The sequence below is a fragment of the Cynocephalus volans genome, chromosome 2 (assembly GCF_027409185.1).
Source record: "Cynocephalus volans isolate mCynVol1 chromosome 2, mCynVol1.pri, whole genome shotgun sequence".
In the NCBI taxonomy this organism is placed as follows: domain Eukaryota; kingdom Metazoa; phylum Chordata; class Mammalia; order Dermoptera; family Cynocephalidae; genus Cynocephalus; species Cynocephalus volans.
The window spans coordinates 153090697-153234875 of NC_084461.1; the positions used below are offsets into that span (position 1 = coordinate 153090697).

Here is a 144179-nt window from a genome sequence, read left to right on the forward strand (position 1 = left end):
TGGGTCTGACTTCCATAGGATGAAGTTCTTTCTGGTACCAGGCATTTTGGAAACATGAATAAAACCACTGGGCTTTTAGAAATATGAAGTTAGGGCAAGTCGTCATGGATTGGCGGACTGCCCCTCACTATGTCTCATTTAAGCAATGAGAGACCCTTTCTGGAGTTTCTAGTCCTGGAGGCTATGGAGGGTCCTGGTCCCACCACTGGGTGGCAATGCCACTGGGCTAGGAGGAGGAGTCCTCTTAAGGCAGGGATGCTGACATGGATAGAAAGCAGGGCTGTGGCTTCTAAGCCTCCAGGGAATGCTGTGATGACAGGAGTCAGACCCAGGGGCTCCCGAGGTCTCAGCAACTCACTCTCCACCCATGGGAGGGAGAAACCACAGTACTGCAGAGTCTGCCTTCCTTTGAAGCTGCATGGAGAACGATAAATTAAGAGGCATATTAAATATGTGGGTAAAGCCAGCGGGGACCAGTAAAACCTCCAGGCAGGGAGGGAGGAGGCTACGGCTTCTTTCTGAGATAATTGGAGGGAATCCACCCTTCCCAGGAAGGGGCTCCGCTCAGGACATGGCAGAACCACCAGCCGCTGCTGTTCTTTTCCCGAACTTCGAATACCGTCCCTTCCTGGAAGCTGCTGGTATCTTCGTCTCCTTCAAAGTTGGCCACGGCCACATATAAAGAGTCTTTTGGGCCATCTGCATTGGGGAAGGAGGCTGCAGCCACTTTATCCCCGTTTTCCCCGATCTTGCCGGCCCCACGTGGCCCCAGCCCACCTTTGCCTCGCATGTCATCTTGGCCCCCTGAGGTGGTGGAGAGAAAGGGTTTGGCTTTTGGAGGGACCAGAAGGGCACGGCCTGGGGCAGGAGCTGCCTTGCTTTCATTGACTTCACGCTGTGGCCCTCTGACCTCTGGGAGGGGCCGAGATGATGAGGAGGTTTTCTTGGGGGGTGGTGGTCTCCGGGGCGGGACCACAGGTCTCTGCTGGAGAGCCTCTTGGAGAGGGATGGGTACATTCTTAGGCACAGGATCTGTGGTCTTGGCTGGCCTCAGAGGGGCTCTGCAGGATATCTCCTTGGGGCTGAGCCCATCCTGTTTTCCCGTTCTGTCCTGAGCACGGCCAGGTCCCTCCCCTGGGAGGAAGCTTCGGCTGAGGGCCACATCTTGGCCCCCAACAGCCTGGTGGCTCTCCCCATCCAACGAGGATTTCTCTTGGGACTTGGCAGGCCTGAGCTTACTCCTGAGGTTGCAGATGTCCACTTGGTCTTCACCCTGAGGTGGCTCTGTCCTGGGGGAAGGAGCTGGTTTTGGCCTAACCTGAGGTTTGGACTTCAGGAAGGGATTCTGGGGAATGGCTTCTGGCTTCTCCTCTGGTGGGTCAGCTTTGGGTTTGGAGATGGGCCGGAGGTTGGGCTTCTTCACTTCCTTGGCCAATACCTTGTGGCCACACTCCAGCCCCATGTCATTTTTCAGCTGGAACAGTTTGCTTTTGTCAGATTTGGGCTCTGGCCTCCTGCTGTCCCGGGCTGGGGGGGTGTGTTTGGCTGGAATCATGGGCAGAATCATACCAGGAGGTTTGGGTGAAGAGCCCCGGAGCTGCTCCATCCTCTGCCGCTCCCTCTCCAGCAGCTCCCCTTCCGACTTTATGATGGATTCTTTCCGCGGAGGGAGGCTGGGCTTCTCTTCCAGGTTGGGGTCTGAGATCTCCTCGTAGCCTGCTGATGCAGACATGTCTGAAGATGCTTTCCTCAGGACCTCCTTGCTGCCCTTCCAGTCTTTGGACCACGGCATCCCAGAGTCCACAGCACCATGTGGTGCATCAGGCAGGGGCCGGGAGGGGCCAATGGCTTCACTGCCTGTACTGTTCTCCATTGCTGCTGCATCCCCAAGCCGGAGCTGGGTCACCTCATTGGGCAGAGGAGCCAGAAAGTTGGGTCTTGAGGCATTGCTGGTCTTCTTGTACTTGTCAATGAAGGTTGCTGGGGCCCATCCTTCCTTATCTTCAATCTGAATGTACCACCAGCCACTCAGGTTCTTCTCGATCACCTGGAAGGGAGGACAGAGGAAAGCACTTAGGAGGTACGCTGCCAGGGCCAGTAGAGCAGAATGGTCTGAGAGAACTCACATGCCACTGGAGCTCTAGAAGCTGTGGCTTTGCACTTAGCAGATTCTCCTAAAAGGTCTATGGTGGACCATCTATGGAGGCATTATTTTGTATCAGGAACATTTTCACAGGGGTAAGTTCTTGTCCAATTTTGGCTTCCCCTAAAAGCAGTCTCTGAGACATGGACTTAGGTACAGGTAATTAGAGAGGTGATCCCAGGAAGTACAAGTAAGGAAGTGGGAAGGGAAGGGGAGAGGCCAATTATGAGCAGGCTATTGCTCTGGACACTGGGGTTTAATCCACCAGGGACCCTCTGAGAGACCATGCAGACATGCCTCTGGGGGTGGGGGTGTTTATCTACTTACTCCCCACCCAGGGCATCCCCATCTCCCTTCCCCTTTTGGGAGGTGAGAAGCCATCAGCTTGTAGGGACCTGTGTGCAGCTGTAAGTCAACTCAGGTGGACCAGCAGTATCTGCTACAATTTTAAAGAAGATCTTGGGACTTCTAGCCTCCAAAAATGTGAGAAAATAAATGGTCTATGGTATTTTGTTATGGCAGTCCTAACAAATTAATATACTGTAGTCCCCGGCAGGCTCTGTACCTAGGAGATCTGATTAATGCTCACAACTGCCCTGTGAGATGGGGATTGTCATCCCATTTTACAAATGCAGAACTGGCCTTGGGAGAGCTGAGAAACTTGCACAGGATCATGCAGAAAGTCAATGGCAGATGTGAGACTCAAAGGCAGGCATGTGCACTTCAGAGCCCAAGCTTTTACCACTACCCAACCCTGCCTCTCAGAAAGGTGATCCTGCTTGGAGGGGCTGTGCCTGGGATGAGGAATTGCTAAAGGGCCAAAGAGGGCTACAGGCATGGTTCTTCTGTGGCACTCTTCAGTCCAGCTCAAAGAAGGTTGGCAGCCACAGACTCAGCGCCGGGAGGCAGAGGTTGGGCTCCAGGACCTACAGGCCTGGGTTCTGGCTCTGGCTCCACCACTTGCTGCCTTAATGGCCCTGGGCAAGCCACATGCCTCAGATTCCACACTGCAGACTGCAGATGATGATGACAATAACACCCACTTGCAGGATTTTTGCGATGACTGCATGAGGTAATGCACGTAACAGCACTTATTAAACGCTGAAAGGTAAATGTTATCTATTATTAAATGAGAGTGGAGGTCACTGAGAAAAAGCAGACACACTTGACAGACAGCACTTAATGAGTTCCACTGGCCTCTCCAGGAAAGGGCACTGATAAATGTAAACCTGTTACGTGACCAGCATCTTATCAACGCATCCATGAATTCATTCAACAGTACTAACACTGAGTATAAGTGAGGAAAGGAAAACAGGACAAAAATCAATATAAGATATATCAATGAGATTTGTTAAGCTTATATTCTATACAAAGTAATATGGCGGAAGCTCTGACTATTTGTATTCTTAATCATGATTTATGGGAGCTTTTGTCTGCTAGAGAGAAGCTAAGAGCTAATACAAATAAAAGCAAATGCAAGGTCCTGAGATTACAAGGGGAAGGAAAAGATCCTGGGCTTTAAAACCAGAGAGACTGGGTTCAAATTCTAGCTCTACCACTTACCAGCTGTGTAACCTTGAGCAATTAATTTACCTAAACCCCCTAAGCCTCAGGTACCCCATCTGTAAAATGGGCTGATGATGCTAACCTTTTGGGATTTCTGTGAAGATTAGTTATCAAGTAGTAAGGTACCTGGCACAGAAGAGGTACCTATCAGGTGCTGACAGTCAGCTCGGTGAACCATGGATATATATAATCAATAAAAATAAATAAATTAATTTAAAAAATAGAAAAAAGAAGAGGTTCCTATATCCTCCTCCTCCTCATCATCAATAAAACATGTCTTCAAGATAAATAGTCCAGACAAGGAACTAAGGTGTTCCTAGTATCTCTACTGCTACAGTGCTGTGGTTGTTGAAATGAACCAGGAAGCAAGAACTGCAGAAGAGGAAAACAGAGCATACGGAATTTTTCATAAGAAAAGAACACCTGACCAAGTCAAAAACTTTAGTGGCAACTATTTCCTCCTTAAGTCCCTCGTGCTACCACTGGCAGATGGTATGCTGACGTCATGGAATAGTAAAGCAGGGAAGTTTCATGGATGGGTTATACTGTGCTTCCTGCAAAAGGACATTAGGCATATGAGCTTTATATTGAATCAGCTTTAGCAAAAATAGAGGATAAAGGCCTGAAACCAAACAGGGGAATGGTTCTGGTTGAAGAAGAGGTGGGGCCTGGAGGGAGACTTCTCAATACCTCCACAAAATGCCAGGGATCCACGATCCCTACTGCATACACCATCAGCACTCAACTTCAGGACATTGTGCAGGGCATCCTGAGCTGCCCTTGGCAGACTTTGAGCATTCTGAGTCAGGGAGTGGTGGTGCTTATTGGCAAATGTTCAGTTTCCCAGCAAGCTCAAACAATGGTAAGGGTTTGCAGAAAATGCTGGAAACTTATTGTCAAAGGTTGTATCTTAAAGAAGGTTTTATGATGTTTTTTTTTGCTATTTGGGAAAGAAAGCCCTTTATAACATGCCAGTCAGACTTCTGGTTTTAGGATGGGAGATGAAGTAGACAGCAGTTTCCCCTTTATGCATCAAATCCAGGGAAATAAATAAATGGGTCCAAAGCCAAGCTCAGAAAAAGGAAGGGGAGAAGTTAGTGGATCAGAAACCGTGAGGAGTCACTGATTTAAGGAAGCTGCAGCAGCTTTAAATGAGGGAGGCTGTGGCCTAGAACTGCTGCAGGGAGTTCTGCTGCAAAGTGGGGAAGACTTTAATGTGGCAGAACCTGGGGATAGGGGGGGCCTGCAACTGACAGGGGATTAACTGGGATAACATGGCAGAAACAGCCAGGCTGGTTGACCCCTCTCTATGCCCTTTATCCCATATTCTTGTAAGACAGGCTGAGCAGATTGGAGGTTGCTTACAGGTGGAAACAGTGAATGAAAAAGCTTGGGTCAGAGAGACATGACATTGCTCAGTGGCTGGCTAAGAAGTCCCTTATCTTGTACTGAAACCAGTGGAGACTGACCAGCTCCTTGTGTGTACTCCCAGCTGGGCTGTTTGACTGTCTGCTGCCTCTTCTTGCATAGCCCAAGACAAGCAGTAATACCAAGAAAAGGGCTGAAATAAATACCAACAGCACTGCAAAGAATTTACAACTGAGGAAAAAGACAATGTCAGGAAGGCATCAAATTCATGAAAGAACAAATGAAACGAGAACAGGTGACTATGAAAAAGGATCAGGGAGTGCTTTTGGAAATGAAAATTATAATTATCAAAATAAAATAAACAATGGAATGAACTGTTGAAGAGCAAATTAGTGAGTTAAAAGATCAAGAAGAATTTTCTAAGAATGTAATACAGAGTGATGAAAATGGAAAATATGAAATAAAAGTTAAGAGACATGGAGAACAGAGCCACAGGTTCCCATATCTGTTTAATAACAGTTCTAGAAGGAAAGAATAAAACGAGCAAAGGGAGACAGTCTTTAAAGTAGCAAAAGTGATGAATTTTCTAGGAAAACCTCCCGAGTCCTTAGATGGACAAGGCCCACCACATGCTGAGCAGGATAAAAATAAACTCACACCTAGCCACGTTAGTGAAATTTCAGCATTTTAAAGATAATGAGGAACTCCTGACAGAATCAGAAAAATGACAGATTATGAACAAGAACTAGCAATACAAGATGCAAAAAAGAGAATGGGACAATATGTTCAAAGTGCTGACAAAAGATTACTTTAAACCTCGAATTCGAAACTCAAACATCATCAAAGAGGGAAAAATAACACAATTCTTATTGTCAAGAAAGCATTATGTACAGAGGTGGGACACTGCCCTTAGTTAAGGACACAAAGTTATGTTTGGCCATAGAAGTAACACGGGACAGGGAAGGGAAAACAATGCAAATCAGGGGAGGCTGTCAGGAGGAGGCAGGGGTTTGAAGAATGAGTTGGGGTTTGAAGAATGAGTTGGATTTTGATATGCCAAGTTCAGTTTAAAAAATGGCCTTGAGTGCTTCCTATGAGAAGGTGGGTAGGGGCCGGCCCGTGGCTCACTCAGGAGAGTGTGGTGCTGATAACACCAAGGCCACGGGTTCGGATCCCATATAGGGATGGCTGGTTGCTCACTGGGTGAGCATGGTGCTGACAACACCAAGGGGGTTAAGATCCCCTTACTGGTCATCTTTAAAAAAAAAAAAGGGGGAGAAGGTGGGTAGAGGGCTAGGAGTTGAGTAAAGAAAGGTAATTCCTGGCAGAGGTGGAGAAGAGCCAGCTTGATCAGTGGTGTTCAGAGGAAAGCAGTGGAAATAAGGTTGGGCAGCAATGGCAGGAGGAACAACCTTGATCGTGGAAAGATGTCAGCAAACAGGCATACGTTTCATATCAGATTAGGATGCATGTGTTTTACAACAGCAAAATGGGGGAATTGGGTATTGAATTTGTCTTGTAGCACAAGCAAGATGCCTTGTGAGTTCTCTCTGTGGATTTGAAGTTGAAAAGACTGTCAAAAAAAAAAAAAAAAAAGACAGAGTAAAAGCCTTTTAGAGCTTTGAGATATTTCTGCTCTCCCCACAGTTTCTCTGTGTGGATTAGGATTTGCATTTTATTTTATTTATTTATTTATTTTTATTTACTTTTTTAAAAAATTTTATTTTGTCGATATACATTGTGGCTGATTATTGCTCCCCATCACCAAAACCTCCCTCCCTTCTCCCAGGATTTGCATTTTATAAAAGTTAGTTTGAGAGACTTCAGTCTAGGTTCTTTAAACACACTTGCAGATAGCCCTCCTTCAGTAGGCTGAAGGACACCTGGCGTGAGAAGTTTTGCAAATCATCAGCTCTGGGAGTGTAGCCATTTTACCTTGTCTCAGTTTCCTCATCCATAAAATGGGACAACACACCTAATGCTACCCAACAAAGCTGAAGTGAGGGTAAATGAGGGAGGTATTATGTTCCAGGGACTTCTGTTGTTTTTGTCTGTTGCAGCCACTCTTCCATCTTCTGGTGGGAGCAGAGCATCCCAGTTTTCCTTGGGTCTCCCCTTGTGCCATCTGAGATCCAGGAGTGAGAATATGAAGTAGTGTAGTGGATTGAATTATGTTCCCCCAAAACTCATTGAAGCTTGAACTGTATCCCCCATGTTTTATGTATTAGAAACTTAGCCCCGCACTGTGATGGTTAAGAGGGTGGAACATCCTATTATGGTAATGAAAGGTGGAGCCTTGAAGAGATGATTGGATTGTAGGACCGTGCCTAGTGAATGGATTAAATATGGTGGTCAGTGATGTGGTTCTGAGTGTTTTAAAAGAAGAGGAGTCTGTCTAGCTCTCTCTTGCTCTGCTTCCCCCATCTTGCAATGTGAGACCCCTGGGTCACTGTTGCCACTACCAGATGGACTTTGGACTTCCCAGCCTCAGAAACTGTAAGCAATAAATTTCATTTTTCCTTATAAATCACCCAGTTTCAGGTATTTTGTTATAAGCAACATAAATGGACTAAAACAGAAAACTGGTACCAGAGAGGTGAGGTGTTGCTTATAACACATACATGAGGATATGGAAGAGGCTTTGGAACTGGGTGTTAGCCAAAGGTTGGAGGAGTTTGGAGGACTCAGAAGAAGAAAAAAAGACGAGGGAGAGTTTGGAATGTCTTAGAGACTGGTTACGTGGTGGTGAGCAGAATGCTGATAGAAATACGGACTGTAAAGACCATTCTAAGGAGGTCTCAGATAGAAATCAGAAGGAGTTTTTCAGAAACTTGGGCAAAGATCACTCTTGCTGTGAACTGGTAAGGAACTTGGCTGCATTGTGTCCACGCCCTACGACTTTGTGGAAGGTGGGACTTAAGAGTTGTGAACCAGAATGTTTGGCAGAAGAAATTTCCAAGCAGGAAAGCATTCAAGAAGCTGCATGGCTACTTGTAACAGCTTAGCTGAGTTATGGCAGCAAAGGCACGACATAAAGCCAGAATTTAAAAGGGAAGCAGAGTGTAAAGATTTGGAAAATTTGCAGCCTGGCCCTGTGGTAGAGAAGCAGAGAGCATTTTCAGAACAAAAATTCAATGTTGTTAAGAACATTAACACAAAAGTATGGGACTATCAAGAGAAGGAGAAGTGGGCCCTGAAGGCTTTACAAAAGCCTCTGGGGTCAACCCTTCCATTTTAGGACCAAAGACCTAGGTAGACAAAATGGTCTTGGGGAACAGGCCTGAGGCACCGTATGTGGGCTTGCTGCCCAGGACCACCTCAGGAAGCTGATTCCAGCACCAGCACCCCAGCTGCTCTGGCTGCCCCAGCTGTGGTTAAATTGGCCCCAGGTGTGGCTGAACATGCAGCTTTGGAAAGTACAAGCCAGAAGCCTTGGCAGAGCCCACGTGGTGTTAGGTCTGCAGGCTCACAGAATGCCAGAGCTGTGAAGGCTTGGGAGCCTCCACCTCAATTTCAGAGGATGTATGGAAAAGTCTGGGGGCCCAGGAAGAGATCTGTCACAGGGGCAGAGTCTCTGCAGACAACCTTTGCTAGAGGAATGCCCAGTGGAAACGAGAGGTTAGAGTTGCAGCAGAGAAACCCCCTCAGCTTCATGCCTAGTGGAGCTGGGAGAGCAGGACCACCATGGAGAACCCAGAACTGTGGAGCTACCAGAGTGGAACCCCAGCCTGGGAGAGCTGAAGTGTGGCCTGAGACCAGGAAAGCCATAGGACCAGAGCTGCCCAAGGACTTGGGGACCCAACCTCCACACCAGTATACAGTGGAGGTCAAACAGGGAGTCAAGGTACCTGATTTGCCAGCTTTGAGATTTAATGTTGGCCCTGCTGGGTTTTGTACTTGTTTGGGACCTGTTACCCCTTTCTTCTGGCCTATTTCTCTCTTTTTGATTGGGAATACGTACCCTATGTTTGTCCCACCATTGTATCTTGGAAGTAGATAACTTGTTTTGAATTTCACAGATGGGACTTTGAACTTTGGACTTTTGAGTTGAAACAAGTTAAGACTTTGGGGATAAAATGAATGTATTTGTATGTGAAAAGGACAAGAGTTTTGGGGGGCCAGGAGCAGAATGTAGTGGATTGAATTATGTTCCCCGAAAACTCATTGAAGCTTGAATTGCATCCCTCAAGTTTCATGTACTAGAAACTTAGCCCCCACTGTGATGGTTAAGAGGGTGGAAAATCCCATTAGGGTAATTGAAAGGTGGAGCCTTGAAGAGATGATTGGATTGTAGGACCTGACTAGTGAATGGATTAAATATGGTGGTCAGGGGCGTGATTCTGAGGGCTTTAAAAGAAGAGGAGAGTCTGTCTCGCTCTCTCTTGCTCTCTCTGCTTCCCCCATCTTGCAATGTGAGACCCCTCGGTCACTGTCGCCACCACCAGATGGACTTTGGACTTCCGAGCCTCAGAAACCGTAAGCAATAAATTTCGTTTTTCTTTATAAATCACCCAGTTCCAAGTATTTTGTTATAAGCAACAGAAATGGACTAATACAGGTAGGCAGGCCAGAGCCCAAGAAATGCAATTCTGGGACCTATGCTGGAACTACTGGGATTGTTGAGAAAACAGGCTACAAGCCTAGAGCTGCTGGGGCCATGTTGCTTGCTCCTGGAAAAAGCCTGAACGAAGCCAATTTAGAAGTGAATAGAGATGAGAAACAGAAACATGAAGCCCTGTTGACATCATGTGAACCTCGGCAACCAGCCATGTCCGAAAGGAGACCTACAATTCCTGTGTGATGATGACGATGACTTCTGCTCAGGCAGTCTGAGTACACTGGCACTTAAAAGCAGAAGATTCCTATGAATACATTTAAAAACATGCTTTGAAAAGCTGAGTGCTAACTTCTTGAGTCCTTTCTTCACTCCCAAGTCTCCCTCCAGCTACTTTTTTCCTTTCTTTTGCAACCAAGCTCCTTAAGTTTTCTATAGTCAATGTCTTCACTTCTTCACCTCCCATTCCCTCTACCATCCTGTCATCCCAATGATGATTCCACCTCTCCATGAAATACTCTTGCAAAGTTACCAGCGACCTCTTTCCTGTTGCATGAACACACCCTTTATAGCCTGTTACACTGTTGAATGCTCCTGGCTCCTTCGAACACTCCACCAGCTCCTGGTTTTCCCACTACTTCTCCGACTCTTTTCTGAACTGTCCTTCACCTGCATGACCATCCATCCAATGCCAGTGTTCTCAGGACTTCCTTTTCAGCCCTCTCATTCTCTCACTCTTCCTGACTAATTCATCCACAACTTGTACTTACCATCAGTAGGCTACTAACTCCAAAACATCCTCTGAACTCTAGACCCACATATCCAAATGCCTATCGACAGCTCTGTCTGGGTGTTCCACAGTCAGCTCTGCTTCCTCATGCTTAAAACCAAACTCATGATCTTCTCCCCCAAACCCCATTCCTACTCAGTCCTGTTGAGATGATGTCTTAAATACCCCTTACATTTTTATATGTTACGCATTCAATACCTGTGTGTACAATGAGTAAGTATGCAGGGGCAGATTTTTCTATAATAGGTTAAAAGGTAATTCAGAAGTTTCTCAGATCCCATCTCTCTAGCCCTTGACTCAAATAATAGCAAAACTGTCTCAAGAATCATCATTGACAAAGATTTCTAATCCCTGGTCCTTGCTGCTATCCCATTACTAATAGGCTTTCTTGGAAGCATGGGGAACAACTTCAAGCTCTAACCACACGAAGAAAGAAAAGAGAAATACAAGAAGAGAAAGTGAAAAAGACACACAAGAAGGAAAGGAAAGAAGGAATGAAAGAAGGACGGAAGGGGCCCGAAAGAGGTGTGCTGGAGTGGACTGGTCAGTGGAACCCGCTGCCCTGGGCTGTACAACAGTGCTCTGTGCCAGGCACTGGAGCTGTGTTCTTCAGAGGGAAGAGGAGGGTGAAGACAACTCTTCAGAGACTAGAAAAGTGCCTTGCACATGCATCCATAGTAGGTGCTCCGTGACTGTTGTATTGTTGCAGAGGTGAATAAAGTAAACCTCTGCCTCCTAGGAGGGGCTGGGGAGGGTCTGGCCAACTCTTACCTGTGATACCTGTGACTGGCTCACCTGCTTTTGTAAACCGTCTCGATAACCATCACTGCCAAGGTTTCTAATCCCTAGACCTTGCATCTATCCCATTACTTACAGGCTTTCTTAGAAGCGCAGGAAACAACTCCAGGCTCTAGCTCCAGGATGAAAGAAAAGAGAAATACCAGAAGAGAAAGGATTTATGTTGGTCTTTATCAAGAGAACAGAGTACACAAGCAGAGGGAGTGGGAAGAAAAGGAGAGAGGAGATGCAAGAATGGAAGTAGGAGGTGATAAAAAGTGGAATCTAAGCCAGTCGCATGAGGCCACATATTGTATAATTCCACTTATAGGGAATGTCCAAAATAGACAAATCTATATAGAGGGGAAGTAGATTAGTGGTTGCCGGGGACTGGTGGAAAATGGGGAATGACTGCTAATGGGCAAGGGGTTTCTTTTTGTTCTGGAATTAGACAGTAGTGATGGTTGCTCAACTCTATGAATATAATAAGCCATTGAATTTTATACTTCAAATTGGTAAACTGTATGGTATGCAAAGTATATCTTAATGAAGCTGTTAATCCTCTTTGCCACCTCAAAAAGAAGTAGGAGGAGAGAGGTGAGAAGAAGAAAGTGAACACCTAGAATTAAGAATCACAAGTGGGCAAAGGAACACCAGGTCTACTCACCTCGACCTTCAGGCCTGCCTGGAAGCTGATGCCATCTGGGATGGTTGTCTGGAATTCAGCAATGGTGTAATACTCTTCCTCCACTTGGGGTGGGATGGGAGGCTTAGGCAGGTTGAGACCTCGAGGCTGGTGGGATTAAACACAGTGCCAACTCCAGTGTAAATGCATTACCATCATGCTGAAGTAGAGTGAGACTAAGGGACTGGGGCCCACAGTCACCCTTGAGGGGGTGCTGGTGGACCTATTTGGATTCTAAGGGAGAAAACAGAGGACCATTCAGATTGTCACCTCCGAGATGAGATCTCACTGGCCCTTCAACTTTTAGAGCAGTGAGAAGAAACATGGGAAATTTGGGGTAAGACGATATTCTCTGAAATAGGAGGCAGCAAGCGTTGGGGAAAAGAACATAGCTTTGTGAGTCAGACCCATCTGGGTTGGAAATTCTGATGATGGGTGTGACCCTGGGCAAACCATCTGCCCTTCTGGAGCTTCAATTTTATCTTCTGTAGGATGGGCATAGAGTCTCTACCTGTAGGGAGTCACTGCAAGTATTAAATAAGTTAAGGTAGTGAAGTACCCAGCATACTGCACGGCACCCTCGAGCTGCTCAATGAATTGCAGACACTAAAAAAAAGCCTGTTTTTCAAAGAATTGGCTAAAAAGGTACCTACAGAATTAAAAGATGGAGTTAAAAGTGGAATATCAGAATGGCACCACAAACCATATTTGTGCATCATCCAAGCTCAGGCCTCAAGTTGCCTTATTTGAGAAGACCGGTCTAAGACAAAAAGAAGTGGGCTCAGGAAGCAGAGAGCAGGTTCTGAGGCCTAACTGTCACAAGTACACTCTGTAACATGGGCAAACTGTTTCACCTTCTTGGACCTCAGTCTTTCCACCTGTTAATGGGACTAGGACTCATACAGCCTGCTTCACAAGGCTGCTGTGCAGACAGGACTGAGAGCATCTTCGGAAAGGGTGAGGGGCCAGCAGACATCCTGACAGCCATCAGGTCAAGGACCAGCTCCCAGGTAGCAAGGATCCACTTACAATGGTCATATCCCGGCGAGGAGGAGGTCTCTGCCTCATCTTTGGTGATCCTATGGAGAAACGAGACCTTATTTCACTCATGTGCAGAGGTCTACAGATAAAATTCCTGAGGTAGATGCTGGGGAAGATCTACTCCCTCCTGCAGAAGATTGGCATAATGCTCTGTGCGAGAGTTAGCATGCTGTTGCAACCCTTTCCACAAGAAGAGCCTGATCGGTAAGGAGCTGCTCATGCTTGGCTCAGGACCCTCTACCAACATGGCTTTCCCTGGATCTTTCCTACACAGGAATGAAAGGAGACTGTGCTGTGTCCTCAAAAATGGAAAGCTTCCCAGGAAAGGCAAAAAGTGTTTGCTTCAGACTAACACAGAGATGGGTCCCGACCTAGGTCTGAGGCTTGCTGGCTTCTGGCATTGGACAAATTATTTGTCTCTGAGCCATAAGGCACTTACTGGTAGAACAGGCATAATGTTTACCTCCCAGGGGCAGCAGTGCAGGTGAAAGTAAACAACACCTGTGAAGATCTTGGCATGCGGTAGGTGTGTGCTTTGTTTTGTGCTCTAGAACAAATCCGGACTAAACCACACATAAGCAAACTGAACCAAACACACATGGCCTGATGACTTCGTGGGTTTTTACTCTGGAATTGGGCTGCCCTAGCTCTGGGTTTCAGAGTCAGGAGAAAGATGACTTTGCAGTGGTCCAAGACTCCTGGTTAAACCTTTTGAGGAGGTCACCCCATATGTTGCCAGAACTGGTTCAGCATGGGTCCACACACAGGGATAGTTTGGCAATTGAGGTGTGGAGGAGACTGCTAAGCCTTCAAATACTCATTTCCTCTGTCTTTTATTAGAATACATAGAAGCAGCCTTTAGCTGCTTATAGAAAGACTATATTTTCCAGACTCCCTTGCAGCTAGATGTTATCATATGACTAAGTTCTGGCAAATGGGATGTGAGAGAACATGGAAAGCATGTAGCTTCTGAGTTGCATGCTCCACTTCTCCCTGCCTGCTTTTCATTGGCTGGACTAGTGGCAAGCCATCCTGGGCCAGGTGGATGAGAGCAACACAAGAAAGATGCAGTGTCACGAGACTCCTGACCACATGGAGTTGCCATATCAGCCCTGGACATGTACATGGACTGTTCTGTGAGAAAGAAATAAACATCTAAATTATTTGAGCCACTCTTATTTTGTGTGTGTGTGTGTGTGTGTGTGTGTGTGTGTGTGTGTGTGTGTGTGTGTGTGTGTGTTGTGAGGGTGTTTTTGTTTCAGCATCTGAACCCACATATTAACAAAGATAGGGGGTTTCAGGTTTTCATTTACTCCTCTAGTGGCAATGGGAATTCACCTATGCTTTTGGCCATGACAGATTAGAATCACAGAAACTTGGGGCTGGCCTGAAGAAATCCTGCCATGGCATGTGAGAAAACCTGGTCAGTGTTTTCTCAGGGCAGCTAAGCAGACAGCATGAAGCTTGGTTGAGAGACTCAAGTTCATTGCCACTTGGCAAAAACAGCTGGGAGAGGCAGTGACCTCATCTCTTTGGGTAGTTGGAAGTCATTTCTCAAAAGATTCTACCTGCCCTGCATGACTAGGACAGGATCACAGGCACTGTTCTTGAGGCTTGAGTCCTGGGTACAATGCAGACAACAATAATGAACCCTACTCTCAGGTGTGTTGAGAACATTAAATGGCAAAATGTATATGGGAGGCTTTGAAAATCAAGATGGGTGAAGTACTGTTGTTGGAGTAAACCCAACACAGGGTTCACTTTGCTTCTTCTGGCTCAGAAATGAAGCAATGTGGAGGAGTGGAGAGAGCATAGGCACTGCCTGGGTTCAAGTCCAGGCCCCACTGTTTATAGCTGGGTGGCCTTGGACACCACTTTATCTCTCTGACTTCTAATCTGTAAAACAAAAGTAATAAGTCCCTCAAAGTTGTTACAGGACTCAGTGAGACTAATTAGAAGATTACTGGCATACAGCAGTTGCTCAGTCATCCTAAGGTAGTGGAAAAAACACGATCTAGGGTACAGAAGCCATGCCTCTCAACTCAGATTCTGCAACTCACTGGTTAAATGATCTGGAACAAGTTACACAGGGGCTCTGAGCTTCTGTTTTCTTATCTACAGGATGGTGGGCAGCAGGGCTGTTGTGAGGATGAGGGACAATATGCGGGAGGCTCTAGGCACAGAGCTGGCACATGGTAGACGCTCAGCTGTTGGGAGCTCATGTGGGTGTCACTCACTCTGTTTAATGTCGCCTTCGGGCACTGAGCGACCTTCAAACCGGCCATCCCTCTGGTTGTTGAGCAGCTCCTTCTCCCTGCCCACTGAGTTCTGCTGCCGGGACACACCATCCAAATCGAGGGCACCCGAGTGGGCAGATGAGCCAGGGCCCAGCTTTGGGGGCAAGGGTTCCCCACTGCTCTTCTTTAGGTAGGAGGCAGGGGCCCAGCCTTCTTTGCCCTGGTACCTGGGGGGAGAAGGAAGGAAGCCGGTCAGGCAGGTCTGCCATGGGAAAAAGCCATGCTTTACTGTGGATCACACTTCAGGTCTCTGATGGCAGGAAGGCTGGGTCATCCCTGCCCAGGGCCAGAGGCGGGCACACTGCTCGCTACCTCCTGAGGAAGCCTAAGCCCTCAGCTTGGCATCTGAGGCCTTTCCAACCTGGCCTCTGCTTGCACCTCTCACAGAATCAGTATGTCCCACCCACCCTGCCAGCCTGCAGTCTCCTAAGGGCACTATTGTCTTTCACTCCCACCAAGCCCCTGCTCTTGGCGACCCTCTTTCTGAAAAGCCCCTTCCCCCATCTCCTTCCTGGCAAGCACCTACTCCTCTTTCCTGGCTTTGCTTAACAGAGAATGAGGCCCTCTCTCTATGGTGCCCCTGCTGTCTCCTGCACATACCACAATCCTAGCACCTATAACACACAATGACACTTGGCTGTGGTGATCCTGTCTCCCCAATTAGAATGAAAGCTCCTGGGGGCAAAGACTGCAGCTAAGTCATCTCTATGTTAAGAGCCCTGGTGCCAGTGAGTTGAATGAGGAAACAAAAGGGCAAGAGAACAAACTGCCAGTGGGCCTGGCACAGGGAGAGCAGATGCAAAACGATTACAGTTGTTATCCCCTTATAGTCATTGCTGTCATGATGACAACAATGACGATAACAAGAACTGGCATTTAGTGGGCACTTACTGTGTCAGTGCTGTCCTGAGCACTTTATAGCTATTGATGTATTCAAATCCACCTAATCCTGGGAGGTAACAGGTACTATTGAGGTCTGTTTCACAGACAAGGAGACTGAGGCACAGAGAGGTTTAGTACCTTGCCCAAGATTACAAGCAAGTACGTGGCAGAAATGGATTCAGACCTAGGTAGTCGGGCACCACTTGGTGCCCTTAATCTCTGTGCTTTGCTGCCTCCTTCCAGCAGCCCCAGGTGGCATAGACAGGGCAGGGCTCTGTCCACATCAGTTAAATGTAGATTAAACTCATTCAGATGGAAATGGAGCAGGTTGGGGACTGGGTTCAGGGCTTGCCAAGGGTCAGCTGGCTGTCACTGAACTGCAGAGTGACTGAGACCCTGACAGACCAGCTCACTGTCCCTCCCAAAGGGAATTAAATGAGTTAACAATCACTTAATTCTGCACACGACAGAATTCAGTTTAATAGCAATGACCAGAGAGGTCAATCTGGGCCAGAGGTGTGCTGGAGAGAGCTCGCACCAGCTTGTGAGAGCCACTTGTGCACATCTTCCCAATTCCACATTTAATGACATCACACTGAAAACCTGAAGTTGGCCAGGGTGGGAGTATTTACACCATGGCAATTGGCAAACACCATAACTCAAGTATTTTCCCTTAGAGAACTGGTTGTTAAACACTTACCAGAACCCACAAAATAGATGCCCAAACATTTGGGGAAAAGCTGAATAGACCCAATTGACTGGAGATGATACATGGCAGGGCCAAATCTCTTGTCATCACTTTAAGAACTAAATAGCACTGGGTTTCAATGAAAAAAAGGTCCTTTACAACAGGAATCAAATTTATAAGGAGGTAGAGATCTGCAAAGTTTAGTGTCTATCAATCTTAAAATATCTGCTGAGAGGGCATGTCCTAATTAGAAAATGTTAGGCTACATACAATCCACACCCTCAGTATGAGACAGTTCATTGTTTGGGGACACTGAACCATAAGCAGAGAGGTGACACGCAGTGGTGGGCTTAGGGATGAGAAAGTATGAGCTCCCATTCTTGCTCTGTAACTTCTTAGTGTCACCAAACCTTCAGATGACTGCAGCCCTCACTGACATCCTGAACACAACCTCATAAGAGACTGAGTCCAATTAAGCCACTCTCAAATTCCAGAGCCACTAAGTTTGGGGATAATTTGTCATGCAGGAAAATAACATATTACTCAATGTATGTTTGCTATCATGATCATTACTCTTTCAAATTTCAGTTCTGAGACCCCCTCCCCAGGCTGAGGAGCCCCTCTTCTGTGTTCCAAAGTCCCCCTTCATTTTCCAACACACCACCAACCACCCTGCTCCATAATTGTTTATGACTTTGTCTTCTGTGCCTGTTGGTGTGAACTTCTGTCTTGTTCACTGCTGACTCCCCAGTTCCCAGAAGAGGGCTTGGTCCAAAATAGACTCTTGGTATGTGTTTGTTGAATGAATGACTAAATGAATGAATGCAGTGCCACATGCTCAGCCAGTGTGAGTGGCCCTGCAATACATCATGGCGCAGACAGCAGGTCACAGTGACCTTGGCTTCCTCTCTAGCCCTAATTTCCTGTGGCCACAACCTGCCTATTGGGGTGATCAAGGAGGGGTTCCCCAGACATTACTAAAACCGGGCAAGGTGGGATGAGTTGGCAGGCACCCCATCTACCTATGAGGTTCTGATTTCATCACACAGGTGAAAGAGCTTTGAGGAAGTGTTTGAAATGCAGGTTTCCTGCTTTTACTATTGAACTCTGAGGGATGAAGGCAAGTTATTGGCCCTAGGATGTGTTACTATTGATGTGATGTTTATGCACCATATTGGTCTCAGAGTGGGGCCGAAGCAGACGATCACTCACACGAGGTGGCCTCAACCTCCAGTTACTGCTTACAAGAAATGTCTGGAAGTGCAGACTGGCCTTGCTGAACATCTGGAGGTAGAGATCAGCCACTGCTATCTGTAGTTTGGCATGTCTGGACAAGGTTCTGCTTATTATGAACTTTTAGGGAAGGATATGGGGAGGGAAGGAGGCCAAAGAGCACAGAGGAAAAGTATCCTTTAATGGCTCAGGCAGAAACTTCACCCATCTGCAATCACTTACAGACCTCTGTGAAGCAGGAGCCCACGTGACCTGAAACCCACCCAGCTAGAGCAGGAGGCAGCGTAGGTACCTGATCTTCCACCAGCCTTCCAGGTTTTTCTGGATGATCTCCACCACGGCCCCTCTCTCCAGGTTCATTTCATCCTGGTCACGAGCTGTGTACGGGTAGATGACTGTGTACTTCTCCTCTGTGGGGACAAAAGGATATGGAGTACGAAAAGGACAATGAGAGTCTCGGGACGCTGACTGTGATCCACACAATGCCCTTGCCTGTCAGAGGGAAGATTTCCTCCAGAGATTTCTGTGCACCTCCCAGACCCCCAAGTAGCTCTGGATGGCCCTGTGCAAGCATCTACAGGACACAGGACAACAAAGGGCAGGTCTCAATCCCTCTGAAACCCCTCAGTGTCGCACATTCATCTTCACCTTCCTCAAATTTGTGCTTCTAGGTCACGTCCTTGACCACCTTATGCAATACCCCAACCCATGGCTTCCTCATTCCCCTGCCCAGGTTTATTTTTGGCCCATACCTGGAATTACCTTCTGACACAACATATTATCTACTTATTTATTGTGTTTCATGCCTGTTTCCCCTGCTGGAATATGAACTCCATGAAGGCAGGGGTTTGTCTGTCTTGTTCATTCCTACGTCTCCAGCACTGGGCACGGTACCTGGAATATTTAGTAACCGTTTAGTAAATTAGGCAATGTGTAGTACCTGAACAAGTCCTGAAGGCCTGGCGGGAGCCACCTTGCTCACACAGAAGGGGTTAAAACCCTCTGTGGCTCGTCACCAGGTCTTGCTGGTGGAGAGTTCAGGGATAGGCTGAACTTGGGCAGCTGATGGTTCCAAGTTGAAATCACTACCAAGGAAAGGACAGCTAGCAATTTTATTACCTAGCTGGTAACTGATCTTCATATTTCGTTATGTTCCAGCCCCTGGATCCAACCATGTTTGAAACTTCAATTTTCATTGCCTTCCACACCACTCTCTGTGGTCCCCCTTCCCTGCCTCCAGCTGCATCCCTCCCACAGCAGCCCCTGAGGGCCTGGGCTCGGCTGGGAGGGCTGGTCATTGTCACACTCAGGCAGGGTGCTCCAGAGAGCAAGGGACCAGCTCCCATCCCCAATGTCATCAGCCCTGGCTGCTGAAATGGAGAAAAATGGATGCATGTCCCAGGGCGGCCAACAAGGAGAGGGGAGGGCGTTCCTGTTTTGGTTACATTTCAGCCCCTAGGGAAGTGACTGAGCCAGCTGTGGCCTGGTGTCCATAGTAAGTTAGTGCACTCTATCTCTTTAGGAAGACACCACAGACTGTCCATGGCCTGCCCAGCTGGTGCAGAGGGAGGCGGAAACACACAGGGCGTTTGTTTATTTATTGATCTAGCCTGCTGACCTGCTCCACAGGGGCTGAGCTGACTCACGTTGCATATATCCTGTGCTCGGCAGAGTCAGCTGCCACCCTCATTCATGGAAGCCGCAGGGTGGGGTGCTGGGCTTAGCAGGGAGGGGAGAATTCAACCCCCGGGATGCACAGAAGTCCTGTTTGGTCTGGAGAGAACAGGGCACTGCTGGATACTACGCCAAGTGCAGTCAGTCCTGAGTCCTGGACTACTGCGTCCCCACACCCTTTGGTTGCATTGCACACAAGGATTCTCTACCACCCAAGGGGTCCTCTCTCAGATCCATGGGATGCTCAGTGATTCCAAACAAAGCTAAGGGTGGAAGACCTTGTAGACTGTACAATGGACACCTGCAGATGCTTCCTTTCTAGCATCTATTTGCCCTGCTATGGTGGCACTACCAGCCTCGGTCTACATGGTTTGGGTGAGGCTGAGCTCAACACCTCCTGGAGGGACAGGATGGTTGTGTAACCCTGCCTGGCAAAGTGCTGCAATCCCTCTAGCCACCATGATCCAGGAATGGCAAGTAACCCAAATGGGTCAGTAGGAAACAATCCTGGGACTTGTGTTGAAGGAGAAGCTCTTTCTTTTGTGGATGTCCCTGAATGGTACCTGGAACTGCTGTCACCATGAGAGAATGGTACCAAAAAGGTAGAGAACAGAGCAGAAAGGTGGCGAGAGAGTGCCGGGTCCTGATGACATTTTCAGACCCTTGGATCCAGCTATGCTTGAAGCTAGATCTACCCTGGGCTTTTCAGTGCTAGTTGTCAATATACTTCCTTTTTTACCTAACCTGGTTGACATGGGTTTCTTTCCCTTGCAACTCAAATGAGCCTAATGAAAGAAATAGGTCACTGGTTCAGCATTATAAAAGCCACAACATGGGAAAAATCCAAGGAGAACCCCAAAGCGGAGAAAAACCCCAAGCTCGCTCCTCCCAGACCCACATGCCAATACACATACACACATGACAGACAAGATCACTGTTTCTCACATGCAACAGGCATGGGCAGTCCCAGAGCAGGGAGGCTCATGCAGATGCAGTAACCCAGCTCCAAACACCAAACGGGGAAGAAAACTCCGAGGTAGGCACCTTGACGCCAGCTGATGGCATACAAGTCCCCCAGAGTCCGGTGGCGGCCCATGGGCTGGGGCAAAGACCAGTACCTCCATGAGACTGGATGGGAAGCATGTGGAGGGGAAGGGCAGAAGGCAGAAATAAGAAGAAAGCACGTCCAGTGTCTTGATGCAAAGGGGCACCAAGCCTATGTTCCCACTCAGGAACTCCAGGTGTCTTAGAAAGACCAAGTTCCTGAGTATTAACCTTGAATTTGAGTGAAGAGGCATCCAGCACACTTAATTCTATTCCCAGCATGATTATAAAAAGGCACTAAGAGAAAACCTCATAGTGGAGGGAAGAAAAATGAACAAACTCTTAAAAAAATGTGGTCTCTCTCTTATCTTGTATTTGCAGAATCTTGGGCAAGAGTCTCTATATTTCAGAGCCCGTTTCCCAATCTGTAAAATGGGGACAATAATTGGTCTCTTACAGAGGCATGCCCACAGTGGTCATCATTAACTTGTGTGAGGGAGCTATAGTTTCCATGTAGTACACCACTACCCCTTCATTTGAGTCGATTCTTGTAGTACCCTAGTGTTAGCCCAGCCCCTTGTGCCTGGAGGCCCTCACAAGCACAGAGCAAACCAGCAGACATTTTACCCTCAGGGTGTTGGCCCTAATAAAACTAAATGCATAACCACATACAATTTTTTTTGCTAACCTTTGAACATAGAAATATCAACCTTCTGTTCTCCCTCTTTTCTAATAAATATATACTTAATGTGTCTTTATGCTTTCTCAAAATAGTCAACTAAAAGCCAAAAAAAACTCAATCCTAGGGAAAGTATGGCTGGTATGATAACTGTTCCTGGTTATTTATTGTTCCAGATTCTTTGCATGTGGGATTTTTTTTTTTTTTTAAATCCCATAATACAGATATCATCATTTCCATTTTTAGATGAAAAGATTGAGGCTTAGAGAGGTTAAGTCACTGGCCTGAGATCACTCAGCCCGTAAGTGGGACAGCTGAGATTAAAATTCAGGTCTGTCTGACTCCCAAATCTGTGTTTATTAGTGAAGGTGAACTCATATTCTAGTTTTAGAGATGTTTCTAGGGGGTAAAGGGAGTTGGTTGGAAGCCTTAGTATTTCTGGCATGGCAGGAATCACCATTCAGGACTCCTGTAGGCAAGTTTCCCTGGGAAACAGAAGCATGTGTGTGGGTGGGTGGAGGGGGTCACCCAGTATTGGCCATTTAAACTAACAGAGAAAGCAGAGATCTTTAAACAGATGGGGTCAAATGTCTCGCAAATGAACCAGAAGCAGCTCCAGCATCTTGGCCACAGGAATAATTCTAGGGAGAAACAGTGAGGCACTGACAGCAACAGGCTAGGGTCCTCCTGGGGTCCCATGAAGCTTTGGCCAGGCTCACTCAGGCTGGCTCCCAAAGGCTCCTAAGAAAGGGCAGGCTTGCCCTTCAGCCCTAATCCCATGGCCTGGCTTCATGTTCACAGACTATGGAGCCTGAGCCAGCGAGCTACTGAGACTTGGAGGCAGAGGCTGAAGGGAAGGGACGGGGTGAGCAGGCAACCCAGTAGGGGCGACAGCTGCGCAGGTTCTCCCCAGCACGCAGAGGTTCGAACTCCTTCCTACCTTCTTCAGGCTGTAGGGAAAACTCATCCTGCACCCCGTCCTGCCCTTCCAGGCAGGTCGCAGGGACCCAGCCTTGCTCTTCAGCGGTGCTGACGAACCACCAACCTGGGGAAACGACAGTGCAGACTGGCGTTAGTTGGGTCAAGTGTGAGGTCTGGGGTGCAGAATATAATATATTCAGTCACTGTATCAGTTAACACCAGGATAAGGCTAAGAAGCTACCATTTTACTGGTAGAACACAACTACCCCAGGCTACCAAGAAACTTGCTTCTGAGCCTGGGACAGGGGAGGGAAAAGTCATCCTAAATGATAAGAATAAAGAATATTCAAAGTTACTGGATGTGTGAAGCACCAATTATTTCACTTGCATTATCTTATGTAATCTTTACATTATCCTCCCCATTGCACAGATGAGGAAACTGAGGCTCAAAGATATGAACAGACTTGTCCATGTTCCCATGGCTTATGACAGAATGGTGATTTGTTCCCAGGGCCATCTGAAACTGAAGGCATTGCCCCAGTAACTTATCTGAGACACCGACTTAGCATTTGTTCATGTCAAGAGAAATCTGGCTACAGATGTAACTGCTTGAGAGGCCTCTCACCCAGACTCAGGTAGTCCTAAAAAGAAGGACTTGCTTGGGGCCTGTGGTAGGTAGAATGACACCTTTACCACCCAAAGATGTCCACGTCCCAATCGCAAGAAGCTGCAAATATATTGTTACATGGCAAAGGGAAATTAAGGTTGCTAATCTCCTGACTTTAAAATGGGGAGATTATCCTGGATTATTTGGGGTGGGACCGAGGTAATCCCAAGGATCCTTAAATACGGAAGAGGGAGGTGGAAGAAGTCCGAGGGAGATGTGGCTGTGGAAGAAAGGCACAAAGAGGTACAACATCACTGGCTTTGAAGATGGAATGTAGCTGGCTTCCAGGAGCTGGAAAAGGCAAGGAAAAAGATTCTATTCAGAACCCACAGAAGGGAATGCAGCCCTACCAATCAATACCTTGATTTTAGGCCAGTGAGGCCCATTTTGGACTTCTGACCTAAAGAGCTTTAAGATAATAAATACATGTTGTTCTAAAATACATGTTACAGTGACTGGTAATTGTATGGGTGTGAACAAATGGAACTCTATAGTTGATAAACCTATGGAAAACCAGAAATTGGAAAATATGTCCTATGCCTTCATAAGGATTCGTATTTGTAAATATTTTTATGGGAATAAGGAAATTATAACGACAACAACAGTAAACTTGTCTGCAGCACTCGAGATGAGCCAGACACTATCCTGAGTGCTTTACATCCACTGCTGACTTGCTAGATCCTCACAACCGCTTTATGAGGTAGGTACTATTACTGTCCCCTTTTTACAGATGAGGAAGCTGAGGCCCAGAGACTTGCCCAAGGTCACAAAAATAGAAAGTGGCAGAGCCAGAATTTGGACCCAGGATGTCTTTGAGCTCTTACCCACTTACACTAGTGCTTCATGCACTGCTTTGGGGAGAGTAAATTGGAACAGCCACTGTTTTGGAAGCAGGTAATTTGGCAGTATCTTAAAATTTAAAATATGTGTATTTTATGGCCCAGCAGTTCCACACTGCAGTATCTAACCTAAAGAAACACTGACGTGCACACAGATGTGTAGCCCTGTTGATACTAGAGAAAAATGGCTTATTCAGACATCGAATACTAGGCAGATGTTTAAAAGAGTAAGAGCTAGATGTTGACTGAAAAAAAAAGCACACTGCAGATCAAAATGTGTAGAATGACACCATTGGGTTTTAAAAAACCCCCACAAAATTATACACACACACACACAATACTATGTACATATGTGTGTGTATCTGTATATACGAGGGTACTTCAAAAAATTCACAGGATTTGCATTATCTTTTAATTCCATATTTCCATGAACTTTTGAAGTACCCTTGTATATGTATGTTTGAGTATATATGTGTGTGTGTACTGTATGTATACACACACATACATACAAATGTGTGTACATAAAATTATCAAGAAGGATTCTTACCTAACCAATAGAAGGGCTATCTGCGGCTTGGAAAAGGGATTAGGGTTGAACATGGTAGAAAAAATAGAGTTTTGCTTTATCATTAATGTTTTTTTTTGTTTTTTAAAAAAATTTTTTTGGCAGCTGGCCGGTATGGGGATCTGAACCTGTGACCTCGAAGTTACGAGGCTGTTCTCTAACCAACTAAGCCACTGGTCAGCCCTTATCACTAATGTTTTAAGAAGAATTTACACATGCATCACTTGGGCTAAGTAAAACACAATGAAAACTAAATGCTGCTAAGTTTGTTGGCTACCTGAAGATTTGACCATCCACACCCACCTTCTTTTTGCTGCCCTCTGGACATAACAGCATCCCACCCTGGCTCCTACTCTTCTTCCCAGCACCCCATCCTTCCTGACTTCACTCAAACTGGCAGCCCAGGGGAGGGATGCTCCCTTCCTTATGTCCCCATGGTGTGTCCTAGCCACACCACACAATCTGCGTACTCTCATTTTCAGGAAAGAGAAAGTCACATGGCCTTAGGGACAGCTGGAATTGGTTTGAAAGTCCAGCTCTGCAGCCTGTTATGAGATCCTGGGTGAGTGACAGAGTCACTTGGAGTCTTGGTTTTTGGCTGTGAAGCAGGGATAACAATTCCTATATTGAGTAATTAAGAAGGTTTAGTTGGCTAATGCTGGTCTCATGACTAACATGACAGCAACATGAACCAGCCGATGCTAGAAAAATCATTTTCCCCCTATTCTTTGGATCTGAACTAGCCATTGGGGTATCACAGAGATTGGCCCACTAATGGTATTACTGGCTGATTTCACATTTTAGCCACAACAAACCTAGTGTGTTTATGCTGCTTTTTCATTCCCTGCCCCCTGCTTTTTGTCTTCAGTGTTGTGATATGGCTGCTTTGTGGCTAAGGAAGGCCAAAGGGAAAGAAACCCACATTGTTTGAGCACTTACTGTTGGCCAAGCATGAGTTTAGGTACTCTATACATCATCTCATTTAATTCTTGTAGTACCTCCTTGGAACAGAAGTTTTCTATCTTTTATAGACGAGAAAATTGATGGTCAGAGAAATGACGAGAAAATTGATGGTCAGAGAAATGAAGCAACCTAGATGGCTCAAAATGCAGATTTCAGATGGAAATCCAGGCTAAGTGTCTCGGTCGTACCATATTCTGTCCCAGACACAGCCAGTGTATGTGACCAGTGATTCCTGGGATGTGCAGGTGGGCTGAGGAGACAGGTTGTGTGTCTGTCCTACCAGAGCCCAGAGCTGATAGAGCCTTCTTGAAGACTCCCATGGGTAGTAGTCAAAGGCAAATCAAAGGAGCAAATTTCCAGTGGAATTCTCGACTGTCTCTACGAGTGCTTTAAAACCAGAAGGAATGTTTATGAAATGTGAACCTCAGAACAAATCAGTAACATCTGACCCAACAGGATGCTGACGAGTCGTGAGCAAGTGGGACATGTGAGCACTGGGATCAAACAGGGGAAGCTTTCTAGGAGGTCCTCAGCTGGATCTGTGGGAACTGACCAGCTTGGATTGATTAGTGCAGTTTCTGAGTTTCCAAGGGTTTCCTGTCCTAGGGACTCGGTGACAGTGTGGTTTAGATACCTACCTGACTCGTTCTTCTCGATGATGTCCACCACCTGCCCCATGCTGAGGCTGATCTCTGAGCTCTCCTGCTTCTGGTAGTTTGCCACCACCACATACTGCTCCAGGACCATGGGGTCCACTGAGGTCAGGTCACCCCCTAGGGACAGCAAATGCAATCAGACATCACGGCTGGCCAGCACCCATGCATGAAGAAATAGGAGCTGGGGAATAGGGTGGGTCAGGAGGACATTCCAGATAGAGAAAAAAGCTGTTATAGGACTTGTCCCAAGGGTGGTCTCATTCATTCATTTCGTTCATTCACTTACTCAATCACCGAAATTTACCAAGTACCTATTGTGTGCAGGTATTGGGGGTTCAGAGTTGATTAAGATATGGTACCTGCCCTGAAGAAGCTGACAACCTACTGGGAAAGCTCATTCATTCATATCCATCCATCCATCATTCATCTAACCAAATATCTGTCCATCCACCATCCATTAAACCATCTATCGTTCCAACATCTATCCAACTAAACATGCATTCATCATCCACCCAAAATCACTCAACTATTAACTCGTGAAGTCACCAGTTATGTTCCAGACACTCTATTAGGTGCTATGCATACAAAAGTGAATGAAACTGCTATGACTCCCAGCCTCAAGAAACAAAATCTAGTCAGAAAGACAGACACATGCACAAGTGCATATAATCGATAAGTATAGAGAATTATATAAGCACTAGTTTGTGATAAATGAATTGCTGGGAACAACCAGGAAGCCAGGACAGAGAATGAATAGGAAAGACAATGTTATATTAAATGGGGTGGTCAGCAAGAGCTTCCTGAGGAGGTGACATAAAGCAGAGACTGAGAGAGGAAGAGGAGGCAGGAGAATGGGGAAAGAGCCTTTGCATTCTTTGGAGACCTAGAGCACTGCCAGACACATAGCAGGTGCTTAATAAATACTTAATGAATACCCGTGTCTGTCTTCTTCACTCAGCATCTAGTACAGGTGCTCAACAGACATTTGTGGAGTGAATGAACAAAGGATGAATGGAGACTTCTAGAAACCCTTCCTGCCCTACACAAGCTCTAGGCCTCCTCTTGGGAGCAGACAGTGCTGAAAGTTGTCTTTAAACACTGTCTTATGAGCAACGAAAGACTACTCCTTCCTGCCTATGAGTAGGAATGGAGGCTTCAATTGAGTCAGAATCCAGTTAAGTAGAGTTACTCTGGCTAAAATTTACCTGTTGCCACCCAGTTTTAACACCTGATGGTGGCACAGTTGTACCACATACAATTTTAAGGACTCAGATGAACGGAATGGTCTGTTCATTTCTTCATGAAATCTAACCAGTATGCCAATGGGATTTTGCAGAACTCTGAGCAGTGACAGGGTCAGGGAATCACAGGACTTACTGTGAGTAAGACACAAAGCCAGGAAATGAGGAGGGCAGAGAGCAAAGGTTAGGACTCTGGGCTGTCATGAGCAGATCAGAGACTGGCACAGGGCTCAGGGCTGGCACTTCCTCCAAAACCCTCTCTGGGGCTTTTAGACTGTAGTTCTCTGCCATGAAGTGGTTCAGAGAAGAGTGCATGGAGTTGCTTTTTCAGCACAACTTCTTCCAGAGAAAGTTGCTTTCATTTTACTTAGAGCACTCAACTTATAAAAACTGATGAAAAAAAGAACCCAATCCATCTGATCTAACAGGAGTATCAACCCAGGCTTCAGGCCATTTAGGTGTTAAGTAGAGACACCTACTGGTGGAGTATGATATTGCGGCCAAGCTCTATGAGTATAACGCATGAGTCCCAAATACCCAAAAGTTGAGGCCTCACGGCTAAATTCTAGAGGTGCCAAGTGTGAAATCAAAGGATTTCTAAGCAAGGAGTATCATTATCATGGCCCAGCAGGAAATATGAGAGACGGAAGAGGTCAGGAGAGAGAAGATTTCACAGTGGAAGGGCAATTTTATCATTAAGAACTATAAAATATTCTTAAGAGGTATGGTGCCTAATCTACCACAGAAGTTTTCTAACTGGGCATTTTTTTCTTCATAATAACATGTCTTGAATTTTTAAAATGACGAGTAATGGTAAAATGAGATTTTCCTCCCAGAAATTCACTATATTGCCAGGCTTGTTGAGAGTCAGTAAATAAGAGAATATGTACATCAAATTTTCAGGAAGAGAGAAACTCCTTAAATAATCAGATGATCTATTAAATTTTTATGAGAACATTTCTTTCCCTGCAGGGTGAGCAGAATTTGAGACCACACTAGCCAAAGTCTTCAGGAGCCAGCCAATCATGACTGAAAATGCTGGGGACAGATAAGTCCTCTCTAACTCAAGAGTTCTGGCACAGAAATCTCAGGAGTTAGTCTGTCAACCTTAAATCTCTTTAAATTTCAACCAAGAAGGCTGATTCTAAAATAAAGGAAATGTTAAAAGTTCACATAAAAAATAAGGCTAATCCCGGCAGAGGTTCTTGGTCTGAATGAAGAAAGATGCTATTTTCCGCCCAGTTGAACTATAAATAAATCTATCCCCCATCATTGCAGGTGAATGATGTAATAACGGTCACCACAAATTAGAGCTTCTTCTCTCTTTTCCAGACAAGTCCCCTCATCAAGCCTGTTCTGACCGGACACTTGTTTTCACAAACCAGAGCTGTCTCTTTCCTCTCTTCCCTCCCACCCATGCCTTCCAGGGAAAGTCTCTACACACTCAAAACCAGAAACTCCATGACCAGTCCCAGAGTGGCAGCTCTGCTCTTTTCTAAGAAACATATAATTATCCTCAGGGCTCAAGAACTATTTGCAGCTTTAGCAGGATACCACGGCTCTGGCCAGTATCTATTAAACCAGAAAGTAGAGCTGTAAACAGACTGGTTGGGAAAAGACCAGAGTTAGTTCCAGACACCATACCTTGAGACAAAGAGATCAAGTTCCTCTTCATTCTTCCCTCCAAGAATGGCCACTGGGTCTGTAAAGCTGACCACAGGCCCTGTACCCAGGGGGCGGTAACGGGACCAGAGGTGTTGAATTTGGAATTGCTACTGAAGCTGGTCTGGGATACCATGTGCTTTAAGTAATAGTAGCAGTAGTAATAAAAACAGCAGTAAACATCTATCACTCACAATGTGCCAGGCACTGTTCTAAGTGCTTCACACATATTATTATAAATCCTATAATAATCCTACAAGGCAGATTACTGTTATCATCCCCATTTTACAGATAAGGAAACTGAGGCCCATAAGAGGAGGCATCCTTTATCCTCGTCAACCTTCTCAAACTTCCTGGCATCCTAGAAAATTAAGAAACTTAGAGTTCTGGAAGTTATAAGCCCACATTGGCTTCACGTATGGGATGGGCTAGTCTTTGCAGATGTGGGTGATGAACTTGGGTGGTGGGAAGAAGTTGGGCTGTTAATCTAAGTTTATAAACCCCAGGCCTGTGGGAACTCAAGGGTTCCTCTATGCATACCCAAATTCCCACCTTCCTTTTCTTCCGTGATTGCTTTCAATAGAAGAGTTGTATTGTCCGGGGAATGGAAAGATTGTTAGGAAGATAACTGGCTTTAGGGGGGAAGGGAATTTGGGAACTGCCTGATATGCTTTTATCACTGCCAGAAACAGTGGCTGAGGGCAGCTGGGGCCAGGTGCTGAGAATGTCAAGTGGATTAGGCCCAAATCTCCTGCACATTGAGCCTCCCAGCCTGCCTCTCAGCCCAGAATGTCCTTCACTGTATGGAAAGCTCCTGCTCATTCTTCAAGACTCAGGGTTCCACCTTTCTGACCCCTTCCCAATGCCTGAGAAGAATGCTCTTTGCTCTGAGCCATCACATTACTTTTCATAAAGCCGAACAAAAGTATTTAACTCCTGGAGTTGGAGTTGTCTCCCCAACTCCATGAAGGCATTCACAGGGAAAGACACCAAGTCTCATCCATTTTATATATAATTTTTTTGGTACAGGATGAAACAACCTCAAATCCTTTTCCTTGGAAATAGAGTGGGATACCAATCAATCAACAAATCAATCAAGCATCAACCCATCCACTCATCCATCCATCAATTCCCATTACTATATGCCCAGTGTGGAACCCAGGGCCTGGCACATAGTAGGTATTCAATAGGAGTATGCTGAATACAGAATGAAGAGATGGAAACAGAAAATATTCTTACCAGATTTCTTTTTCCCAATGTGCTCTCTGTACAGGAAAGAATGGGGTGGGAAAGAGTGATGAGTCAGTACGTGTGTATTGACATGAGTTATTCCATTAGGAAACTGATTCTCCATCCCATACCAGTGAATGAATGAAATCCAAATCAACCCCAGGTGCCCAGACTTCTTAAAAAAGATACAAATCCTCTTAATTTTCTTCCTTTGCCTGATAAACTCTCTGGGACCCTGGGGCCGGTATATCCATATCTTCGTAAAATGGAGGGCCCTGGGGAGGAGTTGAAAGGGGCTACATAGTCTAAAAACAGGAGTTAGGCCCCCACATTGCACAGAGCCTGAAGCCTACCTTGTCGGGTATAGCAGAGATCCCTGTCCCACTTCTTGGGTCCCCTGAGCCATAGACATAGAGCAGAAAGTGCTTGGCAGTAAGCGGTAAGGGAAACACACCAAAACTGGGGAGAAGTCTGGATGGCAGTGAACACAGCACATCTCCTTAACGGTGATATGCGAGACACTAATATAGGCTAGAATTCACAGGAAATAATGAATAATGATCCCTTTACATCTGTCAACCATGTCAGTGTCTGTGGAACACTGGCTGCCTTGCCAGCAGACTATAAGCTCCCTGCAGACATGGCCTGTGCCTGTCCTGCTCATCCCTGTGTCCTGGTGCCTGGCACTGGGCCTGGCGCTTGCCCTGACAGGCCCTCTATACCTATTTGCTGAATGGACGAACAACGCCAGCACTCCTGGCTGGACAGAACACCAGGTCAAAGACTCCTAGTCCTGTGCTATTTCTACAAGCCCCAGCCAGTGAACGAGCAGGGAGAATTGCCACAGCCACCAAAGAGAGGAAGCTAGAGAGCGTGACAATGCCATCATACTCCTCTTGAGGGCCAGCTCCCACCCTGGTCCTAGTGTCCCTCCTTCTGAATAAAGATGACAGGACTCTTCCAAATCACAGTGGGCCACCCCTGGCCTAACCCTCCTCCACTGGTGTGTCTATGATGGTCTGACGCTTGCTCAGAGGCTGGGGACCCACTTTGACCACCCTGGCCAGGGAGGAGGCCAAAGACATCCTAGCATTAACATTTGTGGGGTTCTGCACAAATAGGAACCTCCTGAAACTATGGGAGAGGAAAGAAAACTTCTATTAGAATCTCCAAGTGGCCCATGGTCTGCTTCCCAAAGTTAAGATCTCTGGGACACTGAAACGAGGTAGAAGAAAATTTAGACACCACTGAACCCAGCAGCCCAATGAACACATGCCATGACCAATACTCCTCCTCTGATGGTGGCGGCCAGTGTTCCTTTTTCCTTCTGTCCTTGGGCAATAAGTAAGATTTGTAGAGCACTTCCCCAGTGCTTTTCTCTACATCTTCTCATTTGAGTCCCCAAGCAATGACGTGAGGGAGGTGTCATTAGGCCCACTTTATAAAAGAAGAGACTGAGGCACAGGAACAGGAAACAACCCGCCCAAGCTCACCAAGCTTGAGATTGCTTGTTATGGACTAAATGTCTGTGTCCTCCCAATACATAGGTTGAAGCCCTAACCCCCGGGGTGATGGTAGTTGGAGATGGAGCCTTGGAGGAGGTGATTAGGTCATGAAGGTGAAGCCCCCATGATGAGATTCGTGCCCTTATAAGAAGACACATGAGAGAGCTGGCTTCTTTCTCTCTCTCCACCCTGTGAGGACACAGCGAGAAGGCTTCCATCTGTAAATGAGGAAGTGGCCGTCACCAGGAACTGAAATGGTTGGCACCTTGATCTTGGACTTCCTAGCCTCTAGAACTGTGAGAAATAAATTTCTGCTAAGTCACCCAGTCTGTGGGATTTTTGTTAATGACAGCTTGAATAGACTAAGACAACGGTCAAGCCACTTTCCAATCTGAGGGCGTATCAAGCTGTGCACCTTGATCAACCAGTAAGAGGTAGAGTTGGAATAAAAACAGCCATGTCTGGGCATTCAGAGAGAAACAATACAATGAGCCTCCACTTTCTGAGCAGCTGGCATGTTCTTAGAATTTAACCCTCACTGTTACCCTGATGAATGCTGCTAATCCTTTGTCACAGTGGAGTAAATTGAAGCCCTGCGGCAAAGTGAGGAGACCTGAGGCTAGGAGTGCGTGAGTGGTGGAGGCAGGCTCTGAACCTGGGTATACCCATTCTGAACCCAGGCTCTTTTCTATTAAAGGGGTGTACCATACACAGAGGCTGCACAGAGCTTAGGTTCAGACTGGGAAAATTCACTTCTACCTCTTCCAAACTGTGTGACCTCGGGCAAGTCTCTTTTATTATTCTGAGCCTCAGCTTCCTCATCTGTAAAATGGGAATGACGGTTTTTTATCTGAAAGTTTTGTGAGAGAATGAAGTGGAAATGGAACACGATAAGCTCCAGTCTTTTGATTCATCTTGTCTAGAAATAATAACTGAATCCAGAGGCTATGAGCCTGAGCTGGCAGTTTAATCCTGAAAGTCCAGGACTGTAGACAAAGGTGCTTTGAGAATATTTCATTGTCTTGTGATGCTGATAAATGCTGGGAAATATTTACCAGACACAAACACTTTAAAGACACTAAGAACTCAAACATTAGCCAGTACAGACTATAAAGACCCAGTATTACCAGATTTATATTTATTCTGTATTTTTATTATTATTTTTCACTACATGAAACTGTCTTGGCTCCTATGTTGGCTTGACATTTTCTTGTGATCTAACTCAAAACATTTACTGTTGTCTCTTACGGAATGTCTTCCTTGATTCCAAAGCCACATGCTTCTGTGTGTTCACTATGAGAAGCTGTATTTACTTACTCTGTGCTTGTTGCAGGAAATGGTATTTATTGGAATAGAGATTTATTGTAGTAAGTTAAGTTTACTCTTCTGTGTGGTAGTTAAAACATTAGTCCTGAGTGATCACTCAGAGGTCTGTGACCTCTATCAGCACCGCACTCTCCCGAGTGAGCCACGGGCCGGCCCTAGAGGTCTGTGACCTCTAAACTTGACTCTGGATGTTGCCACATATGTATATATATAAATGGCCCGACTTCACTTGTTAAAATTCTTTGATGCTTTCTCCTTACAAATTTATTCTAAAAATGAGTTTTGTGACTCCAACAGATACATTTCCAAAAAGCAACATGTGTCTTTCTATCTTGATGTATGTAAAGTGCTCAGCATGCTACCCAACATATTGTGATCATGTAACAAACCTAAGCCTAGGTTATTATTGCTGTGTTGGGCAATCAGTAAGCTCAGAGCTAAGAAGAGAAGTTCCCACTTTTGTAACAGAGCCTGGCTGGCACCAGTGCTTCCTGATAGTGCCCAAATGGACACCAAACTCTGCTGACTCTTGCTCCTGTGACCCCAGCATGGTTCCAGCACCTGTAGGCTGGTCTCCTTTTCCTACTGTGATTTTTCCACTAGCCAGATCCCTTCTTTCTGCAGATACGCCTGGCGCCTTTTCCAGAAAAGCACTTTTTGAAAAACACTGTGTATATCAGTGTTTCAGACTGGCAGCATGTTGGTGTGTAAACGCTGGAGGGCAGGTGGCGCTTAGATTTTGTGCAGTATGCAGTGTGCCCTGTGTGGCTGTGGCTGCTGAATATGAAGTGATAGGCATCCGGGTGTGCTGCCTGTCCACTGTAGGGAGCAGCCACAGGGAGGCAGGGTGGTGGTGGACATTTAGGACAGCTTTGGAGCCTCTCTGATCAGGGTCAAATCCTGGCTCTGTTACGCACTGGCAATGGGACCTTGAGCAGGTGTCAGTCACTCATTCACATCCCTAATAGTTCCTGGGCATACCTCCCTCCATGGGCCAGACAATGAGATGAATCTAATGCCCAGTCCTTGCCTCACAGGCTCACAGTCTACCCAATTCTAATATACTTGGATAAGTGCTGTGGGTAAGTGCAGAGTACTATGGGACTACAGCAGAGGCCCTCAGCCAGTTTCCTTCACCTGCCAAATGGGACTATCATTACCCACTTAGCAACTGTGAGGACCAAATGAAGTAAGGTCTTGCAGGGGCTCAATCCATGAAATCCAGCTTGATTTTTGCTTTGCTTTCCTATGGGGCTGGCTGGACCAGCAGCAGGGAGGGCTGTGAGGACACAATCTGGGGAGGTCCACAAACCAACTTACTCTTTGGGGGGATTCAGGTCTTCAGGCCTTGTCTCAAAGAACTGAAGCACCTCATCACACTGAGAGATATAGGGGGGCAGCTGGATCAGGGCCTGGAGGAGAGAGACACAGGTGAGTCCAAAGGAAGGAGAGGGTGTCAGGAATGCCACATGCCAGAGGTTCTCAAACTTCTGATGTTCTCAGGCTTCGGAATCACCAGGACGGGTTGTTAAAGCAAAGATCGTTGGGCCCCATCTCAAACTTTCTGATTCAATATGTCTGCAGTGGGGTCTGAAAGTGTGCAATTCTAACAAGTTTCCTGCTGATGCTGCTGGCTTGGGGAACACTCACATACACACACACACATATACACAAACATGTATATGTATATTTTAGGTGTATTTGGACAAATAATATATAAATATTTACACAAAAAAGACCATATTGTACATGCTATTTTGTAAACTCATGCTTTCACTTAACAGTAAATTGTGAACTTCATGCCGTATCATTATTCTTCTACAACATCTTCTATACCGGACATTGGGCATCTACTGTATAGATGTATCACTTTATTCAACCAGTCGCCTACTAGTAAACATCTAGTTGTTTCCAACATGCTTGCATGTATGTCTTGACTCACAAATCTGAAGCGTTAAAGTAAAGGGACTATTTTATGATTTGGATAGAGGTTAGAAGCCTCCAGGTTAATGAAAAGTTGAAACATCCCAGATCTCCCACTGGCCAATTCCATGTTAATCTGCCACAGCAGCTCATCAGCTGGGTCATGAAGGAACCTCCACTGTGTCTGCCAACAGACTGGATAAGGAGGTGGGTGGAGGACACAAAGTGGGGCAAGGCATTTGTGGTGTCAGTTTGTCTACCAACAGGGACTCATTCAGTGGTTCAATAGGCATTCTTTGTGTCCAGCACTGCACTGGTTTTGTGCCAAATACAAGAGAAGTATAAGGTACATCCTGCTTATTAAAAGATTTGAAACTAAGATATGGCTCCATAATGAACAAAGAGCACAGTTTAAAAAATATTTACTAAGCCCCCTCTGGCCCAGGTCCTGGACAGAGGTGATGGGGACACAGAGGTGAGTACAGTAGAGTCAGTTCCTGCACACATTTAATTACAAACAACTGTGGAGGGACCGCACACCTGCATATTCATGAATTTAAATAGCAATATTTAATGCCAGCCAAATCACCCCACCAGCACATGCTCTGCAGTGAAGCAGGTCTCTGTTCTCTCCTAGAAGGCCTCAGTTCCTTGGTTCCTCTCATGTGCCTTCTCACCATGCTGAGCATGAGTCTGGGGTCTGGGGCAGAAGGGACATGTCTTGTATTCTCTATATAACCAGCCCCTTAAAAGCTCACCATCTCCACCCTCAAAAGTAATGTGTCAACTTTGCAGGGTTATTGGACATGGATAGACCAACAGAGAGACACATGGAGGTCTCCAATGTGGCACCTCCTATAGGGTTTCAGAAGTATTTTGATCCTACATGTTTATTTCCCCCATTAAAAAAACTTTAATTGTGGCAAAATACACATAATACGAGAGGTCTTCAAAAAGTTCATGGGAAGATTTGTATTATCTTCTAATTCTATTTTTCCATGAACTTTTTGAAGTACCCTCATATACTTGTGAAATTGGCCATCTTAACCATTTTCAAGTATATGGTTCAGTGGCATTAAATACATTCACACTGCTGTGCTACTATCACCACTGTCCATCGACAGAAGTCTTCTCATCTTGCAAAACCAAAACTCTGTGCACATTAAACAATAACTCCCCTTCCCCTCCCCACTTCCATCATCATTCTACCTTCTGTCTCTATGAATTGACTACCCTCAGTTCCTCATATAAATGGAATCATACAGTAGTTGTCCTTTTGTGTCTGGCTGATTTCATTCAGCATGTTCATCCATTCAGGATTCATTCATGTTGTAGCACATACCAGAATTTCCTTCCTTTTTAAGGCTGAATAACATTCCATTATATGTATATACTGTACCACATTTTGATTATCCATTCATCCATTGATGGACACTTGGGTTGCTGACCCTACATGATTTTTTGAGTCAGGTTCTAATTTTAAGTCAACCCCCTCCCCCCCCCAATGCAACTTGCCCCAGACCTACATCAGAAAAACAATGTGAGGTGGGCAGATGGTTTAGTAAGGTATCTTCCCTAGTCCTTGTCCACTGTTCCATCTTTCTGGGGTGAAGGATGCTGACTGAAAGGGCTCACTGATTTTTTAAAAATCAGCCTTTAGGTAGCTCCTGCTCTGCAGCAAATCCCAGGGACTAACCTTTTCCATGTTTGAGCCAGAGAGTCCTAGAGGAAGAAGAGCAAGCACTTCCCTCCCCCATCTCCAGTTTCTGATCCCCCCTTATTTTTCTGGTTCAGAGCAGTGACTGGCCATCCCCCCTGCTTTCCTCTGAAATCCTGCAGCTTTTGCAGTTGGAACCACATAATGAAGGTACTGATTACATGCTGGACTGTGGTGAGTCCTGGCTGCTTTGTGTACAAATATCTTGTGGCTTCCCCAGACTGCAATCACAACACTCCCTGACGTTGGCTCACACTTGGTGGCTCCTGAAGTGCATTTATCTGTGTCACTGAATGAGTATATAATCCTGGGAGGGCTGGCCCATTTTAAAGATGGGGACATGGAGGCTCTGGTGAGGTGACGTGGACTTGAGAGCCGAGGTCTGACTGACTCCAATCTTCTAGCCCAAATCCACAGTGGGCATTGAGGTGGTGGTCTTCCTCCTCCACCTTCCCTACATGTCTACACAGTGCTGGGGAGACCCACGAAATCTGGCCAAAAAGTATCCACTGGATAAACGTGAGGGAGAGGCTGGAACTGGCCACGTGGCCTTGTTAGAGGAGAGCTGGTGGGCACAGGGCACGAGCCCCTGCGGTGGTCATCATCTCTGCCTGGAGGATGCCTCCCAGGGAGCTCCTTGCTGAGGTGGGCAGAGGCCCCAAATGGACCAGCAAGGGGAAGAAAAAACAAAAACCTTCTGACATGGAAACCTTCTGACAACGCCAAGCTCTCTTCTGGTTTTGAGCTATTCCTAGGAAGTGAAAGCCAAACCAAACTCTCAAACCATAAAATAAGCCAAGTTACTAATAAAAGGCAGCATTGAACACTTTGATGTTTGCCCTCTCATTGTGGATGAACTGGCTAACAATAAAAAATGACCCAGGGCAGAGAAAGAATTCTGCTTCTGAAACACTCCAGGACTGTCTTGTGTTTGGTTGGTACTGAAAAAGAATCATAGTTCCAGCAAGACTCATTTTGGTTCTAGAAGGAATCCTGGCCCGCTGGACACATGTGACTGGTCGGTGCAGGGACAAGAGAAGAGAGCAAGTCCTGCTTGCTGGGGATGATAAGAGGTCAGGCAGAATTAGCTCCTGATTCTGGCTCTGTCACTTCTTAACGGTGTGACTCTGGCCAAGTTCCATGACCTCTCTGAACCTCAGTCTGCTCATCTGTAAAATGGAAATAAGACCCACCCATCTCAGAGGGCTGTGCTACAGAATAAGCATGGAAGTGACTGTAAGGTTTCTGTCTTATACTAGCTGCTTGACAAACATTAGTTAACCCCTTTGGCTCTGTGTATTGTACCAAGTACAATAATATGCTGCTTCCCATAGGTGATTTCAGAGGCAGCAAGATGCTTATGGTAAATAACAATGCCGTGGCTAGCACGTAAGTTCATATTTTTTCAGTCCTTTTAATCCTCTTTAACTTCAAAAAGAATTCCCCAGAGACATAGAACTTCTCTAACACGCTTCCTGAGAGCAGGACCAGACCCTGCAGAGCTCAGGTAGACATGCAACAGCTACCTAGATTTAAGAACATTTTTTGTTTCTACTTTTACTTTTATGGCATGATACCAGTTTTATATTATGGTTGTGATATAAAGTTTCCTCTAAAGTATATTATTTTAAGAAGTTCAAAAAGTGAGCTAATTTAAAGAAAAATATTAATAATAATATAGGTGGTAGTGTATGATGAAAATCTGGAAGGAGGCCTCAAGTACTGGAGTCTAGTAAATACAGTTGTTATGTTATCTATAGTTTACTTTAAAATACTATGGCATGGACGTATACACTCACACGTGTGTGTGTTAGATTTAGGCTACTTTCTAATGATGGTTAGTTAATATGTGAAGTCTCCTCATTGGCAATAAATACATCAGCGAATGAAAGACTCATCAGAAGCCCTCACTTCAGAAAAGGCTAGTTCAGGGCTTCAGCTATCTTCATCTCAGATCACACCACAGCCTTTATTCATTAGCATAACAGCTGTGAGAAATGACTTTTATTTTTAATCTACTGGCAAAATGAGGAATGCTCTAGAAATATTCTCAGACACTGGCTCTTACATGAACAGAACCTGGTGAGCCCAGTAGCATATGTATATTCATCAGATTAGTGTCCTGGGTCTAGAATTCAAAGCTGTTTCTGGAATTGGAATTTCAGGCTCTAGAGGTTTGGAAAGAGACAAAAAGGAGAAATTAATTTTTCTTTGAGAGTTGGGACACAGTACAGTGTCCCTATGCATGAAAAGCATCCTTGCCTCTCACCCCCATCTCTTTTTAAGGATCCTAGACCCCAGGTCTTGTGTTCAGCCTCTTGCAGATTTTACTGTCAGACCATAGTTAGGATTGCCTTAATTCTGCCACTAGAATGTTGTCGCTTCTGCCTTGAGGAACCATTCATGCAAAGTGGTGTCAGACAGGCAGCTGGTATTTCAATGAATTTACAAAACAACTTGGGTGACTTTTAATAAGGCTGCTTGATAATATGCTTGTATGTGGTGCAGGACTCAGCTGAATAATGTTTTCATTATGTCTTCTAATGAACAAATGTTCTTAAAATTAATGTAGTCAAATAAATCAATCTTTTTATGGTTGGTACTTTTTGTCTTTAAAAATTTGTCTACACCTAGAGATTGTGAACATATTTTCCTATTTTCATTTTCTAAAACCTTTTATAGCATTGCCTCTTATATTTATGTCTTTAATTTCCTTGGAAATGATTTCACATGTGGTGTGAGGTAGGGGTCAGTTAACTTTTCTGTTTTTTTTTTTTTTCCCATATGGATACCCATTTACTAAAGAATCCAATGTTTTCTCCACGATCTTTAAGGCTGCCTTTGTCAGTATCAATGTGTCCAAATACACACGGGCCTGTTTCTAGGTCCTCTATTTTGCTCTAATGGTTTGCCTATCCTTGTGTCAACACCATACTGCATCAATTACCTAACTTTATAATAGGTCAGGTAGATCAGAAACTTTCTTCTATTGTAATATATATCTGGTAGCTAGATTTGGGGGTATCTACAGCCCTTGTCTACCTATTGGAGACTACCGATTTCTATTAAAATAAAGCTGATCATGATAGATCAAATTAGCTTAAGTCAGTTTGCAACAATGTCAATAACAGATATCCAAATGTTACATAACAGCCTATGTAGTCTGTAAAAGGCCTTGTGATAAAAGGCATCATTTCACCTCCCTCCAGAAGGTCACTTCCCTTGAAGTTGAGCCCAAGGAATATGGCTAACCAAAACCCTAAAATATATGCTCTGTTTCTTACAATTCATTAATAGTAGGCGGTGGCAACTTCCATGTGACTCATATAACATAAGCAGTGTCTTCCCTAGGGTTAATCCAGATGAATTCATTAAGTCTGTACCATTCCAAGCTTCAGGTAGATGCAGGCAGCAGATGACATCTCTTATCGCTTCAGGATTTTAAATTTCCTTTTCAAAATCAAATGTCCAATGGCTGGTGAAGCACTGGGTACAAGGAAAGTCTGACTCTGGAGAGAAGTCAGGTGAGCCGAGGTGGAAGCAGAATAGGATAATTTGAGCTGAGGAAAAACAGCTTCTGGGGAAGGTACCAGCAAGAGCTTCCCAGGTGGGCAAGATGACCCCAAGGGTCCAAAGTTCTTGCCAGCAGGGCCTGGACAAAGCAAGGCTGTCTTCATAATTGGAATTTCGGCCTCTAGAGGTTTGGAAAGGGACAAAGAAGAGATGTGAATTTTCCTCTGAGAGTTGGGTCCTAGTTTAGTGTCCTTGTGCCTGAATGACTGTCCCTGCCCCTCATCTCCATCCCTATTTAAGGATATTTAGGAGAGAGAAGAATTGGACTTTACCTTCCTCTATGAAATACATGCTTGAATACTTCAGCCTCTTGCATTCTTACTTTCTCAGAGAGGCCATAAGTGGTTTGTGAGTGTCCAGGCACAAAAGGCCTGGGTTCCGTTCTCAAACTCTTCAATACTATTGTCGTAAGTAACTTTGCTAGGGTGCCATTTCCTCATCTACACAATGGGAATAATAAAACCTACTTCTCAACGTCGTTGGAGGGATGAATGAGGTCGTGTCTGGCAAAGAGGAGACGCTCAGTCAGGAGTGGTTTTCTACCCTTCCTTGACATCTCCTGCCAAGAGAGGGTCATCTGTCCCCATACTGCCCCTTTTTGTTTAAAATTTTTTTACAGATTTATTGAGTTATAATTTATGTACCATAAAATTTACTCATGATAAGTGCCCAGTCCAGTGATATTTAGTAAATGACGGAGTTGTGCAACCACCGCCACCATCTAGTTTTAGAACTTTTCCATCCCCTCAAAATTTCTCCCAACCTAATTTATAGTCTATCTCCACTTCCACTGCTCCCAGGCCCAGGAAACCACAAGCTGCTTTCTGTCTCTATAAATGTGCCTTTTCTGCACATTTCATATAAATGGAATCATACAATATGTAGGCTTTTGCATCGGGCTTCTTTCACATAGCATCATGTTTTTGAGATTCATCCAGGTTGTAGCATTTATTAGTATTTCGCTGCTTTTTATTGCCAATTAATATTATATTGTATGGATATTCCATATTTTCTTTATCCATTCACCAGTTGATGGACATGTGAATTGCTCCCATTTTTTAGGCTATTATGAATTAACACTGCTATGAACATTTGCTTCCACGTCTTTGTGTGGACATAAGTTTTCAATTTTCTTTAGCATATACCTGAGTGGTCTTATACTGTTTAACTTCTGAAGAAATTGCCAAATGTTTTCCAAAGTGGCTTCCCATCTTATGCCCCACCAGAATGAAAGCTCTATTTTCTCCACATTCTTACCAACACTTGGTATTGTCTGTCTTGTTGATTATAGCCATTTCAGTGGCTGTGTAAGTATCTCATCATGGCTTTATTTTGCATTACCCTAATGACTAATAATGTTGAACATCTTTTCATGTGCTTATTAGTCATTCCTATGTCTGCTTGGGTGAAATTTTTATTAGACTTTTCCCCATTTTAAAGTTTGGTTGTCTTTTTATTATTGAGTTGTAAGAGTTCTTTATGTATTCTCAATACAAGTTCCTTGTCAGATGATTTACAAATATTTTCTTCCAGATTGTGACAGGTCTTTTCATTTTCTTAATGGTATCTTTTGAGGTATGGAAGTTTGTAAGTAGACTTAATAAAGTCCAATTTTACCAGTTTTTCTTTTATGGCTTATACTTTTGGTGTCATATCTAAAAGCCCTTTGCCTAATCCAAGGTCATAAAGCTTTTCTTCTATGTTTTCTTCCAGCAGTTTTATAGTTTCAACTCTTGTATTTAGGTCTATGATTCACTTTGAGTTGATTTTTGTGCATGGTATGAGATAAGGGTCCAACTTCATTCATCTGTCCTAGGTTGAGGGTGACCATAGGTGACTTTTTTTTTCTTTACATTTATTTCAACTGTATAAATTATTCATAATGAGCATCTCATAACCAGAAAGGAAACAAAAGGCCAAGTTGGCATTTCTCAGCCTTACCTTACAGTATTCATCAATTGGTATCAGGCGTTTGACAGCCACGTCCCGGATGTGGCTTCGTCGAAAGAGAATTTTGCCTGCAGAGGATGACAGCACATACAGTGATGTAAGGGAGCAGTGACCAGCTCTCAGTGACCTGAGAGGGTGTGGATATGGCTGTCTCTGGGATAGGTCTGAGTGGTACCAAAATTCCTGGCTGCCACCAATACTCCCCGGCTGGACTTCTACAGGGCTTGGATAACCCCATATGTGGTCCTCTAAAGCCCTGTTCATGGCTCTAGTACAGGGACTGAGGGAACTGGACCTAGTGAGTAAGTTTTGGTGAGATAAGGGAGGCTGGAAACAGTCCGTGAAAGGAAGGGGCCCCTACCGGGATCCTAGAATCAGATGAAACTCATAACATCAGTTGAAACTTAGATCCTGTCCAAACGCAGGATTCTCAGACTGGGTGAGCACACAGCGGATACCCAAATATGCTCTAACGAATAGTTCAGTCTCCTTTCCTCATTCACCTTCCACTCTCATCTTGTGTACCCTAGACCCCCATGCTCTTTCATGATTTGGGGCCTCCTCTCTACCTGGAATACCCTCCCCATCCTATCCCACCCAGCACCCTTGATAGGAAACTCCTACTCCCCTCCAATGGGTTAAGAGTTCCTGCCTCTTTCTGATCGGACACATCACATTATTTATTTTTACAGGCCTTCTTTCCTACTAGTCATGGGCTCTGCCCAAGTAGGGATTGATTGGGCCTCGGTCCATTTTGTGGCACTGAAGTTTGATAAATGTATAGATGTGGCTTCCACCTGCAAAGATGACAAATCCCTCCAATTCCTTTCCCAATTAGTGTTTGTAACAGTAGGGTTCCGAGTCTTCCCACTTCACCAAATACTAACTGAGAGTTCACTACTTGCTCAGTGACATCCTAAACGCTGGGGCATTGTGCTGCAAACCTCCAGGATGATATATGGGCAGAGAATGTGTATCACAGAAGAATACAGGCATCCACATGATGCCACTGAAGATCCCTGGAAATATCCAAGATGTTGAAATGCTATGGGGAGGTTTGCTAAAGCAAATCAGTGGGTCCCCAAGGGTTTAGACAGGAGATTCTCTCTTAGGGAGACGGTGACAAAGAGCATGCATTCAAGAGCAAGACAACCCAGGCTCACTAATCTGGATGCATCCCACAGGCAGCGGGTGGCAGAAAATCACAATAAAACATCAAGGAGGGCCAAAGAGATGAGGGATGGAGATAAGCCTCATGCAGCGGGACAAGGAGGTCTCTATGGGTAGGTCAAAGAGGAAAGTACAGGAAGACCAGAGCTACTCCAGAGCGCAGAGCATGGAGGTCTACTAAGACCTTTACCTATTTCGGGTCCTAGGAGGTAGGTCAAGGAGAGAAATTTGGGTCAGGAGTGTGGCAGGCCGAGGAGAGATTACCATTGATTTCAGATGGCTTCTGGTAAGACCTTTGTCTCCACAGATCAAGCTTGGGTGAGCAGGGATAGGATGGGTGAGAAGGTTAGTAAGAGTTTTCATGATACAACAGAATCAAAAGGGATGTTGAAAAACAACGAATTGACTTCTAAAGATCTGCAGTGCAAGGTTGTAAGGGAGGTTTGCGCCCAAAAAGACCCTATGGTTAATACAACATCTTAACTAACTTTGCCAACTTGCTCTTGTGCAAAAGGGCACTATCAGGAAATTAGATAGTTACAGTCAGCAGAGAGTGCGCCTTTTGGGGCTCATTTCCACCAATTAAAAAAAAACCCACCACCACAGTAAGATGACATATATATTCCTTAAAAATAAGGACTATCCTTTCTTTACAATGGTAGTGGTTTCAATTCTGCTTATGAGTCAGCCAGATTTCTGACACACCTGTGCTTGTTAGAAAGGCAAAATTAGAAGAAAATGCATCACAGGGTTCAAAGTGCTCATCTCTGAGGGGTGGAAGACAGGGAAATTTTGTTTTCTTCTGTATAATTTCCCCAAAGTTTCTGCCATAAACATTTATTGCTTCTATCAGGAAATGTTCATATCACAAAGAACAAAAAAAGCAAATTATGCAGCAAAGTGGGAAGGGGTTTACAACCCGACTCCCCTGGCACCGATGCTCTCACTCCTTCATTCACTTGATAGGTGCAGCCCTTTCTGTGCCGGTGCTGGGGGCCAGTGGGGTGCAAGATGGCTGCGGGCCTGGCCTCCTGGCATGAAGTGTTGGTGTTTCCTTACAAGGAAGGACCCTGAGGACATTTTGGGTGGGACGATCTTTCCCTGGACTGTTCCCATCCTGCAGTGTGTTTAGCATCTTTGGTCCAAACGTGGAGTAATCTGGTAGCCCTTCCCAACCCCATCCCGCCCCAGTCATTGTGACAATCAAATACCTTCTGTTCCCATATTCATTGGCCCTCATGGGTGGGACTACTGTGATTTGGAACCCTCAGGAGTGTCCTGAGCTTTCAGCAAATATAAGGAATGTGTGCCTGGAAAGAGAGATCCTACTTCCCGCCCTCTTAGTACTTCTCGAAATGGGAGAAGAGTCTATAACCAAAAATATTTTGGTCCCATTTTAGTACGATTTGGTTGTAAGCAGGATCAAAATATTTACAACCGGCATGGTACTGGCCCTGGCCTGTGAAAGTGGGCACAGGCCTATGATGAGGCCACCACACAGCTAAAGAGCTCCATGGTGAGGATTCACCCAAGGCTCAGCCTATGGGAGCTGAGAGAAGGACAGAAAACTCAGGGGCTTTCAGTGTTTCCCGGGGGTGTGACACAAGGACAAAAGCGTCACTCCTTTCCCTATGTAGTCTCAGTGGGACAGGGATCTCTGGGTGCATATCTGGTGCCCTGCCAGAAAGGGAGGCCGGAAGCCCCATGGCAGCAGTGGGGACTGCTGAGGCCACAGGCCAACCCCTGGGCTGCCTCCTGCTGGCTATGCAGCCTTGGGTAAATGCATTTACCTCACAGAGCCTCAGTCTCCTCATCTGTAAAATGGGAGAGCTGCCCTTATCTCTAAGAGGTAATCTCCACAGGTCTGGCACTTAGTAGGTGCTCACAAAGGGGCAATTACTATTTTTTGTAGTAGCACTTTAGATGATATTGCATTACACTTTGCAATTAAGAGTACACACTCTTTCCTCAGCCTCCTGCTTTCTTTGCTCTGCCTCCTTGGGTTAATGCACCATTTACTTGCAGCAGAGCTGGAGTGACTACTCAGGCCCCAGCTATGGGGCAGAACCATGTGGCCAGTAGTTTAGGCACAAGAACCAGCACCTCTTTGGCCAGTGCCTCCCCACTGAAGGGCTGATGGGGCAGTGGCCCCTCATCTGTGCCTGATATGAAGCATTTCTGTGTGTCTCGGGGAAGGCGGGCGAGCCTGCCACCTTCCTGGACTGGAAAGGGTGCTCAGGGGAGAGAACAGCCTTTGGTGGGAACGGGTCGGCTTTTGTTTTCCACAGTGGAGAAAGGCCAAACTGTAATTCTTATTTTTCAAGCTGCATCCTCTGCCAAGTTGGCTTCTCCAGCTCCTGCTGGGATGGAAAATTGCAGGGGCTGTGCTCCCCTCCCCCTGCCTTTGTGCTAACATGAGACTGGCTTTTGTTCTGCTGATGCGGCAGTCTTGGCAGAAAACTGACCCCTGGAGAGGGGACGTTTCTCTCGTGCTTTCCTGCCCTTGGTCTTGGCCTTGAGGAAAAACTGAGAGGTGGGCTCAGAAAGGATGCTACGGGGGTCTTGGGGCCCATCGGGACCTCTCCAAGCTACAAGTGGGTGCCTTGAGCAGGGACAAAGGGGCCAAGTCCTTAAGAACAGCATTTTCATTAATTCTTGGGTGGAAAAGGATTACGTAACCACAAAAGCTTTTAAGAGCTCGGGAGAGGGTCGGCTCAAGTTCTCTGTCTTGGGAAGTTTTTCCAGAGCTGGGTTTGCCTTTCATCCAGTAAAGAGTTATAACTCACTGCTTTCCTTTCCTTTCTTGAAGAAAAACCTACATTTAGAGCCCAGTTTAACTTTATATCCAGATTGGTCCCTGGTCAAGAATGACTCCAACATATGAAACCCAGAAATTTCAAAGAAATGTTCAGGGACCCTGTTTCTGCCTTTACTGAGAACCTACTGACCTTAACACTACTATGTGCCAGGGATTGAACCTTGTGAAGCAGGGTCTACTGTCCCATTTTTTTTTTTGTCTTTTTCGTGACCGGTACTCAGCCAGTGAGTGTACCTGCAATTCCTATATAGGATCCGAACCCGCGGCGGGAGCGACGCCGCGCTCCCAGTGCCGCACTCTCCTGAGTGCGCCATGGGCTCGGCCCCTACTGTCCCATTTTTAACAGATGTAGAAACTGAGGCTCAGAGGGGGAATGCCGCCTGCTTGAGGCCACAGGGTTGGGTCTGCTTGACTCCAAAGCACGTGCCTTCGAGCCCTGATATTTGGCTGTGGCAGCTGGCACACTGGGTTTTCTCCAGCAGGGAAAAATATTCCAGCGTGGTTGTACACTTTCCCAGTGGAGGAACTAAAAATGTTAGCTTTTTTAGGCAAAGGATTCTCTCAGTGGAGGAGGGCCTGGCAAACACATCTACCCCTTCTCTCAACCTATTCCATGATGATGACATCTGGAAGAACCCACTGATGCCCTGGAGTGGGGGACAGGAGATAAGGTGCTTGTGGGACCCAGGGAGTCTCATCCCATCTCTGGGCCTGTTCCCTTGTATGAAATAGAAAAAAGATCTAAAAGGCCCTCCCAGCTCTAAATATCTGTGACTTAGGGTGATCATCAGTTTGCTAATTACCTGTACATAAAAATAATAATACTAAGTGCCTGATGGCCATTAGCTACCTGTCAGGCATTTACAAAATCCTCATAACAACTCCACCATTTAAGTACCATTATCATCTCTAACTTGCATATGAAGAAATGAAACTCAGTGTGCTTAAGTGATTTACCCCAGGTAGCAGAGTTGGTGAGTGGGGGGCACTGGGATTCAAACCCAGGTCGTCTGACTCCAGGCATGAACTTTGGAGACAGCTATACCTGTGTTTGAATCCCGAGCAAGTGCTTATAGCTTTTCTGAGCCTCAATTTCCTCACTGTTAAGTGGGCATAATGCCTACCCTGCAGGACTACACTAGGTAATGAATACAAAGCACTTAGCTTAGCAACCGGCACATGGCAGATAGCCAATAAATGGGAGCTATTATTACTTGAAGCAATAACCCTGCTTTGGGTAACACCCTTTTTTGAGCTGCAGTCTTGATACTATTATTTGATAAGAGATTTTTTCTGAGGGAGGGACACTGAATGCCTTGAGAGCAGGGACTAGCCATAATTGCATTAAACCCTACACAGCAGCTGGTGAGGTATCTGGTTCTCAAGAGAATACTTGATAGGTGTGGCAGGTGGGTAGCTAGAATTCCTAACCGCCCCCCCCCAAGATATCCCACCCTAATCCCCAGAGCCTGTGTATATGATGAGATATTAAATGCTTTACATGCACCTTAAGAGGGGGAGATTTCCTGGATTAGCCAGGTAACTGTACAAGCCCTTAAAAGTAAAGGGCATTCTCCAACCATGGCAGAAGGGGAAGTCAGAGAGATTTGAAGCACGAGAAGAATTCAATGCCCCCTTGCTGGCGTTTCTGGCTGGGAGATGGATGGGGGCTGTGTGATGAGGAATGTGGGCAACTTCTAGAAGCTGAGGGGGTCCCGGCTGACTGCCAGCCAGGAAACAGGAATTGTGGTCCTATAGCTGCAAGGAGCTGAATTCTGCCAACAATCTGAATGAGAATGAAAGTGGATTCTTCCCTAGATCCTCCAGATAAAGAGCTCAGCCACCAAATACTTTGACTTTGGACTTGTAAGACCCTAACCCAGCTGAGCCTGCCTGAATTTCTGACCTACAGAACAATGAGATAATAAATGGGTAATGCTTTAAGCTGTTAAACTGGTGGTAATTGTTACACAGGAATAGAAAACGAATACATTGGCTATAGCAGCAGACCCCACTCACTACAAAAAATGTTTTTCCTGGGGGAGGGAGAGCAGGGTAAGGGAGGAACCAGTAAAGGGCCACAAAAAACAATTACATTGTATAATGTTGAATATACTAATTATCCTGATTTCAGTACCACATATTGCAGATAGGTATTGATATTCAACTCTGTACCCCACAGATATGTATAATCAACTATGTTTCAATTTTAAAAAAAGAAAGAAAGAAAGAAAACAAAACAAAACAACATGTTATAATGTTATTCCCATTTCAGAGATGGGAGCAACTGAGGATATCAGAGATGAAGGGTCTTGCCCAAGGTCATATAGCTAGTAAATGATATAGCATCAAACTCCAAAGTCCATATTCTCAGTCACTAATTTCTACAAATGACTGAGATTCTGGACATTGGTACAATGTACCCTGATAAAGGAAGACGGGTGATAAACTGTCCTGAGCAATCTGGGAGCTATACCAGAGCCCCCAGGGCCCATGCGTGCTGGGAGCACACATCCCACCCACCTGGCAGAAAGGGAATGATCCGCTGTTTGGGGTCCTTCTGTCCTCCTTCCATGGGAAACTTGTCCAGCATCTGCATCTAAATGAGGGGGAGAATACCAGAAACAAAAACCTCTCATCACACAGTAAATACATCTCTGATATTTTAAAGAAATTACACGAAATATGTGATTTGATATACAAAAAGTTCGATTCGTTCAGTTTTTCAGTAACCTAAACTAGTGGGGAAGGCAATTTCAACTGAATCTAGGACCCCAATGAAAACAGTTTTTTATATCCACAGCTGCCAAATTTGTGAAGGCTCAGAGTTCTCAGTTTTCCTGGAGGTCTACAGCTGCAGGAACCGAAATGTGAACACCCTTAGGGCCACCAGAATTTCATGGACAACAGCTCATCCTGTTTCCTGAGAATTGCCAGGTGGCATTAAGGAAGGAATCACTAAGACTCAATTAATCTGGTTAGGTTTATGCCTATGAGATCACTGTATTCCCCTGACCCACAAAGAATTCCCCGTCTCGGCTCAACAGATAGCTTTGTGCCTGGCTCTGTGCTAAATGTATAGGGTGCAGAGATGAAAAGACTTGTAGCCTAGAAAGGAGCCTGAAAAATAAGCTGCTAATGACAAGGTGGTGTGGGAGGCACTATGCTCGAGGTAGGCATAGGCTGCTGTCGGGGGGTAGAAGAGGAACGGGGGCAGAGTTCCAAAACCGAAAACCTTTAATGGTGCCATAAGTGCATCTCTGACATTTTGAGGAATTAATGTGAAATATCCAATTTGGTATACAAAATCACAAAGATCTGCTACTTACTCTCTGTGTAGTCTTGGCGAAATGAAATAACCTTTTAGGGCCTCATCTGTAAGTCTGGCAATAATGATACCAAATTGCAGTGCTACTTTATGGATTAAAGCTGGGCTGGTCATTAACGCTGTCATCAAATATTACTGGTTCTTCTTCTGAGCACATGGTAGATTTCTATTTCCCCACCCCCTTGAAGTGGGATGTGGCCAATTCAATGTGAACAGAAGAGATGTGTCACTTCAGGGTGGAAGATTTGTGACTGGTGGATGGTTTGACACTCTCTATTTCCCCCTGGCATGAGGATTGGCTACACTCCTGATAGTGGCTTCTCTGCCAGCCAGGGGCCTGGGGTGAGAGTCGAGCCCCCAACAACCTCTGATGGACATGCTGCCTGAGTGGGATACAAGACGCCCTTGTTGTATAGTAAGGTTATTCGTCATCGCAGCATATCCTAACCTGTCCGGATTAGTACCTGGGCCAAGGAATCAAGGCAGACGGGGTGGGAGTCCTAAGCATCCCAAATTAATGGGTGTAACATGAAAAGCCTGCCCATCGTTTTACCTCAAGGAGAAAGTCACCCTGACACTTCAGATCTGTCCCTTTGATAGAATGAAAGAAGCTTTGGAAAGTCTGGGAGAAATAAACACATCAATTGTGCAGGCATTTTGGGAGGCAGGAGAGGACTCGAAGTGGGAGAGAAGAGAAATATGTATATTGAGCACCTACTATATGCCAGGTATGGATTAGATTCTTCAGAAACTTTCCCTCATTAAATCCTCAAACACTCCTTTAAGATGGAGATTATTATTCAGGAAACCAAAGGTCAGAGAAGTGAAGAAATCTGCCCGTGGGCCTCCAGCCAGCAGAGTGGTGCAGCCAGACTGAAGGCCACATGCTTTTTTGTCATCACAGCACCCCACCTCTGAGATGCTGCAGGACATTTAAAGAGGATAGGGCCATTTTTTTACAGGCTGGAGCTCCCTGCCTCTTCAGTACTGTTTTATGTGACACCCCCAGGTAGGTGGGTCAGCCTCAGCCTGGCTGGGCATCCTGAAGAGCTGCTAGGATACACAAGCCTGCCCCAGAAGCCTGGGGTCAAGACTGTATCTGTGGTTTTCTTTGTGGTTTCCAATCATTGGCCCCAACTCTGTCCTGCACGGTGATGGGGAAATGCTTGGTCCACTGTCATTCAGCGAGTGGTGGCTCTCTGTGGCCCCACTGGAAAAGGCAGGCTTCCTTTTCTGAATCCAAGAGCTCTTCAATGCTAGTAATGGTAGGCACTCAATCAAAATGGGCTGAACTGGATGTTGACAGTGGGGGAGGCTGTGTGTGAGAACAGGGGTATACAAGAATGCTCTGCACTTTCCAGTCAATTTTGTTGTGAACCTAAAACTGCTCTAAAAAATAAAGTTCGTTAATTTAAAGAAATGGCTGAACCAATGAATGCAACTGAGTGAACTTTTTGGGAGGCCAGCTTCAGAAGATGTTTGCTAGGAAACCCTGATAAGTAATATTCATACTACTGTATTAAATAATAATCAGTAGTCACTACTAACATTTGTATAGCAGTTGACAGTTAACAAGCCCTCTCATACACATGATTTCATCTGACCTTCATACTAATCCTGTGAAATAAATGCTGTGATTCCCAAATCCCAGATGAGGAAACTGGGGAACCGAGAGGGAGGAGAACTTCCCTGAGGTCACACAGCTGAGTGGTGGCCCAGCCAGTCCAAGCATTTTCACCTAAATCCCATTTTCTTTCCCTAAGATCACTCTTTAGTTGGCTTTAGAGTGTCACATGAACATGAAAAACCATCTGAGATGAGGTATGTTAATATTCTGTGCACACGTGAACAGCATGCTTTCTTTTCGAAAGCAAAGTGATTAATCAGTCTCAGCTGCACAGCATTTTGAGATTTATAGGTTTTGCCTAACACTATCTCCTTTTTCCCTTCTCAGTTTGTTAGGGCAATGGTGAAACACCATTAAAAGGATTTTTCTCTCTCTCTCTTTTTTTTTTTTTTTATAAAGAATGTACTAATAATCCGTCCACCCTAATGTGACTACATTCTCTTGGGTTCCTTTTGAGTCCCTGTGTGAATGTACACACTGGCAAATGAGTCCCCATCCAGCGCTGTATTTTCAGTCCTCCATGTGGTCTTCACTGCTCTTTCTTAGGAAGTCACTCTCTTACCCTTTGTCCTGACTTGCTTTCACTCAGTTAAGCATGGCACAGAGAGCTGTAGTGTCTCCCTTAGTGTTGTTTATTTATTTGAGGCAGTAGATCTAGGTTTAAATGCTGTGAAGTCTAACCACAGATATTACCCCTAGGGACCAGACAGCCCTGGGGTTAAATCCTGATGCTTCCTCATGCTAGCTGTGGGTCCTTGGCCAGACACCTCGTTCATCGAGCCCATCTGCCATCTGTAGAATGAGGGCCGCAGCCTGCTCTGCAGGAGGCTGTGCTCTACATGAATGCTTATGTAAACTCTTTGGGGAACATACTAGACGTTCAACAAGAAATCCCATCTCCTTGTACTCTGACCATACTGAGTATGTTATTTCGAAAGTTATTTAGAAATAACTCTTAGTAGTCTGTTTTTTTAAAAATTGTATTAATATGTACAACGTAAAATTTACCATTTCAACCATATTTTAGCGGCATTAAGTACATTCGCACTGTTGTGCAGCCAATACCACCGTCCATATCCAGAACCTCTTCATCCTCTAAAACTGAAACTCTGTACTCACGAAACAGTAATTCCCCATTCCTCCCTCCCCAGTCCCTGGTAAGCAGCACTCTATGTTCTGTCTACATGAAGCTGACTACTCTAGGTACCTCACATAAGTGTAATCATACAGTATTTGTCCTTTTGTGACTGGCTTATTTCACTTAGCATAATGTCTTCAAGGTTCATTCATGTTGTATCATGTATCAGAATTTCCCTCCTGTTTAAGGTTGGATAATATTCCATTGTGAAGCTGTGCCTTGAGATAGGCAGAAAACCCCTCAAACTGCCTAAGTCCCACCCATGGCTGGAGCTGGACTATCCAATAGAACTTACTGCAGTGACAGGAATATTCTGTATCTGGGCTACCCGATACAGTAGCCTCTAGCTCCAGGTGGCTATTGATTGAGCACTGGGAATGAGGCTCCTACAACAGGGGAACTGATTTAAAATTTTAATTTAATTTAAATTAATTTAAATTTACATTTAAATAGCCTCATGTGACTAGTGGTTACCATACTGGACAGTACAGGGCTAGACTATACTATTCATCTTCCTTTCAGCCATATCCAGTTTTATTTTGTTTTCATTATTATATTATGATGTCAACTAGAGTGGGGGAGAAGGAATAGGAAGAGGCTGGTTAATGGATAAAACAATCACATCTGGATAGGAAAAGTAAGTTCTAGGGGTCTACAGTAGTGCTAGGCATTTATAATTAACAATAATTTATTGTATGTTCTCAAATGGCTAAAAAGAGAAGCTCAAATGCTCTCATTGAAAAGAAATATGCTAATTATCCTGATTGATCATTACACATTGTATACATGTATTGAAATATAATTCTGCTCCCCATAAATATGTACAATCAATACGTGTCAATTGAAAAATAAATTAAAAACTATTTTTTGATTTTTTTTTTTTTCCCCCTGGGGGTTGGCTGGCTGGTATGGGGATCTGAACCTGTGACTCTGGTGTTTTAACACCACGCTCTAACCAACTGAGCTAACTGGTCAGCCTCCAAAAAAGAAATAAATTTTAAAAATTAAAAAAAAAAAATTGCTATTGGCAAGAACAAGGATTGATTTTAAGAAGTTGGGAGAGTAGCCTGTGAACTATTTTGCTTTTGGTCTTAGTGTGTGCAGGTTCACAGGCCACAAGTTGCTTCTATGCAAAGAATTGTCTATGCAGAGGATGCATTGTCTATGCAGAGGGTGTCTCGGCACCCAAAGGCCTTGAAATAGGTGCTTCAAGGGACTCCACGTGGACCCCAGATCCAGGCTGTCTGCAACAAGCAGCAGGACCACAAGCCTGCCTGGCAATCCAACCATAGATATTTATCCTTGAAAATGAGAAAATCCACCCCTCTGGTGTCCCCCCAAATAACAGAAGGAAGTGGTACTCAGGGCGAGGAGGACTAGAATCTGATGAGGAAGATGAGTCAGTTTTGGGGGTGGGAAGGGAGAGGGAGTCACGTTAAGCTGCCACATTGCAAGCCTCCAAGGGGAATGAGAAAATATTCCATCAGCAGTTTCCAAGGCAGCAGCTTGGGGTGGAGGGAAAGCGAGACACGCTATCCAAGGCAAACACCATGGATGCTGGCGTGGACATCCACACGTGTTTTGTGTTAGCGGCAACCGTCAAGGCTGGACTTAGGCGGGGTTTACTCCCTCAATATCACAAAAGCCCCAAGTCCTAGAGGAACCAGAGCAGGAGGAGGAGAAAGGCCAGGGGACCGTCCTCTGCAGCTGCAGCCTGGCAGGAAGCCATAGGGTCCTTGGGGCAGAGGGGTGTCAGGGCATAACAATGTACCTGGACACAACAATGTACCTGGACCTACTCTACAATACAGAATTTGTTGTCTTTGGGGATTTTGTCCCCTTGATGAGTTGGTCTAAATGTCAGTGTGACCTGGTGTCCTTATAGACATGCCACATAGAGCCCGCACTACCTTCTGTCTGTCTCTCCATCCTTACTGCTCCCCCAAGTCTCGATCTGCATTTTCTTGGCCCAACCCCCTTATTAGTCCACTTTTCCACTCTTCTGCTCCATCACCTCCTCACTGGTATGTGAGAAGTACCTGGTACATATTTTTGCAAAGAATGAATGAGTGAATGAATGAATGAATGAACAAGTGAATGAGAAAAAGTGGATAATTGGTTTGGTCAGCTACTGTCTAGGAAAGGGGAAATTACATCCCAGACTGCAGCAAAAGGGCCCGGATTGGAGTTTAGATGCAATTGCCCAAGATAAACATGGCTCTTTCTATTTTAGAAATAAAGAATTGCTAACTGTGTGGAAAAAGGGAAACTACTATATTTTCTCAGCTACATACCATTGATATGGTAATCACTTTTCAAGGGGAAGAGAAAAAGCATAACACTTAAGTGTGCACAACACATTGGAGACATACCTCAATTTCAGAAGATAGTGTCTGGGGGGAAAGTGTGTCTGAGCCTGGAGCAAAGGCAGTATTTGCATAAATATGGTTGGTGGAGTCTCAGGCCATGTTTTGGCAGGGATCTTGCTGGAAGACTTCCCAGCTGGGCAAAGCCTACCTGGGGAGTGAGAACTCTTTGGTTCTGTGGCACCCCATACCTGCCCCCAGAAAAGACAGATAAAATGACTCCCTTCCCTTTGGCATCTGCAGTGGAGCATGGCGGCTTCTGAATGGCAGCCTCCAAAAGTACACTTGGGGCTGTCAAATTCCCAAGAGGACAGAGGAAGAAGGTCCAGGTTTTTGGAAGGGGACGGGTCAGTCCCATCTTAAAAAAAATTGGAAACAAATGATTTTTACTGTATGACTTGGGACAGTCTCTTCTGTCTCTGGAGAGACGAAGGCACAAGATCAAGATACAGCCTCCACTCTGTGATTTGACGCACCCAAGAACAGCTCCACCAGAAAGCTCCCATGGCTGGCAGCAGCCCTGCAGCAGAGCGAACCCCAGCAGGAGGGGCTGGAAAGAACTCTCTGTGTACCCACTGCAAGGACTTCTGAGCTAGGCAGTGTTCCTGCTTACAGATGTGGCTGGCACTTCTTCTGAGAGTTCCCTTGAGGGCAGAGTAACTCAGCTGGCTCTGTGCCCCCACCATTGTAGGAATTCTGCAAGATGCCCAGCTGAAGGGCCTGCTCCCTCATACCTCTGCACCTGTGCACACGTGGTGTCCTTTGCATGGAATGTCCTCTCCCTCTTGTTGGAAGGTCAACTCCTTATTCACTGTCAAGACCCTGCTCAGATGTCACCTCTTCCAGGAAGCAAGCCCTGCTGTAGCTCCCTGGCTAGGAGAAGTCCCTCTCTGAACACCTGATTTCTCTCTACCTGGAGTAACACACGCTTGTCCGCACTACACTGAGGTCTTGTAGAAAGCACAGATTCATCTGGGTCCCCTGTGCAAATGTTTAACTGTACCTTCTATGAAGGAAGACCTGGCTCCAACGATGGCCATGACCCTTGGCCTAGGAGACACAATGAAATAGTGGAAAAACTCAGAAGGCAAAGGTTGCACTGCACAGTATAAAGTGGCAAAGGTTACACAGCACAGTGTAAAGTGTATCACTTACGCCTCTGAGACCTGTTTGCAAAGAGTTCGTGTTATGCTCAGAACTGCTCTCTGCTTCTTAAGGGGCAGACATGGGCAGGTCTCTATGGGGGCAAATCTATCTTTGAACAGACAGATTCAAAGGCAGATCTGGACTCCAAGGAGGAAGGGAGATGTGGCGGTTAGGAGCACAGGTGTCAGACTCAGTCACATCTAGGCTTGAATCTCTGCCATGCTGCTTTGTGGGCACATGTCTCTGCCTCTCTGAGCTTCGGTTTCCCCATCTATGAAGTGGACACAATACTGACCTCATGCTTGTAAGTGAGGATTAAATAAGATGGCATATGAGATGGGCACCTGGTGCATTCCAGGAAACAGTTGCTGATATTATTACTACGTGGCTCAACCAAGCCACATTTCCACTAGGCACTGCCCACACCTCTGTGGGTATTCTGGTCATCCCCAGTTCACTGCTTGGATGCCAACTCCCTCTGCCACACTCTGACCGACTCTCTAGCATAGGCCCAGGCTGAGGCAGAAAAGGAGACTCAGAGAGGCTGAGTGTCAAAAGGAGGCTCAGAGAGGCTGAGTGACCTGCCCAAGGCCACATAGCTGGTAAGACAAAGGGCTGGAACCTGAAACCAAGTGTTCCTATTCCAAGACCATGGCTCTATTCCCTGCACCCTTGTGGAATGAGACACGTGACCAGATGTCAACTAGTAGTGGCAGGCATGACTATCAGGGTCCAGCTTTTCTAAAACAAGCAAGTCAGGAAAACAAGTCAGAAGGTGAATCCCCATAAAGGGGCCTTCTTGCTGACGACTGTTGAGTCACTTTTCCTACAAAGGAGCCTGGGTCATGCTCCAACTACCCCGAGTGGCCTCTCTGTGAGCTGTTTCCTCTGCCTGAATGTCTTGCGTCCACTAGAAGGAACATTTACTGTTTTCTGTCACCTACAGGCAATTTCCCTGATGTCCTCTGGGGAATCTCCCATCACTCTGTTAGTCTATACACATCATGGGACGCTGATTCTACTTTCAGTCCCTGGGCTGGCCCTGAATGGCCTGATCATGTGACTGACCCAACACGAGCCGATGAGACTTTTGCTTCAACTGTTGGGGTGTTCTCTTTTTCCTTGAAGTCACTGTGCTGATCTGTTGGATATAGCCTGGAGCCGTGGGACACAACCCAGCCTAGATGTAAAGAAAGCCAAGAAGCAAAGAAACGCAAGTCCTTGCCGACATTGTAGCCCCTAGATCCAGCCACACTTGAAGCCAATACCCTTAGACTTCTCAGTTACATTCAGCTAACCAATATTCTTTTTGAATAATCCATATTGACGGGGTTTCTGTCATCTGTACCCCAAACAGTTCTGACTAAAACAAGATCTCACAGCCAGGAAGTGGCAGAATTTGGATCGAAGCCCAGCTTTGTCAGATTCCAAAGCCCAGGATCTTAACCATGCTATTAAACTGGCATCACCTCCTCTAATCCTTATGCCAATTCCTAGCAGTGATTAATGTCCATCAGTAATCCTAACAGCTGACATTTGCTCAATGCTCGACAGCCCAGAAACTACACTTGCACACATCATCACTTTTTAAAAAAATTGACATACACTTCACATACCACAAAATTCACCCTTTTATAGCGCCCAAGTCAGTGGTTTTTAGTATATTCATAAGGTATGCAACCATGACCACTGTCTAATTCCAGAACATTTCATCACCTCTAAAAGACACCCAGTACCCATTAGCAGTCTCTCCCCATAACCCTTCCCCCTAACCTCTGGCAACCACTAATCTGCTTTCTGTCTGCGTGGATTTGCCTATTCTGGACACAGATCATCAGTTTTAACTCACAAAAACCTTGTGAAGTAGCCACGAGGGAGAGGAGCACCAGACTCTGGTGTGCCTGCTCAGCTTCAAACCCAAATATTGAGGCTCACTAGCTGTGTGACCTGGGGCACAGGACTTAACCTCTCTGAGCCTGGTTTTTTAAATCTAATTTGATAAGCTCATCGTGAGGACTGAATGAGTCTTTCCATCTAGATGCATAGCAGGATGGGCCCACATTCACTGCTCCAGAAATGCCAGCTGTTTCTACTGTCATCCCACCATCACCGATGAGGACTCTCTGGAACAGAGGAGTTAAGGGGTGTGCTCCAGGCTGCACAGCTGGGGGGTGGCCGGGCCCCAGCTCTCCTGATCAAGTCCTCTGCTTTTCCATTACATCACACTGGCCTAGCTGCTCCTCCATGAAGGCTCGGCCCTCTCTATACTTTTTGAGCCAAGTTACTTCTGAAAAAACCAAGGCTACATGCCAGACAGGAGGGCGGGGAGGGTGGAATCATGAAATCATCTAACTTCAGGGTGCTGCAGCCCCACGTGGGCCGGCCTCCTGGCTGGTCCTCAGGAACAGCTGACTCGGGCTGGTGCGGTCCTGCCCTAACCCCCTCCAGCTCCCTGCTCTGGGGTGCATATGGGGCAAAGGCTCTTTCTAGGATGTCTCCAGGATAAGCAGGACGCTCTGGTATTCCACAACTTTCCCACTCCCGCCACCCATCTGGGACTCTTGAAAGCCGGCTGAAGCCCTGCCTTTAGCCAACTTTTTTATGGGAAAGAAAACTGAGGCAGTTATTCATGTTACAGCAAAACCCCCAGTTATTACCAGTTATGCTGTGCAGGGAAGAAAACGTTACTTTTAAGTTCTGGTAGAAATAAAAAAGTTGAGTCAGAACAGGAGAGAGGAGAGAGTATAGGCTTTGGGCCAGTAAGATCAAACCCTGGCTCAAATATCCTCAAAGGATATCACCTTGGGCAAGTCACATTTTTGCAGAGGGACAGATGACAGCTAATGAACTTACTGAACTAGGCACATCTTCTTTAACTGTCACAATACATGCATTATTCCTATAATGCAGATGACGAAACTGAGGCTCAGAAACACACAGAGGTGACACCAAGCTGAGACCTGAAAAGGCAAAGCTGAGATTTTAAACCCAGGACTGTCTGACACGAGAAGCCAAGTTCTTAAGCCTTAAGGCTATGCTAGAATCAGGAACTCAGAAAGCACAGTCTACCTTGCACAGAGCATGGCCTTGGTGCTTCAAAGCATCAGCAGTTAACATTTACACAAGCACTTCCAGGGCCTCCTCCCCACCCCTCTTCTCATAAAATCTCCTTCTCTAGTTGACACTGTACTGATGATCCCCACCTCCCTAGCCACAGGTGACAAACTTGGGGGTGACCCAGGAAATCTGACCCAGGAACCTTGGGACAATCAGATTCTCTCTCCTGGAGACTGGAATTGGCACTCAGAAACTCCAGAACATTGAAAACAGGGAAATTTGACTCGGGGACTGAGGGTGCAGACAGGGGGATGCTCTTGGGAGATGTGGGCCAATGGGCAAGTGGAGGAAGCTGGTCCAGAGAATCTGGCAGGAAAATGAAGCAGGCCTGTGGCCATGATGACAGATGACTGGGGAGCTGCGTGGATCCTGGGCCCTTGCGAGGCTGGCTGCATTTTCTGCACTGGGTTCCAGGGGACAAGTTCCCGTAAACCCAATCCCACCCCTCTCTTAGTGTCTAAGTTAGCTGGGTGGATTTCGGCTTTGTGGATGCGAATACAGTAATCCCTAGGATAACAACCATGCCTGCCCTTGTTCCCTACCCCCTCGCTCCTTCCTGGAGGTGTCAGGCAGGCAAGAGGCCTCTGAAAGCAAAATACAGGTAGCCCTCCCTGTCCAGACCTTCACTGTGTGAAGAATCAGTCTAGCACCTTGCAAACATGTTTATCCAACATTCACTCTTGCAACTGAAGACCTGCGGTAAATGAATCTGCATAAGTCACTGGGGTGCCTGGGTGGAAGGAGAGCCCTCTCTGTACCTGGTTCATTCTCATACGAGACTGTGCCTCTGCTCATGGCACTGAATGGTGGTGGGCATTACTGCTACCATCCTCCCTTCCTTTCCCCAGGGTTTAGCTCTTCCCTGGTCCCAGTGTTCGCTCCTGCCAAGTCCATTTAAGACGGTATCTTAGTATCTTAACATATAGCTTCTTTGTTTATTTATATTCACTCCATGTTTGTTGCAGAGGAGAAGATAATATAACTTGTACGTGATACTCTGATATTGTTGCATACTGAGCACTAAACATCACTAATGAGTTCATTACATTTGAAATCATTAGGTAACTGTCTCAATTGCTTTATGTTACGCAAGGACTCTTGGCAGTTTGTAATGTAGGCGTTTGAGATTGTTTTAGTGATAGTGGGAAATTGGTTAGGAGCACATTGTTATCTCTGCTCCCCCTTTAAAAAATAATGGAACACAGACGCTGAAAATTCTCTGTTAGACACTTTCAGGAATAGAGTAGGTCCACATAACCAAGGATGCCTGTGGTTAATGTCACTCAACCTCATGAGAAAACGTGTGGTGAAGAGATGGGGTGGTGTGCAGAGGACAAGAGCTATCTTCTAACAGGCCAGAAATGCCTACTTTACCTCTGATCACAGATGTTTGTGAATCTATCTCTCACCAGGTCTTAGTCCCTGCCCCCTTGACCTCAGGGGTGGAGCAGGGACATCTGCTCCATCAGGCAAGCCCATTGGCTGTCACATTCCTCACTTACTCATATTGACTGGCATAGAGATGAGCCTATGACACACAACATGTTTGCTGGGACTTTTGAGAAATGACTTTCACTCTTTCCTGCTGAGTGTGAACTAAGAGCTGCTGTAGCCATTTTGCAATCATGTGGGATCTGAGGACAAAGCCAACACCATGGATGTAGGAGTATGGAATGAGAGGAACATACCAGGTCAGTTGACACCACGGAAACCCTGGATTAAGTTGTGCCTGAAGCCCAAAAGGTTTCTCCTCCTAGGATATTCAGTTACACCAGATAAAGAAAAATCCCCCTTTCAGTTAAAGTTAGTTTGAGTTGGGTTTCTGTCCCTTGCAAATGAAGTGTCCTGATGTACAGAGGGAAGGAAGACAGTCACCTTAAGATGGAGACTTGTGTTGGCCTGAGAGGTGACGTGGCCCCTCAACACAAGGCAGGGAGAATGCATGAGTTCAGAAAGCGGGGCAAACTCCAGTTGTCTCATGAGGCAGGCATTTTCTAAGGAACTTTGTTATATTGTACCAGGAGGAACTATCGCCTCTCATATGTGCTTTGAGTTGCTTGCCTTTGGTGACATCAAGACGAAGCGACTGACGCATGGATTAGAGTTGTTTTGCCCTCGTGGGGATGGGCTTATACTGAGCTGATACTGCTTACTATGAGGCTGGTGGCGCATATGGTGTTCATTCATTCATTCATTCATTCATTGACAAAACACTGACTGGACATGTACTGTGTGCGAGGCCTTGAATAAAACATTAGGGAGAGAGAGGATGAGGAAGACGTGGCTCCTGTCCATGACAGTCCCAGTCTAGAGGGGAGACAGGCAGGCAGACAACTTCAACACAGAGTTGCCCAGAGCTGTGGGGCACAGAAAGGTGGCCCTCATTGGCCAGGGAGCAAAGGCAGACAAGTCTTCCTAGAGGATGAGAGTCCTGAGGGCAGAACGAGTCACACGAGCCAATGAATGGTTACGAGGGCACAGCAGTGTGTTCCAGGCAAGGAACAGCAAGTGCAAAAGTCTTGGGGGAGAGGGTGAGCCAGTGCCCTCTGAGCACAGCAAGCATTTGGTAGCCGAGGCTGAGGGGAGGCGAGAGAGGAGGCTCTGAAGGGTCGGAAGGTCCAGACCACTCAATAAACTGAACTCACCAGCAGACACAATTTTCATTCAACACACAAGTTCAAAACCCACACTCCAAAGCCATATGGAGATGATTTCCAGATTACCCTCCATTCTAGCAGTCAACAGGTACCCTGACTCTTACTTGAAAAATATTAAACATCAAAGCATCAAGCAATAATCTGTACCAGTTACATCTCCAAAATAATGGATGCCATTTTTAAGTTCAGGAAATAAGACGTCTGGACTCTAAAGTTGTAGTGGAGTCAGTCCAATTAAACTCTCTCTCACCCTGTAGCTTACCAGAGACCCCAAATCCTTACCTGGAGGTCAAAGAACTTGCTGTAGCGCCGGTATATGGCTTCAGTGGAGCCGCTGGACCACGTGACCCGAATGATGTAGACCTGCAGGGAGGGACAGAGACAGGTGTAAACACCAAGGGGGGCCTTTCCATCTCCGTGACCCAGGGAGAACACAAGACTCAGAGTCAGAAAGACCTTGGTTTGAATCTCAGCTCTGCCATGAGCAGCTGGACAAGCTACTTGATCTCGCTGAGCCTCAGCCTCCTTCTCAATAAAATGGGTACAATAACCCCATTTCCAGAGTATGAGGAAGTGTTAGCTCAGTGTCAGCTCAGGAGAAGCTGCTGTTTTCAGCACTGTAAGGATTTCCGGCTCCCTGATCAATTCAGAGAGCCACAGAGCTCACCATTTTGCCAGAATCATTCTTAAAACATTGACTTTTATCAGAAGTCACAGAGACATGCAGCCCTCAGCAATTTTATATTTTCCACAAGTTGAGCCATCACACCATTTCCACCAGTGAGGACCCGGGCCAAGTCATTTCTTCCCTCTGAGACCCAGTTTCTCCACTGGTGAACTGGGCTAAAAACACGTGCTTCCTCTACCTCCCAGGACAGATATGAGGGCCTGGCAATATGAAGGATGGGGAACCATTTTATAAACCACAGAGCTATATTTCCAACCGTTGTCACAAGTTATGGCACACACAGCAAATGATACATTGACAGCAAAGTTGGGCAAAGTAAGGTGGCTGGTGGAGGTCAGAGGCTGTGGGCTTTGGGGGCCCTGGACACCACTGGGACACCTAAGGGCTACAGTCTCAGCATACTTGTAACACTTTCCTGGCTTGCCCAAACTATCTGTTGTTATAGGGGAATTTTGACAATAAAAATATATACATAAGTGAAAGCTCTTTGGAAACAGAGAAATGCTGTATGAACATGAGGGAGCTCAGTGTTGTTAGAGACCATGCAGGTCCAGGCAGGACCCCTCTCCTCCATGAGCTGAGGGTTAGTTGAAGAGACAGCACATGAATAAGTGACGACAACTAACACATGGGCAGCGGACATCTGTTATTTTTTGTCCAGTATTGATCACCCAGCCAGAGCACCCTGACTTTTCGCCTTAGAGCGTCCTTCTCTACCTTCCGCCCAACCCCTTAGAGAAAGAGGTGGGTACATTCACCATCCATAGTGATTGGCTGAAGGATGAGCATGTGACCTGAGCTGGGCCAATCAGAGCCAGCAAGAGTCAGCCCTGGGACTTTGGCTCCAACCCTTGAGATAGACTGTTCTCTTCCTAGGAGGTTGCCTGGCTGTTAGGACATAGACATGGAGCTGCTGGGGGCCAACTTATCATTACTTGGGAGGTGCCTACCTGCGGTGAAACCACCATCAGTAGATTTCTGATGACACAATCTGACCCTTATGGCCAGCTCTGCTTGAAGCTAACTCTGCTCCTGGACTGTCCAGCTTCCTGGGCCAATTGTCTTGGGTCACACGCACTCTCTTGAATTATTTTTGAAACCAGTTTAAGGTGGGTTTCTGACACATGTAATCTAGTCCTGATAGATACAAGGAAGGCCAGAGAGAGATCTCTGCAGCTTGGCATCATCACGTTGTACTTAGATGGACATGTAGAATTCAGACAGCAGGAGAGGAAGGGGGAGACAGTGGGTGGAGAGGGGATGATGATGTAACGAAGACCAACTCAGGGATGATGGGGTACTGTGCCTGGCACTGGTTTCCAAAGGGGTATTAGCCAGTCTCTTTTCAAATGAGTCCTTACCAGGACACCCACATTCAAAACAGAAAAAGGTAGAGAAGCTTCAGATGCCTGGAGCCAGAGCTCTGTGTGAACATCAAGGACTTATAGAAGGTTCTCTTGATAAGAAGAGATGATAAACAGAAAGATAAGTCAGGACAAGGTAGGAGGTGGCCGCGAACGCCAAGCTAAGGAGCTTACCAGGAACGACCTCTCCAAATCCAAATGATTTTAGCTCAAGGAAGTGTGGCTGAGAGGAAGGAGCTTGTGCTCTAGAATCAAGAAGCTCTAGACCCACACAATTTCCTAACTCTCAGAGCCTCAGCTTTCTTATCTGTAAAATAGGATCATCAAGCCCAGCCCATCTCAAACAGCTGTGATGATTATAAGAGACAAAGCTTTGGACTCCTTGCCACGCAGAGGAAAAGTTCTAGAAATCTTAGCACTCTGCACTCTGATTCTCCAATGCCTACACCCTTCCTGCTCATAAAAACAGGATATTTGGACACCAAGAATTTGGATATCTTGGCATATCCTTCTCCCTTGTTTGTGCTCACTGTCCCTAGGCAACTCGCAGAGCCAGAGAACAGACCAAGACACACTTTCGAAGGCAGGGGTCACCCATCATCACAGAAAGGTGATTTTCTAGCAAAAAGAAACCTGTGTCTCCAAAACCACCTGAATGGCATGGTAAGTTTTATTTGAAAAAAAGACTTTAAGTCTGCTTCTGTAGCCTTCAAACCTGCTTCATCAAGACTCCAACATGGAGCTTTTGAATGGTTCTCATTCATTCATTCACTGGACAACATTTGTTAAGCACCTATTATGTGCTAGGCCCTCTGCTAGGGATACAACGACGACCGAGACAGACCCAGACCCTGCCCTTGGAGAGTGGGAAAATGGGCAATAAACCAGCATCATATATTTAATTATAAATTACAATAAGTTCAAGAAAGGACCTCAAAGCCTGCTGTGACAGAGCACCCTGGGGGGTGTGGGGGTTGGCTAGTTAAGTAGGGCGGTCTTGGAAGGGAAGGCCTTTCTGAGGATGCAGTCTTTGACCTGCAGATGAGGAACTGGCCATGTGAGAGCTGGGGAATGGGTATTCCAGGCAGAAAGAAAGTAGGAACAAAGAGGTGGAGGCTGGAAAATGCTGGGCCTGTCTGAGGAACAGGAGACCATTATGGCAGGGTGGAGCTGGGGGGAGGAAGGGGGCTGGGGAGGCAGCAGCAGCTGCATGACCGGGGGCTTGCAGGCCCCTGAGAGGAGTTCGGATTTGATTCCGTCAAAGAATTTTAAAGGGTAGGGAAGGCATGTGACATGATCCAATGTATGTTCTAAAATATATCCATATATTTCCCTGCAGGTGCTGTGTGGAAAGTGGTTTGAAGAGGGGCAGAGACACCTGCAAGGAGACTTTTGCACCATTGACGGGAAGTTAGAGCTCAAAGGGACCATGGAACTCAGCTAATCTAATGGCCTTACCTTACAGAGGGTAAACTGAGGCCCAAAAAGGGAAAATACCATACCAAAGGTTCTCCATCACTGGGATGTTTAAGCAAAGTTTGAATGACTATCTATCTAGGACACTGCCAATGGGGATTAAAAAACAAGGAAAAAATAAAAAGAAAGATCGTCAGAGATTTTATTTTTTCTTAAATCAACAAGAAGCATACTCCCATAAGTGGGGGAAAAAATCTGCTTACACAATTCATTCTTGATCTCTTGTTTACAATTTTTAAAGTTCTGTACATACAGTACAAAGATTCTGCAGCAAGCCTAATTGGTTTATTGGAATCAATCCCTGAACAAAATTTGATGTCTGCATTTTTAGGCACAGATCTAACTTTTAAATGAGAATTGTCCTAGTACAGGGCTTTGGCCTTGTCCAGAGTTTGGGGGCTGGTGAGAGAGCACACGTGCCAGTCCCAGTGCTAGCTCTGCTGCTGAGTGAGACTTCCAAGGTACTAATCTCTCTGGCCTCAGAGTCCTTCTCTCTCAAAGAGGGATAATAATCTCCCTTGAGGATTAACTACAATAACTAATGAAGATGGGGCCCTGCCCAATGCCTGGCACACATCAGGAATGCAAAGTTAGTTTCCCCTCATAGTGGTTATTCCATGTTCCTGCCTGACTACCCTTTCCCTTTCTTTTGGTAACAGCACCAATTTCTCTTGGAGAATCACCCCTTTTCCTCCCCTAGTCTTTGCGATGGAGGTGGGCATGTCTCCCAGGCCTGGCCAACCCCAGCACTGCCTGGCTCTGGCCACAATGGTTCAGGGATGGGCATGCGACCTAAGCCAGGCCAATGAGACCCAATTCCAGGACTTCTGATGGCACTGTAAAGAAGAGACCCTTTTCCCCACTGCAGTGGCCAGCTGGGAGAACTCTGCATCAGGAGTTATTCCATGGAAAGTGCTGTCACACAGAAGAAAGCATAGCTAAGAGGGAGAGAAGAGGGCTGAGTCCTTGTGACATCATTTGAACCCTTGGATCCAGCCTGAGTTCCGGACATTTCACTGACAAAAGCCAAAACAGTCCGTTCTTGTTTAAACCAGTTTGAGTTAGTTTCTATTACTTGCAATCAAAGCAATCCTAACACACCAGACCTTGGCTTTTAGATTATATCCCAAACCCAGATAATACTCAGTGGCTTGGCATTAAGGAATTAAAAGCAGACTTTCTCATAGCAGCATTATTCACCATAGCCAAAGGGTATAAACAACCCAAGTGTCCTCGGACAGATGCATGGTGCTATGGTTTGAATCTGTCACCCAAAAAGCATGTGTTGGAAACTTAATCCCCAATGCAACTGTGTTGGGAGGTGGGACGTAATGAAAGGTGATCAGGCCATGAGGGCTCTGCCTTATAAAAGACATGCTGGTATCGGAAGAATGGTTATCGCAGGTGTGAGTTCCTTACAAAAGGACGAGTTCATCTCCCTTTTGTTTCTCTCTCATCCTCTTTGCTTTTCCACCACGGGATGCCTAACACCACGGGATGACGCAGCAAGGAGGCCTTCACCAGATGCCGGCTCCTCAATCTTGGACTTCCCAGCCTCCAGAAACATGAGCCAATACATTTCTGTTCATTATAAATTACCCAGTCTATGGCATTCTGCTACAGCAGCATAAAATGGACTAAGAGACATAGATTAAAAAAATTGTAGTACATACATATAATGGAATATTTATTATTCAGCCTAAAATGGAAGGAAATTCTGACACATGCTACAACATGGATGAACCGTGAAGACATCATGCTAAGTGAAATAAACCAGACACTAAAAGATAAATACTATATGAGTGAAGTAACTAGAACAGTCAAATTCATAGAGACAGAAAGTAGAATGGTGGTTGCCAGGGAGGGTGGAACAGGGAGTCATTGTTTAATGGGTACAGAGTTTCAATGTAGAAAGATGAAAACATTGTGGAGATGGACGGTGGTGGTGGTTGCACAACAGTGTGAATGTCCTAATGCCACTGAACTGTACATTTAAAAATGGTTGAAATGTTAATTTTGTTATGTATACGTCACCACAGTGTAAAAAAATAAAAGGGCAGATTTCCTGCAGAGATTTACACACTCCATGTCATGTTCCCTGGAAATGACACTAAAACTTTCTCCATGGTACAGCCCTCAAAACGTGCTGCTCATCTGAGAAAAGACTTATACCCAGAATATATTTTTAAAGTCTCAAAACTCAACAGTAAGAAAACAACCAATGCAATTACAATATGGACAAAAGAGGCGAATGGACACTTCATCAAAGAGGACATATGGGTGGCAAGGGAGGCAGAGTGAAATGACAATGAGTTACCTCTGCACTTCTATGAGAAGGGCTAATGTGACAAATACTGACAACAAGTGCTGACGAAAATGTGCAGCAACGGGAACTCTCACACATTCCTAGCAGGGAAGTAAAATGGTCACTCTGGACAAGTCCTCAGTGGATGCTGGACCATGGGGTAAAAGATTGTTGGAGAACAGGATAGCCATATGGTGTCAAAGTATGACCCCACAATTACTTTCCCAGCAAAGGGAGAAATGTGTAACCTGGTTTGACTGCAACCAGGGGATCAAACCTAGCATCAGCAATAGAAGGATAATCGGTCATTGTATGACCTTTGAGGTGATGCAATATGAAGTATACAAAATTTTGTCAGTATGGTTGACAAAAATGTTTAACCTGAATTTCAAGCCTCGTGACCTAAGTTCCAACTTGTAGAAAATATAGGAGCTAGAGGAACAAGCTAAATGACACTGTAAGGAAACAACCAGACAAATCCAGAATGTGGGATGTTCTACAAGTCAACTAACAGGGCACAGCTCAAATGCTACTTCCTCCAGAAAGTCCTCCCTGATTGCTCCCTCCCCACCCGTATTAGGTTGGGTCCCCCTGCGGTGGCATGTCTCCTTCACACCCACTTCCCCATCACAAAGCCAATTACACTTTACTTTATTGCCTAAGTGTCTGCTTTCCCAGGAGGTTCTAAGTTTCAAGAGAGCAGGGACCTTGCCTGTCTTGTTTACTGCTGTATGCGCAGCACTGAGTATGGAGGGAAATCTATGCTTCATGAATAAATGAGGAAGAAAATGAGCTGCGTGGTGGTCAAACCCTCACAGAGAGGAGCACCTCTCCTAGGCAGCCTGAGGTCTGTAGGAGGGGACCCTGGCCATGGCTCTGAGGTCATCCTCCCTCTCTGCCCCCTGCTCTGCTCAGGACAATCTGCAAACATCGCCCCCCAACTGCCACCAGCAGTGAGTTTTGTGGAGCAGCTGGGACTCCCTCCCTCTGCTCAAGGAACGAGGAAGCACAGAGGCCACAGCTGGTGTTTGAGGGTCAAGGAGGGTTTCCTCTTGTTCCCAGAGAGGAACCCTTGAACCAGAATTACCCACCATCTAAATCTCCTCTTATATAACTTTGCAGCAGGGCCCATGTGATTTAACCAAGTCTAGACTCCCCAACCTGACTGCAACCCTAGCCTCACCAGGGCCAGAAGTACTGGGTTTCCTCACTTCCTGTAAGTCAGCAAGGACACAAACTGGTGGCGAGGGGAGGGCAGGAGGTGGTGGGGTGATTTGAGCCACGGCCAGGGTGTGTGGGGCAAAAGGGGGCAGAATGCTGGGACTTGGTCTCTCCCAAATCCCCACGAGCCAGAGGGCCATGCTAACACTTCCCACGGAGGGATGGAGGCTTGGAAGTACAGTGACTTGCCTTAGGTCACACAGCTACAAAGTGCATCATGAGGTCTCTAACCCTGGTTACCTCTAATACTGACAGCCTTGCTGCACCAGAGTCACGCCCCCGACCCTGTCCCAGCAGCTTGGCTGCAGCTGGGCTATGGGCTGGGGGAGATGCCTGCTCCCTCCTAATTGCTCCTGAGTGGAACAGTACATTCTTCCACTGTTCCTGCTGTTCCCAGAGGTTGTGGTTCAGTGGTTACCATGGCCTGGATTCACGTCCTGCTTCCTTCTCAACTAGCTGCGTGGTCTTGGGAAAGTGGCTTAACCTCTGTGTCTCAGTTTACTCATCTATAAAAAATGGGGATCATAATACTACCAACCTCAAAGTTGGGGGTGAGGATTGAATAAGAATATGCAGGTAGAGTGCTTAGCTCGGGGCCTGGATATGTAAAGGTTCCATAAACAGATGTACCATCATCACCATCATCACTATGAGTACAGGGACACAAAGGCAAGGGAGACCATGTCCCTGCTCACTGTCCCTCCAGGTGAACTTCCCACAGCCCGCCCCACCTCTCCCCACCCAGCCCATCTCCTCAGGGCTCTGCCATTTCCACCTGTCCTCTTGTTCTCTGGGTTCCATGGGGGTGCAGAGGAACTGTCCCTCCATGGTCCTGGGAACACAAGCCCACCTCACCTGATCCAGGACACAGGATTCCTAGCTGCCGGATGAGTCAGGGCTCTGTCCCCTCCCCATGGGTGCCTGGCAGGCAGGCTCTAATGCCCCCCACTCCTGCCCGCAGGCCTTGGTCTGAGAGGAGGGGAGTCATGTGTCTGGCCCAGATGCCAATTGCCACACACCATGTTTGGTGCCAAGGCTTCATGTGCCCTGGCTTTTCCTCGTCTACGTATGGTTTAAGACCATCCCAGGCAGTCCCAGGTCAGCCTGACCTTGCTGGGAGCTGCCACTGAGAGGACAAGAAAGCAATGAATGGATGGTATTAGGTGTTTTGTGGCCTGGGTCACAGCAACCCCCTTCCTCTGAGGATCACCCTGTTCTAGGGCCTCCAGAGCCACTTTTCTTGAAATTTGATCACTTTTAAAAGGCAGGAAAGAAGAAAAGCCCTCTGGCAGATGCCCAAGAGTACACCTGTGAGTGCCCCACTTGAGAAGTACCACCTGTCCTGCCTGCACCATGGCCACAGCTGACTGGCCCACGGAGATGGTCACCTGATCCAAGCCCGGCCAATCAGCTTTCTCTCTCCCTCAGGACTCTGGAATTAGACGTGAGCATGTCAGCTCCCTTCTGGGGAAGAGCTGCGGGCCAGAGCCATCTCTACACTCTGTGACAGACATCTGGTCTACACAGAGGGACAAAAGGAGAGGAGCAGAGGGAAGAGAGATGGGGAAGCCCTGCTTGGCTCTGGCCAGCACTCCAGTTCCTGATTCCCAGGCCATGTGTCTGTCGGTGGCTTCTGTGATGCATGACAGGAGCCTGGCCTTCCAGTCAATTCCCCTTTTGGTCTGATGAGGGTTTTTGCACAACTAAAACAATTCTATGATATATAGGGGAAAGTTTAGGAGCTATCAGAGGTTAAAAAAGAACAGGCTAAAACAAGGTAATCAATCCTTTAAAAAAGTATATAATTATATATACCGTACATAAATGGGTGTGCATATGTGCATATATTTACACCTACATCACACAGAGTTGATTCTTGTTATCTGCTGTAGTTACATATATATATATATATATATATATATATATACCTTTATTTTATTTATTTTATTTTTAAATTTTATTTTGTTGATATACAATGTGGTTGATTATTGTGGCCCATTACCGAAACCTCCCTCCCTCCTCCCTCTCCCCCCTCCCACCCAACAATGTCCTTTCTGTATGCTTGTCATGTCAATTTCAAGGAATTGTAATTGTTATGTCTTCTACCCACCTCCCGGTTTTTGTGTGTGTGTGTGTGTGTGTGTGAATTTATTTATTTATTTTTAGCTCCCACCAATAAGTGAGAACATGTGGTATTTCTCTTTCTGTGCCTGACTTGTTTCACTTAATATAATTCTCTCAAGGTCCATCCATGTTGTTGCAAATGGCAGTATTTCATTCGTTTTTATAGCTGAGTAGTATTCCATTGTGTAGATGTACCACATTTTCCATATCCACTCATCCGATGATGGACATTTGGGCTGGTTCCAACTCTTGGCTATTGTAAAGAGTGCTGTGATGAACATTGGGGAACAGGTATACCTTCGACTTGATGATTTCCATTCCTCTGGGTATATTCCCAGCAGTGGGATAGCTGGGTCATATGGTAGATCTATCTGCAATTGTTTGAGGAACCTCAATACCATTTTCCATAGAGGCTGCACCATTCTGCAGTCCCACCAACAATGTACGAGAGTTCCTTTTTCTCCAAAACCTCACCAGCATTTATCGTTCAGAGTCTTTTGGATTTTAGCCATCCTCACTGGGGTGAGATGGTATCTCAGTGTGGTTTTGATTTGCATTTCCTGAATGCTGAGTGATGTTGATTATTTTTTCATGTGTCTGTTGCCCATTCGTGTATCTTCCTTAGAGAAATGCCTATTTAGTTCTTTTGCCCATTTTTTAATTGGGTTGCTTGTTTTTTTCTTGTAAAGTTGTTTGAATTCCTTGTATATTCTGGATATTAATCCTTTGTCAGATGTGTATTTTGCAAATATTTTCTCCCACTCTGTTGGTTGTCTTTTAACTCTGTTAATTGTTTCTTTTGCTGTGCAGAAGCTCTTTAGTTTGAAATAATCCCATTTGTTTATTTTTCCTTTGGTTCCCCGTGCTTTTGGGGTCATATTCATGAAGTCTGTGTCCAGTCTTACTTCCTGAAGTGTTTCTCCTATGTTTTCTTTAATAAGTTTTATTGTTTCAGGGTGTATATTTAATTCTTTAATCCACTTTGAGTTGACTTTAGTGTATGGTGAAAGGTATGGGTCTAGTTTCATTCTCCTGCATATGGATATCCAGTTCTCCCAGCACTATTTGCTAAAGAGACAGTCTCTTCCCCAGTGTATAGGCTTGGTGCCTTTGTCAAAGATCAGATGGCTGTAGGTGTGTGGGTTGATTTCTGGATTCTCTATTCTATTCTATTGATCAGTGTGCCTGCTTTTATGCCAGTACCATACTGTTTTGGTTATTATAGCTTTGTAGTATAGTTTAAAGTCAGGTAGTGTTATGCCTCCAGATTTATTTTCTTTGCTTGGCGTTGCTTTGGCTATGCGTGGTCTTTTGTTATTCCATATAAATGTCTGGATAGTTCTTTCCATTTCTGAGAAAAATGTCTTTGGAATTTTGATGGGGATTGCATTGAATTTGTATATCACTTTGGGTAGTATGGACATTTTCACTATGTTGATTCTTCCAATCCAAGAGCATGGGATATCTTTCCATCTTCTTGTATCCACTCTAATTTCTCTCAGAAGTGGTTTGTAGTTCTCATTATAGAGATTTTTCACCTCCTTGGTTAACTCAATTCCTAAGTATTTTATTTTTTTGGTGGCTATTGTAAATGGGCAAGCATTCTTGATTTCCCTGTCTGCATGTTCACTAATGGAGAATAGAAATGCTGATTTTTGTGTGTTGATTTTGTATCCTGCTTCTGTGCTGAAATCATTTATCAACTCCAAGAGTTTTTTTGTAGAGGCTTTAGGCTGTTCGATATATAGGATCATGTCATCTGCAAACAGGGACAGTTTGACTTCATCTTTTTCAATCTGGATGCCCTTTATTTCCTTCTCTGATTGCTATGGCTAGTATTTCCAACACTATGTTGAATAGAAGTGGTGAGAGTGGGCATCCTTGTCTAGTTCCTGTTCTTAAAGGAAAAGCTTTCAGTTTTTCCCCATTCAGGATGATATTGGCAGTGGGTTTATCATATATGGCTTTAATTATGTTGAGATACTTTCCATCTATACCTAACTTATAGAGGGTCTTTGTCATGAATGAATGTTGAATTTTATCAAATGCTTTTTCAGCATCTATGGAGATGATCATATGGTCCTTGTGTTTGATTTTATTAATATGGTGTATCACATTTATTGATTTGCATATGTTGAACCAACCTTGCATCCCTGGGATGACTCCCACTTGATTGTGGTGAATAATTTTATGTATGTGTTGCTGTATTCTGTTTGCTAGTATTTTAGTGAGGATATTTGCATCTATATTCATCAAGGATATCGGCATTAGTTTTCTTTTTTGGTTATAACTTTACCTGGTTTTGGTAATATCTTTACCTGGTTTTGGTATCAGGATGATGTTTGCTTCATAGAATGAGTTTGGGAGATTTGCATCTGTTTCAATCTTTTGGAATAGTTTGTAAAGAATTGTTGTCAATTCCTCTTTGAATGTTTGGTAAAATTCTGCTGTGAATCCATCTGGTCCTGGGCTTTTCTTTGTTGGGAGCCTTCTGATAACAGCTTCAATCTCCTTTATTGTGGGTCTGTTCAGATTTTCTACGTCTTCATGGTTCAGTTTTGGGAGCTTGTGTGTGTCCAGTAATTTATCCATTTCCTCCAGATTTTCAAATTTGTTGGTGTATAGTTGTTTATAGTAGTCTCGAATGATTCCTTGTATTTCAGATGAATCAGTTTTAATATCACCTTTTTCATTTCTAATTTGTTATTTGAATCTTCTCTCTTCTTTTTTTTGTTAGCCATGCTAATGGTTTGTCAATTTTATTTATCTTTTCAAAACACCAACTTTTTGATTCATTGATCTTTTGTATTGTTTTTTGGGTTTCAATTTCATTGAGTTCTGCTCTGATCTTAATGATTTCTTTCCGTCTGCTAACTTTAGGTTTGGATTGCTCTTGTTTTTCTAGTTTTTCTAGTTTTTCTAGTTCTTTAAGGTGAAGTGTTAGGTTGTTCACTTGCCATCTTTCCATTCTTCTGAGGTGAGCATTTAATGCAATAAATTTCCCCCTTACTACTGCTTTTGCAGTATCCCACAGGTTTTGATATGATGTATCATTATTTTCATTACTTTAAATAAATTTTTTGATTTCCTGCTAGATTTCTTCTTGGACCCATATGTCATTAAGTAGAATGCTGTTTAATTTCCATATGTTTGTATAGTTTCCAGAATTTTGTTTGTTATTGATTTCTAATTTTAATCCGTTGTGGTCCGAGAAAATACATGGGACAATTCCAGTTTTTTTGAATTTGTTGAGACTTGATTTGTGACCTAATATGTGATCTATCCTGGAGAATGATCTATGTGCTGATGAGAAGAATGAATATTCAGAGGTTGTTGGATGGAATGTTCTGTAGATATCTGCCAAGTCCAATTGGTCTAGAGTATTATTTAGTTCTTGTGTTTCTTTGCTGATTCTTTGCCTAGATGATCTGTCCAATATTGACAGTGGGGTGTTCAGGTCCCCTGCTATTATGGTATTAGTATCTATTTCCTTCTTTAGGTCTAAAAGAGTTTGTTTTATAAATCTGGCTGCTCCAACATTGGGTGCGTATATATTTATGATTGTTACGTCTTCTTGATGGATCAGTCCTTTTATCATTACATAGTGTCCCTCATTGTCTCTTTTCATGGTTTTTAGTTTAAAGTCTATTTTATCAGATATAAGAATAGTTACTCCAGCTCGTTTTTCATTTCTGTTTGCATGGTAAATCTTTTTCCATCCTTTCACTCTTAGTCTATGTGAGTCTTTAAGGGTGAGGTGGGTCTCTTGAAGGCAGCATATAGTTGGGTCCTCCTTTTTAATCCAGTCAGCCAGTCTGTGTCTTTTGATTGGGGAAGTTAAGCCTTTTACATTAAGAGTTGTTATTGAAAAGTGTTGATTTACTCCTAGCATTTTATTGATTATTGTTTGGTTGTCTTAGGTGTCTTTTGTTCCTTGCTTTCTGATTTATCATTTGTTTTCTGTATTGTTGGTTCCTTGGGTTGTAGATAGCCTTTTTGTTTGTTTGTTTTCTCTTCATGAATGCCATTTTTATTATCCTAGTGGGTTTTGATTTTTCTTGGGTTTTAATGGCAGTGGTAGTTATTTTTCAGGAACCAAACCCAGTACTCCCTTGAGAATTTCTTGTAAGGGTGGTTGTGTGGTGGTGAACTCCTGCAGTTTTTGTTTGTCTGAGAAATACACTATTTGCCTTTCATTTCATAAGGATAGCCTTGCAGGGTAGAGTATTCTTGGCTGGCAATCTCTGTCTTTTAGTATTTTGAATATATCGTCCCATTTCTTTCTGGCTGTTAGGGTTTGTGATGAAAAGTCTGATGTTAGTCTGATTGGGGCTCCCTTATAGGTGATTTGACACTTCTCTCTTGAAGCTTTTAAGATTCTCTCTTTGTCTTTGAGTTTTGCCAATTTGACTATAACATGTCTTGGAGAAGACCTTTTTGGGTTGAATACGTTTGGAGACCTTTGAGCTTCCTGGATCTGAAGATATGTGATTTTTTCTATACCTGGGAAGTTTTCTGCAACTATTTTGTTGAATATGTTTTCAATGCAATCTCCTTTTTCCTCCCCCTCTGGAATACCGATGACTTGGAAATTTGAGCGCTTAAGGTTTTTTGTTATCTCTCTCAGATTTTCTTCAATGCCTTTGATTCTTTTTTCTTTTTCTTTTTCTTTTGTCTTCCTGTGTTATTTCAAACAGCCCATCTTCAAGTTCAGAGGTTCTCTCTTCAACTTCCGCAAGCCTGCTGGTTAAACTCTCCATTGTGTTTTTTATTTCACTGAATAAATTCTTCAGTTCAGCAAGTTCTGCTACATTTTTTTTCAGGGAATTATTTCCTTGTACATTTCTTCTTTCAGGTCCTAAATATTTTGCCTCGTTTCATCATGTTGTCTAGCTGAGTTTTCTTGTATCTCATTCAGTTTCCTTAGAATTATCACTTGAAATCCCTTGTCAGTCATTTCAAGGGCTTCTTGTTCTATAGGATCTAGAGCTTGAGAATTATTACCCTTTGGTGGTATACTTTCTTGATTTTTTGTATTTCTGGTATCTTTTCTTTGATGTTTATTCATTGTGGCAGAGGGTTTCACAGTCCACAGGTTTGACACTATTGTCTGACTAAGATATTGCTGGGGTTGCCAATTTGGTATGGCTACCTCAGTGACTGCTCAGTTGGTCACTAGTGCCTTGCATGTGTGGTTGCCTCAGGTCTTGGGACTCTCTGGGGAGCCACATCTCTGGTCAGCTTGGACTGGGACAGGCTGCTGGGTTACGGGGTGGTACCGCAGGGTGTATGGTCTCTGCTGAGTTTCCACCTCCCCTGCTGGATGTCTCCCTGTTCCGTGCACACTGGGCCAGGCTGCTGGGATGCGCGGAGGCACCGCAGAGTGTGTGGTCTCTGTGGAGCTTCCCCTTCCCCTGCTGGATGTCTCCCTGCTCCGTGCGCACTGGGCTGGGCTTGGGATGGAGCCGGGTGGCAGTGGTGAAGCCTACCTGCTGCTGGAACGCACAGCGGTGGCCCCCCACAGGGTGTGTGGTCTCTGCAGAGCTTCTGCCTCCCCCGCTGGATGTCTCCCTGCTCTGTGCACACTGGGCCTGGATGGGAATGGAACCTGGTGGTGGTGGTGAAGCCTATCTGCTGGATTGTGTGCCGGCGGCCCTGCAGGGCTTGTGGTCTCCACGGAGCTTCTGCCTCCCCCACTAGACGTCTCCCTGTTCCATATGCACTTGATGTTATGTTTTTATAGTTGTAAATCGGTTGATTTGTGGGAGAGAGTGATGCTAGGGACTGCCTATTTCGCCATCTTGACCGGAAGTCCTACAAACAAAGTTTCTGAGGCTTGGAAGTCCAAAGTCTGTCTGGTGGTGGCGACAGTGACCCAGTGGTCTCACATTGCAAGATGGTGGAAGCAGAGAGAGCAACTTGGAGTTTCTAGCTGAGCGCGGGCCACCTTGAAAATCAGGCATAGGAGTTTGACTTACATTGAGCCCCTACTATGTGCCAGACACTTTTCTTGGTATTAGTGATACAGCAGTCCATATATATGCATATTTAAAAATTTTTTTACTTTATTTTTTTTTTGGTAGCTGGCTGGCACAGGGAACTGAACCCATGACCTTGGTGTAACAAGGCTATGCTCTAACCAACTGAACTAACCAGCCAGCCCTGTGGTAGTTATATTCTACAACATCACTGAACACACTGATTTATAAAATATTTAACCATTGCTCCTAGGAGAAATATAGGGTTAGGGTCCTTTGAGTCTCTAATCACATTTTCATCCAGTGATCAATATATAATTGTGTTGTATGAGTGTTTCTGTTTAAATAAGACACCTTATTTAATATGAGGGTGCTATGGGTCAAATGTGTCCCCCAAGAGTTCATGTACTGGAAACTTGATCTCCACGGTAACAGTATTAAGAGGGTGGGAAATCCAATTATAGTATCTGAAAGGTGGGGCCTTTAAGAGGTGATTAGATTGTGAGGACTCTGCCCTCATGAATGGATTGATCCATTCATGGAGTAATGGGAATGGTTCTGATGGCTTTATAAGGATGGCTTTATAAGGAGGACAAGTGAGAAGGTTAGCTCACGCTCGCTCTTGCCATTCTTCCTATGAGATACCCTATGCTGCTGTAGAGTCACCACCAAGAAGGCCCTCACCAGATGTGGCCCTGTAGTGTAGACCTCCCAGCCTCCAAAACTGTAAGAAATAAATTTCATTTTCTTTACCCATTACTCAGTTTCAGGTATGCCATGACAAGCACAGAAAATGGACCAATACAGAGGGTACTCCAAAAAGTTCATGGAAAAGTAGAATTAAAAGATAATACCAATTTTTCTATGAACTTTTTGGAGTACCTCATATATCACTAACTGATTGACATTGAACTTAGCGGCCAACAGCACTACAAGCTGTTCCTGAACGAAGCTTATCTAACTCACATATGTTCTCCGTAGGCACATCACACCTTCTTGTGCTTAGGATCACCAGACAGCATGTCAGCCCTACATCTGGCGATTTTAAACAGTGAAATCACCCACAAAAAGCACAAAAAATGTAAAAAAATGGCACTAAGACTAGGAAAAGGATACTTGTCTAGAGTAGGAAAGCTGGGAGGAGAAGGCAGAGTGTCAACTTGTTAGACCTAAGCCAGGAACGTGCACATTGGGTGACTCAAATTTTTCACCACTCTACACATACCCATGTCCCCAAATGCTGGCAGAGGTGCTTTATTGATTTTGGGTTACAAATAAATTTTAGCAAGTAGGCAAATTCACAATGATGAAATCCATGAGTAATGAGGATTGACTATAGTGTATGTATACATGTCAGCAGATTGGATTGGCGGGGATATGAAGGACTTTTTATTCTGTTCTTGATGCTTTCTGTATTTTCCGATTTTATACAATATAGTTTCTTTTATAATTTAAAAAAAAAATTATTCATGGAAGAACTAATCCCTTGGCTTTTTTAGGAGCACAGGAAGAAATCTATCCATGGAGAAACTTCTTGTCTTAAACCCCAGGCCAGCATCTCCTCTGTTACCCTGGCTCTGTCCTAGGGCCATCCCTTGGAAATGACATCCTTCCAGATCACAGAGTACCTACTGGGTACCAGTACAGCTGATGGTATAGGGACACCCCCACGTGGGGGTGGGAAGATGCTGGCTCTCCATGGCTGGGATACAGCTGGCAGTTGGGCCTCAGCTCGGAACTTACTATGGGAATTAGGTAAGTCCTTGGTGTTTTGGAACCTCTGGGTTCTCTAAAAAAGGCAATAAGGATACTTGTCCTTCCTACTTCACAGGCTATTGTAAAGATCAAACAACATTTTTTTTTAAAGCTCCATAAATGAAATACATGCTGGGTAGAATCTCTGCTCATGGCTGGGACTTGAGGGAAAACGTCCACTGTATGTTGACCAACCCTTAACCTCCCCTTGTGGGGCACCCAGTGCCCAGAGGGTTGCCATTAAGCATGCAGAAATTTAGGCTCCATTTTTAAGTGTCCACAGCCAAGGGGGTCAGTTCTTCCTTCTATAAAGATTTAAGACAAAATAAAGCTTAGAGGCCCTTGAAAAGCCCCAGGCAAAGCTAAATAGTGGTTCAGAAATGGGCCAGGATGCCTCCACAAGACAAGGCACTGCTGGGTTAACTGACATGCTTCCTTCCTGCCGACCCACTGGCCCAGATCTCCACACATGGCTGCAGATCCTGGAAAGACCCCAGAACTCCATCAGCATGCCATCCCCAGGGAAAAATGATATGAAACAGCTGCTTCCTGCCTTGGGAGCACTGTGATCTCACAGGTTTTCATCATGTGAACTCGAAAACATGAGAAGGTGGATTTGCCCCACTAATAAAATCTCTGAGGCACACAGGAATGTCCTCCAACCTCACTTTGCTTTGCAAATCTATTCAGGGGGGTTTCTAAGGCTGGCAAAGAACCCAGCTGAAATTCCTGGCTGATATTAGAAGGGGTGGGACTGTCGCATTGGTCACATGACAAAGCTATTATATTTTGGTCAGGGGATGCAGTGGCTAGAGGTTTGATTTTTGGGGGTAGGGGGTGTGGGGATGGAGGGGAAGGATGTGGTTCAAGGGATTTTCAAAGTCACAGTCTTCTTAGATCACTGTTTCCCAAGGTGTGCAGGAGCTGGGGGTACAGGAGCTGGTTTTAGGTGATTCAGGGACTCAGCACTAAGCTGCATGGAATTCCACAGTGAGAAAGTTAGTTTCTTTGCTGTTCTCTTCCCGTCCTCCTGCCTGGCTCAGATAGGTGGCACAAAGGGATCTTTGATACCCTCTCCAACCCTTGTTGGTCTCCTTTCTTAAAGAAGGAATGGAAGACCTCAGGGCAGGCAACCCTAGCCAGGAAGAATGTGACACATTGATTGGCTTTTGCCTTTGAATTTCATTTCCTTCTATTTCTAGCAAGTGCTACTACTGGTTTTCCATTTATGGCAGACAGCTAAAGTTTCCCTTGAAAAGTAATTTAAGTAAAAAAGTGAGTCCATTTGAAGAAAATACTGTATTAAGAATATATAGTAGGGCTGGCCAGCTGGCTCAGTTGGTTAGAACACAGTGCTGATAACATCAAGGTCCAGGGATCAATCCCTGTACCGGCCAGCCTGGGGGGTGCGGGTTTGGGGCAGGGAGAATATATAGTACCGGGAGTTTGTGGCCATGTCAAAAATTGTGCTGGTGCCGGTAGGATTGAGATTATGAACAGTCCTGCTATAGTGGAATTCCTTGCCATTCTCACTGTACCTGGAGTTTTGTTGTTTATACACCAACGGGCTAGAATCTTTCTTAAGTTAGAAGTCCTCTCCTGGCTCTACAATGCTGGTGGGTGGCCTGGAACGACCTGGGTGACCAAAGGAAACATCTAAAGAGATGGCATGAGTGGAGCTGGGGCTGTTTCCCTGCAGGGGCCTTGAAGAAAGGAGCATCAGCAAGACAGCTCTGTGATCCATTAGTAATGTCTGCCACAGGAACAGGGTGTAGGGTGTGGAGTAGGGGTGGGGGTGGGAACAAAGACTGGTCATATGCGGTCAGATGCATGCTACATACTTGGCACTCCTGATCTAGATCAACACCTCCATTTTACACACTGAGATATGGAGGGGCCAAGAGGTGCACTGACTTTCTTAGGGATACACTTTCAGCTGTGGACTCTTCCCACTTCCGTGAGAGTGTCTGAATTTCCTTGTAAGTTCCCTGTGCCCCTCTGGGCCTCCTGTACAATGACCTGCCTAGAGAACTTTATATCTAGAGAACTCTTATAAGTGACTTAGGCCAGTGGTGAAAATGGCCTCCAAGAAGCCCCAGCATCCTGGAGAGGCTAAGTGGGTGTGCCTCTGGTCTGTGCACCGATTTCCATAGGGCAGTGCCATTTTTAGCTCTTCTATATATGATAAAGGGCAAAACCCTGCAGCCAGCAGGCCAAATCGCCAAACACTGTAGTTCCGCATTGCCACAGGGCAACCATCAGTGGAGCTTTTAAACAGGGCCTGGGCTCCTCCTCTGGCCCCAGCCCTGCTTTGTCTACTTCAGACAGACAGCAGAGGGTTCCAAGACTTCAAAATGTTTGAAAATCCTGCTCTAGACCATCCTTTATTTTAGAGCTAGTGATATGAGGCCAGAGAGGGAAGGAATTTGCCCAAGGCCACACAGTAAGTAGGAAGGAGAGTTGGAACCAGAAGCCAGGGCCCCCCTTGGTAGGAACTGAGGATGGAGCCCTCTGCTCTGGAATGCTGTTTCTCATACCTAAGAAATGGCAGAGCACTTTTCAGAGGGAGGGAGGAAAAACCTTGTCTCTCGTGCAGTGCACTGAGAGGTTGAGGCTTCTGCTCATAGGCCACACAAGTTTCTGCAGCAATCATGAGCCCATGATAACTAAAGTTGTCCTGCTCTGCAGCCAAAGCAGGCTCAAGTACAAAATCATTAAAATCGAGCAGCAGTGCTAGTTTCAAGCTCCAGATGAACCAATTTCCTGCAGTGAGTGCTTTCAGGATTATGTCTGTGGGTGCCTAGGAGTCTATAGACCTCAGTTTCAGGAACTAATTGTAATAGGTGGGTGTGATCCGTTCCCTGCCCCCATTAAGCTCCTACACTGGTTGGGTTTCTGAGTTGGCAGATCTTGGGAAGAGTTTGGTAATTAATGACTGACTGGGCTCCAGAAGCACCCCTCTGGCAATATGCTGACCTGGCCACACAGGCCCAAGGTGGATAAGCATAGTCCTGGGATGGGGGGCTGGGGGGATGGAGGGGGGAAAGTGGGGGACATGGGGAGAGGGAGGAGAGAGGGATAGAGAGAGAGAGAGAGAGAGAGAGAGCGGGCAGAGGAGAGAGAGAAGGGACAGAGGCAGTTGGATGAGCTCTGAAGGCTTAACTAATGGGAAACACGATTCTGCTGCTCTTTCTGCAGACCATGAGGTCCCTTTGGTTCCGATCTGTTGACTCCTCAGCTGTCTACCCAACATCTGGCCTATGTAGGTCAGCGCCTCCAACCTCTTTTTGGAATTGCAAAACCCTGTAGTTTGTTTGATTTCCCAACACCCCAGAGCAGCATCACCACCGGAAGTGCTTAAGCAGGAGAGGAAGAAACCAAGGCATACAGCAGTGCTGCGCCTAAGATCAAGCAGCTGGGAAGTGAGTGACGTGAGGGTCAATCCCAGCCCTGTCAGCCACTTAAGTCCCTTCTTCTTCAGCTCTCCTGGCCCTTGGCCACAGATTTCCTGTCCCCAAGTCTGTGTCAGGAATCACCCAGCTCAGGCGCCATAGCACGTGACACACTTGGGGTGGCTAGCTGCCAATTTTTCTTTTTTTTCCAATTTTTTCAATTAAGTGAATGCTTGTAATAGTGCCCAAATACAAGTGCTTGTGGTGTTTAGCATCAGATAAGACGCTCCAGATTCAGGGCTGTGTTCTGACCGTTCTTTGTCCATACTGCATGCAGCAAAGACTTGGATGGATGATGGAGCTGAGGGCTCCAATTATACCTGTGTGCAGAGGTGTGCCAGGCCAGGAAGTGGGGGAGGAGATGGGAGAGAGGAGTGGTCTCTCTCCCAGCTTCAGACTCTTCAGTTCACTTATGCATTCATATACTTGCAGAAGGGAACATTTTCTCTCCCTTCCCCTGCCTTGCTCATTTTCATTTCTCCAGTAGCAGCATAGAGGTCACCTCCCTGGGAAGACTTACTGGATAGCCCATGTCCGGGTCTAGCTCCCATTCTCTGGGTTCCCACTGCTAGGGCTGCCCTCAGCACCTGTTCTTCCTGAGGGCACTGGTCCGTGGCATGACTGTCATCCCCACTCCCCTGGGAGCCCTCAAGGAGCAGGGACTGGGTCTGTCTTGTTTACCACGGTCCCCCTAGGGCCTGGCAACAGTGGGCACTCAGGAAATGTCTGGTGGAAGACAGACAGGCAGAGAGACAAAAAGCCAAAATTAAAGGTGACCTCACTCAAGGCTCTCTATGTTGGGAAAGTAACAATGCTTCTGAAAAGGCTGAATGAACAGCTCAGCTGCCAAGGGTTCCAGAAACAGAACTGGCTTTGTCACAGAGGGGAATGCAGACATGGGGCCCGGCCCAGCTAGAGAAGTCCAGTTCCACCGCACAGTTTCTCTGAATGGATAATGGAGAAAAAGAGAACAGCCCAGGAGTGACTTACATTCCATATGGAAGCCTCGTCCCACTGCATTTAAGAGACAGGAGAACCAGAGGGAATTCTTTGGGGGTGTTGACATTGTTCTGTATCCTGTCTGTGGTGGTGGTTTCTGGAACCTGTGCATTACAGAATGCTATACCAAAAAAGGGAATTTTACTGTATGCATGTAAAGTAAAAAATTTAAAATAACAATCACTCCTTAATATCACTAAAAAAAGACACAGACACTGGCGTTTGAGTAGCCGGGTATGAACCTCGGCCCCACAGCTTGAGGCTACTGTGACTCTGCAAGTCACTTCACCGCGGTGGCCTCCACTTCCTCATCTGCACAATGAAGAGGATAACAGCACCTACTTTATGGGTTGGCTGTGGATTAAAGGAGCTACTGCATGACAGGTGCTTGGCACTCTGCCTGGCCAGAGACAGCTTCCAGTGCCATCACTAATAACCTTGTTCCGGAGATGAGACACTGGAGGCTCGGACTGACTGAGTAACCATTACCCTTGAGCCAATTCAAATCTTGCGATGTAAGACATGTTAAAAGGAAAAGTCAGGAATGTCACACCGTGAAACTGGATCAACAGCCCCCTCTGAGCACACACAGTGTTGCCCACCCTCTGAGCCCATTTTCCCCTAATTGCTGGCATCTTATCCAGAGGGATGGGCAGCAGGCACCACTTCCAGGGCTGGCCAGGCCGACACCTCCACTCTTCCAGACTGAGACATTGAACTAGTGGAAACACCCGCTGGTCCGGGCGTGCAGCTCCTGCCTGAGCCTCTGGCTGCCAACTCACGTCCTGATCTCCGCACACATCTGGCCTGAGGCAGCATGGGGAACTTTCCAATGGCAAGCAGAGGTGCTGGCAGCTGGAGTCCAGGCTCGGCTGAAACCAACCTGAAGGCTGGCTTTCTAGGAAAATCTCCAGGGCAGGCACTGAGGGCTTGTTGAGATCTCGAAGGCTGCCAGGACTTGGAGGAGCCTGGGCAATGCAGGAAACAGAGCTGGGCAAAAGATTTCAAGTTGGGGCCTCTCCTGTGTGGACAGGGCTGCCTATAGTGAATTAAGCAGCCAACAAGAGCAGTAAGGATCAAGACTGTCCTGAAGGAGCACAGGACAAAGATGGCAAAGAAGCAATCCCACACATCCTCCAAGCAACGAATAGGAATCAAAATGGACCACATTTATTGGGCTGATTGTGCACTATACTAAGTACTTCCTTTATGGTATGTCACTGGATCTAGAGACTCAGAGAGGGTAACTGGCTTACCCAGAGTCACACAGCAGCATATGTCAGAGACAAAAACTAAACTCAGAATGTGTGATGTGGGAGAAAAAGCCAGGAAATATGGTCAGATGGGTCTCAGCTCACACCTGAAGGACCCAGCATAGTGCCTGGCACACAGTAGGTGCTCAACAGAGAAGACATCAGTAGAGTTCTTTCACTCCTAAGCACTTTACAAAGGGGATCAGGGCTGATTCTGCTGGTAGAGCTTGGGGAGGCTTTCCAGATGAAGAAACTTCATGTTGGATCTTTATGGGTAAGTAGGAATTCTCTAGCTGGGGACCATCACCTAATGAGCACTTGCTAAATCCCCAGCACTCTGCTCTCAGGAAACTCCATCAAGTGGAGCTTATTATTGGACCCATTTTGCAGCTGATGTTCAGAGAGGTTAGGTCTTTTGCCCAAAGTCACACAGCTGGTTAGGGAGGATGCCAGAATTAGAACTCGGGTTTGCTTGACTCTGGAATACCCATTCCTAACCAGGAGAACAAGGTGACAAATGGTAGTGTGGGCCAGAAGCAACTGCGTTCATCTTCTCTGGCTCCCCCAGACAGCCTGGGCAGCTGGCTCTCGGCCTGGGTCCTCCCCCTCCTTTGCTCATTCCCCGTCTTCTCTCAGCCCTCATGCCACCTCCTCACCACCTCTCCCCTGCATGCACACAGCCTCAGCTCAGGCCCAGGCCACCTCATTCCTGGATGTCAGCAGCAGCCTCCTCACCCCAATGGGGATATTTCTAAAACACAGCATCTAACCTGAATGCCCTTCTCCTTAGAGTTTCTCAGTGGCTCCCTTTAAATGAAAAACAGCAAAACCACATGAATTTACATTTAATGAGCATATCCTTTCTACTGGTCAGGCTCCTGCCAGTTAATCCTTTCATCAGTGTTAATAACACTATTACCTGTCTCTCAGGGGCTGCTGTAAAGTGTAAATGGGATAATGTCTATAAGACACCTGGTATAGTTGTGGCCCTAACCACCTCCTATGTAAGCCGAGTGGGTTCCTCAGACCCAAATCAATCCCAAACCATCAGGGTGAACCAAGTGAAACTGCCATTTCTGCAGGTCAAATTGACAACTCCATATACTTCACCTAACTGCATCCCAAAGGTTAGATCACCTGTGTCCACTGGACTAGACTAAGAATTACGGTTACTTTTCACTTCAGTGTTTACTATGTGTCAGGTGCTGTGATGGTCCCCTTCCCCCCATATGTAGGTAAAGAAGATACTGAGGTTCTGAGAGGTTAAGTAACCCACCCCAAATCCCACAACTGGAAAGTAACAAAGCCAGGATTTGCACTCAGGTTTGGCTGTCTCAAAAGCTTGTGCCTTAACCACTGTGACACACTGTTTGGCCTGTTGCCAGCATGCAGTCATCACGTGGAATTTGGTTCCATCTCAGCTCCAAGGACATCAAGTGGCTGCTGCCCTAGAATCATGGGACCTTGGGACTGAGAGGGCCTAGGCATCTATTCTAGGCCAGGACAGGGTGTCACAGTGGGGTTGGTACACTGGGAGCCCCAGCATCAAAGCTGGCCACCCTTGTGAGGTAATGGGAAGAGGTGCCCAGAAAAAGGCTGGTCTAGGATGCTCCCTTAACAACCCCCTAACCTGAATCCAGCCTCATCCTCCTGTTCCACAGGGCTTAGGGGTAGGGAGGAGAAAAGAACTAGATAAGAATGTAGACAGAGTGAGCTCTCAGACCCTGGGGACAGCCACCTATCAGGAGTGTCATAAGAGAAGGAGGAGGCATTTCTGCACCAGATCAGAGATAGGGGGATGCACAGCTGGGTTTCAAACTTTGTAAAGCCAAGGAGCCCCTTTTCCTGCATGAACTCATATGTGGTTCCTGAAGGTCAGATTCTGTGGGTACCCTTGACCACTCCCTGCCCCCTCCCTCTTGCTGGGTTCCTAATCCTGCACAGACTAATCCCCCCAGTCCCAATTTGAGCTCTGTGTGGACTTTCATGCCATCCTACATTGTCCTCTCCCTCTAGAGAAAACTTGGATAATAAATAAAATACATACAATTTAATGTAATCACTAACAACATTCAAGGGTCTAGAATGTGCTTAATGCACTCTATTTAGCAGTCCTATGAGGCTGCATCATATCACTGTTTCCACTCTGTCCAGGAATGTTAGGAAAGTCAGGCCCAGGAAGTTAAAGGAACTTGTTCAACCCGGCTGATGGGGAGCAGTCTGACTGCAGAGTCGGAGGTCTTAAAAACTGTCCACATTTCTACCACCAGAGATGGTACTTCGAGCAAACTCCTTCCCAGACCCTTTTTCTATACTTAGAAATATTTTTTGAAATTAAGATCACTCTACTATATATATGACTTGTCTTTTTCACTTGCATTATATGGAGAGCATTTCCCCATTTCATTAAAAAGAAAAAATTTTTTTTGGCAGCTGGCTGGTAAGGGAATCTGAACCCTTGACCAAAGTGTTATAACATCACTTTCTAACCAACTGAGCTAACCAGCCAGCCCTGAAAATTCTTTGAAAAACCATTTTTAAAGGAGGTGGGTGCTCTGGGTCCATTTACTGTAAGGTTGTTATCATTTATTTAATCATGCCTCCAATGATAAACATATAGACTACTTTGAACATTGTTTTAATTAACACAATGCTGAATATCCAAATATATAAATCTTCGGGGAAAACTGCTTTAAATTTTACGGGTGCGTCCTGGTCTAGTTCATTTGGAGTATGTTTCTTAACATGTGGTCATTCCAGACTGCCTGTGCCAGGTCATTTGGAGTTCCTTGTTAAAAATGCATATCATTAGTGAGACAAATGATGATGATAGTAAAGATAATAATAACAGGTAACCATTTATTCAGCACGTTTATATGCCAGGAACTGCTCTAAATCCTTCACACGAATAATCCACAGTAGATACTATTCTTACCCTCATATTACAGAGGAGGAAACTGAGGCACAGAGAGATTAAGTCACTTACTCAAGGTTGCACAGCCAGTATCTGGCAGAACCAGGTCAAACCCATGCTGTCTGGCTTTCAAGTCCACCTCTGAAACTTCCTTTTTTGGAGACATGGATCCACAGACCCCTTTGGGAGTCTGATGAAACTTACAGACCCCTTCTCAGAAGAATTTAAAATGAATAAAACACACAGGATTCCAAATGAAATTAATTAAACTGCATTACTATCAAATGTTTCAAAAAACAAAATTGTGAATATAGGTACATTTTAATTAAAACAACATAAAGTCTAGTGGTGGTTGAATGGCACCACAAGTTTGAAGTAGTGAGGAGCAGGAACGATCTATGCAGATCCATCAACAAGTGTAAAGTGAGATGAAAATATCAGCGAATTTCTATTGGTGACAAAGTCACAGGTATGCATTACTAATATCACTGAGGGTTGTTGCCTTCATTCCTAATGGAAGGCAATGCAAAATTTCAGTGGAAGAGTGAAAATTAAGTTGGAATTTCCCCTTCCAAGTTCAAGGACCCTCTGAATTCTACCCACATTAAGAACCCCTCTGCTAGTTGGCCTTCTCAGTCCCAGAGTTCCCACCTCCTTTTGACACCTGCTGAGAGTGCACGTCTCTGTCCTAGCAGGGAATGGGTAGGCCCGGCTTCCGACCCCTGCCCTGTCCTCACAGCCCCGGGCCAGCCTTTCCTATGGTGATGCGTTCTAAGCAGATGGTGACCTCTGTGAGGACAACGCTGTGCCTGGTCATCTCAGCCTCCCTCTGGCTGTGGGCCAGACCTGGCCCAGGACAGACAATAATCCCACATCTGTGGAACTGACTGGAAGCCAAGGGTGGCCCGAAGCCACAGGCTGCTGATTCACACCTTGGCTGGAGAGGAGGAAATGGTGACGCCACTGCATGGGTTCTAGCTTCCTTTGCCAGCGCAGCGGGGGTGGGGTGGGGGTGGAGGGGGTGTCTATGCAATTCTGCTTCATTAAGCAGAGGAGAAGATACCATCCTATGTGCTTTAAGGCAACTTTTCCCTTCATGTCTGGAGTGTGGGGTGGTGAGTTGATTTTACCCTTATTTACAGTCAATGATAGGCAGTAGAGCTGAGTGTGGTCCTGGGCAAATTGCTTTACCTTTTAAGCCCCAGTATCCACATTTGTGAAATGGGCTAATAACAGTACTGATGTGGCAGACATTGGCTGTTTCTGCCCACACAGGCTCCATGCCCCTTCTTTCAGCAATAGTACCCTGAATCTCATTTGACAACTATTCCACTCACTACTTGCAATTTCAGTGGGACTCTCAATCACAATATCCCACCTCTGCCTGGTCAAGCCTGGCCAATCAGATCCTCTCTTCCTGCAACTGCACTCTGGAGTGGACAAAAGGTCTGAAGAAAGGATGGAGTGGCTTCCTGAGGATGGAGTAGCTGATGCCAACTGGTAGTTTCTATTCCCTGGTTGACTCCAGCTGCCCATGTTCTTTCTGAGATCAGGTGCTGAGTTTTCCCCTTGATTCTGCCAGCCCTGTCCTTCTAACATATTCCTTCTGGCTTAGGTTAGCCAGGTTGTTTCTGTCACTTGCAACCCAAGAATCCTGACTAATACTCTTTATCTCACATAGCTGCTATGGATTCAGTGACATAAAGCATGAAAAGCCTTGAGCACATAAGCACTCAGATAAATGATAGCTATTCTATAATAACAATAATTATTAAATCTTGGGAACAAAACAAGTCTGGAGTTATTCAATTCCCCCCAAATTTCAGAATTCTCACTGGCTTTCACAGTTCCCTCTAATAATTCCCCTCCCTGCTCTCTACCTTCACCTCCACTGTCCACACCCAGCCCTCCATTTGGACAGGTGCTCTGGGTTTGTCTGTGCTCTGCCCCCTCCATTCTTCTGTGGAAAGCCTTCCAATTCACCCATCAAGCCAGGCGTGCCCTGGGTACCAGCTCCTCCCAGCTACTCCAGGGACTTCCATTTTGGGCAGCCTCTGCTCCTGAATCCTGGCCCTAGCTCTCATGTGCTGGGCTAGGGCTATGGCCTTCCTGGTGGTGGGGCTCACACCTTCTATCCTTCTGTGGTTCTCAGGACAGTCAGGAGCTCCAGGTCCTTTTGGTCCCCACCTACCCATGAAGCTTCATCTCCACCACTCAGATCTCTTCTGCTTTTCCAAACATGCCACGTACCAGGGTTCCCACTTCTTTGCCTTCCTGTTCTCTTTGCCCGAAATTCCTTTACCTTTGTCTACTTGCAACAGCCCTCCCTTTGTGATCAGCCTTGGGTCACCTCCACCGTGCTGCCTTCCCCTAGCCCAAGTCCCCCAGAAGCCAAGGGCATAGGCCTCTGCCCATTCCCTAGGTTCCAGACTAGCCCCGAAATGACGTATCTGTCCTTCTCAGGACACTGACCTCCTTGAGATCTCAATCTTCAGTCGCTTATCCATATATCATTCCTGTGCTTACCTGGCTCCTAGAGACTTATATTTGTTCAGTGAATTCTCAAGAAACACTGTTGATATTACAACATAGGCTGGTTCTTCAGTTGTTGTTTTTCCAAAGTGGCAGCATTCTGGCAGCATTGCTAAATAAAGTACAGGATGTCCAGTAAAATTTGAATTTTGGATAAACAACGAATAATTGTTTAGTGTAAACATGTCCCAAATATTGCATGTTTACTGAAATTCAAATCGAACTGGGCATCCTGTATCTTCATTTCCTAAGTCTGGCAACCCTTAGCCCTGGGACGGCCTGAGACTGGGCTGCAGAAGCAGGCGGTAGAGCTCTGCCCCAGCTCCAGCCCCTGCTCCCTTCACCACATGAAGAAGGCCCTGGGCTTGGAATCAGGGCCCCGCCTGCAGGCTTGCATCTGGGCCAGCAAGTAATGAGGAAGAATACTCTGCAGTTTGGAATGGGGTGGGGGAGCTTGTGACAAAGCTGGGGCCTGCAGGCTGCTGGCACAGGCAGAGTCCCACGGAAACAGCCGCACTGGCCTCTGCGCACTGGCCCATGGCTGGAGACACTGAGCCTCTGAGATCTATCACATTAGCTGGCTCCAATGTCAACTGGAGGGCAAGGGATGCCACCTCGACCCAAGGTGTGGCCAATCCCACTGACAAGGGCCCCAGGAAAGGGACCACAGAGCCTTAGCTTCTGGGCACTACCCCAGGCCAGGAAACTCCACAGACCATTGTCCCAGCAGTGCCCCTCCTAAAGGCATTCTGCACAAAAGCTTTTTGAATCTCTCCAACAAAGCCACCCACTTCCCAGAGGAGAAGGCTCAAGGCCAATAGCGAGAGAACGACAGAGGCAGATTAGAACCGAGTCTCCAACTGCACAAGCCACATGGCCCTCTGAGTAAGTCTTGTCTTCTCCTTCAGCTAAAGGGTGGGTGCTCACAACCCATCCTGGTGGGCTGGACCCACCAGACTAACAGGCTGCTCAGCCATGGTGGCTCCCTTCCCGCAGTTGCAGGGACCCATGGCTGGCCTTCATCTCCAAGGGGAAGGGGAAAACTGAGTCATGTGAAGCCAGCCCACTTCTTCGCCACAGCTCTTTCCCCAAGGAAAAAAGGATGCACAGTTTGCAACCAGGGTATGAGTGCCGCAGATGAGAAGTACAACTGAATAGTGTGGCCTCTCTGTTCCTCCTTTTTTGGCAGCATGATAATTGTGCTGCTTGTTGACCTCTCTGCACCTCCAGGTGGGTGGGAGGGGAGTGGGGTGCGGGGCACACCTCTCACATGGAACGACCTTTCTGCCACTCCCGTGACCTCAGGGTACAGACCACAGTGGGTCTGCAGAACTCAGAACTGCAATTCTTTCCAACCCTAATGCCGCTACAAGCACCACGGTAAAGGGCCTAGACTTGCTGAGCAAGGAGCATTTTAACTAGAAAAGCATCTGCCCAGGCCTTCCCTCATGGCATTTTAAACTCATCACTTTCCACTTCTCCAGCTCGCAGCCTGGAAAGCCACATCTCTCATCTCACAGAGAGACCCCCATCTGTGGCAGGAGTGGGAGAAGAGTGGCCGAGGAGAGGAGTGGCTGGTGCCTAGTTAGGAGGGACAGGCTCTCTGAGGAGTCCCGAGAATGCTCTGGACAGGGCAGGCAGGGCGGCAGGATGTGGGAACCTGGCTAGAGCTGCCACAGTTTGGCGCTGCTGCTTCTTTTTTAAAATGAACATTTGCTGTTTTTTATTTTTACTAAAAACAGCGATATGTGTTCACTGCAGAACATTTGGAAAAACCCAGACAAGCAAAAAAAAAAAAAAAAAAGTGACATATTTTATCAGCTATATTTCTAGGCTTACATAGACACATATTTCTGTCTTTCCTCTGTAATCAGGTAGGAATCAGTCTGAGCATGTTATTTTACAACCAGCTTTTACTATTTAATATTCCCATGACAGAAGATGGATACAGTTTTACCATCTTGATGGTTTTCTAGCATGTGGATGTAGCACATTCTATTTATTTTGTTCTCTACTGATAGGTGTTTAAGTGGTTACCAACTTTTTACTATCAAATGATACTGTTTGTATTCTCCTAATCTAGCCCGCCACTATTATAGCTCACTGTTATCAAGCCCTGACAAGATAGACCCGTCTAATCCTCACATTAGCCCTATGAAATTGGAAATATTATTATCCCCTTTTTATAGATGAGAAAACTAAGGCACAGAGAGGGTCAGTAATTTGTCTGAGGTCACACAGTTGGTAAGTGGCAAAGCAGGGATTTGAATCCAAGCTGTCTGATATGCCAGGAGATTCAAAGTTTGAACTAAAGTGACATTTAAATAATTTGAAGATATGATAGTTCCACCTCCTTTGACCTTGAGACACCTTCAGGAGCCCAGAGTGTAAGAAAAGCAGGCTGGGGCATCTCCCATTGAGATGACCCTCCAGGTATGGTGAGGGCCTGGCTCCTTGCACCCCTGGGGCAGGGGGATTGGGATGGAGGCGTGCAGGTGATCAGGTCACTAGCAGAGCATCCAGGACAACACTGACACAAAAAAGCCCTCTGCTTGCCACTCACCTGGCAAACTTGCCTCTGTGATGGGCACCCATTTTTTTCAATCAGAAGCAATCAATGGCCATTTAAAAAACCTACCCATGGGGTATTAAGAAAGCCCTACCCCTGTGTAATACAGACACAGTGCAGAACACGAACCCACCTGTAGAATCAGTAGGAACGGCTCTGTCTTGCTCATGGCCTATCCCAGCAGCAGCAGCAGGGTGCCCAGCCTTGTGCAGGCATCCCATAAATGCCTCTTGAATGAAGCAGAATGCTCTCGGGGCACCAGGCAAGAAAGCAGCACAGAGAGTTAGATCAGGGCTGTTATTACCATTAGTAGTATTTTTCATGACTACCATTTTTTGAGTGCCTTTTACACACAATGCATCAGGCTCAGTGTTGTGTGACACCAGTTAATCTTCACAACTGCCCTGTACTTGCAGGTAAGAACTATGACTACTCTCATTTTACAGATCCTTAGGTAGTAAATCTGCAAGGACACCCAGCTCCAGAAGGGCTTGAAGAGGATTCAAAGCTAGGTCTTCTCATCAGGGAGGTTCTGGTGAGTTGGTAAGAAAAATGCTGCTAGTAGAAAAATGCTGTTTTTCCCTAGCAGTAGCAAAGGAGTGCAGATTGAGTGCACACATTATCAAGAAGCCGGCACAATTGTCCTAGAAGGAAGTCACTGTACTCATTTTACAAATGTAGAATGTAAGGTTGGGGGTTAAGTGAGTTGCCTGAGGCCACGTGGAACTTACACCCAGACATGTCGGTCTCTAACACCCAAGTGCTTTCCTCTCAAGTTTGCTACCCTGCCTTGCCTGTTTCCACAAAAGGGGTGCCAGGGAAGGGAGGGAGGGAGGAAACTGGTGGCTGGAAAAGAGAATGCAGCTGATTTGCAGAGCAAATCCATGGTTTGCTCCAGACCACTGAGCTCACCAGCTGGAGGCCCCCTAGACACTGAGATGAGGACGCTGGTAATGCCTAATAAGGGCATGCTCCACACTTTGAAACTCAGCTGTTCAGCACAGCAGCAACTCCAGGGCTTCCCAAGCCTGGCAAATCGAGGAGGGAGGTTTCAAGACTGGCAGCACAGTGCCCGCCAACCCATCTCCCATCACAACCCACCCAGGGCTTTCCTGGAGCGAGAATGACTAAGGGCTGGTGGCGGCTTGTACTTCATAAATCCTGGCTGAATGAATGGTGAGATCAGAGAACGGCCTAGAATGGCCCCAGCATCTCATATAAGGGGTAATGAGCCCAGAACTATAGGTGGCTGGCTCATCAAGGTCACTCAGCTCCGTGGTGGAATCACAGGGCTGTCCTATGTCTCTCCCAGACACAAAGGCATCTGGCTTAATTCCCATGCAGCCATTCCTTGATGTGTGACCTCACGCACATGCCTTTACCTCTCTGAGCCTCCAGTCTTCTCAAAGAAAAAATGGGAACACCAATGTAACTACCTGAAGGATTAGTACCCTAAATATATACATAAATCCTGCAAATCAATAGAAAACAAATTACCCAACGTATTGAAAAAGAGGCAAAGGAGAAAAGCAGACAATTCTCAGAAGAAGAAACTCAAATGGCCGATAATGCTGTGGAAAGCTGCTCAACCGCACTAGCCAGCAGGGAAACTCAAACAAGCACCACCATCAGATACTATTTTGCACCTATCAGATTGGTAAAAGCTGAAAAGTCTGACAATTTGTAGTGCTGACAAGGACAGAAAGCAAAGGGAGCCCACAGATACTGCTCCTGGGAATGTAAACACAAAGTTGAAAATGCACAAACCCAAGAGCCAGCAATACTATCTCAGCACACGTGCAAAGAGGCAGTTCTAAAAAAGTTAACTGGTGGAAACACCATAAAAGTCCCCTATGGAAGCTTGAATAAATAGGGGGATATTCATAAATGGAATACCAAATTGCAGTTAAAATGAAGTAGAGTTACGTGTATCAACATAGATCTCAAAAGTGCAATGTTTTTATACAGTTTCAAAGCACTCAAAACAATACAAGATTTGGGGGAGTATAAAAAAGGTAAAAACATTAAAGTTACATGGGCTGGGGTGGAAAGGGAATTGGCTGCAAATGGGTGGGAGGGATCTTCTTAGGGATGATGGAAATGTTATAAAGCTGGACTGTGGTGATGACTGCACAGCTCTACACATTTACAAGGAGGGGGAATGTTATAGTATGTATATTACACCTCAATGAAGCTGTTAAAGAAAAAAATCACACCTATTAGTCTATTTTTATTTATTTATTTATTTTTGGTGCTGGCTTGTATGGGGATCCGAACTTGACTTTGGTGTTACAACACTGCGTTCTTACCAACTGAGATAACCAGACAGCCCTATTAGTCTATTTGTAAATAGTGCATGGGAATGTTAAACATCGAATGCAGGTCACTGTTTTTTTTGGGGGGGGAGGGGTGATATTGGGGAGGGTATACCAGGGGCTTTGAGTCTTTAATACTTTAATCCTTGAAAAATAAAAAAAAGATTTGAAACGAACACAGCAAAATGTAGAGATCTGATAGAGCAGCAAGGTAGATATATAGATATTATTTTATTCTACGTAGCTGTACAGTTGAAATATTGTATTAACATAATGAAAAAGTACCTAGATTAAAGGGCTGTCGTGACAACTAAACAGACACTGAGAGCTTAATCCAGTGCCCAGCCCAGGGCAACTGAAGACACTTTGACTGTTGTTAGTATTGCTGCTATGACTACTCCTACCATCTTGCTCCTCTTAACGTTGAAAGGTCTCAAGACAGAGCAGGCCAGCATCTCCAGCACCTGCTGATGAGACTCTCTTCTAAACCAAATGCTTCTGTACACTCCTCTCCAGTGCAGGAAATGGGGTGATCCAAATAAAATCCACAAAACCTACAAGGAGCACTTCCTCCTCCCCTTAAGCTGGAAGACAACCTAGCTGAACTTCCCAGGATGTCACACACACTGGGAAGCCCCTTTTCCATTCATTCTGGAATCGCTAGGCTCTGGGGCAGAAAAGGCACTGGCAGAGAAAGGCAGCAACCCAAAAGTCTTCATCTCCTTGCCTCCAACATTGGGAGGCCCTCTCCAAACAACAGTAACATCACTATGTCAACCTAACTGTTGAGATGTCAGAGGCCCTGCGAGATCCTTTCCCAGGATTCTCCAGATCTGGCCTGTGGCTCTGCCCCTGGGCCCAGTGATGATATCTTTGCCCACAGGTGAATGAGGCTTGGGTTGGGGTTGGAGAGGATGCTATCCTTATCATGGAGAAGATGCCATTTCAGGTGAAACAGATGGCCCAGCCTTGATGGGCAGCCCTGAGCTCTAGGTACAGTTCTCCAATGACATTTACAGCACCTATGACCTGTTTCCTCCTAGGCAACTGAGTGATGAGCAGGTAGTGGGTGAGATAGCAACAGGAAGAGGGGCAGTAGGGAATTAGTGGCAGTGGTGACCAGGATCCCCCCAAACTGATCTGTATATTCTAGTGCAGTGGCTTGGTGGGATGTAACAATTCCTGGAAACATTTCTGGTTGTCACAATTGGGGAGGGTGCTGTTATTGGCATCTGGTGGGTAGAGGTCAGGGATACTGCTAAACATCCTACAAGGCACAGGACAGCCCCCCACAGCAAAAAATGATCCAGCCTAAAATGTCAACAGTGTTGAGGTTGAGAAATTCTGCCCTAGAGTGATACAGTGGTATTTACAATTTACAGATTATGGAAGCTGGAGCTCAGAGAGGTAAACCAACAAGCTTAAAGTCACACAGCAGGAAGAGGTAGAGCCCAGGACTGTCCAACTTCCTTGCTGATGCTATCTCTCCAGGGTGGCTTCAGAGTCAAAGTCCAGGTACACCAACAGATGCCTCCATGCCCATTTTTTCCAGAGAGTGTGTGGGGCCAGGGCAAGGCTTGAGAACTGGGGCAGTGGTTGCCTGAAGTCTGTTTCTGTTGGGTTCAGACCCCCTGCCAGCATGGCACTACATTTTATCTGTTCCTGTGGATGACTCAGGCTTCAGTTCAACCCATGGCCCCTCCTCATCTGATGAGCCCAAAGGCTGGCTAGAAGGGAGCAGGCCCCTTGAATCACATGAGTGACTAAACCCACATGCAGAAAAACAAGTTCTTGGTGAAGTCTCCCCTCCCCCCTAGATGACTTCGGCATATTCCCAATCAGTGACATGGATGCCACCAGGCAGACAGATAATGAGCTAACTAACAGTTATGGAACTCCAATCCTGCCAGTCACATGGTTGCTCCCTTTTGGAAGTGGGCACCATCATCTCCATCTTACAGTTAAGGAAAGTGAGGCTCAGAGAGGTCACATAAGCTGTGAGGCCCAGATCTGAACCCCAATCTATGCTTTAACATAGAGACTTTTAAGGGGGCCCGTAAAAGCTACAGAACCTCCAAAAAACTGTGGCAGGGAGGGATCTGACTGAGCAGAAAATGAAAAGCTTCTGCGTTATTACAAATGATATGGCAGATTTCCCAGTTTTTGAGAGGACTTTGCTCAGGCAATCTATAGGGGTTTGGGAAGTGGTATGATCTGGTGAACATCAGTCTTTGGGATCTAACAGACCTGGATTTACATCAGGCACAGGACCTCACCTTTCTAAGCCTTAGTTTCCTCATCTGTCAAATGGGCTTAAGAACCTCTACCTTAAACGCACATGACAGGAGAAGACAGGAGAGAGTCAACGATAGTGCCCAGCCCTTGGTGACTGTATCTACTCTGGTTTTGCAGCTCACAGGTCTGGTGGGAGTTGGCATGCAGAATCCTATACTACCTTCTGTTGCCATGTTGGTGAAAACTGTCTTCATACCAGACAGGCAACTCAGTTACACATTCAACAGGCTCAAACAAGAAACCAAGATTTGGCAGCATTTGAAACAGTTAATGAAAAAAAGAAAAGAAAAGAAAAAGAAAAAAAAGAGACAATTTAGCTCAGCTGTGGAATCAAGGGAAACTTACTCTATTTAAAGATGCCACAGGTCCAGGAAATAGCTTCCCACCGCCTGGCTAAGGGCTGAATAACTGGCTGCTCCGCCAATAACAATACAGACTCACACAGCACACCCTTTCTTGTAAGGAGTGCAGAGTGGACTCCCAGCTATCTCCTTTCAGAATTTTACAGGCTATCCATGGAAGGCATGGAGATCTGCTTTATAAGAAGGAGCCTCTTAAAAAAATAGATTCAAAGATACTTCCAGGGAGGCCCAGGAGCTGAATTTTGCCAGCCAACGCCCTTGTCTATTCATTGTTCTACACTTCTTTGTTAGGATTTTTTCCCTCCCTCTTGCTTTTTTCCTTCCTGGTTAACTTCTCCGTGGCTAGGCTCTGCCACTGCCCACTTCTCACCGCCAGAGACACCACAGCCCCTTCCCTCCTGTAGAGAGGCTCTCCCCAAGGCCTCATCTGGGCCCATTATCGCAGGTCCACATTATCCTTCCACTCAGAACCTGTGAGGTGGTCCCAGGGCCACCTGAACCCGCAGACATGGCCCCTAGGCTGTTGTGGAAGCCACTTTGCACCTGCAGGTCACCGTGTGCCCCAGGACCACCCTCCAGAGGCAGGGAAAGCCTGGTTGCAGCTTGGTGTTCTAGAACCTGCAGCCTCCTCTTTGAGCCTCAGCCTTCCCATCTGCAAAATGACGCTACTGTCCCATTTTTTCAAGTCCTTGCCAGCTCCAAACAACATTCCCATTCTACAGAAGGAGATACCAGAAGAAAACTTTCGTACGTTTTGAAACAGAAGTTACTGGAGAGAGGCGGCAGGGACTGTTTTTTAACCCTCTAAAGGTGCAGCCACTCAAATGATCCGTTCCCAGAAATCTCCATTGCTCGGGCTGGCTCCTCTAATAGGACGGGGCCAAACTTGGCGATCCCTACAGGGGCTACCTGTGGCTGGTCTGAGTGTCTCTGGTCAAGGAGGGGAAGGGCGGGCGGCCTGAGAACCGGCATTTCTCTCTCCCCCCCTTTCCGTCTCTCTGTCCCCTACACAGGCTGGGGCCTGACTTCTCCACGGATGGGAAGGACGGGAGTAGGGGGAACGAGGGGGAGACAGAAAGAGGAAGAGGAGAGGCAGAGAGGCGAGTAGGGGGACCAGGCGGGAGGAAGGGATGGAGGGGGAGAACAGGGCGAGGGGGAGGGGCCGAGGGGGAGGAGCCCGGAGAGACCCGGGCAGCGGAGCGGCGGGGCCGAGGCGAGAGAGCAGGGGCGGGGGGCAGGGAAGCGCAGGAGGCAGAAGTTTTCCGAGCTGGGGGGGCTCTCGATCGCCCCCGGCAGGGCGCGGGCTCGGGGGGGCGTGGGGGCCGCGCCGCACTCACATAATGCTTGTTGGGCACCCGCCGCTTCTGCACGTCCAGCACCTTCACCTCCACGATGCTGCGCCGGGGCGGCATGGCCGCTCCTCCGCCGGCCGCAGGGCCGAGCGCGGGCGCGGGGGGCGCGGGCTGCGGAGCGCGCGGGGGGCGAGCCGCCGCGGGCCTGAAGCCGGGAACCGAGCGCGATCGGAGCCCCGGCCGAGCACGAGCCGCCGCCGCCGCCGCCCTTCGCTCCGCGCTCGCTCCGGCCCGGCCCCGCCGCCGCCGCCGCCCGCCCCCGGCCCGCCCCCCGCGCCGCCGGCCCGCCCCCCTTAAAGGGCCTGGCCCCCGCTCCCGCCCCCGGCGCGCGGACCCCGCCGGCCACGTCCGGCCCCCGCAGGGCCTTTGTCCGGGCGCGTAGCCGCCGCGCCGGGGGAGGGGACGAGCTCGCGTCCGCCCTCGGTTCGATGACTGACATGTCGATTCATTCCCGCAACCGTTTGCTGCGGGAGCCGCCGTCCCCCGCCAGACCGGAGAGCCGGACTCCCCGGTTCTAATCCCGGTTCTGCTGCTTATCGGCTCTGATCTCGGGCAACTTGCTTAACCTCTCTGGGCTCGATTTCTTCATCTACAAAATGGACAGCGAACTGGTCTCCCGGGCTTACAGTCGGGGAGATGGGGGGAGAGAGAGAAAAACTGCAACAAATGCACGTACGATATAATTGAAACGAAAGCGAGAAAACAGTGAATAGGTGGTGAATATGTGTGAGGGCGCGTGGGTACGTGTTAACAAGGCCATCGATTCCCAATTGTGGAGCACTTAACTCCTGCCAGGCGCTGTTCCCCTGCTTTTTAGAAAATTTCTCCTTTAATCTTTAGGACAACTCTGGGAGGAAAAGGTGGTTGACCCCATTTTACAGAGGACGCAATTGAGAGCAGCCTCCAGAGTCGCAGAGCTGGTGGATGGAACCCATGGTTGCCTGGCCTTAGGCAGATTTCACAAGTTGAAGCTGCGGGTGCCTGGGGCTGCTCCACATTTCTTCACCTAGTGACCTTTAGCACCGGCTGGGCCCTGAGTCACTTTCAGTAGTTGTTGGCCGAGTGAATGAATGAACACATAATGCGTGGACAGGAAGTTTAGGCCCCTGACCAATGTTCTCTCAGCCAGTAATCAGGGGCTTTTTCCAACAAACGGCACAAACTCCCCTTAAAGCCTGAAAGAGCCCAGGGCTCCTTCCCAACCTGGGTCCCAGGTCAGCCTTCGAAAGAAAGTAGGGGACATCCAGGGGAGGATGCTTCTCAGCCACTCTTGCTAGGCCACGTGGATAGTTTGGTGCTGATTCACTTTGGATCCGCCCCTCCATTTGCTCTTCCTTGCCAGCCTTGACCATCCTGCTCAAGCCCTGGAGGCTGGCCAGTGTGGGTTTCACTAAAAAAAGCCTCCACTATCCTCCCGCTTCCCACTGGGCATGGCCAGTGGGAGGCCCTGGCAGGAGATGGAGGGCAGGAAGAGGGAGAGGCCTGGGGATTTATTCCCTGAGCTCCCTCCTGCAGGGTTGTCCTTACCAAGGATGACCTTCCCCACGTGGTCTTGCTCCAGATTTTGTAACCACTTTTGCCTTCAGGGTGCTAACACTTGCTGTTGCAAGCCCCAGATACTGTACCATCCTTTTGGTTTCCTAGTCCTTTGTAAACTGACCTTGTACTAAACTTTCCTCATTGGCCCAGTTTGAGGGTGGCATCTGTTTGGTGCCAGAACTCACTAATATAATTCCTGTAAGGCACATTCTTAAGAGTGCCAAGTCAAAGGGTCCCAAGGCCTCATTGGAAATGTGCAGTATGGTGAAAGTCTGGCTTTTCTGTTCCTTTTACCTCATCCTCTGCATGATTTTGCACATCCTGAGTGGCAGAGCCGGGTCCTCAGCCCTCCTGGTGTTTCTACCTCTTCTGCTGTGGCAGGCTTAGGTCCCAATCTTGATTTTAACATGGCCCCCAAATCAGTCTCACCCTAGTAATATCTACTGAGATTTGCTAACTGGCTTGGTTCTGGGTTATAGCTCTTGATGTACAAGCACATTATCTTACTTAAGGACTTCCTAATAAGGCAGAACCATGGAATGCAGAAGCTAGAGGAAATCTGTGAATCAGTCAGCTTCCTTGATTTTCCCAGAAAAGCAAAGAGACCTACCTACCCCCAGGCACACCATGAGAGGCAAGGCCGGGTGGTCAGCCCTCCTGCATGTGTCTACCTCTTCTGCTGTGGCAGGCCTGGCCTGGGGAAGACGAAGTTGTCTCCCCACCTGCCTGCAGCAGAAGATGCTCTGCTGGATCTTCCCACACCTTTCCTTTGTCTTTCTTTTTAAAAAAGATTGTAGTAAAGTATACATAACATAAAATGTAACATTTCAACCATTTTTAAATGTACAATTCAGTGGCATTAGGACATTCACACTGTTGTGCAACCATCACCACCGTCCATCTCCACAACTTTTTTCGTCTTCCTGACCTGAAACTGTACCCACTAAACACCGACTCCCAGTTCTCCCCTTCCCCATCCTCTGGCAACCACTCCTCTAGTTTCTCTCTCTGTGAATTAGACTACTCCAGTGCCTCGTATAAGTGGAATCATACAGTATTTGCCTTTTTATGACTGTCTTATTTCACTTAGCATAATGTCTTCAAGGTTCATCCATATTGTAATCTGTCAGAATTTCCTTCCTTTTTATGGGTGAATAATATTCCACTGTATGTATATAGCATGTTTTCTTCTTTTTTTTAATTTTAATTTTACTTTTTTCATGGTACATGTTTATGGGGTACAATTTGTTGTTTCAATGCATATGTATATTGTATAATGATCTAATCAGAATAGTTAGCATATCTATCACCTAAACATTTATCATTTCTTTGTGGTTGTAATGTTCAATATCCCTTTTTCTGGCTGTCTTGAAATATACAATACAATATTATTAGCTATTTTCACTGTAGGGCACCAGAACTTGTTCTTCCTATCTAACTGTAACTTTGTAACTTTGTATCAGTCTGCCAACCTTTCCCCTTCCCCTCCTCCCCTTTCCCTGCCTCTGATAATCACTATCTGCTCTCTATTTCTTTTTTCTCTTTTTAATTTATTGTTCTTAATTGACTCATGATAATTATGTATTTACGGAGTACCATATGATAATTGGGAACGTTCATACTGAGTTCAGTGATCATATCTGCAGAGAGCACTAACATTTATGGAGCAAATGTATTTCACAGGGCCTATTTTCTGGGGCTCTGTGGCTTCAGGTTTAGCCTTACCTTTTAAAATTATGTATAGAAATGTTAACCTTGCAAGACAGGGAACTTTCTTTAGACTAGGGTCTCTGATGTGGATGAAGAGTTGTGGCACAGCAAGGTTGCTGGCTCAAGGACAGACAAGTTACTGATTGATATGTAAAGATACTGGGAAATTGCTGTAGGAAAAAACAGTGTTTGTTAAGATCAAGCTTTTGTTTGTGGATCGACTTAACCTTTTGCAAATTGCATTATGGAATGTCACTTTGCTTGTTTTACTGAATGTTACCAGTCTCTACTGTTAAACTATAATTGGCCATAACCACACCTATGTTCTTTTCCTGTAACTTCCTGGTCTGGAGAATAAATGTGGGGCGAGAACCCCAATTTGTGATTAATTTCCCAAAAGGAAGGAATGCCTCTCTCTTGAGGGTTCTGGGAAATTAACCCCTTTGGCGTCTCTCACTGCTTGGAGGAAATGGGCTTTGAGTAATCCTTTTTGCAGCTCCATCACCCAGGGAAAGAGAGATAACAAATCTGTGGGAGGCAAAGCCACAATATCAGGGTGCTTAGTATATCCATCACCTCAAACATTTGTCATTTCTTTGTGTTAGGAACATTCATCATCATCTTGACTAGCTATTCAAAGATACACAGTTCTTTGTTGTTAGCTGTAGTCTCCTTATATTAGCATAGAAACCTAGATCCCATTCTTCCTATCCCTCTAATGTTTCATATTCACTGGCCACCCTTTCCCTATCTCCTCTTCCTCTTTCGCCCATCAGTCTGTAGTATTCACTATTCTATTTTCTACTTCTATGAGATCAACTTTTTTAGCGTCCAAGTATGAGTGAGAACATGTGGCATTTCTCTGTCTGTGCCTGGCTTATTTCACTTAACATAATTTTGTCCAGGCTCATCCATGTTGCTGCAAATGGCAGAATTTCACTCTTTTTTTTTTTTATGGCTGAGCAGCATTCTATTGTGTATATATACCACATTTTTTTATTCAGTCATCCATGGAAGGTTGGTTCCAACTCTTGGCTGTTGTGAATAGAGCCGCAATAAACATGGGAGTGTCCCTTCAACTTGCTGATTTCTATTCCTTGGGGTATATACCCAGTAGTGGGATTACTGGATCATGTGGTAGTGCTATCCATAATTGTTTGAGAAACCTCCATACTGTTTTTTTCCGTAGTAGCTTTACTAATTTACATTCCCACCAGCAATGTATAAGAGTTCCACTTTTCTCTGCATCCTCACCAGCATTTGTTATTTTCTGACTTTTGATAATAGCCAGTCTAACTGGGGTAAGAAAATATCTCATTGTGGTTTTGATTTGCATTTCTCTGATTAGTGATGTTGAGCATTTTTTAATATGCCTGTTGGCCATTTGTATGCCTTCTTTAGAAAAATGTCTATTCAGTTCCTTTGCCCATTTTTTTAATTGATTATATATATTTGTGTAGTACAGAATTGAATATCAATACATGTGTGCAATATGTGGTGATAAAATCAGGATAATTAGTATACTCATGTTTACAAAACATAATCATTCTTTATTACCCTTAACTAGTTTCTTTCCAACCCCCTCTACCTTCCCCTTTCCCACCTCTAATAACCACAGTTCTGTTCTCTTTTTTTGAAAGTTTACCTCTGTGTGAATTCTCTTTTTTAAAAATAATTAATTTATTATTATTATTATTATTTTACATTCTAAGATGTTGTTGCAGAGTAGGGGTGAGGCAGAGGGGGAACAATGATGGAGAAGGGAGTACGGGGGGGGGCAGGGATGGCCCTCTCCTCCCACATCCTGGTTTGCCCATTTTTCAATCTGATTATTTTTCTTTTTACTATGGAGTTGTATGAATTCTTTGTATGTTCTGGATATTAATCTCTTTTTGGATACATAGTTTGCAAATATTTTCTCACATTCTGTAGGTTGTCTTTTCACTCTGATTGTTTCCTTTGCTGTGCAGAAACTTTTTAGTTTGATACAATTCCATTGATTAATTTTTGCTGTTGTTACCTGTGCTTCTGAAGTATTCATAAACTCTTCGCCCAGACCCATGTCCTGAAGTGCTTCCCCTATGTTTTCTTCTAGAAGTTTTATAGTTTGGGGTCTTACATTTAAGGCTTTAATCCATTTTGAGTTGATTTTGGTATGTGGTGAGAGATAGGGGTCTAGTTTTATTCTTCTGCATATGGATCTCCAATTTGCCCAGCAACATTAATTAAAGAGACTGTCCTTTCCCAGATGTATGTTCTTGGCTCCTTTGTCAAAAATCAGTTGGCTGTAAGTATGTAGATTTATTTCTGAATTCTTTATTCTGTTCCCTTGATCTATGTGTCTGTTTTTGTGCCAGTACCGTGCTGTTTTGATAACTATTGCTTTGTAGCATATTTTGAAGTCAGGGAATGTAATACTCCAGCTTTGTTCTTTTTGCTCAGGATTGGTTTTACTTTTTGGAGTCCCTTGTTGTTCCATATAAGTTTTTGAATTGTTTTTTTCTGTTTCTGTGAAGTCTGTCATTGGTAGTTTGATGGGGATTGCATTGAATCTGTAGATCACTTTGGGTAGTATGGTCATTTTGACAATATTGATTCTTCCAATCCATAAGCATAGGATGTCTTTCCATTTTTTTGTGTCTTCTTTAATAAGTGTTTTATAGTTTTCATTGTAGAGATCTTTCACGTCCATGATTAAATTTATTCCTAGGTATTTTATTTTTTTATTGTTTCTATTATAGATGGATAGCTTTCTTGATTTCTTTTTCTGCTAGGTCATTGCTGGTGTACAGAAATCTACTGATTTTTGTATGTTGATTTTGTATTCTGCAACTTTACTGAATTTGTTTGTCAGGTTTAGGATTTTTGGTAGAGTCTTTGGGTTTTTCTCTATGTAAAATCATGTCATCTGCAAACAGAGACAACTTGACTTCCTCCTTTGCAATTTGGATGCCCTTTGTATTAGTCTATTTCTGTTGCTTATAACAAAATACCTGAAAGTGGATAGTTTGTAAGAAAATGAAATTTATTGCTTACAATTTCAGAGGCTGGGAAGTCCAAAGTCCAGGGAACACATCTGGCGAGGGTCTTCCTTGGTGGTGACTTCAGCAACACAGGGTATCACATTGAGATATGGCAGAAACACACACACACACACACACACACAGAGCTCCTCATACACTCTCCTTTTAAAGACCTCAGAACCATGCCCATGGCCACCATTAAACCATCAATGTAAACACCTCTTCAAAGCCCCATCTTTCAATTATCATAATAGGATTTCCCACCTTCTCAACACTGTCAAAGTGAGGGCCAAGTTTCCAATACCTGGAATTTTGGGGGACACAATTTGAGCTTCAATGAGTTTGGGAAGGGGGACAGTCAATCCACAGCACCTTTTATTTCTTTTGCTTGCCTAATTGCTCTGGCTAGGACTTCCAGTACTATGTTGAATAGAAGTGGTGAGAATGGGCATCCTTACCTTGTTCCAGTTCTTAGGGGGAAAGCTTTAAGCTTTTCTCCATTCATTGTGATGTTAGTTGTGGGTTTGTCATATATAGGCTCTACTGTGTTAAGATACTTTCCTTCTATACCTAATTTGTTGAAAGTCTTTATCATGAAGGGATGTCAAATTTTATCAAATGTTTTTTTGCATCTATCGAGATGATCATGTGTTTTTTACTTTCATTCTGTTTATGTGATGTTTACCTTTATTGATTTGTATATGTTGAACAATCCTTGCATCCCTGGAACAAATCCCACTTGATCATGGTGTATAATGTTTTTGATGTGCTGTTGGATTTGGTTTGCTAGTATTTTATTGAGGACTTTTGCATGTGTGTTCATTAGGGATATTGGCCTGTAGTTATTTTTTTTTGTTGTTGTTGTTGTTGTGTCCTTGCCTGGTTTTGGTATCAAGGTAATGCTGGCCTCATAGTATGAGTTTGGAAGAATTCCATCTACTTCAATTTTCTGAAATAGTTTAAGAAGTATTGGTATTAGTTCTTCTTTAAATGTTTGGTAGAATTCAGCAGTAAAGTCTTCTGGTCCTGGGCTTTCATTTGTTTGAGACTTTTTATTACTAATTCTATCTCATTACTTGTTATTGATCTATTTAGGTTTTCTATTTCTTCTTGATTTAGTCTTAGTAGGGTATATGTGTCCAGGAACTTATCCATTTCCTCTAGGTTTTCATATTTATTGGCATAAAGTTGTTCATAATAGTCTCTGATGATCCTTTATGTTTTGGTGCTATCTGTTGTAATGTCTCTATTTGCATTTCTGATTTTATTTATGTGTGTCTTTTCTCTGTTTTTCTTGGTTAGTCTGGCTAATGGTTTGTTGATTTTGTTTATTTTTTCAAATAACCAGCTTTTCTTTTGATTGATTTTTATCTTGTATTTTTAGCCTCAATTTCATTTATTTCTGCTCTGATTTTTCTGGTTTACATATTTTTATTTAGAAATATTTATATCAGTGCAATGAAACTAAATTGTAGACCTCAGATGTCATTAGTTTAGATGTCATTAATTTATTATGGAAGAGACATGGAAATTATTTACATGATGAAACAATGGAATGGGCAGCTTCTAGTGATGCTATTTCAACAGTGATTTATTTCAGTTTATATACTTTCTAAGAATATCAACATCTCTAAATAAGAAATGTAGTTGTTGTCTATAACTACTTTGGTGCCTACATATTCTGGGAGAAGAATTTTATCTCCAATTTAACACACTAACTGGTTGAATCTCTCCACTCTTTCCTTCAGAGCCTGATCCAACAGCTACTACTGTTGCTTGCAATACTTTTCATTGAACTTTTTCTGGAAGCATAATGCCTCCATTGGTTACAGTTTCAGCCTCACTCCTTTCAGCCAATACTCGATCAAAGAGTGGAAGAAACTTTCTAAATGCTTGTCCTGTCATGACTCCCACCACCACCACAGTTTGTGTTTTGCCTTTTTGCCACTACTGCTGCAATGCTCTGATTTTTATTCTTTCTTTTCTTCTACTTATTTTGGGTTCAGTTTGTTCTTGCTTTTCTAGTTCCTTAAGGTGCATTGTTAGGTTGTTTATTTGAGATCTTTCTATTTCTTTTTTCAGGCAGACACCCAAGTCTCTTTTACTGGAGGGAATGGGCCCCAAGGTGTGGGTGGGGGGCCCTCACCACACAGGTTGTTCATTGGTGCTGCTTTCTGAGTCCTGCAGCTTCATCACATCAGCCTGCTTGGGCAGGCTGGAGAAGGGCTCAATGTGCAGGGCCTCAAAGGTGTCATCTGCCTAGAAGGCCAGCCACACTGTGGCTGAGGCCTGTGGCTATGCCACTTGGCTGGTGAAGCCACATTTGCCCAGCGTTTTGCCATCATCCAGGAGCTGGTCAATCTTGCATAGCCACTGCTCATCAGTTGGCTGCTTGAGAATACCCTTGACAATTCGCTTCAGCTTGAACACAGTGCTCAACTCCTTGGCATCTGTGAAGATGTTGATCTTGTGGCACCAGATCATGAGGAACATGTCCTGGGGTAGCAGACTGGTGTGAGCACAGAGCCCGGCTCCTCCTGTGTGGCCTGCTGTCCCTAGCCCAGCCAGCTGCCTCTCCCCCTGTGCCTGCTCACCCTTTTTCTGTTTTTTTGATGTAGGTGTTTATTGCTATAAACTTTCCTCTTAGTAGTGCCTTGGCTGTATCCCATAGGTGTTGGTCTGTTGTGTCTGTCTTCATTAGTTTCAAGAAATTTTTAAATTTCCTCCTTAATCTCTTCTTTGACCCATTGGACATTCAAGAGCATGTTGTTTAGTTATCATGTATTTGTGTAGTTTCACAAGTTCCTCTTTTTATTGATTTCTAGTTTTATTCCATTATAGTCAGAAAATATACTTGACATGATTTCGATTTTTTTGAACTTGTTGAGACTTATTTTGTGGCCTAACATATGGTCAGTCCTAGAGAATGTTCCATGTGCTGATGAAAAGAATGTGTATTCTGCAGTGGTTGGATGAAATGCTCTGTGTATGTCTATTAGATCCATCTGGTCTATGGTGCCATTTAAATCTGATGTTTCCTTGTTGATTTTCTGTCTTAAAGATCTATCCAAGCCTGAGGGTGGGGTGTTAAAGTCCCCAACTATTATTGTGTTGGTCTCCATCTTTCCCTTTAGAAGGCAGCTATGCTCACCACTATACCACCAACGCCTACTTCCATCTTTCCCTTTAGATCTAATAATATTTGCTTTATATATCTAGGTGCTCCAGTGTTGGGTGCATATATATTTATAACTGTTATATCCTCTTTCCATATTGATCCTTTTATCATTATATAGTTCCTTTGTCTCTTAGTACAGATTTTGATTTAAAGTGTGTTTTATCTGATATAAGTATAGCTACTCATGCTTGTTTTTGTTTTCCATTTGCATGGAATATCTTTTTTCATTCCTTCACTTTCAGTCCATGTATGTCTTTGTAGGTAAGGTATGTTTCTTGTAGGCAGCATATGGATGGGTCATGTTCTTTTTATCCATTCAGCCAGTCTATGACTTTTAATTGGAGCATTCAATCCACTTACTTTCAAGATTATTGTTATATATGAAGTCTTACTCCTGGCATTTTCTTGGTTGTTTTCTGATTGTTTTGTGTATCCTTTGTTCCTTTCTTCCTCTCTTAATGTTTGTCCTTGCAGTTTGGTGGCTTGCTGTGTTGATAGGATTTGATTCCTTTCTTTTCCTAATCCTTGCATCTACTCTACCAGTTTTATATTTTCAGGTACTTTCATGATTGATGTTACTGTTCTTTCTCTTCTCGATGTAGGACTCTCCTAAGTATTTCTTGTAAACCTGGTCTGGCGGTGATACATTCTTTTAATTTTTTTCTTATCTGAGATAGACTTTATTTCTCCTTCATTTCTGAAAGATAGTTTTGCTGGCTATAGTGTTCTTGGCTGGAAGTTTTTCTCTTTCATTACTTTGAATATATCATTCCATTCTCTACTGGCATTTAGGGTTTCTGCTGAAAAGTCTGCTTTTAGTCTAATGGAGATTCTCTTATGAGTGATTTGATGTTTTTCTCTTGTTATTTTTAGAATTCTCTCTTTCTCTTTAACTTTGGATAGTTTGAATACAATGTGTCTTGGAGATGACCTATTTGGGTTGAATCTGTTTGGAGACCTTTGAGCTTCCTGGATTTGGATGTTAGCATTTTCCCCAAGACTAGGAAAGTTTTCAGCTATTATTTCTTTAAATACATTTCAATGTCTTTTTTGTTTTCTTCTCCTTTTGGAATGCCCATAATTTGAATATTTGTTTGCTTAATAGTATCCCATAGATCTTGTAAGCTTTGTTCATTCTCTTTTTTGTCTTTGTGTGTTGTTTCAAAAATCCTATCTTTAACATAAGAAATTCTTTTTTCTGTTTGATCTAGTCTGTTGTTGAGACTCTCAGATGTATTTTTTAATTCATTCAATGAATTCTTCAATCCAAGATTCCTGCTCGATTTTTAAAAACGAGATCTATCCCTTTGTTGAATTTCTCATTCATATTGTGAATTGTTTCTCTGATTTTGTTGAACCATTTATCTGTATTTTCTTGTATCTCATTGAGTTTCCTTAGGATCATTAATTTGAATTTCTTTTTCCACAAGTTGGCAATTTCCAGTTCTTTGGGATCAGTTATTGGAACATTATTTTATTTTATTTTTTTTGGTAGTATCTGTTACCGCGTTTCTTGTTTCCCTGCATTGATATCTTTGCATCTGGTGGAAAAGTCACCTTTTTGAGTTTTATAGAGTGGCTTGTGTGGGAAAAGATTTTACCTGCAAATGCATCCTGGGATATTGAGTGATTAGAGTACAATGGCTTTGTTCTGGATGGATGCAGTAGTGTAGATTCTGTGTAGTTTCTTCAGCTGTAATCCACTTTTTCTATGTCTATGATTGAGTAGCCTATTCTTTGGAGTTTCATAGTGGTGGTGGCACAGCCTTGCCAGGAGACGTATTACTGGATTGATTCACAGGCTGGGGTATGCACATATACCCTGTGGCTCAGTCATCTCAGGGGGTGGCTTACTGGGGATGTGGTTGCTGAATTGTTTCTTGAGCTGGGGGTGTGGGTGCATGGAATATCAGGGTCTTCGGGACTGGTTTGCCAGTGGTAGGGTCGCTGTTCTGCTTATCTGACCAGGGATGGGGCTGTCAGTGGTATGTCAGGAAAGCTGTTTCTCACTTGGATGCATGTGTGTGATGGCTCAAAGACTCAGGGGTTGGTCTTCCAGGTATGTGACAGTCAGGCTGTTTCTTTGAGCCAGGGGTACAGATACGCTTTAGCTCAGCTAGCTGAGTGTGGGTCTGCCAGTGGCCTTTCTGTTGTTCCACTTCTTGGGGCCCAATGTGAGGTTGTGCTTCCCTCTATGGTTCAGGAGCTGAACTACCAAGGGTGGAGCTGCTGAGCCACTTCTTAGGAAGTGAGTGAGGCCAGTAGGTGAGGCTGCAGTGAGGAGGCCTGTCCAGCTGCTTCTTGGGTGGCGGGCAGGGCTGCTAGGCAGGACTGCAGTGAATACAGCACATTTTCTTTATCCATTCATTTTGTGTCAATGGTCACTTGAGTTGTTTCCACCTTTTAGCTATTGTGAATAACGCTGCTGTGAATATTGGTGTACAAATATTTGTTCAAGTCCTTGCTCTCAATTCTTTGGGGCATATATCAAGAAGTAGAATTGCTGGATCATTAGTAATTGTATGTTTAATTTTTTCGAGGAACCACAAAACTGTCTTCCACAGTGACTGTGCCATTTTACATTCCCGTCAGCAATGCACAGGGTTCCAACTTCTGTACATCCTTGCCATCACGTGTTATTTTCTGTTTGTTTGTTCATTTGTTTTGGGTAATAGCCGTTCTAATGGGTGTGAAGTGGTATTTCATTGTGGCTTTGACTTGCTTTTCCCTAATGATGAGTGATGGTGAGCATGTTTTCACGTGCTTGCTGACCATTTGTATATCTTCTCGGGTGAAATGTCCATTCCAAGTCCTTTGCCCATTTTAAAATTGGGTTGTTTTTTTCCCCCTTGCCTTTCTATATCTTCCATTCACCTCCTAGGCTTCTCTGAGGAGCCAGCATGTTTTTGGGAGAAGAACTGAATTGTGGGCTAGTGATGTAGTTTAAGTTGGCTGTTCAGACTGGAAAGATCCAGATAGGCTCTGCCTGGGAGAACCGAGGATTATCTGCTAATAAAAATGTCAACCCGGATGGTCATTACAATTCACTGAGACTAGACTAGTTCCTTGTCACAAGCACAAAACATTTCTGCAAATTCAAGTTCATTAGGGAACCCAAACCCAAGGGAGAACTCTAAGGGAAGAGAAATCCCACCAGGAACTGGAATCCTAAATTTAACCTGGCCCCCAAATCAGCTTTCACCCTAACAATATTTACTGAGGCTTGCTAATGGTCTGATACTGGGTTATAGCACTTTATATATGAATACATTATCTTACTTAATCATTATAATAGCCCTATGAGTTAGATAACATCCTTTCCATTCGCTGATGGGAAAACTGAGGTTAAGTGAAGTGAAAGGGCTTTCTTGATACCACAAAGCTGGGACAGAGTGGGCAGGTGAAGCCAGTCTGACTCCAAATTTTGTGTTCAACCACAAACCTGTGTCCAACACTTGCTCAGCCACTTGCCAAGCGCGTGACGACAGGCAAGTCACCTGACCGCTCTGTGCCTTGCTCTCCACATCTGTAAGATGAGGATAAGAACAGCCACTGACTTTATAGACTTGTTCTGCATCTAAATGAGATAATATATGTAAAGCACATGTGTCATTATTTTGCTCCTAGCCAAACTGATACAGTTAAACATCTCCTTTCACCTACATCCAAGTCCCAAACCTAATTTTAATCCTAATGCTGCCCTGAACTACATCTACTCTTTCCTTTCCCTGACCCTCTTTTTAGCCCAATTGTGTGTCAAGCCTCATCTCCTAGCAGTCACCTCCCTATTCCCCATGTCCCAACAACAGAAATGACTCATCGGTATAGTCTGCTTTTTCTTACCTGTGCACCTTGGCATAAGCTGTCCATTTCCCCACCTCGCCTGCTGGTCACCTCTATTCAGCCTTCAAAGCCCAGCTTGGATGTCACTTCCTCCAGGAAGCCCTGCCTCCCACATATGTAATTGCCTTCTCCCCCGGTTGCCACTGTGCCCTGTCCTAGCCATCATTCTGGGCTCGAATGATTTTCTTATTATCTGACTCCCTTGCCAGACTCTGAGCTCCTAAGGAACTAGAATGGCCTTATATGTCTCAAATCCCCCAGCATTCAGCATAGGCTAGCATGGAGGGGCCCCAAAGAGATGCTGTGGGATGAATGAACTCATCTTTATCTCCTTAACTCTGAACTGAGTCCTCACTGGTGTTAATTGAACCTCCAGATCTGGGCTTGCTTTTGCCCTTACCCACTCCTGAGAGACCTCTTCAAGCTTCACTGTTTCCACACTACTTCTGATTGAGGTGTGGAGAGAACAGGATAGAGAAGGTAGATCTCCAGCTTTAGGTGACTTCATTCTTCTAAATTCCTGTTCTAGAAATGCATTTTGCAAACTTGAGAGCTATGGAACATAGAAAATCAATGTTGGAGACAATGGACTGCAGAATTCCCTATGGCAGGTTGTTTGGGAGGAGAGCTATGCATTTGAGGGCATTAAGTCCATCAACCTGGATTAGGTTCTGGCCTTTGTGTAATTTTGGTGTCTGCCTGGCTGGCAGTCTGAACTTCTCCCAAATCCCAACTCCCCAGGACAGATATGCAGGCTCAGGTAGCTGAGGCCTGTTTCTTTTCTGCCTCTCTCCATCAACCAACTACTTCTGAGAGGGAGTTGGGCTTCTTTCCAGGACAAAGGTAGGGGACTTGGGAAGAGATTCTTTCCCTCCGAGACTGCCATCTGATTGGCTGGCATCATAAGATGTTCATAATTAACATGGCCAGGCCTGTGGATGCTTAGTGGCCTGGCACACATGGTCCTGCAAAATAGATCATGAGCTGTAAGGAAGCAGGTCTTCGAGCAAAATTCCAGTGCCAGGGCTGCAGGGGGTGGGGAGGAGGTTGAATGATGTTACATCTCAGGGGCAGGGAGAAAGAGAGCTCAGCTCCCTTCCTGCCATCTTCTCCCTCCTTGGCTGCCAAATTTCTCTTCCCAAAGGGAAACTCTGTTCATGATCTTGCCCTGCTCGGAAACCCTCACTGGCTCCCATTGCTCACAGGCATTCATCTGCTTTAGGTTGGCATTTAAGGCTTCAACAACCTGGTCCCTTCAGTACTGCTTTCATGTCTACCTACTTTGCCTTTATAAATTGTGCATATATCTATCTGCCTTTTCCCCACCTTGTAAAAGGATGTGCGTGTTGTAATGTGACTTTTACTGAGCATCAACCAGGCACTGTCTATAGTGCCACACATTCCATAACCGCTTCTTTATCTAATAGACCCAACAAATCTGCAGCGTGAGTATTATTTTTCTCATTCCAGTGAGAAGGCCAAAGCTCAGAGAAGTTGCCTGGGGTCATAGCACAGGAAAGTTATGAAGCTGGGACTTGAACTCAGATCTATTTGGCTGCCTGACACAAGTTCTGTCCATTGAGAACAGGACCGGTGTCTTACTAATTTCATATCCACACTAAAAGGGTGGCTGCTGCCAAGGCCCGTAAACAGGGAGCCCATCTCCAGGCTGTGGTGTCCAGTTGTTTTGAGAGGTATGCAACTGGGGAGAAAATATCTCCTGCCTCTTGTCCCAAAACCCCGACTGCCAATCCTTGGGTTTTGGTGATGTATAGGATAAAAGGATGAGATAGGTTTGGGAGGGATAGAGCTGGGGCTGCGAGGAGAGTGGCTTTTAATCACTGGAAGGGAGAATGAATGGGCTTTGTGGGATCTAAAGGAATGGCAGGATCCCCTTTGGCTGCCCCATAAAGTGGCTTTGCTGGCTGCCAAAGTTAGAAATCCATAGGCAAAGATGCCCTGCAAGCCCCAAGAAAGAAAGGATTTTACTCTTTGTGGTAGGAGTAGGGAGTTCAGAAATTAGACTCTTGCGATCCACCAGTATTTCTCTGGTGTTGGGGGTGAGGTGGACTCCCAAGTAGGTGACTGAAGGGGAAGAAATCTGGGCCTTGCTGGGGGACACTCGATATCCCCTGGAGGCCAGGAAATTAAGGAGAGCAACAGTGTGGGCCTGTGAATCCTCATAGGAGGGGCTACAAAGGAGGAGGTCATCCACATATTGCATTAAATTGCTAGAGGTTGCAGGAAGTTCAGATAAGTCTGGAGCTAAGGCCTGGCTGGAAAGTGGGGGCTATCCCAAAAACCCCTGAGATAACACTGTCCAAGTAAGCTGTTGGGAACAGCGTGTATCAGGATCAGTCCAAGTGAAAGCAAACGGGTTTTGGCAAGATGGGTGTTAAGGGGATAGAAAAGAAGGCATCTTTGAGGTCAAGTACAAAGAAGAAACAGGTTGTTGTCGGGATTGTGGATAGAAGAGTATAGGGATTAGAAACGATTGCGATTATGGGTAAAACAGCTGCATTAATGGCCCTGAGGTCTTGAACTAAATGGTATGAGCCATTAGGAAGGATGGGTGTATTGAAAGGTGAGTGGGTAGGCCATGAGAGATGAGAAGAAAGGAGTTTGTGTATGATGGGTTTTAAGTCTATTAGGTGTTTGTTAGTGATGGGGTACTGTGGGACATTAGAGAACAAAGAGGGGTTCTGCAATTTAACAAGGATAGGGGAATGGTGCGTAGCAATGGAGGGAGAAGAAGTGTCCCATACTAGGGATTAACCTTGTCCGAGGGGAAGGGGAAAGTGGAGGCCTCAGGGGCCAGGTCTGGGGTGGCCTGTAATGGGAGTATTGTAGCTGGAGTTAAAGTATTTAGGGTAAGAGTAGCTTTGAATTTGAAAAGAATGTCCCGTCCCAGTAAGGGGGTTGGGCATTGAGGCATTATTAAGAATTCGTGTGTGAATTGGGTGTGTTATAGGGTGCAGGAAAGGGCTAGAGTGATCTGTGGGTGGTATTCTGATCTCATGACCCCTACTATTGTGATAGAGGATGGGGTTGTTGGTCCTGCATATTCAGGAAGGGTAGAGTAAGTGGCCACTGTATCGCTGCAGAAGCAAGAAGAGTTTCTATTTCACAGAAGTCACGAGGCTTCTTGTAAAGGCAAGGCGGGAGGGGTTGGGTGCCGTTTTGTGCTTGGCCTTGCCTAAAACGGCACTGGTTATGTTCAAGATCTATCACCCACCACTTTACACATGCTGTTCCCTCCTCCTGAAATGCTTTTCCCTCAATTTTCCTTCTTTTGGGCATTAGCTTAAATGCTATCTCTTCTGAGGCCTTCCCTAAAGTTCCCTCCCACCTCCCACGTGTATTTCCTTCACATTTATCTCTGTTGTCATCTTTTCTCATTTCTCTCTCAACTAGAACGTCAGCTCCTTGAGGGCAGTCCAGACTGTCTTATTAGTTATTAGCCCCCAGTGTCAGCACTGTGCCCACAGGCTCTGAGTAAATAGTTCTTGAATAAACGGGATGGCTGTCTTTTCCACAACAGGGCAGGGACTCTTCTTCCCCATTGTCCACGTCCCTTGGTAGCTGCTCAACGAATATTTGTTGAATGAGTAAACGGATGAACAAATGGACGTATGTATGTGAAAGATCACATTGATTACATAGAAGGTTTGGGTTATATTTCAGGTCAATGGGCACATACTCCAGAGACCTCTGGGAGGGGCCAAGGCTGATGGCTTCCATCGTGTTCACAGAAGCCTGGAGACACCTGCAGAAAGACAAGTGTGTTCAAAAGTGGAGGTCACCCACCACTGAGCTGCTTCCCAGCCAGATGGGTGCATTTCCTTCTTCAGCCACAAGGTGGCAGCCTGTCATCACCACTAATGCACCCTCTCCCCCAAGGAGCAACAATTACTGCTAATCATCCCCATTGCTTTCCCTCCCCCACATTCCCAGGGGAATCTAACTGCTTGGTTACCCTATGAGGTTGTTCTATGTTACATGAAGACTATGGTTCAGCCTTGCATACTCAGATGAAGTGTATTGGAGCATGATCCAAAAGTTCAGGGAGCCCAGTTATGAATCAATGAGTTCAACGAGTATTTATGGAACACCCAATACGTGCCAGGCACTGTACAAGGTGCTTAGGGTATGTCCATGAACTCAACAGGTAAAGATTCTTTTTCTCGTGGCCCTCACATTCTAGCAGGGAAGGCAGACGATAAGCAACTGATGGAGTTTGGATGTGTTGTCCCCTCCAAAACTCATGTGGAAATTTGATCCCCAATGTGGCAGTGTCGGAATGATTGAGTCATGGGGGTGGATCCCTCATGAATGGATTAATGCTCTCCCTGGGGGATGGGGGAAAATGAGTGAATTCTCACTCTATTAGTTCCCATGAGAGCTGGTTGTTTAAAAGACTTGCTTCCTCTTGCCATGTGATCTGCTTGTACCCGCCGGCTGCCTGCTGCTTTCCGCCATGAGTAGAAGCAGCCTGAGGCCCATGCCAGATGCAGCTGTCCCAGAATCGTAAGCCAAATAAACCTTTCTTCTGTATAAATTACCCAGTCTCAGGTAATTCTGTTATAGCAATACAAAATGGATTAAAACAACAATAAATGTAATAAATAAGGAAATTACATAGCCCATTAGAAGGTGAAAAGCATTGTGAACAAAATAAAAGTAGCTCAGGACAATGGGGGCTGGGAGGCTGGAGGTGGAAGAGGAGGAGGCGATTTTAAATAGGGTGGGACAGGTTGGCCTCTCTGAGGAGGTGACATCTGAGTAAAGACTAGAAGGATGCGAGGGAGTGAGCTGTGGAGGTGCCTGGGGAAAGAGCCTTTCAGAAGGCAGGAACAATGGTGCAAAGGACCAAAACTGGGAGCGTGGCTGAGGAAGGGAAAGGCCAGTGTGGCTGGAGTGGAGTGAGGAAAGGGAAGAGAAGCAGGACTTGTGGGGTCAGAGAGGTACCTTGGTGCCAGGTTACGTGGTTACCTTGGGAACTCTAGCTTTGACTCTGAAGGAGATGGAGAGAGACCTCACTTACATTTTAAAGAGCTCACCCTGGGTGCTGGGATGAAGATAGATGCTGGTTCCTCTGGGCATATGCTTAGGTTGCAGTCTTCCACCCCCTGAAACTCAGAGTTGGTCATGTGATCTGCTTGGCCTTAAAACGTGGACAGAAACAAAGTGCTTCCCCTCTAGGTGGAAGGGCCAGTGGGCAACTTTGCCTCTATTCTGTGCCTGGCAATGCTCCAGATAGTGGATGCTCTGTCAGCCCATGTGCTGGAGGGACTATAAGGAGAAGAGCCCCTTTGCAGACCTGTGTTGAATGTGCAAGTGAGCAAAATCTTTGTTGGTTAGGTGACTGAGCTTTTTGGTATTATTTGTTACTGCAGCAAAACCTAGCCTTTCCTGACTGCTAGAAAATGTGTAGACCTACTAGGAGGCTACTGCAACAGTTAAGATGACAAAGAATAGTAGCTCAGATATTAGCAGTGGAGATTCTGAGATGTGGCTGGATTCTGGATATGGTAAATTTTACCTTGTCAGGTGCTGGATATTTTTACAACCATATAAATAATCTTGAGCTTTGTTCTGGGATGCAGCTAAGTTATTTGGAAATGATTTGATCCTCTCAGATCTAGCCTTACTATTTTGTTAGGTAATATTAGAGCAGCATTTAGTCTAGGGATAATTTTTCCCCACTACTGAGGCAAGATATTTCTTAGAAATTCAACTGATGCCCTGTGAATTATGAGGTTTTCCTCTCTTGCCATTGGAAATAAGCACTATTCCTGGGGCCCTGTGTGAGCTCTTTGAGCATTTCCCTCTAATTTTTAAAGGTGGTTCTTTCCCTGGCCTTGTGTAGTTTCCACATATGAATGTGCTGATAAGCACTCAACTGAATACTCAGAGAGCACCCTCTGCAGATCTCTGAAGTTCTCTCTGTGAACTTTCTCCTCTCCAACACTTTGCCCTGCAAACTCCAGCTGCCTTGGCTTCCCCGTACTCTCAGCCTCTCCTCCGCAACTCAGGGAGGCTGCCAGGGTTTTTCCACCCTGTGCTGAGATCAAGGCAATTGTAAGGCTTCCTCATGTGTGTCTTGTCCCTCAGAGTCACTGTCCTTTGTTGTCCTAAGTCCAGTATCTTGACTGTCATTGTTCCATATATTTTGTCCCACCTTTTCAGTTATTTCAGGGAGGAGGGTAAATCTGGTTTTTGTTACTCCATCGTGGCTGGAAGCCCTGTATTACATTTTGATACTGAAACCATGCAAAAGATTTCCCATCAGCACAAATGAGGGCAGGAGAAATTGCCAACTCTCTTGACCCCAATGAAATAAATTTCAAAGTAATGAGAAGCTAATGTGACCAATTGGCAGCTTGTTTTTCTTTTTTAGTGGAACATAAAATAATGCTGTCTCTTATAATTAATGGTATTTTGGAGTTGACAAAATATACTGTTTCACAGTCTGTGTCTGAGAATTCCAATATTTGGAACTCTATGGGTCTGTTTCTGTGGTCTGTTGTTTCTGTTGTTTCTAATCCATTTTGTTTTGTCTTCTTCTATTTTTGATTTTTTTCTGGACATTTCATTTGAAAAAGTATTTATAGAAATAGTTTGAGGTCTAATATGACATTATCTTCCTTCAGAAAGGATTTTGGGACCCCCTTATCTTAAGTTCCAATTTTGATATTGCAAAGCCAAACTACAGTCATTCTGTGACTGACTTCTTCATGATTTTCAAAAGGCAGCCTGTCAAAGTCACAGCTCAGAATGTGTGAGTGGTTTACTAAGATCCCAGCCCTTGGCTGGCCTCAATTCTAAATTGTGTCCATATAGCACTTTGAGGTTTATAAAAGAGCAATTCATCCTCTAACTGGTCATATTGACAATTGACTCAGTGTAAAACTGGCACTGAATTCTTTGATCACTAATTTGGGTTCCTGGCCTAAGGACAGATACAAACATTATTAGATCTTTGATACTTTTTGGGAGATTTAAAAATATTTTCCTTATTTTTTTTCCCCTTATTTTACTTATATAACCTGCCGTTATTGTCACACATGTACTTTAATTTGCTTAGTTAAACAAACATTATATTGCACTTAGCCTGGGCCAGACACTTCTAATACTCTACATATAACAACTCAGTCTTCACAGTGGGCCTATCAGGTTAGCTACTATTTTTTGTTCCCATTTTGCAGAGGAGGAAACTGAAGTACAACAGATCCAATGACTCACTCAAGGTCTCACAGCTGGTAAGTGGTAGAACCGTGATGTGAACCAAAGCAGTCAGCCTTCAGACTTCACGCTCCCATGTCCATAGCTGCATATACTCTTATGTTCACAGCTTGTGGCAGGTGCCATGAAGGAATGTGATGGGGACCAGTTGTGTCTGCCGGCTACACTGAGAAGGTCATGTTTAAGTGGAGAACTGATGGATCAGTAGGCTTGACCTAATCATGGGATTGAGTTGCCGACCAAGGAATAGCACATGCAAAGGTCCAGGGGTGGTACATTCAAGGAATGCAGGGAAGGTCATTGAAGAGGAGAGTGACGTAAGAAGGCAGGGGAGGTAGGAGGCGTGGGCCATATTAAGCATTTTAGATTTTATCCAAAGGTAACTTCAGAAGGCTTTAGAGAATTTTTAAGGAGGGGAGTGACATGGTCAGATATATATGCCCATGCTATGTATGCTTGGGGCTAAGGAAGGGTTAAATGCCTTGGGTTAAAAGGGGGCTCATGACCCCTAGTTCATCATTGCCCCAGGTCACACCCAAGAAAGCTTAGGATCACTGAAGATAAGGATTTTTTGAAGAGAATGTTTTGGGGTGATAAATTCCCTTTCTCTTCTCTTGGTTCTCTTCCTACCCTCCTTAAGACAAGAAAGGGGACAAACTGCTTGTAGAGAGCAGGGGGTCAGCCAGGAGTGAGACTGACATTTCCTTCCTTTTCCTCCAGTCCACCACCATGTTTGCTGAGCTCTAGACCCTGGAGGCCCCAGGAGGATGGGCACTCACTGTGGAGAGGGGGTGGAGTCCAGAGCCACTGAAGCCTGCCTCTGCCGTAGAGGGTGATGGCTGGCTGGAACAGCCCACAAGCCAAGTGACAGGACTCAGGAGACAATGGCCTTCACTTCCAGAATCCAACAGGGCAAAGGTGCTGGTGCTTCTGTTGGGTCCAGTGCATGTTGGGAATGTAGCTGGGCTAGAGACACCCAAAAGCATTCTGCCTGTAGATAAGGGGTCTCTGGAGGGTCTGTGCCTGGCCACACCTCTGAACGTCTTCTTTTAAAAAAAATTTTTGGTGGCTGGCCAGTATGGGGAGCTGAACCCTTGACCTTGGTGTTACAACATTGTGCTCTAACCAACTGAGCTAACTGGCCAGCCCCATGATCACACCTACTGGAAAGTGCTGAGGGGTGAACCTTCAGAGCCAGGTATAAGGGGAGTCATAAAGAGAGGGGTGTCAGGGAATGGGCAGGAAAGAACCCAGTAGTGGGGGGAGTCTTAGAAAACCCTACAAAGCTCACTATGAGAGAAAGAGCTCAGATTGTCCAGAGACCTGGCTGGGAGATGGGGAGGTGGTGTTGAAGACAGGGGTGGGAGTCAAAATCAGGCTGCTTCCAGCTTGTCCCCTATTGAGTGCAGCTCCTGCAATGCTCAGGTGTAGGCAGCCTGTCCAGTCAGGGCAAGAAACAAGGCAGGTGCAGCCAGCTGCCTCGCTCTTTCTCCTTGGAGTATATTTCTAGAGCTTGTTCTACTCCACTTCTGTTTTCTTCCCTGAGAGAGGGAAGGTCTTTGGGAAATTTCTGTTCAGTGCCCCTAGATTTCTAACTCCTTCAATCTTATTTTCCATTAGAAACTCTCAGTTCAAAGATATTGTAATGACTTTAGAGTCTGATACATTTTGTACCTATTCAAGAAACTGCCATTTTCCAGAATGTCCATACCATTTTTCATTCCCACAGGCAATGTATGAGAAACCCAATTTCTCTACGTTTTCATCGGCATTTGATATCGTCACTATGTAAGTTTAGCTATGGTGATATTCCATCGTACGGCTATCCCATAATGAATGTTAAGTCATCCATCAGTTGATGGATTCATTAGTTGGGTTGTTTTTACCTTTTGGCTGTTGAAAACAGTGCCCCTCTGAACATCTGTGTATAAGTATTTGTTGGGACACCTGTTTTCAATTTTTTAGGAGTGGAATTGCTAGGTCACATGGCACTTCTGCAAGTAACTTATTGGGGAACCATCAAACTGTTTTCCACAGTGGTTGTATTATTTTACATTTCCACCAGCAATGTGCGAGGATTCCAGTCTCTCCATATTTTTGCTAACACTTGATATATCCTTTTTATTTTTATTATTGTGGCCATCTTAATGGGTATGAAGTGGTGTATCATTGGGGTTTTGGTCTGAATTTCCCTAACAACTAATTATGTTGAGCATCTTTTAATGTGATTGTTGGCCATCTCACATATCTTCATGGAGAAATGTTTATTTAGATCCTTTGCCCATTTTGAATTGGGTTATTTATCTTTTTGTTGTTGAATGTAAGGGTTTTTTATATACTCTAGATACAAGTCTCTTATCAGATTATGGTTTATAAATATTTTCTTACATTCCGTGGGTTGTGTTTTTACTTTCTTGATAGTGTCCTATGAAGCACAAAAGCTTTAAATTTTGATGAACCCCAATTTATCTAGCTTTTCCTTTATTGCTGCTTTTGGTGTCCTATCTAAGAGTCCACCACTAAATCCAAGGTCATGAAGACCTATTCCTACATTTTCTTCTGAGAATTTTATAGTTTTACCTCTTATATTTAGGACTTTGATTCATTTTGAATTAATTTTTGTAGATAATGTGAGGTCAGTGTCCAACTTCATTCTTTTGCATGAGGTTATCCAGTTGTCCCAGCACCATTTGTTGAAAAGACTATCTATAGTGTTTTTTAGTGTATAGCTTTATATAGCTTATTTTAGTGATTTCTCTAGATATTACATCATATGTACCAAACTTATCAAAGTCTACTCTTGTCAACATTTCACAAGTTCAAGTGAAGTGTAGAAACCCTATCTTCCTCTATGTCCCTCCCAGGAGAAGGGAAGATGCGTGGAAACTTCCAGGAGCTCACGTGTGGCATGTGCAACCTGATTTGGGCAGCATTGGGGGATGGCAGTCAACTGACAAGTACTTCTCCTCTCTTCCCCTGGAAGGGTGGCTCCTCAGGGGGGCCTGTGGGATGAAGCAACCAGTCACTTGAAGCCCCAGTCAACTTGGTGACACATCTTCGTATGGCTCTCCCGCCTTCTCCACTCTCTCTGCCCCTCCCTCCTGCTCCACGAGTCCCAGTCCCCAGCAAAAAGCTTGCCTTGTCTTCAAAAGGATTCTAGGCTTGGAGAGAAGTGTCAATTCGGAAGCTGTGAGGTGGCATCTCCTGCCGCAAGCACATGGCAGATCATGTGAAATGGCAGAGAGAGAAGGATGAGACAGACAGGAGGAGGGAAGCAGGGATGGAAGGTAAATTCTGAGTCCTGGTTTCTTTTCAGGCCTGGGCTCTGGTCCTTCCAGAGGTCTGACTGTACCTCTGCCCTGGGGTTCCTTAAGATACCCCAATACCCCTTTAATCCTCCCCTTTACCTTAATCTAGTGTAGTACATATGAAACTCAGGCCACCAATGTAGGTATCCAAGAAAGTCTTCACTTCTCAATTTTCTTAAGTCAACCTCATTTTTTACTCTGCCCTCAACCTGCTGGGTTGTTGGGTAGTGTACGCCCAGCCCCTTGTGGGGTTACCCCTTCCTACCAGGGCCTCACACCAAGCGAGGCTCCAGGCAGCTTCCCTGGCTTTTCCTCATGTCCCATCATTATTGTTGAGCCGCCCACAGCTCCAGCCCACACGGTCCCCTCCTCAACATGTCCATATCCTGTGAGGTTGTGGGGATCTCTGGGGAGGAATGGCAGGGTGGCACCCCAGGCCACTTTCTCTGGTGATCCTCAGGGTGTCCCCAGAGCTCCTGCCTCCACCTCAAGGTGTGACTCAGGAGCAGGGTGCAGGTCCTTCCTACTCTCAGAGGTCTGCAACCCTTTTGCTCCCTGCAAGCCACCAGCCAAAGACCACAGGGACATACCTGTGGTCGAAGTTGGGTGTATTACTGCCACTGTGAGGGAGGCCACACAGCAGGGGGCGCTGTGGGCACTCAGCAGGAGGGGGTGGGGGGCTTGTTAGAGGGTTGGGGCTGTTGTTAGGGGATTTGGGAGAGGAGTCAAAGAAGCAGAGGGATTGTTCTGTCTTGGGTGCTGTCAGAAGCAGGGGTAATTCGATGATACTTTGTGTGGGAGGCCAGAGGAAAGGAGCGTCAGTCACTCAGCTTAGGCAGAAGGGGGATGTTTGCCTGTTTGGGGGATTCTCAGGGTTTTTGTTTTTATCTCTGCTTGGTCATGATTAAGGGATGGTCTTTTTTCTTCTGTTCCCTCACTGTCACAGAGCACCCTTGTCTGATGTTAATAGTTCTGTGAAATTGTGTGTGTTCAGGATGGAACGGAATAGTCTGACTCAGAGCAGGAGGCCAGCTACCAGCCACTGGCCACCGGGGTTGCTTCTTTCTTTCCCACTCTTTTCTTCAAACCCTGCTCTCTTCAGGGAGGCTCAGGTTTGGGAAGGAAAAGCCCTGCTTCAAATCTCTCAGGTGCGAGAGAGCCTGAAGCCTGCTATCTTCTTGAATGCTGGGAGAGAAAGGATGTCCATCTACCAGGAGGAAACAGGAACTCATACGTGGACATGTGTTTCTGGCCTCACAGAACTGAGAGGGTTTCTGCTGAGTCTAACCAAAGTCCTAATAGCAGGAACAGGGGTCTCTAAAGAGACCCAAAGTTCAGAGAAAGGAAACATATGATCCAAGATAACATAACCAGTAAGGGGTAAACCTAGATTCCAAAATAACAGTTACTTAGTTCTAGAAGTGGAGAAAGAGGCATAATTTGCATTGATGCTAGAGTCACAGGCCTTTATCTGCTGAAAACCAGTGCAACAAAATAGATAAGGCAAAGAAAGAGATAGAAATAAACCCAAGAGGGAAGGGTCATGCTAAACACCCATCTCATTCTTTGATAGATCAAATAGATGAAAAATAAATACAGGAGATGTCATTAACATGACAGAATAGACAGTCCCCAGCATCATTACCCAATTGAGTAAAGACTGCTAACCTGGGACGGCTGGAGCTCGGGGGAAAGGGAGGAGAGACCCGTGGAGTTCATGAAGGTGGGAGAAGCCTCAGCAAGAGGAAGAAGAAACCGCTCTATTCCAAGCTGTGGCCATTTTAGGGCCGGCCCTGTGAGATGCAGGAAGAAGCTGCAGAACACGGAGCCGGAGTTGGCAAAAGCCACAGCTTTGTGTGAAGCTGCCTGGAGTCTTCAGGGGAGAAGAGAGCCTCGGAGGGCACTATACCAGCCCCCAGGCCAGTAAGAACACTGACAGTGTTCCCATGGACCTGTATAGGAGCGAGAGACTGCAGTCAGCTGAAGAAGGAACCACCCAGAGGCTGGTGAGTCATTGTGGGAGACCTGCACATGGCCCATGCCATGGGAAGCATTTGGAGTACAGGAGATCTCTCCTGCTGGGAGAACATTGGGGTGCAGAGTGCAGAGTGGGCAGCTATCTGCCTTCTGATCAGCACAGACCCACTCAGTGGAGACTGGTCAAGGTGATAAAACTACAAGGGGCACAGTTTGCTAGAAAGACTCAGTCCCAGGCCAGAATTTCCACACAGTCCAGGTGTATCTGACCTCACAAAACCTAGAAGTGATTAAAAGGCCAATAATTATAATCTGGTCCACACAAAAAGCTTTTCCTAGAGAATCAGTAGCAAAGCAGCAATTTAGCTCAACCAGAGCTCAAGTGCTTGTCCCCAAAGGAAGTTCCCCCAATTTTGGAGTTAACCAAAACCACAGACCAGAGACAAAGCTCTGATATTAATCAGTAAATGTCTAATGCCACCAAAGAACACTTATAAAATCTGGAAGAGGTAGCAGTCTCCTCAAATGCCAAGGCATCAACATAAAGCACAAAGATCAAGAAAGAACAGAGAAGTATGACACCAAGAAAGAAAACAAATGAATTACCAGCAATGGACCCAGAGGAGCAGCAGATTTATGAAATGTCTGATGGAGAATTCAGAATAACCCTTTTAAGGATTTTCGGGGAGTCACAAGAAAATGCAGATAGAAAATTAAATGATATATGGAGGGACATACAGTTCCGGTCAAGATGGCAGAATAGATGGTCCCCAGTGTCACTGTCTCCCACAAATCAACCAACTTACAGCTATAAAAATGTAACATCAGCCAAGCTGGGGCCGCTGGAGCTCAGGGGAAGAGGAGGAGAGACCTATGGAGTTCATGAAGGTGGGAGAAATCATGATGAAAGAAAGAAAAAACTGCTCTGAGTGTTTCCGGCTGTGGCCGCTTTAAGGCGCGAGCTGATGAATGCCTGGAGCAGGAGCCAGCAGAAGCCACAGCTGTGCCCTTCAGATGGAGTTACTTGGAGGTGGCAGGGGAGAAGAGGGCCTTGGTGGTCCCCAGGACGGCAAGACCACTAATACGGTTCCCGTGGACCCACGCAGGAGCAAGGAGCCAGAACAGCTGGGAAAGGGGAGCCATTCAGAGGCCGGTGAGTCATTGCAAGGGATGGGCGCAGAGCCTGTCCAATGGGCAATGTTTGGGGCACAGGTGGTGGGGGAGACGGGCCCACCAGGAGAACACTGGGACATAGCAATGACAGCTGACTCACCCCCCAATCAGCAGAGGACCACTCAGAGGAGACTGGTTGGGAATGCAGAATTGCATGGGGTGGGTTTAATGGAAAAACTCAGGCCCAGATTAGAGTTTCTGCACAATCCAGATCCACTGTGTCTCTGGAGAGCTGGAAGTACCTATAAGGTCAATCATTAAACCCTGAGCTGCACAAAAAGACTTCCCTAGGGAAACAGCAGCAAAGCAGCAATTTAGCTCAACCACAGAGGTCAAGTACTGGTTCCCACAGGAAGTTCCCCAATGTTAGAAGTAAGCAAAGGACAAAAAATTTGTTCCAGCCCAGGCACACCAACAGTGCCTTGGGGCCCACCAGAGGACATTAGGTATGGAGCCGGGGACCCGACCCACGCCCACAACTGCTCACACCACCAGCAACTTGGGCCCTGCCTGGAGGCCTGGGACTTGGAGCCAGGGACTGGACCCCCCCTCCCACAATCAGGCACAATGTGACAGCACCTCAGGGCTCACTGAGGCACAGAGAAGGGGACCAGACCCTCCTCCCACAACCAGGCACACCCACACCAGTGCCTCAGGACCCGCCCAGGACCTGAGTCATGTAGAAGTGGACCAGACCCCCCTCCCATAACCAGGCACACAGCACCAGCACCTCAGGGCCCACCTGGGGACCTGAGTCATGGAGAAGCGGACATGGAGGAGGGGAACAGATACCACTCCCACAACCAGGCACACCATGCCAGTGCCTCAGGACCTGCCTGGGGCCTGAGTCATGAAGAAGTGGACCAGACACCCCTCCCACAACCAGGCACACTGTGCCAGTGCCTTGGGGGGTCACCCAGGGACCCAAGGCATGGATCTGGGGACTGGGCCACCCTCCCACAATCAGGCACACTGTGCCAATGCTTTGGGGCCTGCCTCGGGACCCAAGGCACGGAGAAGGGGACTGGACATCCCCTCCTACAACCAGGCACACTGCACCAGCACCTCAGGGCCTGCCCAGGGACCCAAGGCATGGATCTGGGGACTGGACCCTCTTCCCACAACCAGGCACACCACACCAGTGCCTTGGGGCCTGCCTGGGGACTCGAGTCATGGTGCCAGGGACCAGACCCCCCTCCCACAACCAGGCACACCATGCCAGTGCCTTGGGGACCACCTGGGAACCCAAGTCATGGAGAAGGGGACAAGATCCCCCTCCCACAACCAGGCACACCATGCCAGCACCAAGGAGCATGCCAAAAACATCACCTCCATGTGGGTGGCCCACCACAGCCACCACAATAACCATGGCTGACATGAAAGTGGCTAGACACTACAACCACCACACAGATGGTCCGCCAGTCACGGGAGTGCATTGACACAAGGAGAATCACCAACAGAGATAAAAGAAGAGGACATATCTCTCCACAAAGCCCATTTCAGAGTGAGAGAAGCATTTGTTCTATGATGATATTGGGGGACCTGATCACACCTCTCAGCATCGGAGAGATCATCTAGGCAACAGATCAACAGAGTAACCATTATTCTTCCAGAAGGAGAGAAGAAACCTAGGGTAATTAGAGGGGGTAGGGGGTAGGGAGAGGGGGGTGAGGAGAGATTGGACAAGGGGCTCAAAGAATAATTATGATTTGTAACAATATATATGCTAGTAATATTGGTTTGATCAACACATCTCAATGTTGAACCCCCAAAATATGTATAATCAATTGTGATTCAATAAAATTTTTTAAAAAAATTATCTGAAAGAAAAATAAATAAATAAATAAATAAATGATATCTGGCAAACAATCCAGGAGCAGACTGAGAAACTTGACAAAGGAATTGAATCAATTAAAAAAAAAAAAAGAAATTCTAGAAATAAAGAATATATTATCTTTTTTTTTTTTTTTTGATTAGTAAGGGGATTGCAACCCTTGGCTTGGTGTCATCTGCACCACACTCAGCCAGTGAGTGCTCCAGCCATCCCTATATAGGATCTGAACCTGTGGCCTTGGTGCTATCAGCACTGCACTCTCCTGAGTGAGCCATGGGGCTGGCCCAAGAATATATTATCTTAACCAAAAAACTCAGTAGAAAGCTCCATCAGTAGACTTAACCAAACAGAAGAAAGAATCAATGAGCTTGAAGACAGAACATACAAAATGATCAAATCAGAGGAGCAAAAAGAAAAAAGAATAAGAAAAAATGAAACAGAAATACAGAAAATATTGGACTCCCTGAAGTGAAATAATCTCTGCACAACTGGCATACCTGAAGGAGAGGAAAAAGGAAGAGCTGTAGAAAGCATATTCAAGAAAATAGTGGCTGAAAATTTCTTAATTATGGAGAAAGATGACAGCATCCAGGTACAGGAAGCTCAGGGGTCACCAATCAAATTCAATCCAAGGAGAAACACCCCAAGGCAAATCATAATCCAATTATCAAAAACCAAAGACAAAGAAAGGATACTGAAAGCAGCAAGAGAAAAAGAAACACCTACATGGACCCCTAATATGTTTCTCAGTGGATTTATCAGTAGAAACCCAATAGGTCAGAAGAGAATTGGAGGATATATTCAGAGTGCTGAGGGGAAAAGACTATCAGCCAAGAATTCTGTGTCTGGCAAAAACTAACCTTCAAATATGAAGGCGAAATAAAGTCTTTCCAAGACAAACAAAAGCAAAGGGAATTCACCAGTGCTAGACCTGCCTTACAAGAAATGCTAAAGGGAGTTCTTCAGTCAGAAAGAAGATGATGCTAAGGAGCATCAAGAAAACATCTGAAGGTACATACTCATTTGTAAAGTATATTCACAGACAACCTCAGAATACTCCAGTGCCATAAGGGTGGTGAATAAACTGTTTACATCCTTAGTATGAAGACTAAAGAACAAACCTAACCAGACAGTAATTACAACAGCCATTGAAGAGATAAGAAATATTAAAAAATGTAAGTTGAAGCAACAAATTGTCAAAACGTTGGGAGGAATGACACAAAAGAGTAGAGTTGGCTTTGCTATTTTCTTTTTTCTTAGATATCAAAGTTGTTATTAGTCTAAAATAATCCTTTATAGCTATAACATGTTTTTTGCAAACCTCATGATAACCATAACACAAAAACTTATAAGAGACATACTAAAAACAAATAGCAAGAAATCAAAATGCACTGCTAGGGAAAACCATTCAATTACAAAGGAAGACAGTAAGATTGGAAAAAAGGATCAACAAAACAACCAGAAAAAGGAATAAAATGGCAATATCAAATCCCTATATATCAATAATAACTCTAAATGTAAATGTGTTAAATGCCCCAATTCAAAAACACAGAGTGGCTCAATGGATTATAAAACAAGAACCAACAATATGCTGCTACAAGAAACTCACTTCACCTATACAGACACACACTATCTGAAAGCAAAGGGCTGGAAAAAGATATTTCATGCAAACAGAAACCAAAGAAGAGCAGGAGTAGCTGTACTCCTATCAGACAAAAGAGAGTTCAAGCCAAGAAAAGTATAACAAGAAAAGGTCAGTCATTAGATAACAATAAAGGGATCAATTAAACAGGAGGATATAACAATTCTTAACATATATGCACCAAATTCCAGTTATACAAAGCAATTACTATTAGATCTAATGAGAGAAATAGACTCCAACACAATAATAGTTGCCGACTTTAACACCCCACTTTCAGCAAAAGACATCATTCAGACAGAAAACTAACCAGGAAACATCAAAATTAGTCTCTACTCTAGGTTGATTGGACCTAATGGACATATGTAGAACATTTATCCAATAGCTGCAGAGTGCACATTCTTCTCAGCAGCACACAGAATATTCTCTAGAATAGATCATATGTTAGGTCACAAAACAAGTCTCAGCAAATTTTTAAAAACTGAAATTATATCAACTACCTTGTCTGGCTACAGTTGAATAAAACTAGAAATCAACAACAAATGGGACACTAGAAACTATGCAAATACATGGAAATTAAACAACATGCTCCTAAACAACAAACTCATTCTATGAGGTCAACATTATCTCATACCAAAACCAGAAAAAGACACAACAAAAACACAAAACTACAGACCAATATCCCTAATAAACACAGATGTAAAATTCCTCAATAAAATACTAGCAAACAGAATTTAGCAACACATTAAAAAGATCATTCACCATGATCAAGTGGGACTTATCCCAGGGATGCAAGGATGGTTCAACATATACAATTAATAAATGTGATACATCATATTACCAGAATGAAGGAAAAAACCATGTGATCATTTCAATAGATGCAGAAAAATCATTTGATAAAATTTAACACTGCTTCATGATAAAGACACTTAACAAATCAACTATAGAAGAAATGTACCCCAACAGAATAAAGGCCATATATGACAAATCCACAGCCAATGGAGTTTTTTCCTCTAAGATGTGGAACAAGACAAAGATGCCCACTTTCTCCACTCATACTCAACACAGTACTGGAAGTTCTAGCCTGTGTGATAGGCAAGAGAAAGCAATAAAGGGCATTCAAATTGGAAAAGAGGAAGTCAAACTATCCCTATTTGCAGATGACATGATCCTATGCATAGAAAACCCTGAAGACTCCAACAAAAAATTACTAGAACTAATAAATGAATTCAGCAAAGTGGCAGGATACAACATCAACACACAAAAATCAATAAGCTTCCTATATGCCAATAATGAAATAGCTGAAGAGGAAATCAGGAAAATAATCCCACTTACAAGAGTTACCAAATAAATAAATAAATTTAAAAAGAAAGAAAGAAAGACAGAAAGAAAGAAAGAAAGAAAGAAAGAAAGAAAGAAAGAAAGAAAGAAAGAAAGAAAGAAAGAAAGAAAGAAAAAAAGAAAGAAAGAAAAGGAATACCTAGGAGTAGATTTGACCAGGGATGTGAAAAAGCTCTGCAATGAAAACTATAAAACATGGGTGGAAAAAATTGAACAGGACACAAATAAATGGAAAGATATCCTATGCTTTGGGGTTGGAAGAATTAACATCATCAAAATGTCTATATTACCCAAAGCAATCTACATATTCAATGCAATCCCTATCAAAATACCAATGACATTCCTCACAGAAAGAGAAAAAATGATCTTAAAATTTGTATGGAAACACAAAAGACCCTGTGTAGCTAAAGCAATCTTGAACTAAGAGAACAAAGTTGGAAGCATCTCACTTCCTGACTTCAAAATATACTATAAAGCTATGGTAACCAAAACAGCATGGTACTGGCATAAAGACAGACAAATAGACTAATGGAATGGAATAGAAAGCCCAGAAATACATTCTCATGCTTACAGCTAACTGACTTTTGACAAAGATGCCAAGAATGTACAGTGGGAAAAGGACAGCCTCTTCAATAAGTGGTGCTGAGAAAACTGGATATTGACATGCATTAGATTGAAACTAGACCACTATCTCTCATCATACACAAAAATCTGCTCAAAATGGATTAAAGACCTAAATTAAGACCCCAAACTATGGAACTACTAGAAGAAAACATAGGGGAAATGCTACATGAAATGGGAGTGGGCTGCACTTTTTTTTGAGTGAGACTACATAGGCACAGACAACTAAAGAAAAAATTCAAAAATGGGACTTCATCAAACTAAAAAGTTTCTGCACAGCAAGAGACACTGTCAACAAAGTGAAGGAACAACTTATGGAATGGGAGAAAGTGTTTGCAAACTACACACCAGACAAGGGGCCAATATCCAGAATATATAAGTCAAAACAAGTCAACAGCAAAAAAACTCCAAATAACCCAATTAAAAAATGGGCAAAGGACCTGAACAGACAAATCTCAAAAGGAGATAGAGAAATGGCCAAAAGGCACATGAAAAAATGCTCAACATCACTAATCATCAGGGAAATGAAATTAAAACCACAGTGAGCTATCATCTCATTCCAGTTAGAATGGCTATTATCAAGACAGAAAATAACAAATGCTGGCAAGGATGAGGAGAAAAGGGAACCCTCCTACATTGTTGCTGGGAATGTAAATTGGTACAGCCATTGTGGAAAACAGTATGGAGATTCCTCAGAGAACTAAAAATAGATCTACTTTGCGACCCAGATATCCCACTCCTGGGTATACCTAAAGGAAATGAAATCAGTATCAAAAGACTCCTGCAATCCCATGCCCATCGCAACGCTATTCACAGTAGCCAAGAGATGGAATCAACCTAAATGCCCATTAATGGTTGAATGGATAAAAAAACCTGTGGTATATATGCACAACGGAATACTATTCAGCTATAAAATGAAATGATAGCCTATCATTTGCAGCAACATGGATGGAGCTAGAGCCATCATATTAAGTGAAGTAAGTTAGGCACAGAAAGACAAATACTGCATCATGATATCACTCATGTGTGGAATCTAAAAAACAAAACAAAACAAAACAGTGGTTCTCATAGAAGTAGAGAGTGGAGTAGTGGTTACCAGAGGCCAGGAGAGAAGAGGACGGGGAGGAGGAGAAGTGGTGGACTAACAGGTACAAAACTATGCTATCTGCCCTAAGTGAATCATCATGAAGCATATGCATATATTAAAACAACATACTGTATCCCACAAATATGTATAAGTAAATGGTAAAATAAAATAAAAAAAAAATACAAACAAGGAGCAATGGTTCTTGACTATTTTAGAGAACCTAATGAGCTCAATGAACCCTTGCCTCCCAACCCCCCGCCATGAACATAAGCAGGTACATTAGTATTTTGCACACAGCTGGGTGCTCATTATGTCTCCTAGGAGCTCCATGAATCCCAAGCAAAGAGCCCTGTTATGGAGGACTTTAATCATAAACTAGCCCAAGCGTAGGAATCGGAATCAAATTTAAATGCCAGCTGCAGTCCTCTGCTTGTGCGACCTTAGGCAAGTTATTGAACCTCTCTAAGCTTTAGTATCCTTATCAGTAAAAAGGGGATCACAAGAGACATTTCTTGCAGGGTCCTGGGGGGGTTAAAAGAGAAAATTCACGGAAAGGGTTCTGCTCAGAGCCAGGCACACGGCAAGCCCTCAGTGAATGGTGGCTGTTACTATTGTCACCATTAGAACTATGAGGAGGAGTTAATGGACACATACTCAATTTTGTACTTTGCAAATAAGGAAGAAATCTTCTTTAGGGTGCCCATGGACCAAATACAGAAATGGATTCTATCTGAAGCCACTAAGAACATTTAAATTAAACGCAAAAACAGCAATCATTTTGTCTATATCCATTGACCACAATGCAATAAAATCAAGATGTGAATAACACAATTTTAAATTAAAAGAAAAAACCCAAACTACTTCAAAATGGGGAGGAAAAAAAACAACCACTCAGAAAAAAAAGCCATTCTCCTAAGGAGATCTTGGACCTAGGAGGAAATCAATAAATGTGTCTGTATTGTGTTTAGGAAGCTGATGGAAGGCTGGCCAGTTAGCTAGGTTGGTTAGAGCAAGGTGTTATAACACCAACGTCAAGGGTTCAGGTCCTGTACCGACCAGCCACCAAAAAAAAAAAGCTGTTGGCATTTCTGCCTCATGTCCCAGAATCCAGGGATTCCTCAGTTTACCAGTGTCTGGCCAACCCTGGGGCCATCTTCTTTTCTCAGAAGAGTTTAGGACAGACTTGGAGGTTCCTGTAGGCACTGAGACATGCAGGAGGATCTGGGGACAAAGGCCAAGGTAGAATAGCTTCCTGGGAGTCGAGCCAGGACCGAAGTGAAGTTAAGCATAAGGGAAATGGATTCAGGAAGATAGAGCCTTTACAAATAGATGCATCAAATGGAACTGGGGATAACTGGGAAGTCCTAAATGGAAATAGACATCACTATTTGTTGCTATGAATTGAATAGGTCAGGAGGCTAGAGAGTAGAATCGGGCAAAGAACATTAAGATACAGAATGGAAAGCAAGTAGAAATAATATGGAAAATGGTGGGAGGGGTGGGAATTTATATGTTATAGAGTAAGAAACAAAAAGGGACAGAGAGAAAGAGTAATACTTAAGCTGTATTTAAAATTAAGCTGGCCCAGGAAGGGGCTGGGACAAATTGCATGAAGGGTGAAAGATGGATGGCTATAAGTGAGAAGATCATAAATAATGAGGGAGGCACGACATCCTAGGCAGCGCTCCTTAGGTTTTTTGCACAGACAGAAGACATCCACAAAAGATGCTTTTTGTCCATGCCCTTTGTGAATTAGTAGGCTGAATGTCAGGGGAAAGCAGGGAGCCAAGGCAGTGATGACAGGCGACTGAGATGCATTTGTAACTCAGGTCAGGTATGAATCCCAGAGCTGCTGAGAGCTTGCAGGAGGAGGGATGCTGTGGTCATGGACATTGATAAATGGAGTTTTGCAAGAACGCTGAGATGGCTGTAGTGAGGAACTTTTTAATCCTTCAAAAAAGAATGGTGAGATTGCATTTGAAATAAATCATTGTGGGGTAAAGAGAAACACATTGTGCATTATATTTCCCTGAGAATTATGGAAAATCTCTGCTTGATTGTAGGAGATGCTGAATTAAATATTAAGCATGCAGTAGCTATTGTAGCATTTATTTATTAGCCACTGTTAACTGAGTGCCCTGTGAGCCTGGCATGATGGTCATCAATAATGATAGCTAGTACTTACCTAACACCTGCTTAGCTCTGATGTAAGCTCTGTGTATATATTAGCTATTTAATCCTCACAACAGCACTGTGAGGGAGCTGCTGTTGTTCCTCCCATTTTGCAGATGAGGAAACTAAGGCATAGATGAGTTAAGTAATGGCACAAGGCAGGGCCAGGACTAGGGTGAGTTGAGTGAGATACTTGTCTCAGAAGCAACATTTAAAGGGAATGCCCCCCCCAACTCTAATCAAGATAAATAATATGTTAAATGCAATATTTTTAAAAAATCAAAATTAATGCAAAAAAATCTATGACGAGCAAATTACCAAAATTTTAAAGTCAGGATCAATAAGGTCACCCAGCTTGTAAGTGGCAGAGCCAGGATCTGATCCCAGGCAGCTTGGCTGCAGAGTTCGTGCTGTTAACCACTACCCCCTACTGTATCCAAAACGGACCAGCAGGCCATATCTGCCTTTTCCTCACTCTGTGCCTGGCATCCTGCCCAGGGCCCAGCAGATAGTAGGTCTGCAGTTAACGTTTGTTGGAAGAATGTTGAATGAAGACATTGGCCCTGTCCTCAACACTGTTCATATCACCCAACAGGCACCTGCCCTGGTACTGTGCTAAGAGTTTGCTGTGTCTCACATACAGTAGGTATGTCTTAGGTTACATTATTCCCTGTTATAATATGTACAGGCTTTAGTGAAAGATAAGCCACAGACAGTGGGAGCCCAGAGGTAGGAAGGATGACATCAGTCTTGCAACACTGTGACAAGCTATAAGAGGGTGTTTTAAGAGGATGACAATGGAACCAGGCCTTAAAGAATGTGAAGGATTTCTGTAGGGAGATGGGGGAGATGCTACCTAGCAACATGTCTGATTTCCCCATACATTGTTGAGTAAAGAAAGCTTGTCTGCAGAATGATTTTATAATGTGATACCATCTGTGTAAAGAAACCCTCTTCACGTATGCATAGAGGCAGGCACACGCATAGGGAAAGGTCTGGGGGATGAACTGCAGTCTCTGACAGGGCTGCAGGAGGGTGCAGGAGGCTGGAGAGGGGGTAGGAGAGGCCTTCAGCCTTGCTCATGATGTTCAACTTTTAAAAAACAAAGACAAGAGTTCTGTTTACTTGTGTAATTAAAAATTAATTTATAAAATAGATCGAGGAGGATTTCTATGAGCCTATATGGAGTACTTTCTAAAATGTATTGTTAAATGCAAAAAGTACCTATAGGTATGTCTTTTGTTTTGTAAAAATGAAACATGGGAAGAGTAAACCAGAATTAATGAAAATGATTACTCATGGGAGTAATGAATAGGGAGAAAAGACAGGCATGGAAGACTCACCGTCTTTTTATAGTTTTGAACCCTGTAAATTGTTTACTGAATAAAAAAAAAATTAAATAAAAATGATGGGAAAAGCAACCCTAAGCTTAAATATAAATAGAAACAAATGACCCTGTTGGTCAAATTGATAACAAGTGTGTCCCTTACACACGCGGACAGTGGGGGGAGTTCTGGGGCTGTGACTACACACTCTTAAGGGATATATTTTAAAAATGAAAAGAACGTCAACTACATCATGAACTTAGTAGAATTTTTGTTGGTGGTGGTAGTGGTATAGGTGTGGTTGTAGTTGTGTGCACTGTGACATAGAGTTAACATCCTGATGTTTCTTCGAGCCAGAGGAGAGATGCAAATATAGAATGAGGGAAAGTGCGGGAGAAGCCTGTGGTGTTGAAGCTACACTGGAATAATCACGATAAACTCAATCTCAAACTAAACTAAATTAGCAGTGAGGACGCTTATATTGGTTTCTAAATACCATACCTCACTAACCCCTTGAAGAAATGGACAGGGAACATACAAGTTGAGTCTGGAGCACAAGGAAAGGCTCAAAGACTGATGGGGACAAGTCCAACAGACAAAAAGGACACAGGATCTGGTGAAGGGTCTCCCACTGGTCAACTTGGGGACAATTTAAACCTCAAAAGAGTGATGGGAATGGGTTATCATATATTGAATAAAACCCACATGGGTTTTTTAATGCCACTAAAGAAGGAGGAAGGGAGTTCTCTCTTACAGTACAATGCCAACTAATCAATCTACAAGGGATGAAAGAATTAGAAAAGCACCATTTTGCAGCCCATGATTGCTGAGACAAAGATCAGCAGTGAATGCTAAAACCAATAGACCAAAGGTTGTTGGAGTACAGAATATCCCCTCATTGCCCCATGCTTTGCTTATCTGTTACAACAGGAATAGGCTACAATGGAATGATCTGGTAGATATCAAGCGTGGCGGCCGTCGAGGTGCCCTGTTCAGCCCTCCCTTCAGGGAGGACCGGTGGTGGGGAGCATGCTTGACTAACAGCTCAGCTGCTGTAGCTTTTGACCCACTGAAGGTCCACTGTGATGCCACACTTAACCCAGACAGGACTGAGTACAGTGGGGGCACTAGAACCAGGCCATTCCTGTCCTATGTGGGATTCCTCGATGGGCAACCTTGGCTTGGAGAACCCGCATCAGCCTGGCCAAGACTTTCCCCGGAACTGTGCTGCTGTCTGAGGCTCTTCCTGCCTGACTCTCCCCTCGTGCTCTCCTCTCCCAGGTGCTGCACCTGCAGAGCACTCTGAAGCCCCTCCCTGCCTCCTCCTCTCCTTTGCCCTTTGTTCTTCATGGGTGTTCCCACTGATACTGGTATCTGCTTCTTGGAGGACCTGAGCTGGTACACTAAGTGATGCTCAGAAAATGTTATTTGCATTCTTTTTCTTCCTTCCTCATCCAGCAAACAGGACCTGGTCTTGGATTCTGGGTTTAATCCCGGTTCTGCTACTGAATAACTGAGTGACCTGGGCCAGAGCAGCAAACCCCTGAGAGCTCCAGTTTTCTCTTCTGGCGATTGTGAGGATTAAATGAGATGGCATATGAAAAGAGCCTGAAACATAACAGGTGCTCATTAAACCTACTATTACATCAGCCCCAGGCTGTTGTCCTCCCCGGGGGGGTTTTAATCATGAGTCCTGTATTCCTGACTCCAGCCAGATGGGGGCAGTCACTGCTTTCTTATTCCTCCTATGCTCAGTCACGGTGGACATCCCTGAGAAACAGGTTGACTTGCCACCAGAGGGCTTTGTCACCTCTCTTAAAAGTGGCCTAAGGGAGACAGACAGATGGAATCTTGGCTGATGGCAAACTTATCAGATTTGAATCTGTTTCTCAATCAGTTGCTTCCCCATGTGAAATGAGGGGTCAGACAGCTGATCTCTCTAAGCTCCCCATGGCTACGACAGTCACCCCCATGCCAGGCATCCTGCTGGCACCCAGTCTTCCAAAGAACATGCCCAGACTCACAGGTGAGCCCTTGCTGTATACTCCATGTGAAAGGCAACCGTCTGGTGGCAGTGCAGTGCTTGAAGATGCTTGAGCTGCTGTCCTCAGGAATGCCACATGCCCACTCATCTGTCTTCTGCTCCGTGAGCCCCCACGGATGCGGAAGGTGCAGGGAATGATTCAGCTCCAGCCTTAGTAAGTCAATTTTCACTCATTCACAATTTATGATGATTTCACACAGGGGGCTGGTTTGATGCTTGATGTTACTCTACAGGGCTTGCTTCTGCGAGAGGAGGAAGCGGGGCTTGGTGGGTGGGTCAACCCTCCTTCAGTGAGTCCTACCTGCCCAGCACAATGCTAAGCGCCCTGCAAGGGTCGGAACGGGGAAGTGACTTGCCCAAGGTCACAAGGTCGGAAGGGGCATGCAGGATTTAAACCCAGACTGTCAGACCCCAAGGAACCATGATGCACCCACTCCCACCACCCAACCCGCCTCAAATTGGCATTCTTTGTAGAGTGTCCACGCTGTGCCCAGGCCTGTGAGGGGCCTCTGGGAGACAAAGGGAGAGCAGCTGGCCTTGCTGGCAAGATAGGACACATTTATTGCTATTATTATTTATTACCACACTCTGAAACCCTGGTCCTAAGAGAAAGAGAGGCACAGAGAAGGAGGATGGGGAAAGAGGAGCAGGGTTTCCTTTTCCCCTCCAAGCTGATGATGGGAAGAAAATAAGTGTTTATTTATTTAGCTGGCTAGTACAGGAATCAAACCTGGACCTTGGTGTTATCACTACCATGTTGTAAACAACTGAGCTAACTGGCCAGCCCTTTTTCTTAAAAATTTTTATTTTCCTTTTTTTTTTTTTTTTTGAGGCTGGCCGGTACAGGGATCTGAATGACTAAATATATCTTTCTGTGAACATTTGTACAGATTTTTGGTTGTCTTGTAATTTTTTTCCTAATGACTAGTGTCATGGACAGACTCTGGGTTCTGGAGTCACACTGCCCTGGGTTTGAATTTTGACTGTGTTGCCAACCGAGCTGTGTGATCTTGAACCAGTAACTTAACTGCTCTGAGTTTCATCTTCATCTGTGAAACAGGGAAATGAGAGTATCTTTCTCACAAGGTTCTTTGGAGAATTTTAAAATATGCTTTTCATTATGAAAAATTTCAAACACAATAAAGACATAGAGAATAATACAAGTGGAAGTTCTGTGAGCTCATCTTGCAGCTTCAACTGTCTTCAACTTCTGGCCACTCTCGTTTCATCAGTTCTTTCACCCACCTTATCCTTTTCACACTGGATTATTTTGAAACAAATCCCTGCCACCATGCCACTTTATTTGTAAATGTTACCATATGTATCTCTAAAAGATAAACACTCTCTCTTAAAACATAACTTTGGAGAGGTTTTATGGAGTCTATTCTCTGCAGCCAGGATTTTTAATAAAATTTGTAGATGTGATGAAAGCTCCCGTGTTCTGCCATTAGAGCTTTCAAGAACACTTATAGTAAACATTCTAATGCTGAATGCTGTTACTGACAGATTGTGCTGGGTTACTTGAGTGCAACCATATGCAGGACTGGACCATGAGACTACTACGTTGTATACTAGTTACAATCGTAATCCTGAAGATCATTTGTTGAGGACCTATTGTGTTCTGAAATACGTTTTTACAACCCTTTGAGGTAAGAATGACTATCTTCATCTGGAGACAAGGAAAAAGAGGCACAGAGAAGTTAGGGATTTTCCCTGGTCACGCAGCAACAAGCGTTAGAGCTGGAGTTTGAAATGAAAGCCTGTCTGACTCCAGAGGCCGTGCCCTTTTCTCTGTCCTGTGCTGTTATCTTTGGAGCTCTGGTTGGCTTCTCTGTTTAGATGATACATTCTTCAAGGTAAAGGCCCCACCTTAGACTTCTATAGTTCCACAGTCCCCAGCTGTTTGGTGATTGTTGCCTGATAGGATCTCTAGGGTAATCTCTGCAAATTGGTGTGCAAGTACAGAGCTTATCGTCATCATCATCATTACTGGTTTGCACAACCAACAAGTGCTTGTTAAATGTCTACATGTAGGACTGTCTTCAGACCCTGTGGAGGTAAAGACACAGTCTCTACCCTCAAAGTTACTTACACAACCTTCCAGGAATCAATTCAGACATAATGGCAACAAGATGGGAAAATGGATGGATGTCTTCTGCCGGTGAGGGTGACTTCTTATCTGTCTGGGCGGCTTCATATTCCATGTGAAGACAATCATGGGAGTGGGAGCTGAACAAATATTTCTTTGTGCCATGAACAGTACTAGGAACTGAAACATGACAGTGGGGCAGATGGACAATAATATAGACAGCACACGAAGAAATACACAGGTATTTGGGGGTGCAATATGTCATAGAGAGTAGCAGGAGATGTTAGAACCTACTCCGGATGGGTGGTCAGTGGAGACATCTCTGAGGTGACATCTGAGCTATGGCCTGAAGGCTGAGTGGTAGGAAGCTGAATAAAAAGCCACAGAAGGCTCATTCCAGGCAGAGGGAACTGCATGTGCAAAGGCCCTGAGGTGGGACAAGTTTGGCATGCTCGTGGGACAACGTGAGAGTCAGTGTGAGTGGAGCATGCTGGCAAGGAGGGATGGGGGCAGGATCACAGGAGCCTTTGAAGCCAGAGAAGAAATTTGGATTTTACTCTCAGTGTGATGGGAAGCCACTGCATGATTTTAAAGCACGATGTAATCCAACCTCGCCACTTTCTAGTAAGTGAAATCCTCTGGGGTGGTGGGCACTAGTGCATCCAGCTAAGACCTTGGTGCTGCCCTGGTGCCAACCCCTCCACAGTGAGCCGTGCTTCTGGCCTAGAATGGGTTCAAATAGGAGGCAGAGCTGTGGCCAGAAGCTGAAGCCTCCAGCCAAGAGCCACGTGAATGTGCCTGGAAGCTGATTCTTCCTTCCCTTCAGAGACTGCTGCCCTGCTGACATTGTGATGGCAGACCCATGAGAGTCTGTGAGCCAGGACCACCCAGCTGAGCTGCTCCCAAATTCCTGACCATTAGCACCCATGTGAGATAAGAGATACCTGTTGTTTTAGGCTGCTGAGTTTTGGGGGTAATTTGTTATGTGGCAGTAAATAATTAATACAGCTGTCAAACAGCAGTGGCTGCCATGGTGCACCTCTCTCCATCCCCACATTGCCATCAGAGCATGGTTTCATAATCTGTGCTTGCTCCCTTCACGAGCTTGTGAGTACCTTGATTTTCCACTTGGCTTACGTGCAGGGTCTAGAGTGTGTGGTGTGTGCATGTGTGTGCAGTCAAGTCCACCGATTTTCTTCATGGCTCCTTCCTACTGGGCTCTCTCTGGACTCAGAAGAGTGTTGTATTTCCTCTGTGTCTCCCAGGCCTGGCACAGGCCTTGGCACTGAGTAGCCTCAGACAATTCAGAGGGACTCAAAGATGCTGGGGCAAGGGAAACCCCTGTGGCTGCCATGGCAACTGCAGCGTGGAGAACTCAGAGCAACCTGGGCTCTGCTGAAGAGCTGGGAGGTTTTGCAGTAATTTTTCTATAAAATAGCTTGGGGAGGTGGAAAGCAGTTTCTATTCTCACCATCTTGGAAAAACGGCACCCAGACAGAGCTGGGGTCAGGGTTGGGGAGGCAGATGAGTGTCCCGCGCAACCGTCTCGCCAGCAAGAACGACGCGGCACACACAGGATCCTTCTGCAGTAAAGCTTTAATGCGTCTTGAGAGGCAGAGCACAAGCTTATCGGGGCGGAGACCCCAAGTACAGAAACCCGTTCCCTTTTATAGAAAACTGTCCCTCGCCTAGGATGTGTCCCCCTCTGACTGGCGGTCGTGCATCAGCCCAGATGACGCCACGGGAGAGGCAGAGACTGGAGGTCGGGGAATTTCCCAGCACATGCGCTCTAGACTTGTTTTTGCCGATTGTCAGTGTCGGCCGGCGCCATCTTGTAATGGCGATTACGGTGTAACGTGGACAGCTCCCCACAGATGAGAGTGCTCGTACCCACTCAGTGCTCTTCTAGGGACAAAGGGTTCCCATTTCCAGTCCTCAGCTATGACTCTGCCAAGTCTGCCTTTGTTTACTGAAGACCTAATATGTGCCAGTCTCTTGGCTGAACACTTTCTCCCCAGCTCTGGTGAATAAGCCTCACAAGAGTAGGAGCTGTGTCTGTCTTGTCAATGACACAATGCTTGGCTCATAGCGGGTGCATGATACAGATGCTCCTTGACTTACTATGGATTACATCCTGATAAACCCATCGCTAATTGAAAATATCATAAATCAAACATGCGTTGAATACACCTAACCTACTGAACATCATAGTTTAGCCTAGCCTACCTTGAACATGCTCAGAACACTTACAGTAGCCTATAGTTGGGCAAAATCATCTAATAGAAAGCCTATTTTATAATAAAGTATTGAATATCCTGTGCAATTTATTGAATACTGTACTGAAAGTGACAGACAGAATGGTTGTATAGTTACCTCAAATACGGTTTCTACTGAATGTGTATGGCTTTTGTACCATCGTAAAGTCAAAAATCATGAGTCAAACCATCGTAAATCAGAGATTGTGCATGTTTTGTGAGTGATGAATGAATGAATGAATGAATAAAGTGAGTGAATGAGTGACTCTCGCAGACTCTTCACATAAAAGATAAAGGGAGATCAGCCATGGGAAGAATTAGGCAAAAGGAGTGTAGGCAGAAGGGTGGGTTGGATGGGAAGAATGTTCCAGGCACAAGAAACAGCATATGCAAAGGTCCTGGGGTGAAATACAACTTGCAATTGGAAGCCATGCCTCCCTGGCTCCATAAATGGCTTTTTTATTATACTCCACAGTCCTCTGGGGTAAGTCCTCTTACTACCACACTCTCAATATGAAAAGTCCTTCCCCATCCCCTCCGAAGGGGTGTGGCCATGTGGAGTGTTTAGTGCGGTGGCTTGGAGTGCAGGCTGCCTGGCTTGGCTCTGCCACTCAGTAGCTGTGTTTACCTGGGGTAGTTGCCTCAGTCTCCTCATCTGCCAAATGAGGAAAACAGCAGATCCTGCCTCATGGGGTTTTTGTGTCACTAGATGAGCTCATGGTTGTGAAGAACTTAGAATATGTCAAGTGTTATTATCTTGAGGGAAACAGATCTGTGCAGAGTAAAGCCCACACTGACATCTTGGGAAGGCAGCCCCCTTGGGGGCAGCAGTGACTGGGGTGGTGACCATCCCTGCTGGAGGTGGGAGCACATGGTTAAGCCTGCTTGAGCCTCCCTCTTCTGCCAAGTCCCCCAACTCCTCTGCACTGATCGGAAGGACATTTGGTGCAAAGGATTTGTCCTTTGCATGAGGCCCCGAGATCCTGAGAACTGGTGACGGTGTACTGGGCTCATTGTCTCCACTTCCAGACACTTCCAGACAAAGCCAAGCATGGCTACTTTTGAGGAGCATGGCAGTGAGACAAAGCTGCTATTTTAAGGCAGCTGCGGCAGCTCCAAGGGTGCCACCGTGTTCTCCTGCCACAGGCTTGTCAGAGGAGCTGGAGCGAGCCTGGGTTGTTGGGCAGCCAGGGTGGGCCAGGGGGCTGAATGAGGAGAGGGGAAGGCCCCTTTGCGGAGGCTCACAAACAGACCCAGGAAAGCCAGATGCAGCAGGGGCAGGAAGACCTGTAACAGGGCATCAGCATGGGGCAGAGAAAATGTTTAAAATCACAGGCTGTGCAAATAGCTGCAGAGATCATTTAGGCTGATGGCTCCATTTTACAGGTGAGGAGACTGAGGTGGAGAGATATATGTGTGGAGGAGGTGCAGTTTTCTTTTCTTTATAAATTGATAGAATTTTTCTGTTTTGTATTAAGTAATCACCATATTAAATAGTTAAATAAATGGATGGACCATCAATACTGTGGTCCTTTGTAGGATTTAAATAGAATAACAAAAAAACCTATGTGAATCGACTTAGATTTCTGTTGGGAAAATAGAATAGTTTAATCAGGCCCCCTCGCCTCAGGTCCAGTTGGGTGTAGTGCAGCACATTCTTTGTAAACAAATTGTGTGTGTGGGTGGAGTTAGTGTGCATGTGTGCCAATATATCTTTTTAGTTTTGTTGCTATTGTGTATTCCAGAGCTGTCTGGAGCAGCTGTCCTTAACTGCTGGCCGGCAGAGAGCTCACGTCTAAAAATTGAGCATGTTTACTTTGCAGACAGCTGCTCAGTTTTTCTTTGGATTTTGCCAGTAGCAGTTGAGTTTTGAGTTTCTCTTTGGACTGCCTAGCTCTCAGACATGCACGTACTAAATAAACACTACTCTTTCTTCACCTGTGGCTCCAAGGACCTTTCTTCTGGTTATCTAGCTTGTAGACCTGCGTGTGAAGGGTTTGTTACCCAGTCTGGACAACGGGCTTGAGGGGTCTGTGAGCTCTAGACCCAGCCCGAGCTCTACAATGTCTAAGACTTGTTTAGAGAAAAAAAGTTGTGGAAGAAGATGCACAGCATGTACTTATTAAAAGACAAAAGCAAGCCAAGATTTATATTTCAATAGGTCCGCATATTTATATCACATAGGCCTAAAGAAAGTTCTGGAAGGATGTTCGTCAAATGGAGTAGGATAGTCCCTTTCCAGAGGGGTCTGAATGAGGAGCGTGGGGCCGGGGAAAACTCAACTTCATTGGGATT

The 144179-nt window shown here is 45.2% G+C and overlaps 1 protein-coding gene and 2 pseudogenes across 1 annotated transcript; all 3 read right to left on the reverse strand.

Moving 5' to 3' along the window:
* Positions 1-505: 505 nt before the first annotated feature.
* On the reverse strand, positions 506-98541 carry SH3PXD2B (SH3 and PX domains 2B). The gene is made up of 13 exons (XM_063087512.1): positions 98467-98541; positions 61810-61890; positions 48672-48747; positions 42152-42228; positions 34318-34409; positions 30176-30201; positions 26016-26150; positions 22363-22467; positions 18318-18435; positions 15163-15389; positions 12914-12963; positions 11867-11992; positions 506-2047 (listed from the first exon to the last, which is right to left on the reverse strand). The coding sequence occupies exons 1-13, from the start codon at positions 98539-98541 to the stop codon at positions 506-508; spliced, it is 2730 nt and encodes a 909-aa protein (XP_062943582.1).
* Positions 98542-106349: 7808 nt separating this feature from the next.
* Positions 106350-106658, reverse strand: LOC134368137 (10 kDa heat shock protein, mitochondrial-like; annotated as a pseudogene).
* A 237-nt stretch (positions 106659-106895) lies between these two features.
* On the reverse strand, positions 106896-107246 carry LOC134370639 (elongin-B-like; annotated as a pseudogene).
* Between the last annotated feature and the right edge of the window lie 36933 nt (positions 107247-144179).

What these genes read in the sequence shown, in the direction of transcription:
- SH3PXD2B (XM_063087512.1), bottom strand. Translation starts at nt 98,541, where the DNA reads ATGCCGCCCCGGCGCAGCATCGTGGAGGTGAAGGTGCTGGACGTGCAG. An exon ending in GGGTGCCCAACAAGCATTAT is followed by an intron (nt 61,891 to 98,466) that starts GTGAGTGCGGCG and finishes CCCTCCCTGCAG; the next exon opens with GTCTACATCATTCGGGTCAC. An exon ending in CAATTGATGAATACTGTAAG is followed by an intron (nt 34,410 to 42,151) that starts GTAAGGCTGAGA and finishes TCTCTCCTCCAG; the next exon opens with GCCCTGATCCAGCTGCCCCC.